At 47.9% G+C, this 111,901-nt stretch overlaps 4 protein-coding genes and 1 pseudogene across 7 annotated transcripts; 3 read left to right on the top strand and 2 right to left on the bottom strand.

Moving 5' to 3' along the window:
- Positions 1 to 3,267: 3,267 nt before the first annotated feature.
- Positions 3,268 to 29,234, top strand: CERS1 (ceramide synthase 1). Its single transcript, XM_083720662.1, has 7 exons — positions 3,268 to 3,517; positions 16,312 to 16,471; positions 17,799 to 17,979; positions 19,697 to 19,858; positions 20,187 to 20,334; positions 21,801 to 21,934; positions 24,920 to 29,234. Exons 1-7 carry the CDS (start codon positions 3,296 to 3,298, stop codon positions 24,960 to 24,962), a joined length of 1,050 nt encoding a protein of 349 aa, XP_083576788.1. The 5' UTR covers positions 3,268 to 3,295; the 3' UTR covers positions 24,963 to 29,234.
- A 1,134-nt stretch (positions 29,235 to 30,368) lies between these two features.
- Positions 30,369 to 37,720, top strand: GDF1 (growth differentiation factor 1). The gene is made up of 2 exons (XM_083720091.1): positions 30,369 to 30,712; positions 36,317 to 37,720. The coding sequence occupies exons 1-2, from the start codon at positions 30,427 to 30,429 to the stop codon at positions 37,108 to 37,110; spliced, it is 1,080 nt and encodes a 359-aa protein (XP_083576217.1). The 5' UTR covers positions 30,369 to 30,426; the 3' UTR covers positions 37,111 to 37,720.
- A 3,160-nt stretch (positions 37,721 to 40,880) lies between these two features.
- Positions 40,881 to 70,289, bottom strand: UPF1 (UPF1 RNA helicase and ATPase). Of its 3 annotated transcripts, none has more exons than XM_083720225.1 (24): positions 69,756 to 70,289; positions 60,218 to 60,360; positions 59,242 to 59,331; positions 58,009 to 58,176; positions 57,686 to 57,866; positions 56,721 to 56,882; positions 56,258 to 56,342; positions 56,022 to 56,120; positions 55,398 to 55,506; positions 55,140 to 55,299; positions 54,910 to 55,028; positions 54,138 to 54,302; positions 53,639 to 53,753; positions 52,902 to 53,045; positions 52,158 to 52,371; positions 51,037 to 51,154; positions 49,919 to 50,075; positions 49,180 to 49,322; positions 47,839 to 48,013; positions 46,982 to 47,063; positions 46,609 to 46,770; positions 44,923 to 45,140; positions 44,479 to 44,598; positions 40,881 to 43,394 (listed from the first exon to the last, which is right to left on the bottom strand). In XM_083720225.1, the coding sequence occupies exons 1-23, from the start codon at positions 70,023 to 70,025 to the stop codon at positions 44,482 to 44,484; spliced, it is 3,396 nt and encodes a 1,131-aa protein (XP_083576351.1). In that variant the 5' UTR covers positions 70,026 to 70,289; the 3' UTR covers positions 40,881 to 43,394; positions 44,479 to 44,481. The 3 variants fall into 3 exon arrangements, with proteins under 3 accessions (XP_083576351.1, XP_083576349.1, XP_083576350.1); XM_083720223.1 differs by having other exon boundaries at positions 55,398 to 55,515; positions 69,756 to 70,275; XM_083720224.1 differs by having other exon boundaries at positions 55,398 to 55,509; positions 69,756 to 70,239.
- A 5,046-nt stretch (positions 70,290 to 75,335) lies between these two features.
- On the top strand, positions 75,336 to 94,065 carry LOC310835782 (mast cell protease 1A-like; annotated as a pseudogene). Its single transcript, XR_014568657.1, has 5 exons — positions 75,336 to 76,046; positions 77,656 to 77,803; positions 78,308 to 78,438; positions 91,286 to 91,536; positions 92,550 to 94,065. The product of XR_014568657.1 is annotated as a mast cell protease 1A-like (transcript).
- A 1,238-nt stretch (positions 94,066 to 95,303) lies between these two features.
- LOC310835776 (granzyme B-like) lies at positions 95,304 to 101,472 on the bottom strand. The gene is made up of 5 exons (XM_083720740.1): positions 101,084 to 101,472; positions 100,160 to 100,316; positions 99,760 to 99,895; positions 98,251 to 98,502; positions 95,304 to 96,734 (listed from the first exon to the last, which is right to left on the bottom strand). Exons 1-5 carry the CDS (start codon positions 101,142 to 101,144, stop codon positions 96,597 to 96,599), a joined length of 744 nt encoding a protein of 247 aa, XP_083576866.1. The 5' UTR covers positions 101,145 to 101,472; the 3' UTR covers positions 95,304 to 96,596.
- Positions 101,473 to 111,901: the final 10,429 nt, after the last annotated feature.

Genomic DNA, 111,901 nt, shown 5'->3' on the forward strand with positions numbered 1-111,901 from the left:
TTGGACCTTTGAGGTGCGGGGGCATAGCCAGGGACAGGCGACTCCTCAATACCACCGACCCACTTCATCCACTCGGCACGGCACCTCGCCAGCTCGGCATTGATCCCGCCCTCCCGGGGGAGGATCTCCTCTCCTCTTGGGAACAGAACTCTTACATCAAACTCCTTGGCCAGGTGGCTAAAGAGGCACCCTATCCTGAATGCTGGATATGCGCACATGCACCCAGCCACCTCCAACAAAGTCTTCCCCTTGTTCCGGTACCCGTGACCACTGAACAGTTCCGATCGGGAGACGTCGCTTCTTGGAACTTAACTGCCTTGAACTTGACCCACCAATACCTCTACCTTACTGGCCCTACAAAGGGGCCCCTCTGCCGCATTTTCACCGGAGAAGGAACTTTCATTGGGTCCAGTACCTGCACCTCCAACCTAGAACTTTTACCCACCGGCCATGTCACTGTCACCGATATGACCGGATCCCGAACTTTCCCAAATCTCACCCTTGCTTGGGCCACCGTCATCGGACACCCTCCAACCTGGCAGCCTCAGCCCGCTGACTCCATGTTGCTGCTCGCTTTTGCCTCCGGAAGGATGGAGTCCTACCTCAGCGGCTTGTTTTGGGTATGTGGCCATCGCGCATATACCTGGGTGAGACCACATATGTCAGGATCTTGCTTTGTAGGGTACATTGTCCCCGGCATAAGAGTAGTCCCACATCTACCCCCTGGGAGGCAGAGGAATAAAAGAGAACAAAAGGGACTGTCAGACCTGTCCGATGTCGCTGCCAATGGAGAGACTGTCGGCCGAGCACTCTTCCCTGCCTATGGGGCCGGCTCTAATCATGTGGACATCCTCCGACTTACCGACATCCTTCTGAAATTCATGCAAGAGGCAACCCAAATCACAGACTCTCTGATGTTGGAGCTGTCAGAGGTGAGACAACTTAGTTTACAGACCAGGATTGCAACGGACTTTCTCCTGTCCAGTCAAGGAGGGACATGTGCCCTAATAGGCACAGAGTGTTGCACGTATGTGACTGATCAGACTTTGAATATTACCGGACACTTGAACAATATTCATGAACTGGCAGGGAAGCTAGATGAGATACGACATGAAGGACTGTCCGACATAGACTTGTGGGGATGGTTGCCCAAGCTCGGATGGCTCCGACAGCTACTTAAGGTGATATTGCTTACTGCCCTTATTGTTGTCCTGTGCATCTCAGTGCTCTGCTGTACTATACACTGTGTCTCTCCTTGTTGCTCTCTTCTCCGCTGTCCTGCTCAATCTGCCCCTCTTTCTCTCCGAGCCTATTCCCGCTCCCACAGCACCCCCGTCTTCCCTGAATACGTGCAAATGAGACACCTGGGGGAAGGAGAGTACGAAATCACAGGGGTATAGGGTGTGGAGAAAGGATTTGCAAGTTCTTACAGAACTTTAATGCAAATCTATCTCCGAATGGGGGACTGATACGGAAGGAGGGGGGGTACCTTTCCTCACCCCTCCTCCTCCTAGTAAGGGGCCCGAGGCGATGACCTTGACGGCGCCCAGCTCTGCCGTGACTCCTGAAACCCCCACACTGTTGCACAAGCACCACGCTATACCCCTTGGCTTTATAAATAATATCCTTTCCTTCTATATACGGGCGAAATAAGCCCTTCCTTCTTAAGCCTAACTTTCGCCCTATTTCTAACATGGGTAGACCGTATCGAACTGTATTCTCCATTGACTATAATGGCCGCACCTCAGCCAATCAGGAGCCTGCATTCCCCTGCAGGAGCTAGCTCAGGGAGCTCTTGCACGCCTCATTTAACCTCCTGACAAGCTGTTGACGGCTCCCCACTGCGAGAACAATGGAACCAAAACCAGCGACCTTGTAAAACTGTCAAAGTCTTGTTACAATGTATCCATTTGTTTCCGCTTTTGATATACAATATACACTTGACCGGCAAAGGGCCGAAACTTTGGACAATAATATAAAATCAACCAAAGCTCCGATTTTCTCCATCTCAACGTCATTCTACTCTGTTCCCTTTGGACTCCATGCTGCTGCCCCACTTCCATAATCTCCTGAGCGACAGGTCACGTACTCAGGAAGACCCTAATCCGGTCGGATCGTTCTGCCAAACTCTTTCCCCGGGCAATGCCAGGTGGCAGACGATGCATATCTGCGCCATTGTCTTGCCATCACCTGTACTCAGGAAACGTTTATCCATGTTTATCTATGTATATCTCTTACTCTGCATATTCCCCCCTCCCTTCCTAAAATGCTAATCCATGTAACCCCACCTTTCTGTAATATATTCATGATGTAATCCGTGAAACCCAACCTTCCCATAATGTATTCATGACGTTTGTTGCACTGTATTCTGGGACTTGGAGGGAACTTTTAAAAGTCTATGTCGCCCCATTCTCGGGGTTCAATTCCATTTTGAACCTGTTGCGCAATAAACTTTGGATCTCCGTTTATTGCTCCTGTCTCCGGCTGAGCTCATTTCTTCCGCTAGGACCCACGGACTTCGTCCGACGAGCCGGGTGGTAAGGGTAACTCCGCACCCGGAATTTTTCCGTAACAATATTTAGGATTTGATACCTACCAACAAAATACTTCACAGATTATAAAATGGATAGATATATTCCTCTGTCTTATAATTTATGAAATGTATTCTTAAAAGAGGTCCAAGTCTTCTGTATATAATTTAGAAAATATTTTGTGGACAGATGAATATCAAATCCCAGATATCTATGGATATATGGATATGTTATTACTGTATTGATAAACCAGACATCTGTTTTATAAATCATAGCGACTCCCAGATGCCTATCACCTGTGTGTCTTTTAAATGATTTTTAAATAAACATTGTTGAGAGAGAGATCTGGGATTGGCCGACAACAATATTAGACGGAAGGTAGTATCTGGGAGGGGCTATAATTTGCAAAACTGATACCTGGGATTTGCTATCATTAACATATATTTTTTGTTAAATGGTTTTTATTAAATCATCCAATTAACATATCAAATCATAATCCAATAGAAATAATTTGGATGATAATTTGGTCTTTTTATAGTTTTTTTTAATCATTAACCTTTTTTGACCATTTCTAAGAGCCCAACCCCCCGGTACCTGCGGAGCCCCCCCCGCCGCCCCCTGCCGGCCGCTCCTCTTTCCCTCCCCGAGGCGGGCGCGCGCGGGGGCGGGCGCGCGCGGGGCCGGCCCTCCAGCTGCGCACATCTGGCGGGGGCGCGCGGGCGCCGGCGCTGCGGCAGCGCTTCTCGGCGGGGCCGGCGAGGAGGATGGCGGCGGCGGCGGCGGCGCCGGGCTACGAGGCGCTGGTGCGGCGCGGCTACGCGAGCCTGGCCGGGGCGCTGCGGAGCTGCTCGGGCTGCGGCTGGGAGCTGGCCGGCCGGACGTGGGCCGAGAGCGCGCGGCTGGCCTGGAGCGAGGCGCTGCTCTGCCTGCTGGGCGCCGTCGGCTGGACCGTCGCCCGCCGAGCCGCCTCCCGACGCCTCTTTCGGGTTCGTGGCTCCCGAGGTGGCCTCGCAAGGGTTAAACTGGTCCTGGGCTTTGATTGGGGGGGGGGACCCGGCTTGGCCCCATCCTGGACTCGTCTTTGAACGTGGGGAGGGGGAGAACGTGGTTTTGCACCGCAGGGGTTAAAACCCACCCGTGACTTATAGCCTTGCTTTGAAGGGGTTAAACTGGCCTCATATTTTGGGCTGGGGGTGCCTTTCCAATGCATTCCAACAGTGAAATCGGTGCCGGCCTCCTTTCTCCTGTGTGGGTGGGGGAATTAACTTTGCATTGCAAATGTTACATTGGCTCTTGGCTGGGGGGGGGGGGGGCTGGTTTTGCATTGCAAGGGCTACACTGGTCCTTTCCTTGCATTTTTTGGCGTGGGGACGATATGGCTTTGTACCGCAAGGGTCAAATTGGCTATTGCACACTGTCTTATTTTGGTGAGGGGGGAAGAATCTGATTTTGCACTTCAGGGCTGTAAAACTGGTCATTTAAAGCCCCTCTTTTTGAGCAGCGGTGGGGAGTGAGATGGGTTTGCATTGCAGGGAGGGTTAATAACCATCACCTTTGAGGAAGAATCTGGTGCGTGTGGTGGGAGAAATGAAATCCACGGTGGAAATGGGTCAGTGCCTTGCCTCCAGAAAAAGGAGCATCTCGTTTGTGCATTGATGGAGTGCGTAAAATTGGTCAGATCACTGCATGGAGGGGAACTACGTTTGTACGTGTATGGGGGGGGGGGACAACCAAGAAATCTGTTTTGCTGTGGTGGAATAAAACGGTCTTTGCATTATATCCAGAGAGGCAAGTGAAATGTGCCATTGTGATTTGGGGTGTGTGTGTGTGCAATGAGGGGCAGGTGAAAGTGTCTGGTCCTTTGCATTGCCAAGGGCGGAGAGGAATCAGTCATTGTGTTGTATTCTTGGGGTGACTCCATTTGGAACAGGGTGGCCTTGAAAATTGCGCTCTCTCTCTCTCTGTCAAAACATGTCGTCACATCTTCCTGCCGGGTGCGAAATCTGCATCCTTGACATGGCATTTTTTGCAGCAAAACGTAGCGTTGTCTGTGAGGTGGCGCTGGAACGGGGCCTCAAGGTCTTGTGGCCTGAAGCCTGTTGTTGGATACCCATTGGGGGGCAGGGAGACAGGGATGAAAAATTTGCAGGGAACGAGGTCTTATTAGTTGTGGGTTGGCTAGCTTTTTAAAAAGCCCAGTTTTAGGAGTGTGTGTTCAGATTCGAAGATGGTATCTGATGTTAGATCCGTCCTCAGAGTAGACTGACCAAAGTGGATGGATGCGACTAATTCAGTGGGACTAGTGGGGGGGGGGCTCCGAAATATACACCTCATAAATATGTGCATCTCTTGGGGGGGACGACAACAAGTGGGGCATATAGGAATTTCTTCTTCTTCTTCCTCTTCTTCAAGCTTTTCATGTTAGAATAATAGAATCATAGAATTGTTGAGTTGGAAGGGACCCCAGGGGTCATCTAGTCCAACCCCCTGCAATGCAGGAATCTCAGCTAAAGCATCCCTGACAGATGGCCGTCCAACCTCTGCTTAAAAACCTCCCAGGAAGAAGAGTCCATCACCTCTCGTGGGAGTCTCTTCCACTGCTGAACGGCTCTTACAGTCATAAAGTTTTTCCTGTAACTTGAAGCCACTGGTTCGAGTCCTACCCTCCAGAGCAGGAGAAAACAAGCTTGCTCCATCTTCCATGTGACAGCCCTTGAGATATAGGAAAATGGCTCTTCCATCTCCTCTTTTCCAGGCTAAACATCCCCAGCTCCTTCAAGCGCTCCTCATCAGGCTTGGTTTCCAGACCCTTGATCATCTTGGCTGCCCTCCTCTGCACATATTCAGGCATCTCAATATCCTTCTTAAATTGTGGTGCCCAAAATTGGACACATTATTTTGACCAAGGCAGAATAGAATGGGACTATTCCTTCCCTTGACCTGGACGCTAGACGTATGTTGATGCAGCCTAGAATAGCATTAGCCTTTTTTGCTGCTGCATCACACTGTGGGCTCATGTTAAGCTGCTGGTCCACTAAGACTTCTGTTGAAATACTTCTTTTATCCAAAAGATATTTTATTAAATGTTCAAAAGTTTAACATATGCACTCCAATATGTAATAATTTTTTCTTTAGTTTTGTCAACTTCCCACCCCATTTCAGTTGTGTTTTTATTTCTCCCCCTCTGCTGTGCCCTATCTTCTATCTCTTATACTATAACAACAATAAAATAATTTCTAATTCCTTCCATTGCTCGTAGTTCAAATCCTGCTCATGAGTTCATCATACTATAGTATTTCTTTAGGTAATCCGAAAAGCCTTCGATTGCGTGTTGAAAGCTTTCAAAAGTACTGGATACATTGATAAGATACTCCCTAATGTCATTGTTGGTTTGGATTTTAGAAAGGAACATCGCTCAGTGGGTAGATCAGGAGACTCTTAATCTCAGGGTTGTAGGTTTGAGCCCCACATAGGGCAAAAGATTCCTGCATTGCAGGGGGTTGGACTAGATGACCCTCAGGGTCCCTTCCAAATCTATGATTCTACGATCCCTCATGCTGAGTCAGGCCATCTAGCTCAGTATCTGATTATTAGCTGCTCTCTGGGGTTGAGGAGATGATGGGGATTGAACCTGGAACCTTCTGCATGCAAAGCAGGTGTCCTAGTTCTGAGTTGCAGCCATTCCCTGTGAGTTACTGTCTTTAGATGCCAAGAGAGGTAAGGATCTAGTCCTCATGGTTCAGCATAAAGGGCCAGTTTAAACAGGAATGTAGAGAGCTTCCTTACACTTACCAGTTAACCGTTGTGAGAACAGGATACTGGACTAGATTCCCCCACCCCTGACCTGATCCAACGACTGCAGGACCCAGTCTTAGGTTCTTAAGAAGTTCAGAAGAGCCTCCTGGATCAGGCCAGCGACCCACCTGGTCCAGCATCCTGCCAATCAGACACCTGTGGGAATCCTGCAAGCAGAATGCGAGCTCCACAGCGCTCAGCCGTCCTGTGCTTTGCAGTAAAAATTCAGAAGGCATTATCATTCCCAACTGCAGAGGTTGAGCAGATCCTTCATGGGGAGCTGCCAGCAAAAGCCATTCCAGAATGCGGCTGCCAGACTGGTATCCTCACTTTTCACAGCTGTAGGTGGTGCATGCTCTGGTTATCTCCCGCTTGGACTACTGCAATGCGCTCTCCGTGGGGCTACCTTGGAAGGTGACTCAGAAACTGCAACTCAGAATGAGGCAGCTAGACTGGGACCATATAACTGGTCCTAAAGGATCTTCCCTGGCTCCCAGTATGTTTCCGAGCACAATTCAAAGTGTTGGTGCTGACCTTTAAAGGCCTAAACGGCCTCAGCCCAGTAGACCTGAAGGAGTGTCTCCACCCCCATTGTCCATCCACTGAGGCTCCAAGGGCCTTCTGGCGGTTCCCTCCCTGCGAGAAGTGAGGTTACAAGGAACCAGGCAGAGGGCCTTCTCGGTAGTGGCACCCGCCCTGTGGAACGCCCTCCCAGCAGATGTCAAGCAAATAAACAACTACTGGTATCTGATGTTTAGAAGACATCTGAAGGCAGGGAATCTTTTTTGTATGTTGGAAGCTGCTCAGAGTGGCTGGGGCAACCCAGTCAGATGGACGGGGTACAAATAATAAAATGATTATTGTTGTTATTCATGAATTAGCTCAATTACCTTTTAAAGCTATCCAAGCTGGTGGCCATTGGTGCCTCCAGTGGCAGTGAGTTCCATAGTTTAAACCATGCAAAGGACTTCCTTTTCTCTTCAGAACCTTCATTGGACGGCCATGAGTTCTGGCATTTTGAGAGAGGGAGAAAATGTTACAATGATCAGACAACGGAGGGTGACTCTTAATTCCAGTTGCTATGAAAGACAAAGGGTTCTTTTTAGTTCCTTATGATTCCTCAGTGGAGCCTCCATGGAGAGAGGCAGTCTAACTTAGAATGGGAAGAGGCTGCTGCTCTCACTGGTCTGCTGCTGTGAGGACAGGAGGCTGGACTTAGATGGGCCCCCTGGGTCTCATCCTGCACAGCTCTTCTGCTGTCTTTGGGAGTTGTAATTCAGCCACCTATGGAGCGAGCCAGATGTTGGGGAAGAGGAAAACTGCTGCTGGCTGGATTGGGGTTGGCTACTGCTGCGCCCTCTGGATGTTCCTGGACCCCAGCTCCTGGCAGCCCCCACCAGCCAGCATGCCCAGTGGTCAGGGATGGTGACAACAGGCCCTTCCCAGCAGAGACAGTGTGTAGTGGTTAGAGCAGGGTTTCCCAAACCTGGCTCTCCAGCTGTTTTTGGACTACAACTCCCATCATCCCTAACTAGCAGGACCTGTGGTCAGGGATGATGGGAATTGTAGCCCAAAAACAGCCAGAGACCCAAGTTTGGGAAACTCTGGGTTAGGGTGTCAGACCAGGACCTGGGAGACCAGGGTTCAACCTCACAATCAGCCGTGAAGCTCATTGGGTGCCTCTGCGGGGAGCAGTCCTTGCCTCTTGGCCTAGCCTGCATCCCAGGGGTATTGTGAGGATAAAATGGGGAGGGAGGAACCGTGTGCACCCCCCCCCCCCAGGATCCTTGGAGGAAGAAAGAGGGAAGCAACAACTGACAAGTTTGCAGTCAAGGGGAAACATTTTGAAACAACCCTTTGTTTGGGGCTGTGGAATGTTCTCCTGCATGTTTCAAGGATCGGGGTTGAAACATTTTGTTCTTCTTTTTATTGTTAAAAACAGCGGGAGGAAAAGGGTGGGGTGAGAAAAGGCTGGGTGCAAATGCTTAAAAAAAGAAGTTAGGAAGCCCCAAGGCAGTATGGGGTGAGGAGGAAGCATCTGGCAGCCATTGGCTAAGACTTCTGTGATGTCACAGAAAGCGTGGGATGAGCCCCTGGCTGCCATTGTGCCTGCAGAGGAGTGGAGGTTGTCTATGGGTTGCGGAAGAGTCTGGTGCAAGGGGAGGAGATGGAGGCAAGTTGGTGTGCGTGCGTGCGTGCGTGCGTGCATGCGGGAAACCAAAGTGTGCACAAGTTTTCACACTTATTGTGAAGCATATACAATAGTATTGTGTCACCTACACCTTTGGCTTTACAAAAGGACCTGCAAAGAGGTATAGGTGGGGATGTGGACTTGTAACTTTTAAGTTTATTCACCAAGCTGTGAATAGAAACTTGCCTGCTGGGGGCGGGGGGGGGGACTTTATTGCCTCACCATCTTTGAGGAAGTCAGGAAAACAGCATTACATGGGACAAATTTGCATTAGGTGAAATGATTTGGCCATTTTCTGAATGTCCATTTCTGCAAAGCACAGAGGTAGTTTTAAGTCTTGGCTTTCACCTGCCTGTGGTTGAGATGGGACATAATATTCAGTTTCTACCAGTGGTGATTTTAATCTCCATGGGTGGAATTCAACACTCAGCCTGCTCAGAGTAGACACAGTGAAATTAAGGAATATGCCTGTTAGGTCTGTTAATTTCAATAGCCCTACTCTGAGTAAAAGCCAGTTTTAATCCCACCCCTTGTTTCCAGATGTGCCCCTTTCTCACTTTTAAAAATGGAATCAAGTTTCTAGCTGTCATTGCAGGGCTGAATTTAAAGAACACCAGGTGAGGGCTTTGGGTTGATGAGTTTGCTCATCTCTGCTTGCCAAAATTCCCTCTTCTTAGCGGTTTTGCTACAATCAAGCAGTTAAGAAGAATAAAATAAATTGGGGAGGACTGCGGAATAGAGATGTCTAAACTGAGTAACAATCACAACCTTTAAAAACTCCCTTGATGCAACTACTAAAGATACAGCAGCTCTGGCTTCTGTTGCCTCCAGTTTCTAATCACCTTCCCCAAATCTCACTGTGCTTGAGGACTAGAAAGTTGCCTCCCATTTTTTAAAAAAACCTGCCTCCTAATTTTCCAATAAAAAATAGAGTTGTGATTCTTTGCTTTTCTATGCGGCCTGCGAAGAAAGAGAGGGAGAAACCTTCCATCTTCAAGGCTGCATCTGGGTTTTGTGCCGCCGGGCTCATCAGTTTTGGGGAAGGTCACCTCTGCATGGTACATGCAGTTGCGCTGAGATGACCACACAGCGCTTCCAGACACTGCAATTTGGCTTCAGCTTCTCCTCTCCTCCAGGGAGGCCGGATGGGAACATAGGAAAGTGAAATGGACTCTCTTCCCATCTCTCAGCAAACTGCTGCCTCTTTCTGAAAGCTGCTCTCTCTCTCACCCCACCCTCCCCGACTGCACATCCGCTTTAGTTCAGGATCAGATCAGACCGTGATAGTTTCAGCCTCTCTGCATAGGCTGCAGAGGAAACCACAATGGGAGAGAAATTGTCAGCACAAGTTGTGGCTTCTCGCAGCCATGACTGATCTCTGTCTCAGCAAATGGGTCTTTGATCTGCTATGGCTTCCCCTGGGAGGGATTGTGGATCAGAGGGGTTCAGAAGCTGAGGTTGTCTTAAGGCGGCCAGGCCAGGAATGTCCCCTTCCCTGAAAGTCTGGAGATTCACTGCCAGTCACAGTCAGTGTAGGTAATACTGAGTGAGATGGAGCAATGCCCTGACTCAGTCTAAGGCAACTTCCTATGCTTGAATTAGCTATTTGAAAGGTCCGTGAGGACTAGAACCTTAGCATGACTTTACAGGAAGGCCCATACTGTTGGCATCTGTCTGTCTCAAGAGACAACGGAGTGTGCCTCCAGGGGTGAAGCCAAACCTCTGTGTGAGCAGCACCAAAGCGATCTGCCCTGGGTGCAAGCCTGGGCCGTGTGTCTGGAGGTCCTGGGCCACCCTTTTCGGCTTCACAAAGGAAAGCAGAGCAAGATGATTGGCACCTGCGTGGCTGGAGGAGTTTCCGGAAGGACTGCCTTAGGGATTCCACTCCAGATTTGTGCAGGGAGGTGGAATCCTGAGCCTTTTCTTCTCCCAAGATAAACGTCAGTGGAGGGTGAGGACCACAGTTTTCCTTCTCCTAGGTGGGCTCCCTTCCCGGGCGGACGAGCTCCTGTGGGACTCTAGACAACAGAGGGATATCCTTCCCAACTGTGAGCAGGGGGGGGGGGAGTGAAGACAAGAGACAACAATGAACCATAACACTCTTCACTGCTCCTGCTCAGACTAGACTGCACAGAAAATGCATTTTGGTTCCTGAAATTCATTCTGATTGTGCAGATAACATAGATTCTACAGGATGGGGTATCAGTGGGTGAAATTATTCCAGATCCATGGATCTCCAGGCAAGCACCACCAGATGGTGGAGATGTCAGGTGCCATGCTGGAGCCCAAGCATCTTCACTTGGTCTCAAGTGGTTGAAACACTGGTTGAAAGAGACCACGAGGGTCGTCTAGTCCAACCCCCCCACAATGCAGGAATACTTTTGCCCAACACAGAACTCGAACCCGTGACCCCGAGATTAAGAGTCTCATGCTCTACCGATGCAGCTATCTTATGTTCTGGCAGTGATCTGATCTGTCGCAGGCAATGGAAAAAGAACCTGATCGGAGTGTCGTTGTGGCGGGCAAAGGTGTGATAAGGACCAGGGAGTGTAAAGTTAATCTGGGTTGCATTTTACACCGCAGTGTTGTGTGTTACCATCTGCCCTGCTTAGGCAGCCGGTCCTGTTAAAATGTCTTCTGCTCCAGCCAGGCAGCAGGAAATGCCTTCGTGCATTCATGTATCTCACTTGACTCTTCCAGGGTGACAGTCCTTGTCTGTGGAGCAGGAGGGTAGCAATCTTTAAAACAGCTCTGTTTAATTCAGCAAAGTACAAAGAAATTAGGTTTAAAAGTAATCAGGTTTCAATAGCTTGTGAGAATCAAGGGTCTGTGTGCTTTTCTTTTCCCTGACACCAAAAAAGACGTAAATGTGTGTATTCCTGCATCTGTGGGGGGGAAACCATTTTTAAAGCATAAAAGCAGCATTTGGCCAAGATTGTGGTGGATTTGCAGAAAGATGTGGTTAATTACCTAATCTAGATTTGCTTATCATGACTAACATACAGTAAGAAGGGAGATGGCTGTCTTGCAGCAGGTTATGTATTTTTAGCTTCCACCTTCTCCAGCTGCCTCTTAAACTGAATCAAAAATTTATTGTGTTATATATAGAATCATAGAACTGCAGGGTTGGAAGGGACCCTGGGGGTCATCTAGTCCAACTCCCTGCGATGCCGAAATAGGCAGCTGTCCCTTACGGGGATCAAATCTGTGACCTTGGCATTATCAGCTGTAACCAAACTGAGCTAGCCAGGCATCACTATATACTTCTATCATTGTTATATTAGTCACTGTGCGTGCGTGTGTGTACATGTATTCCTCATTATTTTAATGCATTGAACACTGAAAAATAAATCACACTTTCCCCCTATACATTTTAAAATTAAATCAGCGTCTTCAGGTAATCTTTGCTGCAACCCTGTGAGACGGACGAGTATGATTTATGCCCATACTGCAGATGGGGAAGACTGAGGCCCAAAGTGGGCTTGCTTCCAGATCTAGGGCTGCCTAGCAAGTTCACCTGCAGAGACAGCAACCCACCCCTTCCTATTTTATAGGGCTCCGTTGGTGTACCCAGGTGCTTTTTACGGATTTTCATAATCCTGGTCTTTGTCCCAAGGAAAAAACAGTCTAGAGAGTGAGGAGAACAGGGGAGTGAAATGCCGCTGTGTTGGAAGAGATCCCAAGGATCATCTAGTCCAACCCCCTGCAATTCAGGAAATTAAGGGGGAACAAGGTGTCATTTAAGGAGGCAAGGTCTATGGGAGTTTGTGTTGAGGTCGGGAGATGTTTAGGGGTGAAGTGAAATGAAGGGGGGTGTCAGGAAATCTGGGCAGGTGGGTTCATATGAAGCCTTTTATAAGAAAAAACCTTGGGTTGGGCTGGGGCTCCCCTGCCTCGCAGGGTTGTTGTGGAACTAAAACAGGAACATGTTGGGGGGTGTCATGCTTGAGCCCCTTGGGGAGGAAAGGTAAGATATAGAAATGCACTCACAGCTGCTACTGATTATAGAAGGGTGACGTTTCTAGACCTCAAGAGCTTAGGGGGCACCAGAACAGAAGCTCAAAGAGAGGGGAGGGAGACCTCTGAAAACTGAGGGTGGAGGGGAGAGAGAAAAACAGAATTTGTCACAGGCAGATGGCTGTTTCCTCAGAATTGTTTCATATATTCCCATCCTTAATTGCAAAAAATAACCTCCCAAGACTGGGCTTTCTCCTGCCCCCGGGGAGAGAGCTGCACTCTAGCCTCAGGCATCAATAATTTCTCCTCCTCCTGCTCCTCACTCTCATTTTTTAAAATAAGTATAGGGTAGGATACATGAATGACAGCAGTCTGGTCCCCTGGCTGCCAGCCAGCTGCTGTTGCCAGGGCAACCAGCACAGGAAGACCTCTGTTGCTAGGGGCAACCGGGGACCGCACTTGGAAGAGGATGCCTTGGATGGTGGTGTCTGTCTCTTGCGTAAGAAGGCAGGCTTTGCAGATGGAGCTCAGGCAGAGCACTTGCTCTGGGAGGGTTCACCACCACAGCCCCACGTACTGACACTGGACTGCCTTCTGGCTCACCTACATCCAAAATGAGCCAAAGCATGGGCTCTTTCTTTTTTTAAAGGGCCTGGCTGGACATCCAGCGTTTGGAGAGAAAGATAAAGGGGGGGGGGAGAGAATAACGTCAATTAATTTCTCTCTCGCACAATTTGATGGAAGAAGCCCTGCCTTCCCCCAAAGCAAAACTTGCTTAACCTTAGGGCAAAATGTGTTTAACTGGGTTGCATCCAGTGATAGTCCTACTCAGAGCAGGCCCATTGAAATTAAAGGGTGTGTCGGCAGCAAGAACATTGCTGGCACAAAAATGGAAGCAAGAAGAATTGCCGACGAAAGAAGAATAGCGGATGAAATTGATGGACTATGCAGAACTGGATAAATTAGCAGGAAGGATTCGAAACCTGCAGGACCAGAGATTCTTAGAAGACTGGAGTAAATATACAAACTATTTGAAAAGTAATGAAAGTAATGAAAAGATTACGCTAGTAGGACTGCAAGAAGTTCTGTAAGGAGGACTATTTGAAATATTGCAAGAAGGACTATGAGAACTATTCGTTAATGATAATTAAGAGTAATAGAGAAATTAAGAAATGCAGAATAAGTGATAAAGAACAGAAAATCATTAGAGGTGTTGACAGAAGTCTAAAATATTGTATAAAATAAGAAGTTATATTAGATAATTATCAGAAATGATATGTTAAAAAACTAATAAAAATGTATATATATATATAAATGAATTTAAAGGGTGTGTCAAACTTGGATCCAGTCATTTCAATGGGTTGTTCTCTAAGTGGAATTTCATAGAGTCATAGAATTGTAGAGTTGGAAGGGACCCCCCAGGGTCATCTAGTCCAACCCCCTGCAATGCACGAATCCCAGCTAAAGCATCCCTGACAGATGGACACCCAACCTCTGCTGGAAAACCTCCAAGGAAGAAGAGACCACCACCTTCTGAGGAGACCATAACCTGGCAGGAAGCCCCATTGATTCCTTTGGGCCTTTGCATCTGAGGAGCCTGGGCAAAACTTGCCACTTCTAAGTGGATTGGTGTCATGGAGAGTCTTGTGGCCTCTTGAAAGATTTACCAGATTCATGATGAGGAGTCCATCAAGATTGGGGCTTCGGCTAGATGTTTTTTTGGGATCCCTTCCAACTCTGCAATTCTATTATTCTTTCTGGAAGGCTCCAAAGTCTAGAGAAGGAAGCCAATCATTTACAACAAAATAGTATAATAAAAAGGGAGAGGGTTTTTTTGTTTATTATTACTAGTCAGACTTTTGTTTATGAAAAATTGCGGGAGGGGTGGGTTGTATTTGTGGATTGCTGATTTGAAGTCCATACCGCGATACTGGTTTCATAATTTTTGACCTGGCAATATATCATGAATCAAGATGTGTGTGTGTGTGAGTTATGCAAAAATCACAATGCAGGCTCCATGCTTATTTCAGACATCATGATATATTAATATATCGTGATGTTTAGCTGGTGATATGTTGTGATATTGAAAACCAGATATCACCCAGCTTTAGCCCTGACTTTTCTGGCCTTCGGCTTCATTGGGTGCCTGCGAGCGCATCTCCTGCTTCGTCTCCCCTTCCTGGGCATCTTTGCAGGGCAGGAACCCCGCCAGGCACTCGTGCCACACAAGGGAGCCGGAAAAGCAGAGGGAAATTTGAGGAGGTGGAAACTGGAAAGAAAAAAAAAAACCTGACCGTGAATCAGAGGCCACAACCTCAGCAGCTTTTGAGACGGGCTCCCTGCTTGGGAATGCTATATTAAGATCTCAGCTGCTGGGGTGATCAGGTCACAGCCGGAGCCACAACAAGCCCTGCTGTGGCAAAATCAGGGATCGGAGGAACAGCTTACATGCTCCCCCCCCCACCGCCCCAAAAATAAATCAAACTGACCTGTGGCTCTCCAAATGTTGCTGGACTACAATTTGCCCTGTCCATTGGTCATGCTGGCTGCGTTTGGACAGGATTTAGGTTCCAATGTCTCTGATCGTTCCCCTTATCTCTGGAGGGAATCTCTTATCTCTTTGAAAGAGAGGCCTTTCACCTTCCATAGCCTCCAACATTAATTTTCTCCAATGAAAATAGGGACGTCCTGGGGAAAAGCAGAACATTCTGGGATCAAATCAGAGACTGGGACGCCTTCTGTAAATTGCGGGTTCCCAGGGCCAGATTTAGGTTTGACCAGGCCCTAAGATACTGTTTTTTTGTGTTGAATAGATGCTATATGGTAATTTATGGACCTAATAGGTATCTAACCCGTGATATTTTAGGGAGCAGGCTGGCCCATGACTTACATCATAGGAGCCTACACAACACAAAACACTGTTGCTGTATGTAGGTTTTATTTGTTTTTTATCTTATACTGTATTGTGGAAATGTACACCCAGTTTTTTTCCTTTAATTTTTTTGGGGGACCCCCAAGATAGTGGGGCCCTAAGCTATACAGTAGCTTGTTTAGCTTATACATAAATCCGGCACTGTGGGTTCCCCATCATCTCTCTAGTGATATCTGGCATTTCTCTAGTGATATCTGCTAGCAACTAGAGGGACGCAGGTGGCGCTGTGGTCTAAACCACTGAGCCCCTTAAGGTTGGCAGTTCAAATCCGTGCAATGGGGTGAGCTCCCATTGCTCTGTCCCAGCTTCTGCCAACCTAGCAGTTTGAAAGCACACCAGTGCAAGTAGATAAATAGGTACCACTGTGACGGGAAGGTAAACAGCATTTCCGTGCATTCTGGTTTCCGTCACGGTGTCCCGTTGTGCCAGAAGCAGTTTAGTCCTGCTGGCCACATGCCCTGGAAAGCTGTGGGCGAACACCGCCTCCCTCTGGAGATGAGCGCCGCACCCCATAGTGGAATTTGACTGGACTTAACTGCCTGGGGTCCTTTACCTTTACCGATACCTGGAGCGATAAGAGTGCCTCATCCCTGATGCAAAGAAGAGGCATTCCTCCAACTCTTAGTTTCAGTAGGGAATGGGAAGGTTTTAAGCAGAGGTTGGGTGGCCATCTCTTGTGGATGCATTTGTTGAGACTCTTGCACTGCAGAAGGGTTGACTGCAGCCCTGTGCCTCCATGGACAGCTGTGAGTCCAAAATGACCTGCACACCTGACCCTTCAGGGGCACAGTTACCCCATTCAGGACCAGGGAGTCCCACCCCCCTGTCCCCTAGAAGCAGCACTTCTGTCTTGTCAGGATTCCACCTCACTCCATTAACAGCCCATCCTTTCTTCTCTCTGCCAGCCCTTTGCTGAGTGGTGCCAGCTGCCCCCCAAGGATGCTGCCAAGATGCCCGAGAGTGCCTGGAAGCTGGCCTTCTACACCCTCTCCTGGTTGTACGGCGCCTACCTGCTCTTCTTCGCTGGATACCCCTTTTTCCACGACCCTCCTTCCGTCTTTTATGGTACGGTAAGCAGCGCAGGTCAAGTCAAGATTTGGGCAGGGGCTTCCCTCTTGCAAAACCTTTCCCCAGGGTAGCTCAGGCCCTGCGAACCTCTCTGTCCAACCCTTGAGACTCTTGCCAGGCCACCCCCTCACCTCACCCCCCCTGGGTGTTTTCGCCAGACTGGACATAGAATCATAGTATTGGAGAATTGGAAGGGGTCCTGAGGATCATCTAGTCCAACCCCCTGCAATGCAGAAATAGGCAGCTATCCTCTACGGAGATTCGGGTTGCCACCTTTGTCCTGGCAAAATACAAGGCAGGGCAGGGTGGTTGGGGGGGGCTGGGGATAGGATGGGACCCAAAAGTGAATTAAACTTAATTCATTTTTTTTTGCAGCAATGCCCCCTTGTGGTCACAGCCTGGAATGTCCATTCAGGACGCCCACTAGCTAGCACGCTTTGTTTTTTCTTTGTTGGTATGGCTGCAGGATTCTGGGGCATCTGGGGTTCCTGATGGGGTGAGAGTGGATCTGGGGTGTGTGGCAACTCTGTGCCTTGGATTGCTTTGGCTCCCAGCAGGCTGACCAAGGGACAGGCTCTCTTCTGCCTTGGTCAGACCCCACCTGGAGTCCTGTGTCCAGCTCTGGGCGCCACAATTGAAGAAGGATGTTGACAAGACGGAATATCTGCAGAGGAGGGCGAAGGAGATGTTCAGGGGTCTGGAAACCAAGCCTGATGAGGAATGGTTGAAGCAACTGGGTATGTTTAGCCTGGGGAAGAGGAGACTGAGGGGAGATAGAAGAGCCATCTTCCAATATCTGAAGGGCTGCCACATGGAAGAGGGAGCAAGCATCTCCTGCTCTGGAGGGTAGGACTTGAACCCAGGGCTTCAAGTTACAAGAAAGGAGATTCTGACAGCAAAAACAGGAAAAACTTTCTGACAGTAAGAGCTGTTCAACAGTGGAACAATCTCCCTCAGAAGACTGTGGCCTCTCCTTCCTTGGAGGTTTTTAAGCAGAGGTTGGGTGGCCATCTGTCAAGGATGCTTTAGCTGAGATTCCTGCATTCCAGGGGGGGGTGGACTGGATGACCCTTGGGGTCCCTCCCACCTCTGCAATTCTTTGATTGTATTATTCTTGCCCCCTGGCCCTGCTTGCAAGCTTCCCACAGCCCTTGGCTCAGCTGGTAGGGGGCTGTAGATGTGTGAGATCAAATTCTCCATGGCAGCTAGAATAATAATTGATTCCTGCACTGCGGGGGGGTTGGGGTTGGGCTAGATGACCCTTGGGTGTCCCTTCTATGATTCACTGACCTTGCTTTCTCCCTTCTCCTTTGCGGCTTCCCAGGCTGGAAGAGGGGCATGGAGGTCCCGCCAGACATTGCCATGGCCTACCTGATGCAAGGCAGCTTCTACGGCCACTCCATCTATGCCACGTTCTACATGGACGCTTGGCGCAGGGACTCGATCGTCATGCTCATCCACCACGTGGTGGCCCTCATGCTCATCACCTTCTCTTACATGTTCAGGTGCGTCTCCCTCCACACACGCCCCCTCCCTCCCTCCTTGTTTCCTGCCTGGCTACACCTCCGCTTGGGGGCAGAGCGCACTCTGTGCATGCACAAAGTCCTGGGTTCCCAACCGGACTAAGGTCCCTCTACTTCAGCATTGTCTGCACTGACTCCAGGGTTTCAGACTTGGGGGTCGCACCCAGCCCTACCTGGAGATGCTGTTGGAGATTGAACCTTGGGTCCTCTGGTCCTTCCCCGCAGGGTAAAGTAAGATTCTAGTCCTCAGTGTTTGAAATTAGCCAGGCTCCAAGCACATTTTGCACCTGGCACCTCACCCCTTGTGACCAAGTGAAGATGCCTGGGGGCCAGGATGGGGAGGTGCATGCCTGGAGAGCCTCGGATCTGGGCTCTTTTCACACACTAATACCCCATTCGGTATAATTCTATCCATTATATTTTATCTGCGCTATCAGAAAGAATCTCAGGAACCAAAATGGTTTCTTTGTGCAGCCTCAGCAGGAGCAGTCAGCATAAAGAAAAAGAGGTTGGAATGGGCTAATAGTTATGTGGAAAAGGGACTTTTCTTCTTTAAGTTCTCAAAGCTCTTATCTTAGCTCAAGGTTGTCCTTTGAACTAGGCGGATGTTTAACTGAGACTCATTTGCAGTCAGTCCATCATTTGGAAAATAAGACTTGCCCCACAATGTCCACTAGGCATTCCATTTTGGCGACTGTAACCTTGGTTTAAGGAGCCATTTGATCCCTGGCTTATACACCTGAGTTTCCCACACTGGTCCTCATCGCCTGAAATAGGAGCATAGGGTGCCGCATTGCACTAGTACAGACTACTTATAGGAATACAAAGCCCAGTAGAGGCTCTGTAGGGACTTGGGCAGAGAAGGGCCTTTCCCACCAGCTTGTTTTTTAAAAAATTATTGTTGGCACCTGTCCATCTCGAGAGACAACAGAGTGCACCTCTGGTGGTGAAGTGAAACTGCTGTGGCTGCAGAAAACCGTCTGAGGTGCTGTTCCAAAGTGATTGGGCAGCGTGTCTGGAGGTCCTGGTCTGCCCAGACAACAAGACCCCCCTCTTGGCCTCACTGACGGGGCGGCCTTTAAAGATTTTCAGAGACTTTGAGACTAAAGATTTCATTTTGAACTTGCTATGGTTTGACGGAATTCTATAAAGATTGTCTGGTCATTGTGTTGCCTCGACATTGTTGAGGTCCCGAGGGAAGAAGAGCAAGGCGCTTGGCACCAGCTTCTTCCATGTTCCAGATTCAAAAGTAGATTACTCACAAGAAAAAGGTGAGGTTCATTCTAGACACCACCGGCTACTTGGAGAGTCTCCAGGTGATTATTTGGAAATCACCTGGTGCCAGCTTCAGTGTTGACTGGAAATGTAATATTTCATTCGCAAAGCACTGTGGAGATTTTAGGAGGCCATGCACAAGTGACTGAGGATGCTGCCAGACCACATTATTTATGGCAGGACGTTCGGTGCCCTGGTTGCAGGGGTGGGACTAGATGACCCTTGGTTACCTTTCAACTCTACGACTCTATTATTCTTGTTTTGGGCGGCACTGTGGCTTTTGCAGATGTCTCGGGCAGAAATTCTACATGCAGTATATGCACTTAAACTCTACATGCCGCTAATTGAACCCAGGTGTGCGTCAAGGGTTGTGCTGTGGCTCACCTGTGCTTCTATCCTCTCCTCCTGGCAACGTTGCCTTCAGGTACCACAATGTGGGAATCCTCGTCCTCTTCCTTCACGACATCAGCGACGTTCAGCTGGAGTTCACAAAGCTCAACGTCTACTTCAAATATCGGGGCGGGGTCTACCATCGTCTGAATGATTTGATCTCGAACGCCGGTTGCGTCTCCTTCAGCGTAAGCTGGTGAGTTTGGCTGCCCTCAAACTCTGCACATGTGCAGCCCATTCTGAGGGAGGGCGGTTCTGCAAACTCCACCCCCCCTCAAAAAGAAAACCCAGCGGGAAGGCATATTACAAATTGTTGTTTGGTTGTGGCTAAAATAAATCACTGTGGTGCTGCAATCCCAGTATTTTGCTGTTCAGATAGACTGCTCTTGTGCGAAAAGTTTTCCAAATTTGTAAATCGCTTTGAGGTTATTATTATCTTTTACAATCAAACCATATATAGATTTTATTAAGTGAACGAACAACAAGATTCTAGTCCTCCTAGACCAGGTCCCTTGTCCCCGCAGGTTCTGGTTCCGCTTGTACTGGTTCCCTCTCAAAGTGCTCTACGCCACCTGCCACACCAGCCTCCAGACTGTCCCGGACATCCCCTTCTACTTCTTTTTCAATGCTTTGCTCTTCGTCCTGACTCTGATGAACATCTACTGGTTTCTGGTGAGTAGCGAGCCTCACCGTCGCCTTGTCCTGCAGGAATGCAGGAGTTGGGAACCTCCAGCTGACAGGCCTCACGAGACTCACTTCTGTAGGAAAGGATTTAGATACTAGGAGAGGATATATTGTTTAGTTATTACCTTTCCTTGCTGTTATGTACTGAGTCGAATAGGATCCAAACTGCAGCAGTCTGATTGGTCCTAGAACAATAGGATCCAAAAGGCAGCAGTCTGATTGGTCCTAGAACAATGCAGCAGTATGATTGGTTGGCAGGAACCACCCAATCATGCTCCAGATTGAAGTGAATCCACAACCTGATTGGTTTACAGTACAATTCCGGAATTAGCCAATCATGTGCAGCCCATTGTGTAAATAATGTATATAAGGCAGATACTTTGAGGGGACTTTCATTCATTCCTCCTCACCACTATGAGCTGAATAAAGAGCATGAAATCACTTTGCGACTCTGAGTATATTTCACTTGCTCACGTGAGTGAAGTCAGCAGAGGACTGTCCTTGCAGGATAAACTTGGAAGCTAAGGCAATGTTGATTTAACCGTCTAGAAACAATAGTCCAGGATGCTTTGTTCGTCTTCCCAATCCTTCAACAAATGAAGATTGGCTTTTGAAAATGATGGAGTACATGCAACTGGTAAAATTAACAGCAAAGCAAAGATTAGAGATCAAAATGATGAAAAATGCCTTGTGAGATGACCAGGACTTGAAATATGAGTGACAGCACAAATTATTAAGATAAATACGTAAAATTGTGTGTATTGAATAGTATAGGGAAAATATGCAGCATTTAAGGGTAAATATGAAAACCATGGAAATGGAAGTCAACAGATAAAGTTATTTATGGATTATATTAAAATATGTAAAGATTTCTTTTATGTGAAAAATTAATAAATAAGATTTTTTATTTAAAAAATCCAGGATGCTTTAAGGCAGACTGGATTTTGCCTGGTATTGCTGTTTTCCTCCCCCTTAGAAAGAACAGCCACACACATTGCTTTGTGAAAAAGTAAACGTTGGCTTTACTTACATAGTAAATGTGGGGTGCTCTCCCCAGAGGTTCGCCTGGAGCCATCATTACATGTCTTTAGGCGCCAGGCAAAAACATTCCTCTTTACCCAGGCCAAGGCTATTCAATAATCTATTGCCTGTGAAAGTGTGGGGGAAGAGGACTGGCTATTTTATTATGTTTTTATCATGGGAGTGCAGGCCAGCTTAGGCCCACGTCACCCTGGCTGGGATGAACCAGGTTCTCAGGAAAGTGGGGGGTTGGGTAATGTAGTCCAAAGCATCGTGGGGAGCGGGGAATGGGGTTCTTAATTTCAGGGTCATGAGTTTGATCCCCATGTTGGGCAAAAGATTCCTGGATTGCAAGGGGATGGGCTAGATGACCCTTGGAGTTCCCTTCCAACTCTACATTTCTTTGATTGTCCCCTCTCCCTTCCTCTTTGCAGTACATCATCCTCTTCGTAGTGAAGGTCTTGCTGGGGCAAGTTCGGGAAGTGAACGACGTCCGGGAATATGATGTTGACGCAGCCTGCAAGAAGAGAGACCGGGAGTTTCACACCCCCAGCTGCTGGAAGGAAGGGTTAGTGTGCCAGGGACGGAGGGAGGGAGGAAGAAAATAAAATTCGCACCAACATTCACTTCGCCTGGCTTCCCTGCTTCCGTCAGTGGACAGCCACGCTCTTCTGGAAACCCTGCGAGTGTGGAGTGCAAAAGCACCCACCCTCTCCAAGATATTTAGCTGCCCCCCCCGGCAACACCCCCCCCCCAGTATTCAGGGATAGTTTGTTCCTGGATGTGGAGTTCTTTTGATACAACTATCCTCCACAAGAATTGTCTTATTGGATGAAACCCTTCGCCGTGGGCATCATTCTGTTAGTTTGAAGCCCAGAAGCGGAGCATGTAAACCACTCTGAGGTAGACTGTGTCTGAACGTGGATGTTCTATTCAGCTCTTTGGCACTGAAAGGAGTGGGGTGTTTTTTCCAGGAGGAGGCAGGGCCAGGCCAGGGGAGCGTGGCAACCCACAATTAAGGGTTTGACAAATGCATATTTTTTATCTGAATTTTAGTTTCAGCTATTCCCAGTTGGGTTTTTGGAGTGTAAGCTTCGCAAAGTGGTTTGTAATTTTAGCACACTGAGTAAATTGCAGCCACAGGATTATAAAGCTCATTGTTGTCACATAAATTTAAAACACACAAAAGCTGTACTAAAGCCTCTGGAAGGTTGCTATATGGAAGCATAGGTGTGTGTCCTTACATTAGTCTTACTCAGAGTAGTCCTATTGAAATGAATGGGCAGAAAAGGGCCCTTTCCCTCAAGGGGGTGGATTGGCTCCCCTATGAGGCAAGGTTGCAGTGTTTAGGGCTTTTTCGATTCGAGAAAAAGTGAATAAGAAGTAGCTTGATATTAAAAAATGATGCATGGCATAGAGAAAGACCTTTTTCCCTAAAGCTACAGCTTGGGAGTATCTAATGAAGCTGAAGGCTGGGAGATTCAGCACCTAGTTAAACTATGGAACTCCTTGCCACAGGAGGCAGTATGACCACCAACCTGGCTGGCTTCAAAAGAGGATTGGATGAACTCACAGAGGAATGGCCACTAGCCAATAGGGTGATGCTCAGAGGGAGAAATCTTTCTGCATCCCAGATGCTATTGTGGGAAAGGGCTCTGGGGTTCCAATCCTGCTTGCCCGTTTCCCACAACAGGCGTCTGGCTGGCTGCTGGAGCAGAGGGGCCCCCTTGGGCCTGATCCGGCAGGCTAGTCTTTTTTTTTTTTTTTTTTTTTTTTTTAAATAATATTTATTAAAGTTTTCCAATTAATTACAAATTAATAAAACATCCAATTTCAAATCTTTTTCCAATTACATCCTTTCAGGACTTCCCCTTCCCTCCCCCCCTTGTATTCCAAATCTCTCAAATAAACAGATAATCTCAACAAGTTCTTCTCCTCACTTCAAACTTGTTATCCTTAACCCAAAATTTTTTTTTTTTTTTTATAAAAAAAATTATTTTCCATTCCCCTAAAATCGGCTTAGTCCCTCCACGAGTTCCCCACTTTAGAATACCATGTAAATGTATATAGCCTAAATAAAACATAGTTTACGCCCTTTGGGTTCCACATTTCCCACCCCCCCTTTTCCCGGTTGCGTTCCCAATATTCCTCAATGTCCGATATTTCCACGTCTCTCTAAGTCATAGTCCTTTGCCAGTCCTCTTTAGTTTCGCATGTCCAATCATGAAAGGATTCTGTCTCAAAGAAAGGCCCATTTTTTCCATCCAGATTTTTATATCCAGGAGTGAAAAACTCCAAATTATAATCCTTAAGCTTGTCAAATCTGGATGTCCCAAATGTCCCCACTTTCGACTTAGTCCAATTCTTGTTGTTTTGTTGTTCTTATTGACCACACTCCTCTTTCTATTTCTTTCTGTCCCTGTTTTCCTGCACAAATGTCCTAATTCCAAAAGTTAGTTCCTTTGCAGAGGCTTGTTGCTCAGAAACAAAACATTACGTCAAGTTCCTTTCATTCCACAACGGATGATTCCATTGTCTTCTTCGATATACTGGCCTCTGTAGTCATAATAATGTTCCATTTCTGCAGTTTCCCAGGAGATAAAAAATTCTGTTCAAATTTCCAACTAAAACCACTTGTGATATCCCTCGGCTCCTCTAGGTGGATTGCAAAAACTGAGTTCTCTTCCAGATCACATCCATTAGCCCTAGTAACTTTGTAATCCTTATTTAAAGCAATTTGTGTCCAATTTATAACAAATATAACCTGCAAAGTCCTTGTGACATAGTCTCTATCTTGTTTTTCTGCTTTGACAGCTCTTTGACAGCTGTCAAAACTTGCCTTTCTCCTCTCCAAACACCGTCATCGATCGCTCCCGGGGTTCCAGGGGGGGGGGTGTTTTTAAGTCCAAATTCTACTTTCCTCCTCCAGCTCAATCTCATATTCTTCACTCGTGAGGTTCCAAACTTGCCAAAATGATGTTATTCCGATCTTAGTTATCAAATCCTTTGTTTTGACCCTTCTACAATGGAGGGGGTGGCTGACTTCCTTTTTTGCGCCTCCCCCGCTCGCTCCGAAATTTTTAAAATTTTGTCCCTCTTTTTAGTCCAGATTCCAATTACTTACGGGTTGTTCTTTTAGGTCCAAATTTTCAAAGGAAAAAGCCAGCGCTCTCCGCCGGATGGCATGCGGCTTCGCACGGCAGGGATGGCAGAGGACTCAAAACACCACGCTTCTCCCCGGCACCCGATCCTTAGCCTTTAAAAAGGCTCCTTCACGAGTCGGGAGGGCGCTAACGGTGCCAGCCGAGTCTCCATGTCCACGGCCCCCGTGGCCGTGGTTTTTAAGGGTCCCCGCATCGCCGGTGCGGTAGGACCCAGCCCCTGCCGTGCAGGCTCCCTCCGGAGCTCGGAGGGAGTCCGCCATTCGGCGATGGCGCCGACCCGGAAGTCCCGGCAGGCTAGTCTTCCCTTCTTTTGACAGGGCTGACTTAGGCCCATTAATTCCAGGGGGTTCAGCTCTGTGTCAACGATTCTCTTGCTCTCTCTTCCACAGGAAACATTTAAAGAACGGACTCGTGAAAGACAAGCGGTTGTAGACGGCACCCGCTGGATCTCTGCTGGCAAGGACCCCCAGCTTGTTTGGCAACCCAGAGAAGAGCCCGCCCCCCACCCCTCCATCTTGATACCTAGAGCTGTGGGGTGGGGAGGGGGAAAGAGTCTGCAGGAAACTCACTGGCGGTTGCATTGTATTTTAAAAAACCTCTTGCATTTGGCCAGAGTTGGCGCTGGCGGTGAGGACGCCCACGGAGTGGATTGAAAAGGGGCCTTTTTCACAAACCTGGGGTGGATGCGGCATGCCCAGCGGAGAGACCCACCAAGGGAGCGGCAAAAGTCCTCCCTCCGCCAACGCCCCCTTGTAAAGACCAGCTATGCCCTGCGCAGCCTTCTTTGGGGTGGCCCCCGAGAGGATGCAACAGCTTTCCCCACCCTCCTCGTTCTCCAGAGCCCTGACTGGTTAAGCGAAGCGAGTGGCCGATCAGATTGAGGGGGCGGGGAATCACACATGTGAATGGATTGACAGGACGGGTGGTGGTGTTCACCTGGGGACGGCTATCCCACAATGCTCTGCGGCACTTTATTCCTCGCCTTGCAAGCACGCACACCCCGCCTTTTTAAAATATATATTTTACTAGGTATCGTTAGAAGAAGGGGGAAAGGGTGTTTGGACCTGTCTCAGGGTGTGTGTGCTTTTTTCCTGTTGTGTGCAAAGGAAGTATCCAAAACTACTGTAATTTTCCAAATTAGTTTCTGAAAACAGACTTTTAAAACATTCTGTTTGTAAGGGCAGAGGACGGGTGGGGGGAGATGATGGTGAAATTGGCGGCCTGTTTTTATATCTAAAATGTTTGTGATGAAAAAACAGGGCGCCAGGAATGCGGGGAGACAGAGGGGCTGCGTGGAGCCTCTGCCTTCAGAGTCTGTCTGTCTGCAAGGACTGTACTACAGCGCCCCACCAGGAAAAAGGAGTCTCTGTGAGCTAGGTGCTGCACCCAATGAGCAGAGGCAGCTGGGCAGCTTCTTTTCCTGCCAGGGCATCTGGGTGCCATTCAGACAGCCCAAAACTATTGGCGTCTGTCTTTCTATCCAGATGGATGGAGGTGACTCCCGTTTTGCATTCTCTCCTGCGAGGGAATACCTTGAAGCAGCACCAGCATGGACCTCCAATGAAGTTTGGGTATATAGAATGCAGTCTCTGGTGGCAGATTTATTATCTTTACCCTATCCAGCCTCCCAGGATCTCACAGCACCACAAGGGTTGCAGGTGAGCAGAGGTTTGAACGTGCTTCTGCCAGTCCCAGGGCCCTAATACAGCGCCAATTGATGTTTGTGGCTCAGTTGGGCGCCCCAGAGCTGGCTTTGGGGCAGCGGCCATCCATGCCACACTATTAACCCCTCCCCAACCCTTAACCCAAGGGAAAAGCAGAGGAAGGTGGTCAGAATCCTTTGGGGGCAGAAAGCCCGAGTGGCAAGTGCAGGGCTGGCAGGGGACGGAATCAGAGAGCTGGGACCACAAAGGGCCATCTAGTCCAACCCCCTGCAATGCAGGAACCTGAGATTGAGAGTCTTCTGCTCTGCCAACAGCTGCCCCAGAGTCGGAAAGAGTTTCGCATCTCCATGAGATCTCCCAGGAAAGGGTTGAGCTTAGAGCAGCTGCCTCACATGTGGAGGGCCCCCGGTTCAGCATCTCCATGAAAGGACACCCCGGGTCTGGAAGCCTGGAGAGCTGCTGCCAACTTGTGTAGGCATTACTGAACTCCGCTGACCCATTGATGCAACAGAGGGCAGCTTATTGGCTTCCTATTTCAGCCAGCTCTATATTCCATGAGGACCAGAATGACCTTAAACTGAATGACCACAGCTCAGCGGTAGATCGTTTGCTTTGCATTCAGTAGGGCCGGGGGTTCAGTCCCCAGAGTTGCCAGTTTGGGTTGGGAGAGACCCCCCAGGCCTGAAACCTGGGAGAGCTGCACACAGTCTTGATCTCGTTTTATCCAATGGTCTGAGGCTGTCTAGGGCAGCTCCTGGTGCTCCTCATATTCTGCTCATCCTGAGTTAGCAACAGTAGATGTGGACGCAAACAATTGCTTGCTAAGGTGGAAGAAGACGCAGGAGGGAGAGGAATTTGTAATGCAGATGGGGACCTTTGTAACCGAAAGCACCCCTGGATCCAGAAGTTGCATTTTCAGGGTGTTCACACACTACATCCCAGAAGTGTACAATCTTTGAACTTCTGTCTGTGGACATGTGGACATTTATCCACATGTATTGTTCAACAGAAATGCGGTCTGGTCGATTTAAACAAACCAACCAGCGTACACCCTTCCAACACAAGTCGGGACGCTGGAGTCTGTGTGAACGAGCCCTTCTTTTGATAATTAAATCATCTGGGAAGCCATTGCATCCATTTGCCCTCTCAGCCCCCTTCTGCTTGGTGCTGCAGGATGAGGCCATAGTCACAGCAGCCTGCATATGTGTGCCTGGTTTAAAAAATCTGCCTCTCCCTTTCCCCTCCATGGAAGAATTGAAAGCACCAAGAACTGTAGAATTCCCCACTGCGGGGGGGGGGGGGGGAGGGAGAGTTAGATTCCCTGACTTGCATAAATGATGAGAATTTGAACAAGTTCTCTGATTTTTTGCGCTCACCTGGCAGTGTTTCCCAAACTTGGGTCTCCGGCTGTTTTGGGACTACAATTCCCATCATCCCTGACCACTGGTCCTGCTAGCTTGGGATGATGGGAGTTGTAGTCCCAAAAAGAGCCAGAGGCCCAAGTTTGGGAAACCCTGGTTTGGAGGTTCGTTCCTAGGGAAGAAGTGTGAAGGGTCGAACCCCTCCCTATCACTGGGAATCATATTTGGTCACAGCTTCTGTTTCTGAGGATTCGGGCATACCACTGCATCCATGAGGGCTAGCACCTTGTTTTCTCTAGTGAAAGCCGATGTTCTCTGCAAGCCGGATGCCGCAAACAATATGCTGCACTCAAACACACCTGGTGTTCCTGCGCTGTAATTTGTTTTGCACACTGCTTAGAGATTTTAAACATTAAGCAAAAGTTTAGGAATACCTTAAATAAATTGTGTCCCGTAGTCGGACTGTGCTGGTGACACAGCTTGTTCCTTGACCAAATCTGTCCAAGGCCAAGAGAGAGAGGATCCCTTGCCACTTGAGTGTTGCGCATGCCTGTCCACAGCAGCCTGTTGACTTCTGGTGAGTCTTCCCTTGGAAGGAAAATAAGACGGGGATGGATTTGTGAACCTCTAAATGTGGTTCCTAAGGGCCCATTGAGCTCAACACCCTGTGTTCATGTGGCTGCCCAGGTGCAACAGGGATGGGGAACTGGCGACTCTCCAGATGTTGGGACGAAAGAAGGTGGCACTCTGCCAGATATTTCCCTTAAAAAACCCCAAAGCCTATATTTAAAAAATAAATAAATGTTCAGGAACCACACCAGATTCTTCATCTGCAATGGTTATTCTGGAAGAGTGTAACTAGCTTAAAAGATGTGAGGATGTGTTGTCAAGTTAAATTTGCCCCCATCTCCAGTGAGTGGGCAGAAATCTCCCCTTCTAAGGCTGCAATCCTAAAGGCCGGTTCAACACATTGCAGCTGACTTCCGAGTAAGTGGGGAAAGGTGATGTGAAACAGGGATCACCAGAGAACCCAACAAGGATTCAGATCCACTGGGCTTTCCGTAAAAGGGACTAGCATGCTTTGGGATCTGAGATGCTTCCGGGCAAAACAAGGTTGCAGCCAACTGAATCATTCTCAGAGTAGACCCATTGAAATGAATGGATGTGACTAATGGGCCCCATTAACTTCAATGGGTTGCTCCTGGCAGTAGTCCTATTCAGAGTAGACTCATTGAAGTTAGTGGTCCTAGTGTTAGTGGTTGTGTTCGTTAGCTTCAATGCTGGATAGTGGATGCAGCCCATTGATGTTAATGGGCCCAAATTAGTCATGCCTATTCCCTTCTATGTGTCTATTCTTGAGTAAGTTATGAGGCAAGCTTTTTTTGGGGGGGGGGGTCAAATCCCATCCAGGTGGATTATGTCTTCACGCACACAAGGTTCCTGTTTGGTGCAAGGAGAGTCTTATGACAAAGCTCATTCCAGACTTCTAGGCCTGGTCCGGATCCATTCCTTGCACCCATGTTCACACTTCCTCCCTTGCTCTTTTATGACATGTGGCTTTGCTTCAGAAAGGTGTTTGTCTGTGAGAGAGGGATCTGAGGCACTGTGTTTGTTTCTGTGTTAATTTAAATGCCAACTCTCTTGCGGTGGAATCCTCATTAAAAGAAGGAGAAATCGCATTTGTCATAAGAGCTGTTTATTACCATTCTAGCCGCTTAAAGTTGAGTGTAGAGTTCTGTATTCCTGAGTTGGGATTTCTGCTGCTGCTTGACATGTTTAAAAGGGGACAAGATGGGGGAGAGACACAGCTGTCAACCTTCCCTTTTTTTGGGGGGGGGGGGAATTCCCTTATTCCAGCGCCGCTTCCCGCTGCTATCCCGGATTGTTAGATATCCTGTAGACGGTCCCTGGGACAGGTGAGGCTGCTGAGCCCTTATTTTCAACTCTGAAAGTTGACAGCTATGGGGAGAGAGCTGCATCTTAACCGGAAAGGAGAACCAAGGTTGCAAGATAATAGGTTGATAAAAAATTGATTTGTCACTATTAATTTATTGCATTTATATTCCAGTTTTTTTGCTCAAGGTGACACACAGGGGTCTCTCCCCTCCCCACATTCCTTTAATCCCCACACATAGGACCAGGTCACCCAGTGAGCTTCATGGCGGAGTGGGAGGTTCCAACCCTGGTCTCTCCCAGGCCCCAGCCTGGCACCCTAACCACTACACCACACTGCCCCTCTCCACCTTTCAGTGGGTTCCCAGGATACCTTACAAAACACACTGAAACAAAAAACACCCAAAGCCCCCTCCATGACTACATTTGGGGGGAATCCCTCCAGTGGTTGGGCAGCCATCAGTCATGGGTGCTTTAGTTGAAATCCCTGCCTTGCAGGGGGTTGGACTAGATGACCCTCAGGTTCCTTCCAACTCTACACTTCTATGATCCTGTGCAATCACCTGGGGTCTCTCAGCCTAGCCCACCTCGCAGGGGTGTTGGGAATCTTTAAAAACAACGGCATCCATACATGGAGGATAAATTGGATAGAATAAAAGCAGCAAAACTCTTTTGCGCACCCAGGACTGAACTCAGCTGGTTTGCGAGTCCCCTCTGCCCTGGGCGGGGAAGGGTTAACCAGATGCGCCCATTACCCGGACCCTCCAGTCGGGTCCTTACCCAGAAGCCCCCTCGGCCCCTGGCCAGCTGCCCAAAGATCAAAGGGCCCCATTAGCCAATCAACCCCCATCAGCTGCCTCTTCCTCCGCGCCTTTATCTCCCCCAAAGCAAGTATTCAGATCACTTTTCTTTTCTCCCCATCGCCAGCCAAGGGGGGTCTGAAAACCCAGGCGCCTCCAAAAAGTAGACTAGACTAGAATGGCGCATTCGCACTACTTCCAACTGATTCTGGGAGCAGCTGGGATGCTCTGGGTCCTGCTGGCGGGAGGGATGCATTTGCAAAGGCAGGAAAGTTTGGTGTTGAAATCTCTGGGGCTCCCGACCAGGCCCAGCCCCAGATCTCCCCCTCCGGTGCCCCGTCTGCTCTGGAAGATGTTCCACAAGAGAGCCAGCCTCGCTCCCGCTTCCGAGGAAGGGAGGACGCCTTGCTGGGTGGAAGAATTCAGGGTTCCTGGCAATATCATCCGAGTCTTCCCAGACCAAGGTACGTGGTTGCAAAGCTTTTGGGAGATCTGATTGATTGATGGGTTTCTGGTTTGAGATGGCCATGATTTTCTCCCTGAGGTTAGAATCCTGCACAGGTCTACTCAGAAGCAAGTCCCACTGAGGTCATTTTATAGCTTGCTTTTCTTCACCCAATAAAACCAGAAATGGATTCTGCATCCCCTAAATTCTCCTAAAATTAGTAAAATCAGGCCAGTTTGGGGAATAAAAGCAATGTCAGTCCTACTCAGAGTAGACACGTTGAAATTATTGGGCATAGCTCATTGGGTCTATTCTGAGTAGAACTTAGTTCACCAGAGAGCATAGTCCCAAGTCCAGGACAAAAACAATCTTTGTTTTGATTGATTTAGGGTTGTTGCTTTTTAAATAACTACTCATCAGGCCAGAGGTGTTGAAAGTAGTCTGCAATTATTATAAAAGCTGCGCTTTGTCTCAGGGGCCTTGGACTAATGATTCTCAGGATCCCTTCCTGCCCTACAGCTCTAGGATTCTATGAAATCACAATAAAAACATCACAGCTGATCATTCCTCTGTGGTATTTCCACAGTTATTCCCTGTCCTTATTTTCACCCAGGGATTTTTAAAAAAGGCATTTTTACTGCATTCTGTACATCACCTTGAGATCCCTGTGTGGAAAGTGATTAACAAAGAAAGATAAATAAATTAGCATGAGTTTGGATTGGGCAATATTATAAATAAAGACTCATAAGAAAACAATAGCCAGCTGTTCACTATATGTTCAGTTTCATAAGCACAACCTTAAAATAAAGATTCCTCCCCCTCCCCAGGCTTTACAAACTCCTTTGATCCTTGCCCTTTATCTCTCGCAACCCACAGGTAATGGCATCAAATTTTTAGCCCAGGATTCTTGAGATGTTTGTATTAACACTTGTAATGGGCTGGAAGTTTGACGTCCTCATTTGTGAGCTAAATCAGGATAAGGGATGATCACTGCATTATAAGTGTTCATAGCATCATGGAGATGGAAGGGACCCCAAAGGTCATGTAGCTCAACCCCCTGCAATGCAGGAATCTCAACTGAAGAGTCCATGACGGATGACCATCAAAATGCATATGACAGCCCTTGAGATATTGGAAGGTGGCTATCTCCTGTTTGCCAGGCTAAACCTCCCCAACTCCCTCAACCCAGTGGCGTAGCGTGGGGGGTGCAAGGGGTGCCGGCCGCACCGGGCGCAACATCTGGGGGGCGCACTCGCCGCCTCCGGAGTTGCCGAAGAGCCTCGGGCGCAGAGTTTAACTCTGAGCTGCCTGTGATGTGGAGGGCACGACTGTTCCGCTTTGATCTGGCGCCTTTTGCGGAGAGCACAAGACGGGCACGGTTCAGTCCCGCGGGGCTCGCTTCTCTTGCGAGCCCCCCCCCAGCCGCCTCCCGCTGCCCACGCTGCGCTTCTCCGCCCCCGCCCCTTCTCCTCTCTGTCAGCAGCCGTCTGTGTCTGATTTGAGAGGAGAACGGAGGCGAGGCGAGGCGGCTGCAGCCAGCGACCCCCCTCCGCCTCCGGGGCTACCCCCCTCAGCGACCCCCCTCCGGGGCTACCAGAAGCCCTCCTCGGCTTCAGCTGGGGACAGAGAGCGCGCCTGCTCTTCCCTGCGGGCCGCTGCCCCATTGGAAGGGCGGCGGAGGAGCTGCAAGCCGGGGTGCGTGCCATGAGCCTCAGCCTTGGGGTTCAGGGGCCAGTGGTGGAAGCAGGGCCAGTGGTGGAAGTGCGGCGCTTTCCCCGGGTTGCTGGGCGCGGGGAGCCCTCGGGGCGCAGGAAGAGGCAGCGCTCCTGGCTGCAGGTCTGAGGCCCGGCTGCTGCCCGCCTCTCGCGGCAGGAGGGAGTTGTGCTGCCGCCGCCGCCCGCAAGGAGCCAGCCACTCGCTGCCTGCAAGGCTCCTCTCTGGCCGACCTGCCAGCTGGGCTCATCCTCCTTGCCAGCGCAGGCAGCGGGCTCTGCTCCCGGGGGACCTCCTGGGGGAGCGCAGCAAAGGGGCGCCCTTCTCAGCCTCCCCAGCAAAGGGGCACAAGCAAAGGGCACGTCCCGGCGCCGTGGTCGTGCCCTTTGCTCCGCTGCAAGCCACGCTGCTGCTCGCCTTCGCCTTTCACAACAGCCCTGCAGGGTAACCCAGGCTGCGAGGTCAACCCAGTGAGAACTCTCCGAGGCTTCTCTCGGGCCCCAGACCAGCCCTCCAGCGCCGCCACGGCCGGTCTCTTGAGTCCGTTGCCAGGCCACGGAGGGCCAGCAGCCAAGCCTGACAAGCGCAGAATATAGAGGCTTGTGGGGGGGGGGCGCCACGGCGTGGGGCGCAAATTACTTCCCTTGCCCCGGGTGCTGACAACCCACGCTACGCCGCTGCCTCAACCATTCCTCATCAGGCTTGGTTCCAGACCCTTGGTCATCTTGGTCGCCCTCCTCTGCACATATTCCATCTTGTCAATATCCTTCTTAAATTGTGGTGCCCAGAACTGGACACAGGACTCCAGGTGTGGTCTGACCAAGGCAGAACAGAGCAGTACTTTTACTTCCCTTGACCAGGACATTAGACTGCTGTTGATGCAGCCTTGAATAGCATGGTTTTTGTTGTTGCTGCTGCGCTGCATCACCCTGTGGGCTCATGTTCAGCTTGTGGTCCACGTAGACCCCGAGATCCTTTTCACATGTCCTGCTGGTAAGCTAGGTTTCCCCCATCTTATATTTGTGCAGCTGGGTCTTCCTGCTTAAGTGCAGAACCTGACACTTGTCCCTTTTGAAATTCATTTTGCTAGTTTGGGCCCAGTTCTCCAATCTGCTAAGGTCATCTTGAACCCCAAATCTTCTTGCCCAATAACCCTAATATTAAGTGTCTCATGATCCACCCACTGAGTTATGATCTGCTGACTATCAAGGACTGTATTTAATATCCAGTTTATCATTGACTAATTTTCCCCACTATTCCACCTTCCCATTTTCTCCTTTATTTTACACACACACAATACCTGCCAACTTAGATTTCACCTCATGCCTAATAGGAAAGTGTGCTAGAGTCCATGAAAAGCTTATTCCCTCACAAATTTGATAGCCTGCAAAGTGATCTTTGCATATTTTGGTGCGTATTTTGCGTATGAGGCTAGTTGGAATCCTACACAAACTTAACTTGGAAGTCCAGTTGAACTCAGCAGAGCTTACTCATGAGTAGACACACAAAGGATTAAATCCCCCTGGGCCCAGTTGAGCTTACTTCCAAGTAAATTTTCTTATGGGATAGTGGCCTGGGGGTTGCCACAAGTTCTACTCAGAGTAGAGCAATAGACATTCTAATAGGCTCTATTAAGTTCTACTCAGAGCAAATCTATGCAGCTGAGTGAGCTTAGGTTAATCATGCCCATTAATTTCAATTATCAGTGCAACTCATGTTGGATTTAACCCTTTGTTTCCTCTTAACCATTTCCCCTTCCTAATTTGTTACTTTATTGACTGGCTAATCAATTAATCTCTGTCTTTTAAATAGCTTAACTTGTTGACAAATTAATATATGTGTGTTAATGTGCTTTTACATAAAATGCAAGCCTGATTTAAACACATACATTTTTACAGTATATATATATAAGAAGTCAGGCATGATAAACTGCAAAGCTGAAATGGCCCCCCCCCCCCATCTTACTGAAGGAAAACTGCTCCAACTTTGCAGGTCGTTTGTATGCAAAAATAAGAAGGGCTTTGCTGGTGGCTGGGGAATCCTCTTCCCCAGCAGCATTTGACCATCTTTAGCAGAAGCAGCTCTGTGACCAGATGCTTTGAAGGCCTGCTCTTCTCACCTCCCCAACACTGCAGAAACCAGAGCCTTGCCCCTTCCTCCATTTCTATACCTTGGTGAGACTTCTCACAGCCGGGGGGGGGGGGGGGGGGGCGATCATGGGCCTTCTCAATGCCTGTGAACTCAGCTGTTCTTAAAGATGGCTTTGGATGCTTGGCTCCGCTCACCTGGGTGCCACAGATGTTTCTTGGTGTGAACAGGCATCTGAAGAGCCTGCAGGATCAGGCCAATGGCCCATCTAGTCCAGAGGCGGCTGGCTATCCAAGGTGGGAGGGAGACAGCCATGGGTCTGAACACCAACTGCTGGAAGCCACAGGCGGAGAGAGTGGCTCTTGTGCCCGGATCCTGGTTGGCCCCTGTGAGAACAGGATGCTGGATTAGATGGGGCATTGACCTGATCCAGCAGAACTCTTCAATCATCATCATCATCATCATCATCATCATAATTTTTATTTTTATATCTGACTGGGTTGCCCCAGCCATTCTGGGTGGCTTCCAACAAATTAAAACACAACAAGTCACAATAAGATATTCAGTGAAATGGGTTTTGATACTTTTAAAACAGCTTAGAAACCCACCTGGGCAGTATTTATTTACCGTATTTTTATTTAATGCCTTATATATCCCTGCCTTTTTCCTCCAAGGAGCTTGAGGTCTCTTTCCCCCTCCTCATTTAATCCCCCACAACAACCCAGGGAGGTGGGTTAGGCAAGGAGAGACCGGTGGCCTTCAAGTCCGCACTCAGGAAGCTTTAAGGCCAAGGGGGAATTTGAACCCTGGTCTCTCCGAGGTCCTACTCTGATGCTCTAAACACGACACCACTGGCTCTCCGAGCACCATGCAAACTGCCAAACAATAGGGCTGTGTCACAGACTGGCTAGACACAGAGGAATGGTGGGAGGAACCAGCTGGGGGGACCCTCAAGGGAAAAAGGTTCAGAGCCCAGGGAGTGGTGGTTCATATAACCCAGATATGTCCTCTTTTGGGGGGGCCATTATGTGCCCCCGGGCTAATATTTACATTTCAAGGGAAATGTCTGGTTTGGGGTTTTTTAGTTATTTTCAGAAGGGGTTTGGGGGGTGCACATGCATGCTTGGGAGGGCACTGTGACCCAGAAGCCGAAGCGCCATGGCGGAGTGAGTCTGTCGCAGCAAAGATCAGGTAGGAGCTGGGGTCCTGCCTCCGCTTGGGCTGCTGTGCAGGTGGCAGCCGCTGCCCGCCCAAGCTGGGGGAAGAGGTACGTGGGCACAGTGCCTGCGGCCCCTGCACCAGCTCAGAAGAACACCTCTTTTGTGTTCTTCAAGACATAGCAACCCTAGTGGTGGTGGGACAATGATGAGCAGACAGAGGGAGAAGACTGGGAGCAGATGTCATCAGAAGAGGACAGGGCTTAGTGGGCTGGGAGAGCGTGTGGCAGAGAGCAGTCCAGACTCAGAGGCAGGAGCTGAAGCAGGAGAAGGAGGCCAAGAGGCAGAGAGGGGAAGAGCCATGGGGGTCTCCCCCTCCTGCTGCGAGAAGCTGCCCTCCCCGCTGGTCTCCCAGAACCAGGAGAGGCATGAAAAGGCGCAAGCCCAGTCTCAGATTGTTTGAAGAAAACCCTGGAGACAGCTGTGGGGAGGAGGGACCTTTCGGTCTCAACAACTGATTTTCATGGAGTAAAACCACCAGGAATGGGTTGCTGTGCTCATTAGGGCTAATACTCCTGTGCAGATCCTGTTTTTGCTAATAAGGAGTGCACAGTGTGATTTACTGCTGGCTCACTCTTGCCTCAGCGTTGTTCCTCCTCTCCTAGGCCAATTCATCCACAGCGACAAGCCACGGAGTTGGCTGTGCCTCCAGAAGCGGCTGTACTTCAATTTCTCCACCCTGGACAAAGGGGAGCAGGTGACGATGGCGCAGCTGCAGATCCATTTCCGCCACAACCAGTACCAGGTCGCCAGTCCGGGCCACCCTTTGGAGCTGAGCCTGTACCAGGCCTCCCAGGCAGCTCTGCGAGGGATGTCCTCGCACGCCTACAGCCGGAAGCTTTTGGTGGAGCAAAGCTTCATCCATCTCCACAAGTCCTTCGTCTTCAACCTGACCGAGGCAGCAAAGGTGTGGCAAACCCCTGCCCGGAACCTGGGCTTGCTGCTTGAAATCGCCGGCGGGAAGCTGTGCTCTGGTGCAGATTCCTTCCTTGACACCTCCCTCCTTGTGGTCTCCCTGGCGCACAGTCAGTGCGGGAGAACCCGGAAGCGGCGGAGCACCTACTACGTCCCGACGGCCGCCAGCAACGTCTGTAAGCCACGCCGGCTGTACATCAGCTTCCGCGACGTTGGCTGGGAAGACTGGATCATCGCCCCCCAGGGTTACCTGGCGAACTACTGCCTGGGCGAGTGCCCCTTCCCACTGGCCGAAGACCTCAACAGCACCAACCACGCCATTCTGCAGACAGTGGTGCACTCCCTCGACCCCGAAGGGACCCCCCAGCCCTGCTGCGTCCCCGTCCGCCTCTCGCCCATCTCCATCCTGTATTACGACAACGACGACAACGTTGTGCTGAGGCACTATGAGGACATGGTGGTGGATGAGTGCGGGTGCCGGTAAAGGGGGTGGGGTGTTCCCTGGCGTGGCTGTGTTGCAATGGGGCACTCGCGCAGAGGGGCGTTGGCCAGCCTCTCCCTGATGTAGCTCTGCATCAAGAACCAGATTATCCTGCATTCCTGGCCCCTTGGGCTTTAGATGTAGAGTAGCGCTCGCTTAAACAGAGTTGTATTTTATTTTCTGCACCAAAGCAAAGACTGCACATGGGTTTTTAACACTACCTAATCGCTTCCAGATTGTTTTCCTAGGGTGGAACTCTATTGTAAAAGTTTTAAATCTAATAGTGAAGGACATGAAGAAATCTGAAGTTGTTGGGGATTTTTAAAAAGAAATGTATTAATAGCTTCATGGGGGTTGGGGGGTCTTCATTTTTTGCCAGCGTAGTTTTGGTGAAGGGATTTTAAAAGGTAATTGCAATTTGTCATTAAAGCAGAACAAAAGGTGATGATTGGGGTCCCTTTAATCAATGCGGGGGGGGGGGTTAAGAGCTGCAAATGGATTTACAAATAACAACAACAACAACAAAGGCTGCATGCCTATGTGATTTTGGTCATTTTCCACCTGGAGAACAAATGCTAGCTTGCTGGCTGAAGGTTACTGAAGTAGCAGGTGGGGAGAGAGCGCTATCTTAATGGGGGAACCACCTTCTAGGTTGTGGCCTGGACTGCAATTCCCATCACTGCTGGCATTTGGCCACCTTCACATAGAATCATAAAACTGTAGTGTTGGAAAGGACCCCAAGGGTCATCTAGTCCAACCCACTGCAAATGCAGGAATCTTTTGCCCAACACGGGACTCGAACTCACAACCCTGAGATGATGAGTCTTATGCTCTGATTGAGCCATTCCAGTGTCATCATACCCATATATACTTCATGGGTAATAGAGGGCAGGGCAATAGATGAGGTCTCCCAACAACTCACAGCATTCTTAAACAAACTACAGTTCCCAGTTTGGGGAAATCCATGATTGTTTATAAAGCACTTTAAATATATGTCAAATGTGGTTGACAGGAGCTGGTGCCCCAATATCTGGAATGTCACAGGAAACCCCAGCACATCTGAAGGCTATTTTGGTAACGTATCACATTGCAGTTGGATTGGTTGACGCTTGGGCAGTGTTAGAAACTCAGATATATAAACCAGATGCAAAATGCCGGGTGCCAAATGCCACCGAGCCAGTGTGGTGTAGTGGTTAAGAGCGGTGGACTCGTAATCTGGGGGACCGGGTTCGCATCTCCGCTCCTCCACCTGCAGCTGCTGGGTGACCTCCTTTGAAGTCTCTCAGCCCCACTCACCTCACAGAGTGTTTGTTGTGGGGGAGGAAGGGAAAGAAGAATGTCAGCCGCTTTGAGACTCCTTAAAGGGAGTGAAAGGCAGGATATCAAATCCAAACTCTTCTTCAAATGGTTCCTTAAATCAAGGTTAGTCACCAAAATGGAACCTCCAGTTGCTGTTTTGGGGCAAAGGATTTTTCAAAGGATGGCTAGTTCAGATGACTACCTTGAGCTAGGTTAAGTTTTGAGAACTGAAAGAAAAGCCACTTCATCCAGAGACAGTCTACATATACACTGGCCTATTCCGACCCGTTTTTCTTAGTGGTGACGCAGGAATATTCTTCACAACTGTGAGCAGGGCAGTGAGGTGAGGTAAGTGAAGACAAGCGACAATTAACTATCGTCGTTCCCTGCTCCTGCTCAGGCTGCACAGAAAAAGCGTTTTGGTTCTTGAAATTCATTCTGACTGTGCAGATGAAATAGATTCTACAGGATTAGTGTGTGAAAACAGTCCAGATCTAAGGATCCCCAGGCAGGCACCTCCAGGTGGTGGAGACGTCAGGCGCCATCCTGGCAGCCGGGCACCTTCACTTGGTCGCAGCGGCCAATAGCCAAGTGCAAAATGTCAAACACTGCCTTGGGGTCCTTTCCAACTCTACAATTCTATGTAATTAATTTATTAATCATTTGTTACATTTATCCACTGCCTTTTCCTCAAAGGAGCTCCAAGGTGGCACAGGTGGTTCTGCCTGCTTCATTTAATCCCCACATCCTTGGAGGTAGCTTAGGCTGAGAGAGGGCGACTGGCTCCCAAGGTCACCCAGTGAGATTTTATGGCAGAGAGGATTCAAACCCTGCTCTCCTATGTCCGATGCAAACGCTCTAACCACTACACAACACTGGTTAATTAGGCTTGCCTAGTTTTGCATGGGAACCATCACCTCTTGGGGTTTTAAGGGATTGGAGGGCATCCTATTTTGAATACAATAATCTGTATTTTTTTATACAAGGTGAGTCCTTTAAAAGAGGCCCTGTTGATACAGAGTACACATGTTCCATGGGGCCTCTTTTAAAAGACTCACCCTGTTTTATCATTCACATACACCCTAAAGCCTTCCTCTGCAGGAGCTGAAGGTGCCATGTATGTTCACGGGTGGAGTACCTGCTTTGCAGCAGCATCAGGTAGGCTTCCTGTCCAGAAATCCCTGATGAGATTGCCAGTCTGTGTAGACTGTACCGAGGTAGACTGGACAATGGGTGGTGGTCAACAGCTTGAGGTTGAATTCTGACAAGACAGTAGTACTGATTCTGGTGGACAGGGGAAGGTGGGTATGGGTCCTTCATGGGGCCACTGTGCCCCAGAAGAACCAGGTGTGCAGCCTGGGAGTCATTTTGGACGCTCAGCTATCAACGGAGGCACAGGTTAATTCTACCTCCAGGGTGGGGGCTGTCTACCAGCTTCATCTGCTTTGCATCAATGGAAAGTTCAAAAGCTTTTCCCTTTATGAACAAGTTGTCAACACACTCTATAGATGCTCAGCCGTGAGCAAACTTATGCCAAGTTTTGCCAAGGACATCTGATCTGCCACCAGCTGAGATAGGCCTTTTGTGACATGCAGGAGGGATCTTCTGTGCCAATGTCCACTTCTAGAGAATCTTAGCTGTCATTAAAACAAAAGGGAAAGCTCCCTAGGAAGGTAAAAAAGGCCTACAACATGCCAGAGGGGGACTGTACCATCAATGATGCACAAATCATGCAGAAGATTCTACAACCTTTTTCCCCTGGCGTGCAGGGAAGCATCTAAGTACAGTGGTACCTCTGGCTATGTACTTAATTCGTTCCGGAGCTCCGTTCTTAACCTGAAACTGTTCTTAACCTGAAGCACCACTTTAGCTAATGGGGCCTCCCGCTGCCACCATGCCACCGTAGCACGATTTCTGTTCTCATCCTGAAGCAAAGTTCCTAACCCGAGGTACTATTTCTGGGTTAGCGGAGTCTGTAACCTGAAGCGTATGTAACCCAAAGTACCACTGTATGTGACCCAAACTGTTGCATCCAAGGAAGCGTAATCGTTCCTGGACTCCAATTTACCCAAAGCCAGAATATTAACTCTGCAAATATGTACATGTAGAACAGCACCCCTGTGTCACCCACCGCCAGCACACCAAGGGATCATAGAGTGAAAATCCAGGTTGGGCAATAAACACGAGTGCAATTCTGTCACCTGTGCATTATTTGTCTCTGAGTGTTCATTTGGAAGAAGATTACAAAGTTATGTCTGTAAGGAAGGCTGGCTAAACTGTGGCCAGACTCCAACATCCAGCATCCTATGGGAGTTGAGCTGAATGGCCACAGATTAGACAGCACTGCCCTGGAAAACCCCCAATAAGATTGGGTTCAACCTGGATCAGAAAACATTCAGGCTTCTAAAACTAAAAAGTGCATATGGGAAAAAACTGTACATCATATTACAAAATGTAAGAAAGTCCCCAGAGGCTGAATGCAAGAGGCTCTTTATTAATTTGATGACAAACAGATTTTAAAGCAAACTTGAGATGGAAAAAAATAAAAAAAATAAACACGGTGCTAGCACTGATGGTTTTTTCTTTTTTCTTTAAATGGATTTATATAAAAACTCAAAAGGATTTCATTTTAACTGCTACAAAGGGGAGGGGGAAAGTAACCCAGCACAAAGCAGAAGCAAGCAGGTGCTAACTAGCAAATTGTGAGGAGGGGAGGGAGGAACTGGGCAGCCACAGAAGGATTTGGGGGTGGGGGGAAGGAATATCTTTACTCAGCAGATCGCCTTGCACAAAAAAGAGACAAAAGCACTTAAAAGTCTAGCTTTGGAAACCTACGCAGCCAACATAGCCTACCCGGTGGGGTGGGAACTGGAGTACCAGGCCCTCCGAGCCTCCCTGCTTGCCCCCCACCTCCCTACAGGTTGTCAGGTCTAATGGATACCAAGGAGGCCAAGCGCCCTTCTTGCAGAAGGATGGGGCAGGGCTGCTCTTTTTCTTTGGTGGGGTGGGGGGAGAAGAAGAGGAACGAGAAAGACAGATTTCCAAAAAATCTATTCTTTTTTTTTAAAGAAAAAAAGCGCAGGGAGTTCTCTTAAGTACATTCATGTTAAGTTAACCTCGAGTTCCTCAGTACATACAAAAGCTAAACAGATGCTAAGAGCCCTTTGACTGGGGAAAATTAATTCACAAGCGGTTTAAAAGAAGGGGGGGGGATCACATCTAGAAGGCAGATCAAACTGTTTCAGAGAGGTAAAGGGCATTGCGACATTTATGGATCACTGGGCTGGTGGGGGCAGGTTAAACAGGAAATCCTACTTCAGCTTTTTTCCTAGAAAGCTTTTGATGCAGATAAAAGAATGCTTTTTGCTACAAGTGCAGCAAGGCGGCGTTTTCCCTCCCCCCAAGGGGGTGCCCTTTCCCAGTCAGATTCATAGCAGTTGTAGTTTGAAGGACTCCACCAGCGAAGGCTTGTGACCCCCCCCCACCAGACGTCGCCTCAAGATTGGTTTAAAAGCCTGGCGTTAAACTCACTCCACCGCCGCACCGCTGCCCAAAATCCCCAACGACAACCCCCCCACCCAGATATATGCTCCAAGAATGAGACCCACTTCTCTGCAGCCACCTCCCGCTCTCAGCCTGCCTGCCCGCCCCACCCAACCTGCCTCGAAAGTATCTTTGTTAAGAGTCTTTACTTCAAAACCAATATAATCCCCAGTTTCCACTACTGTTTTTGGGTGGGAGGCGAGAAAAAGCAGTGTCCTTTTTTGTTTCCCCCCTCTTGGGGGTGGGCGGGGGTGGGCAAAAGGGCACAGGCACCCACTCCCTGTTCTCGTGAAGCGCATGGAAAGTCTTACAGAAAAGAAAAACAACAACAACCACTTGTTGTCATCACACAGAGCAGAGCCCAGGCAGAAGCCAATTGAAAGCAAGACAAAAAGACACACCCTTGAACCATCTTCTGCCTGGCTGCAGGGATGTGCTGCTTTCCTTGCTCACTGCTACCCTACCATCTGAAGAAGAGGCTGATTGACTGAAATCACACTGAAAAAAGATCTTAAAAAGAGTGCTGTTCTAATTTTTAAGCATTAAACTTTATATATATATATCTTTTTTTTTAAGCTTCTCAGAACAAGGATTTCCCCCCCGCCCAGGTCCACTACTAAGATTTCAGAGACAAACTTCTAAAAAAATATCCAGTGCTTCTTTTGCAAGAATCTCTTTTTCTTTTTAAGGAAAAAAAAAAGGAAAAAAAGAAACACCCCATCTTATTTAAGTCCATTCAGGACGCGGGTGACACCACACACATGTGAGGTTCGAAGCTGGATCCTGGACAGCAAAACCACACATCTCAGAGTAGGGTACCAGCCGGCTGGCTTTCCCACGAGCTCGGGAGGATTGGGGTCCTCTTGGGTGGACGAGGCTGGTGATGATGATGGTACACTTGCTCCTTTAAGAAGATGCCAACGGATGCCACTTCTGGTTAAAAGGGGGAAAAGAGAGATGGGTACGCAAACAACTCTGAGATGGGGGTTTTCCTCTCCCCGCCCTGCTCATAAGAACAGAAGCTTGCTTCCAAGGCTCTTCTCTCTCTCTCTGAATCTCTCTCTCTCTCAGTGTGTTGACAGGGGGGAGGACAGGGAACTCTGCTGACCACTCTGCTCTTCTGGGGCGAGTTGACTCCCCCTCCCAGCGAGGCGCCAGTCGGTCCTCCGTTGCTCTCTCTCTTCCCACCTCCGTCTGGTCAATCTCCTTGTCTCAGTGAGCTAGCAGTGGGCTCTCTCTCTTCCTCTCGCTCGCGTGCTCTTCGCTCTCCTCTCCGTTGGTTTCTCTCTTCCTCTCCCTCTTCCTCTCTCTCTCTCCTGTTGCTCTCACAGAGTTGCTTCAGTTTTAGCAGTGGAAAACAGGTATCCATTTTATTTTATTTTTATTACCCAGAATAAAATGCTGTTGAACTAAGCTCCACATCAGCTTAGCTCTTCTTCTTCAACCTAAGTCAGGGAAAGAAAAGGGAAAATGCCATTACTGTCACAAGCCGTGGCTGTGGGTTGCAAGAAAGGCTTCTCTGAGCACATAAATGGCTCAGTGGGCAGAACTCCAAAGGAGTCTGGAGGATGCAGATTCCGTGGCTACAAACAGCCTCTACTATTAGGCCCAGCAGGTACCATTTTTTCTCCACCACACAATACAAGACTTGTTTAAGGCAAGAGTTTCTCCACCTCCCCGCCAGTGCCTGATAGATAATAATTATTAATAATTTTATTCTTTATACCCCACCTATCTGGCTGGGTTGCCCCAGCCACTCTGAGTGGCTTCCAACACATATAAAAACATAACGTCAAACTTTAAAAAATTCCCTAAACAGAGCTGCCTTCAGATGTCTTCTAAAAGTCAGATAGTTATTTATTTCCTTGACATCTGATAGGAGGGCATTCCAAAGGGCGGGCGCCACTACCCAGAAGGCCCTCGGTGCTGGACCTCAGTGTCTGGGATGAACGATGGGGGTGGAGACGCTCCTTCAGGTATACAGAGCCAAGGCTGTTTAGGGCTTTCAAGGTCAGCACCAACACTTTGAATTGTGCTTTATCTAGGATGCCTCTAGATGACCTCCTGGTGCCAAGTGTGTCCACCTCTATACCCTGTGGCAACCAAATTCCACAAGCTTACCCTGCCTTGAGTGAGGAGTTTCACAAAAGACCCCTGAATTCTGACCAGTCCTTAATTGAGTAGATTTCACTGTTTCCCAGCATCTTAACAAAGCATCAAGGACCAAGTGTCATCACCCAAGGCAGCTCATCTCCCTCCCCCCAGAGAGCAACATCTGGATAGGCCAAAACCTCCCAGTCAAAGCCAGCAAGAACAAAGAGAACAAGGTAGACCATTCCGCTGGCAAACGGGGCACAAGTAAAAGGAAAAACCCAGTTCCAATGCTCATAATTTGGAGACAGCATTCAGATCCCACTCAACGAAAGACTGAGCCGGGCGTTCAGTGGCATGTGCACAGAGATGAGGGGCGCTGATGAGACCACCACCCCTGTTCTCTCCCCAACTCTTATTATCGGAAAAGCACCTTACACTCTAATATTGTGACAGTCCCGTCACTCCGTGTTGATATGCGCGTTCCCCCTGGTAAGTAGAGTCCTGCGACAGGGCCACGTCGATCTGAGATTTGAACTCGTCACCAAGGTAACTATCCTGAAGAGAAAAAGTGGGAGGAAGGAGAGGAGAGATTATTTTCCAATTGAGAAACTGGAGTGGGGAGAGAGAGGGAAGACCAAAGAGAATACACTGAATTCAGAGTTTAAACAGGCAGTTGAAACAGAAATACAATTTTAGTGCCAAGTGGATGCATATCTCATACTTACCTGTGAGGCAGAGAGTGGCAAGGGCTCCTGACCTCCAGTTCAAGGAAGGGGCCATTTCTTTCTGGCCTCAATTCACCCCCAGAAGTGTTGATGTGTAAATATCTGTACTCTGGAGCACACACAATACACCAGCACCTTAAATAAATTCCTTTACCTGCGACAGCTCTGGCTGGGACAAGCCTGGCTGGCTCATCTGAGACGGCTGGCTCATCGAGATGTAGCCCTGAGTCAAAGGGCCCTGAGAGAACGGCTGGGAGACCACGTCCTGGCTGGCCTGGCTGTTGGGAAGGTTTGACTGACCGGCCCCTGGGATCCCAAAGCGGTTTTTCTGGCGCCCACCACGGCTGGTCTTGCCTTTTGGGTTCCCACGTCCTACAAGAGAAAACAAATCTCAATGCAGAGAAGGCACTCATGCAGTCAGCACGGCTTTGTGGTGCCCTTGGGAGAGCAGCCAGGCTGGAAAGCAGGCAAAAAGCGTCCTCTGTATCTGATAAATATATAAACCGTTTCACTGTATTAAATTAATCCCCATACAGGCTGTCTGTCAGTATGCCTGTAATGTGCTTATAATTTTGTACACTGCCCTGGGATCTTCTGATAAAGGGTGGCATATAAATTGAATGAATGAATGAATAATAAAATAAGTAAAAATCTATGTAGTTATTGATAAGGAATCACAACTAATTGACTGGGATTAATTCACTATATTTAAGCAAGACTGATAAAAGAAAGAGCTTCTCCGTGCAGTGCATAGTTAAGTTATGGAACTCTCTCCCACAGGAATTAGTAATGGCCACCAAATGGGATGGCTCTAAAAGGGGGCTGGAATTATTCACGGAGGAGGAGATGACTATTGATAGCTAGTAGCCATGATGGCAATGCTCTGCCTCTGCAGCTGGAGGCAGCAAAATCCAAAAACTCAGCTTTCACTACCCAATCAGTTGACAGACAACTGGGTACATCAACTCTCTAAAGAAGTGATATCCAAACTTCTTTGGGCCAGATCTGATGAAGTGAAGGGCCGTGGGGGCCGACCAAAGTTATTGAGCTTTTTTTAGGATTGAAGTTATTGAGGGTTTTTTTAGGATTTTACCCCAGGAAATAAACAGGGGCCAGATTAAACTGACCGGTGGGCTGGATTAGGCCCCTGAAACGGACTTTTGACCAACCTGCTCTAAAGTATCTGGCCTTTAAGCACCAAAAGATGACTAAAGAAGCCTGCAATTATTCTCCTGGTTGTCCTCAAGCAGCAGCAATAAATCTCAATGTAAACTCAACTGAGGGAGGATGCCCTTCCATCAGCTCACAATATGGATTGCTTCTGCCACTGGTGTGTACATGGAGAAGTATCTCCACCCCCATCGTCCAGTCCGGACACCGGGGTCCAGCACCAGGGGCCTTCTGGTGGTTCCCTCACTGCGAGAAGTGGAGCTACAGGAAACTAGGCAGAGGGCCTTCTCGGTAGTGGCGCCTGTCCTGTGGAATGCCCTCCTGTCAGACATCAAGGAGATAAATAACTATCTGACTTTTAGCAGATGTCTGAAGGCAGCCCTGTATAGGGAAGTTTTTTAATGTGTAATGTTTTATTATGTTTTTATATATGTTGGAAGCTGCCCAGAGCAGATGGGGCAACTCAGCCAGATGGGAGGGGTACAAAAAATAAAATTATCGTTATTATCAAGAGACCTGCCTGATGAGTTTTTCAAACATGCACTGCTGGGAGGATGGAAGAAGCTGCAGCCTTACCCCAAAATCCCTCCCCACCCGCTTCCTTGCCACTGAGCACTTCTGAAGTCATACAAGCCATGGAAGCGCCTGTCTGTGCGGCACAATCTCTTACCGGCAGCAGGCCCATTGGCCTGTCCAAAATAGCCAGGGGGAGGCATGGGAGGCATCACCAGGTTGAAGGGGATGGGAATGTTCATGGCGGTGACATGGCTGGGCCCGGCACTGATCATCCCGATCTGGTCGTGTGTTTGGAAGTACATGTTGGAGGGCCGGCCTGAGGGAAGAGGGGGAAGAGCTCAGAGGGAACAAGTCCCAAGACAGCAAGGAGAGGAGGGAACAGCAACACCGCAGGCACAAGGCTCTCTTCACCAGGCCTTTCAACCCACCACAGATACATGGTCCATGGAGGTTTCAGAACAGCTCTGGAGTAAAAAACTGCCTCTCTTTTGGACTGAGGAGAGATCCCCCTGGCCAAGTTCTCTCACCTTGGCTGCTGCGATCATACACCGATCCAGGGATGATAGCTTCACGGGCATCGTACATGGCAGTTGTCATGAACCGGGCTCCCTAAGAAAGGGGGGCAGAAATTAAAGACCACTTTAAAATATCTTTACACAAACTGTTTCTGACGGCTCACATGAGGAAGAACTTTCTGGAACTTTCCTTTAGCAAAGAGGATGGCTTTTCCCTGCCTGCCAATTACAGAGGCCTTCCGAGGCCCTGCTCTACATTCTACCACCAAGAGAGGCATGCCTGGTCGGAACAGAAGAGAGGCAGGTCCTTATTGGTGGCGGCGCCACAACTGCAGAGTTTCCTCTCAAAGAGGGTGGATCAGGTTCTCCTCTGGCGTCTTTTCAGGCAGATGGCTCAATGATTGCGTGAAGCTGTTTGTGTTCTTTAGCCCTGCCTGCTGTGTGTTGTGGATTGACTTTTCAGCTGTTTCACCTTGGCTTGTTTTACTAATAATAAACCAGATCATTTATTATTATTATTATTATTATTATTATTATTATTATTATTATTATTACTATTACCCCCCCTCCCCACTGCAAGGTTGTTTACAGATCCAAAAGGCAGAATGCTTGGGAATGGGAACTCCTCATGGGCGAAATATTTCAAGCTGTTTCCCCTCCCCTTATTTCTCCTTTCAACTGTGAAATGGGACCCTGTCTGAAAGACCAAAAGTTGCATTGCTGAGTGTGAGGCAGTTGAACAGGTTTACTCAACATGGGAGGGGCAGTTCACAGCCTCAGCAGCTCTAGGATGCTGGAGAAGGGCAGTGAAGCCTAATCTCTAAAGCAGGGCACAGGTGTAGGTTTCCAGCCCCACCAGTGGCACTTACAGGGTTGATGGTATTGACCAGCTTCCGAGGCTTGCTGAACTGCATGAGGCTCTCACGGAGGTTGTTCAGGGGCCCCTCGACCAGCACTTTCTGCTCCTTGTAGTAGTTCAGCAAGTGGTTCCAGAGGGGCTGCTTGGAAAGCGCTTTCGGGTTCCCAACAATGATGACACCATACCTTAAATGAATGAATGAAAGAATGAAGTCCACACCAAAGCACTGTCGCGTAGTTCACCACCTGGTTGGCACTCAGAACCTACCAGCACCCTGCAGCCACCCGAAGGACCAATTGCGGCCGTAGGAACCCGCCTAAGTGCTCCACTCGCTGTTGGGTGCCAATCTCCATGGCCTTTGCCTTTTAATTCCAGGCAGGCAAGGGGTGTTTCTCAGTTGTGACACCCTGGTGATAGTTATACTTCTCTCCCAGGGGGGACTAGCATGGTGTCCAGCAAAGAGCCTCCTATTTGGCTCAGGCCTTCCTGCATGCCCCCTGGAGGTTGGTTCTCATTGGATGGCTTAAAGTTAATATTTAATCTATAGAGATTTCAGTACTCCCTCCATGAAAACTGATTCCAGGGTGGTGCACTAAATTATGGGCAGAACGCTGAAGCCCAATAAGAGACATGAGTGAAATATAGCAGATTATAGATCCTGGAAGGGACCCTGAGGATCATCTAGCCCAACATTAACAAATTAAAAAATGCCTGCATAAATAAAAATGTTGCAGCCTGGTCCCAAGAGGTTTGCAAAACAGGCACCCGCTTTAGGGAAGTGGGACCCTCTCCTGGGCTTCTCTCACACACTTCTGATTAGGAAGGAACTTGGAGAAGGACCTCAGGCAAAACATGCTGCTCTACTGCCTCTGCTAGATTTAAATTCTCCATTTCAGGCTTTCTCAGCTGGAGAACTGCATTTGTGTTGTCATGATCTTGCAAAAAGCGCTCTCAAGAGTTTGCCAGCTAAAGAGAGACATGAATCCAATTCATGCAGAGCGCAGTTTATTATAATAATTTTATTATTTATATGCCACCCATCTGACTGGGTTTGGAAACTTAAAGGCCTTAACACAACACTGCTGAACTTCTACGTAAGACTGGCCTGCACAAGCCAGATGGTTTATTATCAGCTCAGCTGTTTGTAGCTTGTACAGAGAAAACTCACTCCAAAAAGCCCGTTGTTTTCCCCACCCTGACTCCAAGCAGAAGGGTAAGAAAAAAGGTGTAAGTCACCTGCACCTTTCTCCCCTGCTGCAACAAGACAATAATTTCCTTAGCTAGATAGAAGCAAAGAGCTCTTTGGGACTGGCAGACATAGCTGTCTCACACTCAGTGGCTTCTGCTGTACCTTGCTCTGGTGAGAGCCACATTGAGGCGCCTGGGGTCATTCAAGAAGCCAATGCCTTGATGCTCGTTGGCTCTAACACAGGACAGGATAATGAAGTCCTTCTCGCGCCCTTGGAAAGCGTCAACGCTGGCTATTTCCACTTCCTGGGAAGGGGACAGGGAGAGAAAAGGACTCTGTTAAAGCACGTTCTAAATGACTCACATCTCTAGAGTGTTTCCTTCGGAGAGAGTGATGGTTAGCCAGGAAGCATTACATGATGTCTACGTGGTTCCACCTCCTGAAAATCAATTTCAAACTACTTTCCAGTCCTGCCTCGCTTGCACTCCGTATTTGGGGAGGGAGGCTAATCTACCTGGCTGTCCATAAATTTACTGCTATGCAAGTTAGCGATTTCTTGGCTACCCAGTTTGATTAATTCAGCTGCCTTTCCCTTCCTTAAACTGGAGGTGGCGAAGAAGGACCACTGAGCACAGAGCTCTCCAACACAAGTATGAGAAGGAGCAGCCCACTCTCCATATAACTCTCTTCAGCAGGTGAGGCTATACATTTGCAGAAAGTCCTGTTTGGTACTGTGCTGTATGGTATAGGTGGGTCAGGTTTCTATGCACCCTGCCTCCAAGGAAACATTTGCAAATACAAGTTGGGTTGCTCTGAATCAGGGAGCAGGGAGAGGGGATGGGCTAAATGCTGACTTGGGAAGGTTGCACGAAGCCCATAGACAACACAGGGAGAGCCGTACCTGGTAGAGTTTGGTGTGCAGAGAGCCGCTGAACTGCATATACTGCACCAGGTAGGAGCGCTGGCCCTCGTAGGGGGTGATGATGCCAATCTGATCTGGCTTCGCACCAGCCTTCAGCAGCTTGGTGGTGATCTTCTCCACGTTGGCAGCCTCCGTCCTGCAGGGGGAAGAGGAGTCAGTCCCTCCCCTTGAGCAGTGCCCAAGAAACAGTCTCCAAGGTAACCAGAATGCCTCAGAGCTTGTTCAACACCATAAATCTATGTATAATGCCCAAATTCACTCTGCGACAAAGATGCAAAATGTTTAAGTTTTTTTTAAAAAAAAAGTAGCAAGGGAGGAAAAGAAAAGTACATCAGACAAAGGAAAGGGCACAACAGAAGCCACATGTAGCACATTTCTTGGCATTATTCAGGTTGGAATAATGGGCATGGGCACGAGCAGGGTATCAGCCACCATCCTCCAAATGTCCTATTCCAATCCTACTGAGTAGAGTCTTCAGGCACAAATGGAATTAATTGACTGGCTCCCTTTCAAAGTTCCAGGCCACCTTCAGCTCACCAGAGGAAGATCAAGCTACCTGGAATAGTCTCCATTTGACAATACTAATCTTTTGGGGGAGGGGGCGCGCGGTGGGGACTGTATATGGGTGAGAAATGCCACTGCTGGACCATGTCCTTCCTGTCCGCTTCCCATCCTTTGGACTGCAGAACTAAAATGCTTGGCCTCCATCACTTCTCCAGCCTCACCTCCTTCACTCTGGGATGACCTTGAACTACCGATCCTATCTTTTTAGAACTGTTTTAACAACCATGCCTTTTAACCGGCTTCATTTATTGCGGGCTATTTTAATTAAGGATGCTTCCGTTGCTTTGATGGAACTGTTATTGGGTTATTTCAATTATGTATGGATTTTATAGCTTAATATGGCTTCTAAATCATTAAGTTATAAAATCCACACATAATTGAAATATGTCGTGTTGGCATATAACTGGTGTATAAATTAATGAATAGTCAAGAGAGAGAGAGAGAGAGACATGATGTTTGTCCAAGCAAGGCATCCACACATTCTGTCCCAGAGACTTGGCTGACCCCCTTCTCCTCTTTCCCACATGACTTACCTGTTCAGGTAAGAAGTCCCAGAACTTGCAATCTCTTCTTGCCCTTGGGTCACATAGAAAAACATGGGCTTGTCTGGCTGGGGCCACTGGAAGTCAAATCCCTTCTTCACACGGTCCGCTGCAGAGCGACAGGGAAGTTGCCTGTTAGCGTATGTTTCTCCTGTGGAGGCTGGGTCTTACTTTGGGTAGATCAGTGATTCCCAAACCATTTAGGTAACTGCCCCCTTGGTCCCATAAACTCATCCCAATGCCCCCTATCCTATAAAAAGCATTGTAACACTTTGCACAACACAGTAAGGAAGACTGTAACACTGTAACATACCAAACAGCAACAATTAATTGCACATTGATTCAAAAGTATTTTAATTAATTCAAAAAAAAAACAAAAAACCTGATGAACTTGAACCAGTGAGACTAGCTTTTCAAAGTCCAATAGCCACCTACATCTTCAGTGCTCCCCTGCCTCTTAGTGCCTCCCCTGCTAATCCCACCGCGAAGGGCAGTACATACTGCCCACTTTGGGAAACACAGGGCTAGATCCTAGCCTTAAAATGGAGTCCTTCCATCCTGAAGAGCAGGCTGGAACAGCAGCGAGAACCACCTATCAAAATCCACAGACCTCCCGACGCGAAGACTACGGCAAGGATTGAGACTGATATGAAGCTGTGGTGTTCAGTGGGGAACAGTTAGAGCCAAAGGTGCCAGCCTGTGAGGGCGATATGGGGGGGGGGGGAGGGAACGCTGCCGTGCATTAATACCTTGTCTCCTGCCCTAAGCCAAGCAGAAGCTTCTGATAGAATGCTGGAGCCCTTCCGTGTCCTTCCCAAAGCTGGGTGGGCTTTGGGAAGGTGGCAGGAGGGCTCCTGGACCCTGACAAGAGCATTGTGTCTCCCTCCAAAAGCCGGGCAGAAGTTTCCCAGGCTTTGGGAAAGAGGCGCCAGGTTTAATACTCTGATAGTTTACGGGGAACATTTAGGAGACTAGCCTAGTCCCCCTCTTCCACTGACTGTACACCACTGATTTGAAGCTCCAAGGCCCACTTAGAGGTCCTGAATGGGACACTGCCTGGCACTCCTGCTGGCCCCCTCCATCACCCACCCCCTCCCCCTGCCCCTTCTTACCTGCGGTGACACCGTTCTGGAGAGACCCCTCATAAAAGATGTTGGATGGGAAAGCGCTCAGGGCTGGGTGCATGCGGTACTGCACCTGCAGGCGGATGGGCCTGATGCCCAGCACCACCAGCCGCTCAAAGAGCGACTGGGACAGGCCTGCTTTCGCCGCCTTCTTGCACATCACAACAGGGCCAAGCTGGCAGTGGTCGCCCACCAGGATCAGCTGGGAAAATGAAGCCCAAGGTCAACAGGAGGAACCGCACACATGAGCGTGAACACACAAACAGCCAGGCCAAGCCCCTGCTCCATCCCTAGAAGGCTGGAGGTGATGGCCTACAAAAGGGAAGGGCAGTTTGGGGAACTAAAGTCTGCTTGAGGGAAGCTTCTAGCTTTCTGAGTTCAAGCAATTAAGGCGCTGAAGTTGGAGAATTATCTGCAGAACTGCCCCATCCACTCAAGCCTTTCCATCAGCAATCCTCCTCAGCAGTTCCACCTCTGTTCTCTACAAGCTTCCAGAACTCTTGGGATTTCCCTTCCATAGCTTGCATTTCCTGCTCCTATTCATAGTGGACACAAGACCTCACGGGCTGTGAATGCTTTAAGTCTTCTTCCTAAAGGCTTGAAATGCAAGCATTTAAGACAATGCAGGAGGGCTTTAAAAGCTCACACAGACCCAAGTTGCTTGATATATAAAGATGGTGGCAACACCGGAAGAGATAGTTGCCCCCACCCCCCTCGGCTGCTTGAACCTACTTGCTTTGCCCCGAGGACAACGGGCACCATGCACTCTGGCTCCGTGGCCTGGGTGCTCTCGTCAATCAAGATGGAGCGGAACTGCATCTTCGCCAGTCTTGGGTCCCCGGCTCCCACGCAGGTGCAGCAGATGACGTCTGCATTCTGAGGGATGAAGCAGCAAAAATTCAGGAGCTACAAAACTATCTACAAAGGGAACATAGGAAGCAACTTCTACATTAAGGCCACTGATCTGCATGGAAACCAGGTGCTCTGCACAGTGCTAAGGCCCTTTCCTTAAAAATAAAACAGCCCAGTTCTCAAGGTTCTGTTTAAAGGGGGTGATTTTAATTAGGAACACAAGAAGCTGCCTTGCACCAAGCCAAACCACTTGTCCATTTGGCTCAGTACTGTTTATAAGGACTGGAAGCAGCTCTCCACAGTTCCAAACAGCTGTACCTGGAGAAGCCAGAATCGAGGTTGGACTTATTGCACAGCTTAGCTATGATCCTTCTCCAGTCCTGCCTACAGCCATTCTTCAGCATTATGTGAGGGGTTTTGTGTGTGTGTGTGCGCGCAATATTTGTTGCAGCCTCTGTGATTATTCATTGTTTAAGGTAGGGTTATCCCTTTGCTGTTACAGAACCGATGATGAAAAAGGAGACAAGTCAGCCTCCTGGATCAGAGAACACAAGTAGCACACCTGGTCTGACCAACAGTAAGCAACAGCCCCCGTATAAGAGGTAGGAAAATGTCACCATGAGCAGCTCCCGCTCCGCCGTCCGCTTCAGGGCCCGGTAGCGCTTCTCATCTGCAGAGGACAGTTCCCCAGTCTCATCTTTCAGCTGCTGCAGCTTCTGGAGCTCAGGCATGCTGAGGATCAAACAGACATCTCTGGGATGCTATATAATGTTCTGGTTACAAGATCCCTGCTTAAGGATCTTATACTCCACTATTGAATTTGGTAACAATGCACTTCCAAAGTGGCTGTCAATGGACATCAAATAAATATTTAAAAAAATAAATCCACGTAGTGGCTGATGAAAAATAAAGGCAGGATTGGCAGTGCCATTAAGTGAAGCCGCTAGATTATTTTTTAAATAAAAAACCCCACCCATCTTTGCACTCTCCAGAAAAAGGAAGGCAGGCTTTAAGTTAGGGATGAAGGCAGGGAGGGAATGAGCAAGGGACAGTGACAGAGCTGCAAGGGAAGGCTGGCTTCTGACTCAGCAGCAATGGGATGAGGAAGTGCCTTACCTATCCATGTTCCTGATCTGGTTGTGCAGGGCGAGGAAGGAGACGGGGGAGTCAATGGCCTCACGACTCTTTGCACACAGGCGCACCACCTTCAGCCCCGTCTGGTGGATCTTCTCCGTCAGCTGGTCCACGGCTATGTTGCTCGGGGCACAAACCAGCACGGGCCTTGGAAACAAATGAGAAATAAAACAAACCCCTGCAAAGAGTTCTTCCTTCTTTATCACTGTAGGCGAGGGCTAACGGGTTACCACTGGCATCAGCTCTGCTAAGAAGGTGCTGAAGTGGATTAGGCACTCCATTAAGACCTAATCAGAGGCTGAGGTTGATTGCCAACACTGGCCAATGCTCTCTTGGGTTAAGGGTAGCAGAGGCATAACCCATAAATGCAGTCAATGTCATCAGAGGGGAATTTGTGCATGAGAAGAAACTGAAAGTCTGAGAGCCAGTGTGGTGGAGTGCCAGCCTAGGAGCTGGGAGACCAGGGTTTGAATCCCCACTTGGCCATAGAGCTCACTGAGTCACTTACTGTCTCAGCCTAACCTACCTAACAGGGTTGTTGTGGGGAATAAATGAGATGAGGGGAGAAGCTTGAGCTCCTTGGAGAAAAAAGTGAGATAGAAAAGCAATCAATCTATTTATCAATCGCACGGGGTGTTTCGCCTATACCAGGCTGTAACTTCCAGATGGGTGCTAAAATTATCTCAACAGCCCTTGAAGTGCTGCACTCTTTTGACCAAGAAGATTCAAGAGCAATCTCTGTTCCTGCTCTTACCCATTTCCTTGCCTAGCCAGATGGTACACAATGGTGGCCGAGGTGACAGTCTTGCCTGTTCCGGGAGGGCCCTGGATGAGACTCAAGGGACGCTGCAAGACAGTCTTCACAGCATACACCTGGGAAAAGAAATTGCATTAACACCACACGGGGGAGCACAGTTTGCGAAACTGACACTGGAAGCTCTTGGACCCAACTCCTGCCTTTGCTGTTGGGCGGGATAAGGTTACCTGAGAATGGTTGAGGTCAGGAAGTCCTTGTGCTGTGAAGCGCTTCGGCAGCTGACATTTGATAATGACATCCTCCACCTCGTGACCCAGGAGCTTGTGATAGATGTAGCCAGAGACGGAGGTTTCATCCACAGCAAAAGTCTTGAGGGCACTCTGCATCCTGAATAAGAGGTGGACGCACAAGCACAAACCAGGTCATCCCTCAAGCATTTATGCAACCGGCTTCTCGAGACAGAGAGAGACGCTGCCTTCACCCACCTGTCAAAGGAGGTCGACTTCCACACAAAGTCCACTTGGAAGTTGTGGGTCACTTCCACGGGGGCTCCGACACTGCTCCTCAGCTCGATCGCAATTTCGTCACCGTAATCTTCAAAACCTCGTTAAGTAGCAGTTTCGTGGAACAGTTGCAAGCTCCTTTTCAGAGTCCCACCCCACCTCCCACCTTCTGCCCACCACTACCTCGGGGGACTGTTCTAGTGCTGCAAGTCTACAGAGAAGGTGTCAGCTGAAGGCTCACCACCCTTTCAACTGCCCAAGCTAAGCTGGATATCCTTGCTAGTTGCCTGGATGTGGAATCAGCCTGGGAATGGCATGTGAAGGGGCTTTGACCTCCTCCTCAGAGGAAGAATGGAGGCACAAGTATATGGATAGTGTGTGTGTGTGTTTACACAAACCATAAATTGAAACCTTTTGCTTCTTTTGTGCCCCCAGATAAACACAGTTGTTCTAAGGGAGCACAGGAAGAGTTGTCCATTCTCTCCCACAATTCTGCTTCAAATGCCAGGCATTCAACATGTTCTAAGGGCTCCACTTGACATAATCTCAACTGTGCAATTGAGATGTTGGCGTTCTCCTTACAGCCTCATGAAATTAAAAGGATACTATCAGGAACTTTAATCACGTGGCCGATTCCTTTCCACAGCGGGGCCAAATCCCCTTTGTACCTCAGGCAGATCTCATCCCCCTGCATCAGGCGCATATCTGAAAAGAGGAGTTAGAAGCTTTCAGTTCTTCCAAAGCAAACATCAATTCACTGATTGTGAATGTTAATGGTGTTCAGAATCTGCCAATCGAGAGATCCTTGAGCCAGACTTCCTTTACTGATTTCCTGTTCTTACCTGAATCCGTCTTTGGCAAGGTGAAGTAGGCAATCCTTTTCTTGTTCAAGCCCAGATCCCATCTCACAGTGATGTTGTCCTGTGTCTAAACATAAAGAGAGATATTCTAACTTTGCAAACACAGACAAAAACAATACTCAAGAGCAGACCTGGCCCTCTGCTTCCTGCCTGCCCTCCCTAGCACTGCACAGCTGGCTTGAACAATCACAGGAAGGGCTGCTAAACCACCCCTGGCAATTCAAAGCTAATGCTGATTTAGCAGTTGCTGGATCCCTAAGAGGAGCTACCGTTAAGGAAAGAGGGTGGGCTGATGACTCTACAATTTGGCAAAACTGTTCCTCTTCCGGGGAGAAGCAACTGAGCCTTCTTCAGATCCAGCCCTTACCCTACTCCAAAGCAACTGTTGTGCCCACTGGGCCATGTCATTTCAAAGTGGCTGCATCCTCCTAGGCCTGAATCTTACCTGGGACTCCTTCAGCTTCTTGTCGTAGTCGGCCTCAAGTTTGACCAGAGGCCCAAATATGTTTTGGTATTGATAAGCATCCTCGTATCGGAGGAGGACGTGCTGTGGCTCTTCGTCGACGCCAGGCTTCTCCAAGTCTTCGAGGGTGGCAGAGGGGTTCTCCTGCAGTTACAAAGAAGAGGTGGTTAAATAGAACAGACCAACTACAACCCTCCCATCAGCTGGTTTCAGAACAGGTCTTCCTAAATCAAGACGGAAAACTAATGGAAGATATTTCCAAATCCAACCGTTCCAGGATGCAACTGGCTAGCTCAGTTGGTTACAGCAGGGTGCTGATAATGCCAGGGTTGCAGGCTCAATCCCCGTAGGGGACAGCTGCATATTCCTGCATTGCGGGGGGGTTGGACTAGATGACTCACAGGGGCCCTTCCAACTCTATGATTCTATTATAAACACAGGCTATGCTGGGGTAGGCTGACTGGTGGCTTTGGTGAATTTGCAAGGTTTGTCTATTTTGACTACCAATTGTGTCTTGTTGTAACAAAAAGAAGGTGTTTCATGAAGAGACAGGCTCTCTCTGTTGGCAACTGCACAAACATGCCCAAAACATTTTAAGAAGTCTGCACCCAAACAATCTTAAGATCTGTGCTATGGCAAGTACTGCAAGCTGTGCTCAGCTATGCAGATTTGTTCAACTTCTAATATTGTGCTAGACTGAACCCACAACTCTCAATCTTATTCAGCCTCCTTTCTAGTATCACAGATTTCGGCTTCAAGCCGTAAAGCCAAGGCTTCGTACATTTCCCAAGCTGTATGGCCAAGGCCTCAGAAAATGATGAAGGGACCTGGAGTTGTTAGGAAGCTGAATTCCACACCCAACAGCACACCCCGATACAGATCTGCTTATCCCCTCCTGGGCTCTCTCGGTCGTCCCTCTGCTCACTGCTGCAGACACTTCCACGCACCTTCCAGAGCTCTTCCAGCTTGTTGATTTGCTGGGCAGTGATCTGACGCGCCCTCAACTGCTCCTGCTCAGAAGGGATTTTGACCAGCCAGGAAAGGAAGCAGCGGTCTTGAATCAGAGGCTGCCACTGAGAACTGTCCCAGTTGATGTCCTTCAAGCTGCTCTGACTGGCACAAGGTTGCCTGTATAGTCAAGATAGGGGAGAATAGGGGATAAAAAGAGAATCAACAGTATTTTTAAAAAATGCTTTCAAAATCAATGGCCCATTAAGACTTGAGACTGACCAGCAATTTGCTTCCAAAATAAAGAGAGGAAATGTCTCACCTGCACAGCAAGACGACGACAGAGTCTGCCTTAGCAGGGATGAAACCCAGGAGGAACACGTTGCGGCAGCCACAGTTGTAGCACTCCAGGACCGTCTCACCCAGAGGGCCATCCTTGTGCAGTGTCACTTCCTTGCATTTGGCTCTCACAAGGTGGTTCACAATATGGCTGGCAAGACACAGAAGAAAGGCAGGCTGGGTTGCATGGCAAATTGGTTTTCCTACCAATGTAAAAATGCAAGCAGGAGCATGGAAGGATACCTCCGATTATCAAGGGAGAGCTTTTATACCTACTCTGTGCCACCTCATGCCTGGGAAACCTTATCAGAAGTCCTGGTCTGTGTGTGTGTGTGTGTGTGTGTGTGTGTGTGTGTGTGTGTGTATACAGTGGTACCTCGGGTTAAGTACTTAACTCGTTCCGGAGGTCCATTCTTAACCTGAAACTGTTCTTAACCTGAAGCACCACTTTAGCTGCCGCCGTGCTGCCGAAGCACGATTTCTCTTCTCATCCTGAAGCATAGTTCTTAACCCGAGGTACTATTTATGGGTTAGCAGAGTCTGTGACCTGAAGCGTATGTAACCCGAGGTACCGATGTATATGGATAACATGGGGGGCACACTGGTTTTTCAGTCCAAATTCCAGGTTTTTAAATATGATGTGCACATACTGCTCTTTTAAAAAAAATGTTGTCAAGCAGTGTATTTTATTATATTGTTGTAATTCTTTATCTCGGGCATAGGCAAACTCTGGCCCTCCAGATGTTTGGGACTACAATTTCCATCATCCCTGACCACTGGTCCTGTTAGCTATGATGGGAATTGTAGTTCCAAACATCTGGAGGGTCGGAGTTTGCCTATGTCTGCTTTATCTGGATTAAACTGTGTGAGCAGCCTTGATGGCTTTTCTGCATAAAAGGCAGCAAGGAAATGAAAGGTGACGTGTAACAGTACATGCATGAGACACAGACACACACAGCGAGAGAAAAGATCTCACATCCAATCCCAGCCACCTTATGTAGTACTGGGCAATGTGAACCAGTGACCTGGCTCACGATGTGAGGCAACCGCCTAAGGTTTGTATCCAGCGCTCATCCCACTCAAGAGTAGACCCAGAATGCAATGGGCATGACAAATTTCGGCCCACTAATTTCAACAAGTCTACCCTGAGCAGAACATAGCTCGATACAACCCCAATGCTTCTTGCCATCACCACTTCTGTGGCTGCATCGCTCACCTGCCAGACGTATTCCCACGCCCGTTGCAGAACCACTTCTTGCTGGTGTTGCAGTAGACAACGCAAGCTGGGTCATGGATGCCACAGTAGCTAAGGAAGAGGACACATTGTTAGGTTTTGCTTCAAAGGCATGGCAAGCCAGGGTGCTTTCCCTTTGGTTCTCTCTAGTTCAAGTTGATCCAGACCAAAACCTCAAGAGTTGGTTGGGTTGCACCCTTGCTTCACCTATTATTATTATTATTATTATTTATACCCCGCCCATCTGGCTGTGTTTCCCCAGTCACTCTGAGAGGCTCCCAATATAATTGATGAGAATTAATTGAGAATCAATTAAAACAGTGATAAAACATCAGGCATTTAAAAACTTCCCTAAACAGGGCTACCTTCAGATAGACCTTCTCTCCATGCTGCTGAGAGCTGGCATTAAGCAATACAAGTCCCAGTTCTGCTTTATGACACCACAGTGCAATCTGCTAAGTCATCACAGGACATGCACACTGTCAGAGTGTTGAATAAACCAGCATTGAAAGAGAAATGCTGCAGCATCTGAACAGGGTTCAAGAAACCTGTGGCAGAGGCCAACAGGTGCCCATCTGTGCTCTCTGGTAAAGATACCAAGAACGCAGGAAAATAGGGTTTAATTGGGATAATTAAAGAGGGTGCACTGTTTTGCATGAATAGAACACAGCAGTTTAGATAGAAAAGTCTTCAGAAATCTCAGAAATGCCACTATCACCACCTTGTCATGTGAAAGACATCCTAGAATGCCCAGGACTCCTAACTTATATTGCTGCATGGACACAAGAGGATTATTTGTACAAAGTGTGTGGTTAATTCACATGAAGGTTTAAGTAGAGGCGAAAAAGGCAAGTGAGAGGACCTCCTCCAACCAATAGAGCCATTATTTGCCCACATGTGGCTCCTAGACTCTGCTTTGAATTTTAGATTATGTCCACACACTTACACACAGTCTTACCTGCAAGCATGCACTGGAAGGTCCTTGGTGTAGTAAGTGTCTTCCTCGTCTTCCTCAAAATTGAGTTCAGCAAGGAGCTGGCTGGTCTTAGGCACATTATCATCCACTGCTCCATTTTGCAGGATGCCGTCAGGCCCATTCACCTAATGCAAAACATGGACAGGGGTCAGCAAACTTTTTCAGCAGGGGGCTGGTCCACCATCCCTCAGACCAGACTAGATTTTGAAAAGAAAAGAAAAGAACGAATTCCTGTGCCCCACAAATAACCCAGAGATGCATTTTAAATAAAAGGACACATTCTACTCATGTAAAAACACGCTGATTCCCGGATCACTCACAGGCCGGATTTAGAAGGTGATTGGGCCGGATCCAGCCTCCGGGCCTTAGTTTGCCTACCCATGGACTAGATGTTCACAGAGGTAAGAGCTAGGAGTGATGAAGCTGCCAAATGTCAAGTACACATGAACAAAAGACTTGGACACATGGGTTTGTTTAAAACCCACAAACAACCAGACTTGCAGGTGGAAGAGCAGACCCAGCTGGCTAATGCTATATGAAGAAGGGCAGACTTGCAATGCAGCCGTTGGCCCATGTAGCAATTTATTAAGCTGCCCACTTCAGTTGCCTGAAGACAATTCTTATGCACAGAAGTCAAGTGCATAGAATCTTGAATTCATCACCGTAATGCCTGATCAAAAAGGCATTATAAAACAATCTTTTATAAAGACTTCCAAAAAGAGTTTATTACGAAAGATTTAGTTTAAAGTTAGTTTTCCCACTCCTCCACATAAGTCTTATTTCCTTCTGGCTCTCGTTATTGCCCCTCTCCCCCTACCTCCATTCCCTTTCAAACCCCTCTTCATGACGCAGTCAGTCGTCAGCCTTGCGCTTCAAGAGCTGCACATCACAAAACACGGATTCCTCGAAATAGCCACAAGTGCCAGAAACACTTTCCCAAGCCTGACTGTGCTGTGACAGGCCATCTAAGGCCCCACTTTCCCCCCGTCATTCCTTATCTACCCTCAGCACAAGGTTCAGCTCAACATCATAGGCCACCAAAGCGCCAATAAGGACACAGAGAATTTAGAGAGAGATCACTTGTCCTGTAAGCCAGAGGTTTTCAACTTTTTTGAGACCACAGCTCCCATTAACCAACTTCATTCTTTCTGTCACCCCTCGCCTGCAGAGCTGGCAGCCTCACACCCTTTTTTGAACACCCTCCCTTGTGGGGGTGTTCCCTCAGCCTCCTCTCCCCTTTCCTTGGGAGCCCTCCGGGCAGTTGCTGCTGTTGCGCCTGGTCTCTGAGCTGCCCCCCCTTGCCCCAAAGAGAGATGCCTCTCAGAGGCACCATTCACCTGTGGCGCTTAGAGCCAGGGCTGCTGCAATAAACAGCTGTGCAAGCCTTTGGGAGGCAGAGATGCAAGAGAGCATATGAGGGAGGGAGGGAGGGAGGGAGGGAGGGAGGGGGGGGGAAGAAAGAAAGAGGAACAGTGGCCAGTGCTGCCCACGGCACCCCTGACCATCATTCAGGGCACCCCAGGGTACCATAGCACACTGGCTGAAAACCACTGCTGAAAGCAACAAAAGGGGAGTTTTTTCACCTACAAAACAAGCACAGCAAATTTTACAGCTGCTCAGCCTACTGTTGCTTGGCAAGCCATTATTTTTTTAAAGGGGGCTAAGCCAGCAATGCTTCTCCACATGGTGGGCCAAAGGGCCCCTTAATATGCCCCCCACCGCCTAGCTGAGCAGCAAGAGAAGCTTGGGAAGAGCCCTTGATTTTCAGTGTCTCCATGGTGCACAGCTTCAAGTCTTGACTTGTGCACAGGGATGATACATTTCAGCTGTTCCTAATGGGAGGGCTCTTCTAAACCTTCTTCAACTCTTTAGCAATGTGTGGAGAGATTCCTTTTTAGGGCTGCTTGTAATAAGTCAGCAAAATGAAATTTCATCCCTGTCCTGGAATCAGTGAGAGGGCATGAAAGGAGGAGTATTCCATAATGCATATGGAGTCAGTGGGCAGCCATGTTGAGGTAAAGGATGCCTCTACTTGGATTCTAGCACTTGTTTTCAAACACTAATACCACATCCTGTAGAATTCTATCAGTTATATTTTACCTGCACAATCAGGAACCAAAATGCTTATTCTGAGCAGGAGCAGTCAACCTTCTGAAATATATATATATGTGGACTGTCTCTCGATCAAGTGACTTTTCTTCTTTAAGTTCTCAAAGTTCTTACCTTAGCTCAAGGTTGTCATTTGAACTATTCAATGTTTAACTGAGAATCAATCACAGTCAGTATATAATTTGAAAAATAAGACTTTAGGGCCGTCTTGCCCAAAAATCGCAACTGGACATTCTATTTTGGTGACTGTAACTTTGGTTTAAGGATCCATTGGGTGCCCAGCTTATATATCTCAGTTTCTAACACTGGCTACAATGTGGGGGTTGGGGGGAGCCATTTCTGCCAGTTCATCACCCTACTGCACTAAGTAAATACCTCGAAAAGCAGATGGAAACATGCCTTTGTATAGGACACTAGTCCTAACTAGTCTTTGACAGGAAGTTCTGTGACTGGGTGTTTTAACAGTACTTTATAGTTTACATCTCTGCAACATCCTGACCTGGTTGGAGCCTCTGATCAGTCCTGGGAAGAGGACACTTGATCAAGACCACTCCACACCCAGAGTGTGCAGGGCTATCCATATCCACCCCCAACACTTTGGCTGGTCAAGCATGATTATGTTTAAAGGCCACAAAAATCCTTCTTAAAAATCCTTCCTAAAACACAAAACCGAAACACATTTTATACCCTCAAGCATGGCAAATGTCTTGCAAAAAGGACATCAGCACACCGGTGAAATGAAGGAGAGGGCACAGAGCAAAAAGGAAGTGCTAATTACATTAATTTCATCTTGCTAGCTGCTCAAATAGATGCCGAGGAGATTTCCTTCCAAATTACAAAGATGGATTCTGCTCACTTCTTTTTAAAGACTAAGTGTGAAAAGTGGCTGTCTGCTTTTAAACCTGAAAAGAAACTAAGATCCTTGGAGGAAAAGAAAGCAGTCAAGATTGGCTGAAAGAGCAGCAGCCCTATACAACCTGAAGAGATAAGAAACCATAACAACCAATCTGAAAAGATTCTTTTACCTTGGCTTGCCACTGAGAACTCCTTGAACCAATATATAGAATCTGCAAACTATAAAAAACCCAGGGTGATTGTTTACTATGTTTAACTCTTTCCAAACAGGTAATTAGATTATATTCAGCTACACACCTGTTTCTTTTCTTAAAACAACTACCACCACACACACACACACACCTTGAAGTATTGGAGAAAGGGGATGGGGTTTCATCAGCTAAGGCAGAGCTTTCCAAACTTTTCAAGTTGGTGACACACTTTTTAGACATGCATCATTTTGCGACACAGTAATTCAGTTTTACTAACAAACTGGAGGTTAAACCAACCCCTTTCCAGCCATGTTCGAAACTCCCATTGTTCTAGGTGCATTTTGTGACAGAGAATTTCATTAGCGCAAGCAGTTTCTGCGCTCTGGGCTACTGATGATCCCTGGAGGAACCAAAAGAAAGCAGGCAAGATTGGCTGAAAAAGCAGCAGCCCTGCACCTAAGATTTCAGATTAAAATTGCATAGTGGAAGGAAAGGAGGACCTTTTTTCTGCCTCCCCACTTCCAGCCACTCTCATAAGACTGGAGAAGAGACCCCCTTAAGAATAATAGGGGTGGGCAGGGGAAGGACTAGACCATTTGAAAAATGAACATAATATTTTAGCCGCAGTTCAGTCATTTTCAGCTTTGTATTCTTGTTATAAACAAGTGTGCCTAGACATTCCACTGTTGCACCCATAACCTAGGTTTAAGGCGCCATTTATCTCCTAGCTTTCACAGGTTTCTAACACTGCTTTCCAGCCCCGGGAGGAACACGGGGAGGATTTGTATGACACTACACACTGCAGCCGACACACTAACGTGTCACAACACACAATTTGGAAAGGTCTGAGCTAAGGTTTGTGTGTATCTGTCTCTGTGTGAGAGAGAATGACTTGTGCACAGTTACAATGGAGACAGCAATGTCCACACGGATCCTGGAAAAGGCAGCAGCTGTTTTTGGGGAATCCCAGCATACTAAAACATAATCTGACTATGTAGTGCTTGGTTTGCAAAAAAACACCCATACAAAGCTTTTCAAAAACATGAATCAAAACGCAAAAACCACAGACGAAGAGCTCACTCCTCATTAGCTGTTAGGGCTGCAAATCCTAAACCCCCCCCCCCACTTAAAAGGCAGTAAACCCCATTGAATTAAATAGGACTTACACCTGAGTAAGCATAGTTAGGATTGCAGCCCCAATCTCTTTTTCCACACAGTGAAGCCTACCTACTACACAGAATTACCAGTTACAGCAGGTCAGATAGGTGGGGGATTTGCTATGTACTTTTTATACATAACTTACTTTTTTATGAAGGCTATCCTTTACACTTTTAGGGGTTTACAGTGGTACCTCAGGTTAAGAACTTAATTCGTTCTTGAGGTCTGTTCTTAACCTGAAGCACCACTTTAGCTAATGGGCCTTTCCGCCGCCGCCAAAGCACAATTTCTCTTCTCATCCTGAAGCATAGTTCTTAACCCAAGGTACTATTTCTGGGTTAGTGGAGTCTGTAACCTGAAGCGTATGTAACCTGAAGCGTATGTAACCCGAAATATCACTGTACTGGTAAATCTTGTGGGGGTTTTTTTGTTGTTGTTTTTTAATAGATTAGAAACTGGACAGCCAAGTTTGACCACCATCAGACCAGAAAAGAGGGCTTCACTTTCACTCTCTATTTCTTATGAGGTTCTGACATGCGGGTGGTGGTGGTAACAACAACAAACAATAAGCAGGAAGAAAGAAAATATGCAGTATAAAGTTTGCTGCTGTGTGTGATCTCTAGAGCAAATACAGTTCAAGAGAAATGTTACTGTCCAGATTACTGACAGGCAAGGCAGTGGGGCCTCCTCCCCATCATCCATCATCATCATACAGTGGGCTACATATGCTATGACAAGGATGGAAATGCTTACTAAGCTGTCAATTTCAAAGCTGCAGCTGGCTTGAACTGGGTGCTACAAGTGGGCTTCACAGCTGCTTTGGTCTTCTTGCTCCACAAAGGCAATGCAAGCGTCTCAGTTTTGTACTTTCTGCCCAGCAAGGCCTTTGATTTTCAGGAAGGGACATGGATGTGTTTACCCCTTGCATCTAGCTTATTCCAGCCTTCACCAGCCTGGCACTCCTTCCAGATGTTTTGGACTACCAATGCCTGCATCAGCCTCCACCAGCAAAGCCAGGCTCACATCAGCCTTATATGGCTGTTGCTTCTGGGAAGAGTGTTTCCACAAACTGAACACACCAGTTTCAAACTTGTGTCTGAATAAAGTTCCAATGGAGTTTGGGTCACTTAATATGATTTAAACAAACACTTGGTTCAAGGGAGCTACAGTGGTACCTCGGGTTACATACACTTCAGGTTACATACGCTTCAGGTTACAGACTCCGCTAACCCAGAAGTAGTACCTCGGGTTAAGAACTTTGCTTCAGGATAAAAACAGAAATCGTGGTCCGACGGCGCAGCAGCAGCAGGAGGCCCCATTAGCTAAAGTGGTGCTTCAGGTTAAGAACAGTTTCAGGTTAAGAACGGACTTCCAGAACGAATTAAGAACTTAACATGAGGTACCACTGTATTAGGGAAATTAGCTGATAGGGCTTTTGGCTTACATTTTAAAAACACTTTTTTGGGGTTACAAAACATTCATTTTGTAGCAGTAACAGACCAAGATCCACTTATTGGGGAAGATAAGCAGTGCATGAAATTATTCCTGAATCTATATGGTCAAAAAAGGTGGGTGGGGTGGAACCAAGTGACAAGGCCACGTGTGATATATCTATCAAGCTCTATTAATGCACAGGCATAGAAAGGCAAATCACCAAGGTTACCTTGTAATGTGTGAGGTGTGCCAACAATTTGATTCTTATAAAGGAGTCACAAAGTTATCAGAGAAGGCCTGCGAAAACTCACACCTGTACAGACAGAAGTTCTACCCTTCACAACGAGAAACTTTAGCTGCCTTTAACAACCCACACAAGGCAATTAAACTCTCCTCCAAAGGAAGGATCCGTAAGAAAGCCTGGTTTGAGAGCAGAGCCCTCAAACACAGCCAGGCAGGGGAAATCCAGAGAGCAGGCTGGGAATCTCCTCTTAGCCAGCTGGGCACTTGTGTGGGGAAGATGTGTTCGTTAAGCATGAGTGCACCTTGCCCCCCGGGTTCACACCACACCCAGTTATTCAGAGGTTCAGCTACTGTTCTCCCTGTTGCTGTATCCACAGAACATTAATAAAGCTCTTACATAGTTTGGTAAGAAACCATGTCCTTACTGCAGGAGCAATGACTTAATCCAGGAAGTGCTCATATGCATTTTATAACTACCTTGTACACTACTGCCTGCCCTGCCCCCAATATTAATATTGCCTCGTCTCTACAAGGTTGCTTTAACTACAAACGGTTATGTTGTTTTTGCCACGTATTTGTTCCTCTCTGCTCCCTCCCGTCTCCCCCCCCCCTGTTTCCTGCTCAACCACAAAGTACTCTACACAACTATATTCTGCTTTTGTAAAGAGTCATTTACTCAGTCACCTGTGACAAGAGTTGCCTTCAGATAATGAGACAGTGAAGCCTTTAAAAAATGGGAGGGACCTGCGTCAGTGACAAAATGGCTAGAGGTTAAGCGATAATAAGAAGCAGACTAGTACCAGCTTGAGGACTTGTGACTTTGGGGGACTTATCTGCAAGACTACTGAATTCCTCTAATATTTTATGCCTAATTTACACACAAACAGGAAACGTTTCGTCAACCCCCACTCTAAGGCTCTTTAATACAATATTACAGACACTGGTACCAACTCAGCTACAGGTTAGTGGTGACCAAGTTCCACTGAAAAGCCACCATGTCCTTCTCTCAGGAGCATTAATATTAATACAGAGACATACCATATTTCTTTTCATCAACCCTAGGAAGACAGCTTTCAACCAGGAAAGGTTACATACACACAAATGAAGCTCTCTTCCACATTATTTCTTCTCCTTCCCCCATCTTTAAAACTAGGCACACATACTGCCTTGTATTCCTTCACTTTCCCCTGCAACTTGACTTGGAGAAGTTGTACATGCCCATTATTGACAACCCCCTCCCCAAATATTTCTTAACTTGCCCAGTAATCCTCATTAATACTTGGGGACAGATACTCATAGTTCCCCAATATATTTTCCACCTCCTCTCTAGAAAACACTGTTTTTAATTACAAACTAATATACACAGACACACTGTATATGCACTACCCCCACTATTGCCTTCACCTCACCTCTTTGTGGCTAAAAATGCTAGCTTGCATCCAATGCTAGCCCTACTCAGAGCAGACCTATTGAAAACAACAGACAAGACTAATTTAGGTCCATTAATTTAAATGGCTCTGCTCTGAGTATTTTTTTAGTTGAATCCATTCCACTATTTTATTATAGTGTACATATACACTAACAATTTTGTGGGCACATTTCTTTCATATTCCTTTTGCCTTCCACCTAGAGAAAAAAGTGTTGTTTTAACCAAGCAACACCTTGCATACACTTCCCCAATATTCCTTTCTAGAAAGTTACTTTTAACCACATACAAATGTATCTGTGACACACACACACGACATAGCTCTATACTGAGGTGTGCTATACATTCTCCCATAATTCCTTATGCCTCAACTCTAGGGTGAAAAAAATGATGTTTTTAATAGCAAAATGCTACATAACATAGGTATGTATCTATTTTTAATAGTGCACAATGGTATAAAAAAAATCTGCATTTGGCCTCTCCCATTGTGGGTCAAGAAAGGCCCTTCCCTTGTGGCCTCCCCAAGTGCCACACAAAGGATTACTTGAGTATATGTCCAAAGAAGGGCTGGGGATTTCTGTTTCTCTCCAGATGTTGTTGGAGGACTTCAGCTCCCTCATAAGAACATCGGAAGCTGCCTTAGAGTCAGACTACTGGGTCTATTTAGCTCAGCACCGCCAACAGCGACTGGCAACAGCTCACCAGAGTTTTGAAGTGCTCTACTACTGAGCTACAGTGCCAAAAGCCACCATGGTCAGTGACTGGAGTTAGGAGCCCAAAGATATAGGCTTAGTGCCTGGCCAGGAGGCCTCTTGGGACGTACATGTGGGTTCCATGATGGAAGACAGCTGAGAAATCTAATGTTGGTCATAATCAGAGCAGACCCCTTAAAGGAGGCAACGTAATTAGAGCCACTAATTTTCAATAGGTTGTATCCAACATTAGTCATACCTCAGAGTAGATCAGCTAAAAGTAATGGGCTACATCTAGTATTAAGCTTATTAGTTTTGCCCATTAACTTCAATGAGTCTAATTCTGAGTAGGGCTAATGTTGAATACAACCCACCCCCTTTAAAAATACTGTATCAAAGTATTTTTTCAAAATAGGTGGTGGTTGGCACAGACCAACTGAAATCAATAGTACTAGGGACTTCAAATGTCTAAAGTTCTACTCAGAGAAGGCCTACTCTGAGCAGAACTTACTTGGACCCAACCCACTGAAATTAATGGACATGACTAACTTAAGTGCATTATTTTCAGTGGGCCTACTCTGTGTAGACTTAATTGGACACAACCTACTGACATTAAAAGACACGACTTAGGCCCACTGTTTTCAATGGGCCTACTCTTAGCTGACCTTACTTAAATACAACCCACTCAAATTAATGCAGCTGATGAACTTCGGTCCATCCTTTTCAATGGGTTTACTGTGTTCAACTTAAATGGATGCAGCCCACTGACAATGGGCATGACTCACTTAGCTATGTAATTTTCAACAGGTCTGCTCTGAGTAAGACTTAGACACAAGCCACTGATATTCTTCCTTGAGGTCTTTAAGCCTAGGTTGGATGGCTATCTGTCCTGGATACTTTAGCATTGGAGGGGCTGGACTAGATGACCATCGAGGTCCCTTCCAACTCTACAATCCTATGATTAATGCAACCAGTGTTTCCAAGGGGCCTACACTGTGTAGAACTCACCTTGGGCACAACCCATAGCAAATTAATGCACCTGACTAAATAAGATGCAGGTCTGCTCTTAAATGGACACAACCTATGGAAGCTAACAGGCACCACTAACTTGGGCTACTTTTCGATGGGCCTACTCCGAGCAGGACTTTCTTGGCCCCAACACATCCGCGTGGACTGACAGGACTAACAGGCGTGTTAGTTAGGCGTGTCATGGCTAAGCGGGACCACAAACTTAGGCCCATTGCTGCTAATAACCACTGTTATGATTACTATTAAGTAATTTTATTATTTGCACCTCCGCCATCTGCCTGGGTTGGTCCAGCCACTCTGGGCGGCTACCCGCATAATAAAGCAATGGGCCTTCTCCGAGTAGGTACTGTAGTCGCCACCCGCCCCCGCCCCGCAGGCCTCACCTGGGCGTCCAGCTGCCCCGGCGAGAGGGCGACGGAGGGCGGCCCGCCGGCTCCTCCTCCTCCTCCTGCCGAGACTCCTCCGGGGTTGCCCTGCGCGGAGGCCCCGCCGCTTCCTCCTCCTCCTCCGGGCGGCGTCTGGGTCTGGCTGGGCAGCGTGAAGTCGGTGAACTCGAACTCGGAGCCCTGCGTGTCGGCGCCCAGCAGCTCGGCCTCCTCCGTGTCCAGGAAAGTCAGCGTCTGGGAGCTGGGCCCGTACGCCTCCACGCTCATGATGGCGGCGGCTGAAGCGGCAGTGGCGGCGGCGGCGGCTCCTTCCCCTTCTCCCCTCACGGAGGCGGCAAACGGCGCGGCAGAAGAAAAGGCCTCTTCACCCCTCAGAGCCAGCGAGCGAGCGACTGAAGAGCGCGAGCCGCCTCCTGCGCCTGCGCGGAATGCCTAGGCCTCAACCGCCGCCGCCGACCGGACGCTCGGACGGAGCCAGCCAATGAGCGGGCGGCCCAACGTGCGCGGCGAAGTGGCGCGAGGGGCGGAAGGGGCGGGGGAGGAAGAGGAGAAGAATAGTCCTCGGTGCGCAGGCGCGGGGGTTGCCAGGGTCGGGCGCGCGTGAAGAGAGGGCGCATGCGCGTCGGACACAACCGGTTTGGGGTCCTTGATCGCTCTCAGGTACCAGGCGAGGAGGAGGAAACACGGGGCGGGGCAAGGCGTCCCTTAAGCTCCGCCTCATTTCAATTTAACCCAATCAGGATTCTGTGGCTCGCTCTTAAAGCCCGCCTCGCCCCAATTTAATCCAATCAGGGCCGTTTATTCTCAGGAGGATGCACGATTCGAAGAGGGGATGGTAAAACAGGCAGACAATCAGGATAATCATAATAATAGAGCGGGGTGGGACGGGGGGGCGGAGAGCGAGAGCGAGTCTGGGCACACGAGCAACGTTCCTTAGCAACCAATCAGAAAGTCCGGAGCCCGATCAAGCCCCGCCCTTCCCCCCTCTCCCCCCTGCTGCCCCCACCCCGGGGAAGACGGCGAGGCCGCGGAGGTGGATGATGTGCCGCAGAGCGCGGCCCCTTCTACGTTCGGGCCTGAGAAAAGTGGCGTGTGGGCAGTGCGCATGCGCGACCCTCCCGCGGACGGGGCGCCGGGTTTCCTCGGCGGGAGGCCACGCCCCTTGTCGCGGGAAGGGGGCGGGGAAAAGGCGGTGCCTGGAATGTGATTGGCTAAGAGTCTGCAGTTCAAGAAAAGCAAGTATTTTGAGGCTGCGGACAGATCAATGCATTGCTAAGGCCCCACTGAAAGCACCCCATTAAAGCAATGTTTTATTATTATTGGATCCGGGGAGCTGGTTAATGAGCTTTGGGGCTGCAGCCTGCGCTGCCTGGATCTGGGGGAGTAGCGCCCGGTTGCCCGAGGCCAGGAGGGGGGCTTGGGGAGGGCGGAAGGACCCCCGGCTGCCGTGCCCTCCCCTCCCGCTGGCCTGCAGCTGGGCTTTGCTGCTGGGGAGCCTGCAGGATCGGGGCCCCTGCTCTGCTGCCGGACCCCTCCTCCATCCACTCGGCGCTTTCTTCCCGCAACTCGGCGCTTTCTTCCCGCCCCGCCTTTAAGGTCCTGGAGAGGCTGTGAAACAGTTCAAAACAGAAATGCTTGCAGCTAGGGCAGCAGACCGCCTCTTTCCAAATTATTTGTTGTCTGCTGAGTTGCAGAGACTGGGCGCATCACAGCACTCTCTAACATAAATTCAAGACATGCACATACAATATGCATGCTTAAAGGCGTCCCCTGCGCCTTTTTAGTCATAGCCACTAAGCTATATGTGTTGTACTTGTATGTTTGAGGAAATGGGAGCTGCTTCCTGGAGCGCATCTTCTTGTTCTTCCCTTTGCAATCCCCTGTGGCTTCCACCAATAAAAGTTCGGGCATCTGGGCGGTTCCAACAAAATATAAAGGGACAAAACAAAACATTAAAAGCTTCCCAATACTGAGAAAGGTCATATAATTATTTCCAGCATAAGGTCTTTATTTTGTAGTAAAGGTAGTGGTGTTCAAGATCAATGGATTCAAGTTACCAGAATCTTACTAAGCATCAGGAGTAAAAATCTTTTTTCTTTTAAACATTGTATTGCTTAGATAAGATTTAATGCAGTCTACACAAATAAATGATGATAAGAGCCAGTTGACAGTGGAACGGAGTCCTCAGGTGATAGTGGACACTTCTTGGAGGTTTTAAAGCAGAGGTCTAAGCAGGCCATATGTCATGGCTACTTCGGTTGAGATTCCTGCATTGCAGGGGGTTGGACTAGAGGACCCTCAGGGTTACTTCAAACTCTACAATTCTATGAAGACCAAACAGGGAATCACAAGACAGGACCCAGCCAACAATAGCCTTATCCCCTATGAATTGATCTAACCTTTAAAATCCATTTATGTTCGTGGTCATCACTGTCTCTTGGGGGAGCTCAGCCACAGTGTTAAGTATGCGTTGTGTTAAAAGTTACAATTTTTTGACCTGAATTGGATTCCAGCATTCAGGGCTGTATCTAATGCTAGTCATACTCAAAGTTGATTTAATGAATTTAAAGTGCATCATGTACTTCAGGTTCATTGAATTAGATGAATGCACTTTGAATAAAATTTACTTGGCCAAGCCATTCTGCTTCCCTGCATAGCCCCACGTTCTTGTGTTAGAAGAAAGGGAGACTTTCTCCACCCCAGGAATAATCTTAGGCTTCCCACTTGGCTGCCTGGGTGGCATGCATGTCCCTGCAGGGACGGAACAGGGCGCCAGAATCCCAGTGCCCGAGCCCTGTTCCCTCCCAGCGCCTTGCAGGTCCGCAGCCTCCCCCTCAGCTGTAGGATGGCTGGGGTGGTGGTGGAGGACACAAGCCCCATGCTGCCCGAGCCTGCAGGCGCGTGAGCCACCATGTCACTCCCAGGAGAGATGCGTAGCTTGGCACTGTAAGTGCCGCCCCCCGTGGTGTGGGGCCCAGTGCCGCCACCCCCGCACTCCCCCAACTACAACTCTGCTCAGTTATTTCTCCCTACCACATTAATAGTAGGGGGCTACTAGTAACCTCCAACTTCCGTCACAAATCTGACGATTCTACATTTTCCAAGAGTCAGGGGATCATGAGAGTAGAAACTGAAACTGCATGATGGTGGCTTTGAAAAGTCTTCTTGCTCTCTTCCTAATGACTTACAGGATTTGCACCTCAAATGTGGTGCAAAAAAGAGAGAAAGACACCAGCTCTATTTTTCTGGGTTGCCCTCACTGGCTGTTATCCAGTTGTGACATGATTTATGCAATTAATATAGGTTGCCATATTTCAGAAAGTGAGAATCCGGACACAAAAGTTGTTGAGCTTTTTTATTGCAAAATCTAAGAAAAACCCCAACCCTACTACTCCTAGCGGCCTGTATATTAGCAGAAACAGCATATAAACTTCAGAAGAGAAAACTTCAGAAGAGGCATAGAAGCAATATATAAGGAATAATACCACAACAGAATACTTTAATATATATAACGGAACTAGACAAGGTTGCCCCTTGTCTCCTTTACTATTCATAACAGTTTTAGAAATACTTAATGAGAGACTGGGGGGACAACAGAGATCAAAGGAGTGAAGGTAGGAAAGAGGGAGTATAAAATTAAAGCCTTTGCGGATGACATCGTGCTAACTTTAGAAGACCCAAAATCTAGTGTAAAAGAAGCTTTACAAAAAATTGAAGAATTTGGAGTTGTGGCAGGATTCAAGGTAAACAAAAATAAAACTAAAATGCTGGTCAAAAATCTATCTAAGGAAGAAACGGTAGATTTAGAACGAAGGGCGGAAATTACAGTAGTTAAAAAAGTGAAATACCTTGGAATATGGGTTACTGCAAAAAATCTAAACTTATATAAGGATAATTACGAGGTCACTTGGAAGAATATAAAGAAAGATTTGGAAACCTGGAGGAGGATGAAACTTTCCTTTCTGGGGAGAATAGCAGTTGTCAAAATGAACATTCTGCCCCGAATGTTGTTTCTATTTCAAACTATCCCCATACTCAAAGGCTTAAAACAATGTAAAGAGTGGCAGAGTACCCTGGCGAAATACATCTGGCAGGGGAAAAGACCACGGATAAAAATGAAAATCTTGATAGATAAGAAGGAAAGAGGGGGCTTCTCCCTCCCGGACTTCAGCTTGTACTACGAAGCGGCGTGTCTACTTTGGCTGAAAGACTGGATAAAATTGGAGAGGGGAGATATACTAGACTTGGAAGACTTTAATAACAGGTACGGGTGGCACTCGTACCTCTGGTATGAGAAGGTAAAGGTCCACAGGAGCTTCCTAAATCATATTTTTAGGAGACCAATATATCAGGTATGGGAGAGGAATAAGAATCTCCTTGAAAGGAAGACCCCCTGGTGGATCTCACCAATAGAGGCTCTAACGATTAAGAAAATCAATATGGAGGAAAAGACCGCCACATATGAAGAACTTTTAAGAAAAACAGAACAAGGGCCCAAACTAAGACCGTATGATGAGATAAAATTTTTTTTCACTGGTTGGTTGCAATACCACCAGGTGAATGATTTACTAAAAGAGGATAAAAAGAATTTAGGTTTTGAAGATAAAAAAATCAAATTTTAATGTGGAGATAGTAGAAGGTAAGGACAAAACATTGTCTAGAATATATGACATGCTGCTAGAATGGCATACAAAGGATGAGGAGGTCAAGGAGACAATGATAAAGTGGGCAATTGACTTTGGCTATAATATTGATTTCGAAAGGTGGTGGAGCTGTGGAACAGTAATACAAAGTTTACGGCTTGTATGGCACTGAGAGAGAATGTTTGGAAGATGCTATACAGATGGTACCATACGCCGGTGAAATTGGCCAAAATGTATAGATCAAAGAATAAGAAATGCTGGAAATGTGCAGAGGCGGAGGGAGATCTTTACCATATGTGGTGGCTATGTAAGAAGGTGAAAGGCTTCTGGGAACTAATATATAATGAGCTTAAAAAAATATTGAAATATACCTTTCCCAAAAGACCTGAAGCCTTCTTGCTGGGAATGACAGGTAAAGAAATTAAAAAAGAAGACAAGACAATATTTCTCTACGCTACCACGGCCGCAAGAATTATGCTGGCACAACATTGGAAATCGGAAACCATGCCCAGCATAAATGATTGGCAGGTTAAAATGGTAAATTACGCTGAGCTTGATAGATTAACAGCTAGAATACGAGATCTAGATGAACAGAAATTTCAGCAAAATTGGAGTAAATATTGGAAATATATTGGACAAAACTTATAAAGTGAACTGGCGGAGATAGAACAACTCTATCAGCGACGGATTATAAGATCAAAAATCAAATACGTAAGGGAGGAAAATATTCAATACTTACCAAAAGGGTGGAGGGGAGTCCAGGGCCCAGTAGAGCCCAACAGAATATGATTTTTTTAATTATTATTATTATGGTTTTTTACGTTGCATAATTTAAGGAAGAGAACATTGTTGTATATATTTTTTTTGTTGTATTTGTTTATTTTTACCTGTCTTTATATAACTTGAATAAAAATGTATTTAAAAAAAAAGAAACAGCATATAAAAATGCAAGAAATTAGCTTTAAAATGATGAAGAATTTTTCACATGGATCTTTTAAAAAAAGTAATTTGCAAACTGGTGGGGAAATGTGGAGAACTGCTTAAGCACGGAAAAAACGAGAACATTTAATCAGCAGACCTCCTAAGTTTAAGGCATCTTCTCCTGGGATGATTCACAATTTGGTACACTCACCATCTCTCTATCTGATTGCTGTTTTAGGGGGTGATCTATGGTGTGACTGGCCAGTTAAGCTTTCTGACATCCTTCTGTCTCACTAGATCACAGTTGTTGATGGATGCTGTGGGCTCTTCTCTCCGCAGGGGGCTACCTGGGGGCAAGGGGTCAGTTCTATAATCTCCACTAGAGACACTATAGAAGATCAAATTTTGGGCTGTTCTCACAGTTTGGCTGTTGGGGTCCTACCACAATCAATCCACTTCCATCATCTCACGATCAGATTGCCGTTTTAGTGGGTGATTTATGATGCTGTGACCGGCCAGTTAAGCTTTCTGACATCCTGCTATCAGATTGCAAGCCTGGCCGTTGGGGCTTCTTGGGGGGGACGGACTACGGTGGTAATAAAAGCTATGGGGCCAAGGGCTGGACACTGAAACACCAGGCATCTCCTTCCTTCCAAGATGTGGAGATTCCAACAGCCTCCCCACCTCTTCCTCCTTCTCCTGTCCTCCTCTCTGGTCGAATCAGGTGAGCTCAAAGACACCCCCCACCTCTGCTGAACTGAGTTCTCCTACTCCTCTGGGCCAAGCCAATCTCATTCCTTCCATTCCTGATGCTCAGGCTGCCCTTTGCAGGAGGTGTGTAAGCAGAGGCAGGGCTCATAATGCTACAGTGGCAAAGCCCTGCTTCATGGATCCTGCAGGGAGAAGCGGGTTGAGCTATGGGACCCTGGAGATCCCTTCCAACTCTGACAATTCTTCATTTTCCAGAGTGAAGCTTAAACATTGTTATAGGTTTATGGGGAGTGGGCACGTTAAGTCTGAATCGTACATTAGATTCCTTCTAAACTCATGATCCTGTGTACTTGAGGTAAAACCAGTAAGAGGAAACTTGTTCCTTTGTTATAGTCATGGCTTTGGCTGGCCAGTTTAGCACTGCGATTTACAAGTCCAAGGTGGGCCTTTTCCCTCCTCGTCTGGTTGGATGGCCCATTATCCAGGGGTGGGGAAGAACAACAGGTTGAGGTGTGCTGTGCATGTGCGTAAGTTTTGTTGTCTGTTGGTTCAAGGGAAAATATGTACAAAATGTAGAAAAGAGAACTCCAGGATGCCAAGATCCATGTTTGAGGAAAGTACTCTGGTGAGAAAGCCCTAAAGATTTAAAATTGCAAGATATACAGCAAAGTATAGCATAGAAGTATAGGATGTTAGAGCTTTAAAATTTGCCCTGATGAGTTCCAAAACCTCCCTCTTGGCATAAGAAATGGACCTCACATGTAGTAAGCTAAAAATGTTTTACTTACAAACTCTCCAAAGGTCAGATTCATGTGCATGTCCATACATCAGAAAGGCTACATGGACAGTAACACTTAGTTTAGTTCCAAAGTATTGAAAGTTCCTAAATGATTGGTATTGGATCTTGAGAGTGGCTTGTGAGAGTAACCAGCTTAACCTTTTCACAAACTACGTTCATCAGGTAGACTGGGGAGGGAACAAAGACTTGATTGCCTAGTTGCTCCGGTGGTGAGGGGAAGTGCCCTTAGTTAAGCCTGACAGGACAGCTTACTCTATGGTATCCACCCCTTCATACATTCACTAGGCTTAAGCATGTTTGTTATATGAGGCTGATTATTACACTAATTTTTGGCTGATGCTGGAAGCTGGAGAGATAGAGGTCTGCATTGCTCTGTGCCAGAATTTGGGCTTCCCTGGAACCCTAATGAGAAAGCAAGATTTATGGGTTGGTTCTGCTGATGTTCATTTCAAGGAAACTGAACGCTGGGTTAAGCAAAGGGATCCCTGGAGTCACTTGATGCTCAGAGATTGGGGTAAACAATCCCTGTTCAGGGAAGCTTTTAATGTTTGGTGTATTAGAGTATTTTAATATTTTTTTTGGAAGCCGCCCAGAGTGGCTGGGGAAGCCCAGCCAGATGGGCGGGGTACAAATAATAAATTATTATTATTATATGTAACTGCATGTGCAGACATCCCATTTCCATTCCCCTGGCTCCCTTGCCTCCCTGGCAAAGCCAATTGTAAGCTGATTGGGGTGCTGACATTTTTCTGCTTTGCAAAGATGGATGGTACCCATAAGGGGGCCGTGGGAAGCCGCTGATCTCCTCTTACGATTCTTGCAGCTCTCTTGCGGAGTCGCATCATCGGAGGACATGAAGCTGTACCTCATTCGCGAGCCTACATGGCAACACTCAAATCTGAACTGGGCTTTGGGTGTGGCGGGTTCCTTGTGGCCCCCCAGTGGGTAATGACAGCCGCGCATTGCATGGAGTAAGTATCTGAAAAGCCTCCCTGATGTGTAGCAGTGGCATTATTGAGGTGCCTTTCGTTCCATTTGCAAATTGTTCCCCACGAGACTTGATACAGGAGGAACATCTTTAGGCAGTAAAATCTTTAGGCAGAACAGAGAGTCGAGAAGGCGCTTTTCTGACATGCAGGAGATCCAAAGAACAGGTGGCGGAAGGCTTAGTGAAACAAATACATATCTCAGCGAAAATAACCTATATAAGCATATTATATATGGGGAAATGGCATATAAAAATGTGCATATTAGGACACATTCACCCTAAAATGCTGATGAATTTTGACAAGGGCTTTTATAAAAGCAACATAAATACTGCAAACTGATGTGAAGAACTGAATTTAAAATTGGAAAGATGAGAAACTGAGGAAAATCAAAATTGGCCGGTTCCCCACCCTTCAGACCCACCTGTCTTCAAGAGAGAACAATAGCTAAGGATTAATTCCAGGTTCTCTGATGCTCTTGGATTCCAGAGACATGACGGTCGTCTTGGGGGCGCACGATCGCTCCGCCATTGAGGACACTCAGCAGGTGATTGGCGTTGAGTCATATCACATGCACCCGGAATATAATGACGGTCTCAAACGATATCCTCCTGCTCAAGGTGAGTTGCTCTAAGCTCCCTCTTTCTCAGCACCTCAGAAGGCAGGGATCATGAGGAAGAAGGAACATGAATGAGCCCCAGCCCGCCATCCCTATCTGCCCAAAGTATCATAAAAGCCGATTCTCAAATCTTGCCGCCTGACACATCTGCATGTGTCTCACCAGGGACTAGCGGCATGGAGCAGGCGACTAAACTGGAACCTCATTAAGGAGTTTCAACTTCAAAACTAGGAAGGTGGATTAATACAGGGACATTTCTCTCCCCCCCCCTTCAAAAAGATTAATTCAGAATGTTACAGATTACACCAACAATGGAGGTCTATATCAGGGGTGGGGAACATCAGGAATGGTAGTCAAATGTGCCCCCCCCCCCAGGTCTCTCTGCCTGGCCCATGGCATTCTCCCCAGGCCAAAAGCTATTGCCAGCCCTTCTCTACAGCCTGAGTTTCTTTATTATTATCTTGAATTCTGCTAATGTTTCTAGTTTGCCTGGATGAAGGGTGAAGTGAAGTCTATCTATCCAAGCCAGCTTACTTTTGAAAGTCAAACTTCCTTTTGGTGCTCCTCCCTCTTTTGCCTCTGCCCCGCCCACCACTCACATGTGGCCCTTGGAAGGTTTCTCGGGGAGGAGCAAGGCCCTTGGGCTCCCCACCATTCTGCCCCCTCAAAAAGCAGTTAAAGAGAAATGATGCTATCTTTGCTAATGCCTGCAAAGATGACACACATTTTCATAAAAATTCCTTATGGCCATTTCTGTGTGTGAGAGGCAAATTGAAGGTGGAAAAGTGCCCTGTAAACAAAGCAAAACCCAGGTATAGGACCGCCTTCTCACACTTTGGGGTGTCAGAACCCCAGGTCTGAGCAGAGGTCTCCAGGATTCCCTGACCCCCTCCAGGCGGCAGGTGGAAGGTTGAATCTCCAGGTGGGCAAAAGTGCCTTTAACAAAATATACATAGACGTATTTAGAAGACCCTGCATGTCACTTTCAAGCTTCAGCCCAGCAAGAGCTGGCTGCAAATGATAGCCCATACCTTTGGGGTGGGGTCTGCCCTCCTCTTCTTGCCTCTCCCAATTAACTTCCATCTCAGGGGCTTCCCATATTGTAGCACCCTGCTTGTGGTTAACGCTTAGCTGGAATGAAATATTCAACGCAGCAATAGAGAAATTAAAATAATAATTTATTTGTCAGACAAATAAATGAGAGGCTCAGTGGTATATGGTTACCAAGCTCTGGCCTGCCCTCTTGCCATCCTGGCCAGCACTTATATTCCCTTAATCCAGCCCCCTTTGCTCCTCCTGTGGCTGCCTCTGTCCAATCAGCCTGGTTGAAATTCCTATTGGCTGTTTGGCAGAACCAATCACAAAAGATACACCCACAAAAGATACACCCACTTCCTTGCCCTTATAAGGGAGACAAAGAGCTATATATAAATGACAAATAAGTAATAATATATCTTACATGGAATCTTAATTACCAGCTCACCTCTTTGCCCTCCTTGCCCTATTGCCTTCTAAAACAAATGTTTAATCTTACATTTTTATGTTCAACAGATGTCAAGGATCTCGAGTTTCACATCAATATTGAAAGATTTCCTTCATTTGAAAGTTTCTAAACAAATGCCTGACAACCATATATATCGAGAGTGCTTGGATGGCGTCTTCTGTCTAGCAGGGGGGCTAGGCTGGTGGCTGACTTAATTTCAGGATAAATACAACTCTTACAACCATATGAAATAAGAATCTAGCATTCCTTAAATCCTTTGCATAATTACATTTAAGCCAATATATTTAAGCTAATATATTTCATTCACTTATCATAGGTAGCCTTTTAAAAGAATAAAGCCTTTGTAAAGTAAAAAGGAACTCAGTAAAAAACAGCTTTTAAAAAGAAGCCTCTTCAGTTTACACCTCCCCCCTTTCCCCCTCCTTTCCCAGCCAGCTAGATGCTTCTTCTCCAGCCAAGCCAGTTGCCTTTCCCAACATTTAACCTTTTTAACTCTCTCAGTTTAAGAAAAAGAAACAGCTTTTAAAGATTTCTTTAAAATGCTCTCTTTTTCTGCCAGCTAGATGCCTCTCCATTGCTCTTGGCCTTTTTAACCTTGGAAAGAAGATCTGGCTCATTTTACTGGGAGGCACATTGGTATTATTTTACTATTTACCCTTGCCTTTAATTGTGTTTTCTCAGTCTGCAAGGGCAGCATATGTAATTCTCCCTTTTTATGACTTTGAGAATTGTTTTTCTACTATAAATCAATGGGGCCCCCTTGTCTTAGGAGAAAAACCTCTTGCCAAGGTTCTTTCTGCCTGGCATGAAACATTTGAAAATCTTTTTAAGCTCATTTTTAAATACAAGCCTTGATAAAATATAGAAGCTCTGATAAAAAATGCAGGCTTATGACTAGATGCCTCATTCCCCCCTTTCAAGCTCAAGGACCTTCATCCCAAGTGTCCTTGATAGCTTGACCTTCATCATATTCCTGAGGTAAAGCTCTGTATAGGGCCATGATATGAGGTAGAGTTTCATTTGAAACCATCTTGCTAATTGTACTTCTAAAACATGAAATGATACATGGCATCATACACAAAACCATTACCACTACTGTCAAGAAAAACAAGCAAGACAATAGTATCCCTTTGAGTCCTGCGACATTAGGTAACCAATTGGTGAGCCATCCCATATCCCATCCTTCCCATGTTTGTACTGGGACATGTGCTATATTCTCCATCTTTGTGGCCAACACACGGATTGCCTCACCATTATCTGAAATGTTAAAGCAACAGGCATTCCCTGTCAAGTTCAAGACTCCACATAGGCCTCCCTGCCTGGCAAGTACATAATCCATTCCCATTTTCAGCTGCAAAATGGCGGCTCTACTTTCATCCAACTGTTGTGCAATAAGTCTCAAACTCTGGGCCGTTGCATTGGTTACAAGTTCCACTACTGCTTGCAATCGAATTATTCTGTTTAGATTATAAATAGGATCCCGTGCCCCTTGTATGAGCTCACCAGGATTCCAGGAGGCAGGATCATAATAGGCTATAATGCGCTCTGGCGGCCAATCATCAGTACCGCTCCAACTTTGGGTACTTCCTCCTGCTATATGAGAAATATCAGCATTCCTTCGTGTTCGCCTGGCCGAACTAGTGGGCATAATCCACATTGGTGGTAATACCCAACCCAAGAAACAAGTCCCACTCCATTTGGAAGGGAGCTTTTTGTATGCCCATTCTCCACATATCCACCACAACCATCGGGTCTGAGGTTTTTGGTACGTGGAGTACAGAAGGCGAAATACCAAAAGAGGTAGAGAGTTCACAGTGCAGTATGTTAGATTGCCTTTTTCTGTCACAGTTATGTTCCACACCACTTTCCATGCGTGAATAAAAGGAGGTGCACAGGGCAAGGTATTCCGAGTTCGATAGGTAGTACCGTGTGCCCAGGTATGACTATTCTTAATATAATCCCAAGTATAGTGACAATGAGAAGAGCCTATCATGGGAGAATCAGCTGCATCTGATGATTTATGTACACAGAATTCCCCTTGTACAGGTATAACTCGTAATGGTTTAGTTGAGTTCCATCCGGGGAAATTCTGTATTTCTGTTTGGTGTGGCATTTCGCTTACCATACCAATGGCATCTAATGGTATCGGTAATAAGGGCATACCTCCCTCTGAATCATCTGGCCCAAGAGAGCAAACAAGGCAATTGGTCCTATTTGCAACATTGGCTACCATTTCAGCTAAACCTACCCACATATTGTGGTCATGGCTGAATCCATATTTAGCCAATTTGGTCAGATTCAAGGACCCTTCCCCTTCCCAAGGGATCAGGATTAATAATAAAATCATGTTGATGTCTAGTATATGCATTCCTTCCACAAAAGATTACCTTATTGTGATAGCAAATAATTATTAGCCCCAATATAATTCCCCCAGTGACAGAAATGGGGAACCACCAAGACCAAAACATATATCCCGAGGATCCCCAATGAGTAATATCTCTGATAATTGTTCCACAAGGGGGCAGTCAATCAATTGTATTAGAGAATCTTTCCGTTCACAGTCGCTGGTTCAGACGCTCCTCAAGCTTCAGGCGTGCGCAGGTCAACCAGCTTCCAGGTTGTGGCTGCAGCAGGCCGGTCGTCAAATGTTGCCCGTGACCTAGCCCGTTCCCGGTAGGGCTAGATACAGGGGTTTTTGGAGAGAGTTAGTTTTAAAGGATTAGAGGGGTCACCTTTGCACGTCCAACTGCCTTCGGACTTCTTCAAACGAGAGTGATGAATCCAGGGGGTCACCTCAGCTACCTTCACCGCTGTTGGAGTAGAGAGCAAGACGGTGTAAGGTCCACGCCACTTTGGTGCAAGTGGATCACGTTTCCACTCTTTCACCCATACGCTATCGCCAGCCTGGAACTGATGAATCGGCTCGGCAATGCTGCACGGCGTGCGTTCGAGGGCCCACCTGTTAAGAGAAACAAAAACACGGGAGAGAGATTGCACTTGTCCCTGTGTCACATGATCTCCTATTTGTTTAAGGTCAGCTGGAATATCCTGAACAAAGGAGGGCGGTCTCCCATACAGGAGCTCAAAAGGTGACAACTTAAGTCTTTTTGTGGGTGCACACCGAACACGAAACAGTGTTATGGGTAACACATCTACCCATCCCAATCCCGTTTCCTGGGTTAATTTTGCCAATTGGGTTTTCAGAGTCCGATTCATTCTTTCAGTTTTCCCTGAACTCTGAGGCCTATATGCTGCATGCAGTCTCCATTTTACTTGTAGGACTCGACATACATCTTGTACTACTTGATCAATGAACGCTGGCCCATTATCACTTCCAATGCATCTAGGTAATCCAAACCTTGGGATCAATTCAGTGAGGAGTCTCTTAGTTACCTCTCGTGCCTTTTCAGTTTGGGTGGGAAAAGCTTCAACCCATCCGGTAAGAGTATCTACAAACACAAGGAGATACTTGAATCCCTTAGAAGGGACCAGCTCTGTGAAGTCCACAATTAGACTTTCCATGGGGACATATCCCACATGTTGAATTCCAGGAGGTTGTACCGGTCCCTGCCTGGGATTGTTTTTAGCACAAAGAACACATTTCTGTGAAATGCAAGTTGCTAATTGTGATAGATTAATAATATACAACTTCCGACTGAGACTCTCTCTGGTTGCAGTACCGCCAAGGTGAGTAGATTCATGATAATTTCTTACAATTGTGCCTGCTAGATGATGAGGTACATAAATCCTATTGTCCGGCAGGATCATCCAACCGTCCTTCATAACCGCTCCTTCCTGTTCAGCCCACTTCCTCTCTTCTGGGGTATAGTGAGGTTTAACTTCTTCTGGAACTACCTCTGGTATGAGGGCTGCTATAAATCCTCCCACAGGCTTTTGGGCTGCCTCTCGGGCTGCTTTGTCAGCAGCATGATTTCCTCTGGTTATTGGATCCCTTCCTCGTCCATGACCTTTGCAGTGCATTACAGCAATCTGTTCTGGAGCCCATACTGCTTCTAACAGGATTTCTACTTCAGGTCCATATTTCAAGGCCTTCCCGTGGGCTCCTATTAGACCTCTTTCTTTCCATAGAGCTCCATGTGCATGCAGGGTTAAGAAGGCATATTTAGAATCAGTATAGATGTTTGCCTTACATCCAGCTGCCAATTGCAGAGCTCTAGTTAAGCCTATAAGTTCAGCTTTTTGTGCTGATGTGCCAGCAGGCAAAGCTTCAGCTTCCACAACTTCCTCATTGGTGACCACAGCATATCCTGCTCGTCTGGCACCTTCATGAAGGTAACTGCTACCATCCGTATAATATACAACATCTGGATTTTTCAATGGTTCATCTTTCAGATCAGGTCTACTGGAATAAACTTCATCCATTACTTGGAGACAATCATGTGATTCCTCATCATCTACCTCTGGTAGGGGCAGCAAAGTCGCTGGATTGAGCATATTCACTACTCGTAGATGAATCCTGGGATTTTCACACAATAGGCCTTGGTATCTAGCCATCCTTGGGTTCGTTAGCCAATAACTACCCTTATATTCCATGAGTGTCAGAACAGCATGAGGTACATTCACATACATCGTCTGGCCGAAGGTAAATTTATCAGCTTCTTTGACAAGGCTTGCAGTGGCCGCTACTGCCCTTAGGCATGGAGGCCATCCTTTTGCTACTGAGTCCAATTGTTTAGACAAATAAGCTACTGGGCGGTTCCAACTTCCTAATCTCTGGGTCAGGACTGCAGCTGCAATCCCATTCTGTTCATGTACATACAGCTGAAAGGGTTTTTCCGAATTAGGCAATCCAAGGGCTGGGGCCTCCATAAGTCGTTGTTTGATAACTAAAAAGGCTTGTTTCTGCTCAGGTCCCCATACGAATGGGTCCTTTTCTGCACCTCGAGTGCTTTCATGTAAGGGCTTGGCCAGACTGCTGAAATCAGGTATCCATAGTCTACAAAACCCTGCTGTTCCCAGGAATCCTCTAAGTTGTTTTCTTGTGGTAGGTTCCTTGATAAGGCAAATAGCTTCTTTCCTCTCTGGTCTCAATGCTCGTTGTTGGTGTGAGATGTCAAAGCCCAAATATTTGACCTTTTCTAAACATAACTGTGCCTTTTTCTGGGAAACTCGGTAGCCAGCTTCCCAGAGCAAGTGGAGCAGTTCCTCTGTCCCTTCTTTACAGGTATTAAAATCCTTTGCCGCTAGTATAAGATCATCTACATATTGCAGAACCACCTTTTCTCCCGGTATTGAGGGGTAACTTGTTAGATCCCTCGCCAAGGCAGTGCCAAATAAAGTTGGGGAATTTTTAAATCCCTGGGGCAATCTTGTCCAGGTTAGCTGGCCTTTTGTTCCTGTCAAAGGGTCTTCCCACTGGAAGGCAAATATAGGTTGGCTCTGTGGTGCCAGCCGGCAACAGAAGAATGCATCTTTCAAGTCCAATACAGTAAAAAATGTTGCTTCTGGTGGGATCAAACTCAACAAGGTATATGGGTTTGGTACATTTGGGTGCAAGGTCTCGATAGCCTGGTTTACGAGCCTCAAGTCCTGCACTGGCCTGTATTCATCTGTCCCAGGTTTTCGAACAGGCAAAAGGGGTGTGTTCCATTCTGATTGGCAAGGCTTAAGCAGACCATATTTTAATAGGCGGTCCAAATGTTTCTGGATGCCCTCTGCTGCTCGCCGGGGTAAGGGATATTGCTTTACAGATACGGGGGTAGCCATAGGTTTTAGGGTTACTACAATTGGAGCTATATTCTTAGCCATTCCTGGTGGGCTATTTTCGGCCCATACTCCTGGTGGCACCTGTAGAGTTCGGAGGAGCTTGTTTAATTCTGTATCCAATGTGGGTTGGACTTGCAGGGCTGACATTAGGCGCCATGATTGTTCCTTAGGTACTGAGAGGGTAATTATTCCTGCTGCTTTTGATGGCAGTTTCATTTCTGGACCTCGAGGAGTGAAGGTGATTTGGGCCTGCAATTTGGACAGCATATCTCTGCCTAAGAGAGGTATTGGACACTCAGGTATATACAAAAACTGATGGGTTAAACGATGTCCCCCAATCTGGCATTCCAAAGGTTGGAGGAAAGACCTCTTAGCTGACTGTCCAGTGGCACTTTTAATGACTACACTTTTGGATGCCTTTTTCTGCAATAGTTCTGGGAGTACTGAGTATTCAGCCCCAGTATCAATCATAAAGTCTATTAAATGGCTCCCTAATTGAATCGTGACCGTGGGCTCCTGGAAGCCTAACTTTATGGAGTCCGGTCGTTCCTAGTCTTGAGTAAAATCCTCTTCTGCCAGTCCAATGAAATTGTCTCTATTCTGTCCTTGTCCTGGTCTCTGATATCTTCCATTTCGGATCATTCCCCGTCCCCGTCCCTGGTTTCTTGGGCCGGAGCCTGGGCCTGGGCCTGGGCCTGGGCGTACTTCTTCCAACCTCAGGGGTTCAGGACACTCCCGCTTCCAATGACCCTCCTTCTTGCAATTTGCACATTGATTCCTTCCCAGTGGTGGATTCCTTCCTCGCCCTCTCCCTCCATTTAAGGGGCGGTGGTCTTGCTTCACTGCTGTGGCTAGCATTACCATCTTTTCCTTCTGCCACTTCTTCTTCTCTTGCTTCTCAGCCTCATCCCTATTCCGATAAACTCGGCGTGCAATGGCCATAATTTGGCTCATCAGCATCCCTTCCCATCCTTCTGATTTCTGAATTTTCTTACGAATATCAGAAGCGCACTGGGCCACAAATGTAGCAGTAATCATTCTGCTGTTTTCAGGGGCTTCAGGGTCAAAAGGAGTCCATATACGATAGGCTTCTTGCAGCCTCTCTAAAAAGTCTCCTGGACTCTCATTTGGTTTCTGTTCTACTTCTGAGACTTTAGACATATTAGTGGGCTTCTGGCATGCCCTGCGGATACCTTGCACAAGTGTCTGGCGGTAGGTGGTAAGTCTGGCCAGGTGAATTCCATTGTTTGGATCCCAATTAGGATCTTCCAAGGGAAAGTTATCTTGGAGATGACGGTCAATATTAAAAATATTTCCCACTCTGGCCTGCTCACGCAAATATATCTGTGCCTTTTCAATTATGTCTCTCCTTTCCTCAGTGGTGAAAAGAGTATTTAGGAGCTGGCGACAATCTGTCCAAGTAGGGCTATGAGTATTTACTATTGAAGTCACCAAGTCCATCATAGCCTGAGGTTTTTCTGCAAAAGATGGGGTGTGTGTTTTCCAATTCATCAAATCTGTAGTTGTGAATGGAATATATTGCAGGGTCGAAGTTCGAGGTGGCCGTGGTCCGGGTTGCCCGTTAACCAGCGCAGGCTCCTCAAGTGCATCAAATACTCTTCTAAGAGGGGCTACTACGTGATCTTTCTCTTCGCTTTGCTCTAGGGGCCTCAAATCATAGGGGATGGTATTTGTCCCAAGGCGTTCTTTTAGCAGCTTTATACGCCTGGCTGTATTGCTTGCTGACCGATTAAGGTCTCCCTGTAACTTCTGTAATAATTCTCTAGGACTTGGATGTACAGGGGTTTGGGGTGGGCAATCAGTTGTTCCACTAAAGGAGACTGTAGATGCAGGTCTATTAGGAGTCACAGGTGGAATAACCACTTCTGCTTGGGCTTTATTATAGGACTCCAATGCCTCCTGAAGATATTTATCATAATCTATCAAGGAATCAAGCTCTGTGACTCCACTCCCATTATTCATTCCACTTTCTTGCCTTGGGGTTACAACTGGCGGAGTGTTTGAATTAAGCTCCCTTCGATGTGGAGCATAGGGTGGAGGTGGAAGCACCTCTTCCTCTGGTCCCTCAAAAATGGGTTTGAGTTTATTTGGCAAGATTCCTTTCCTAGCTTCAGCTTTTACAGCCAATAATTTGCATCGTTTGACTTTGCATTCCCTTATCCATGGAGGATTTTTATTTAATGTGCTCAGCCAGGAATCTATATATGGAAATTGTTCTGGGCACCCTCCAGTTTCTTTGGCGATATTAGACCAAAGTTTGCTTACTAAATTTATATCAAAAGTTCCCTGAGATGGCCATTCAGTATTTTGTTTCGGCCATTCTAGTTCACATAACATTCTCAAGCGCTCTGGCGTCATTTTGACTCCATATGCCCCTGAGAAGGCTTTCTTAAAATTATTTAACATACACTCAAGAGGTGTATTTTCCCCCTTTGAACCCCCAACTCCCATTGTATGGCCCTGTGAAGTATCCACTCAGTCACTCACACACACGCTTTGTCAATTTTCCCTTTTCCTCCACCAGACCAACATCTGATGTACCCAACCACCTAGCGTACTCAGTTTCCCCTTACTGAGACGCAGAAGTTTGATCAAGACTTCTCTTCCTCCTAATTAATTGGAGGGCCAAAAATCTCTTTGTGCACTTACCCTTGGTTGGTTCCCTGTTTCCCCCGGTCCGTCGCCGCCAGTGAGCAGGGTATCAGACAGACGAGTCTTCTGCGTTCCCCCTGGAAAAATTTACCAGTGCGCGCTGGGTAAGCAGTGGTCCTCTCTCTTGTACCCTGCCCAGTAGGGCGAAGGGGCTGCGTTCCAGCAGACCACTTATCCGAGTCACGGCACCATAAAATGTAGCACCCTGCTTGTGGTTAACGCTTAGCTGGAATGAAATATTCAACGCAGCAATAGAGAAATTAAAATAATAATTTATTTGTCAGACAAATAAATGAGAGGCTCAGTGGTATATGGTTACCAAGCTCTGGCCTGCCCTCTTGCCATCCTGGCCAGCACTTATATTCCCTTAATCCAGCCCCCTTTGCTCCTCCTGTGGCTGCCTCTGTCCAATCAGCCTGGTTGAAATTCCTATTGGCTGTTTGGCAGAACCAATCACAAAAGATACACCCACAAAAGATACACCCACTTCCTTGCCCTTATAAGGGAGACAAAGAGCTATATATAAATGACAAATAAGTAATAATATATCTTACATGGAATCTTAATTACCAGCTCACCTCTTTGCCCTCCTTGCCCTATTGCCTTCTAAAACAAATGTTTAATCTTACATTTTTATGTTCAACAGATGTCAAGGATCTCGAGTTTCACATCAATATTGAAAGATTTCCTTCATTTGAAAGTTTCTAAACAAATGCCTGACAACCATATATATCGAGAGTGCTTGGATGGCGTCTTCTGTCTAGCAGGGGGGCTAGGCTGGTGGCTGACTTAATTTCAGGATAAATACAACTCTTACAACCATATGAAATAAGAATCTAGCATTCCTTAAATCCTTTGCATAATTACATTTAAGCCAATATATTTAAGCTAATATATTTCATTCACTTATCATAGGTAGCCTTTTAAAAGAATAAAGCCTTTGTAAAGTAAAAAGGAACTCAGTAAAAAACAGCTTTTAAAAAGAAGCCTCTTCAGTTTACACCTCCCCCCTTTCCCCCTCCTTTCCCAGCCAGCTAGATGCTTCTTCTCCAGCCAAGCCAGTTGCCTTTCCCAACATTTAACCTTTTTAACTCTCTCAGTTTAAGAAAAAGAAACAGCTTTTAAAGATTTCTTTAAAATGCTCTCTTTTTCTGCCAGCTAGATGCCTCTCCATTGCTCTTGGCCTTTTTAACCTTGGAAAGAAGATCTGGCTCATTTTACTGGGAGGCACATTGGTATTATTTTACTATTTACCCTTGCCTTTAATTGTGTTTTCTCAGTCTGCAAGGGCAGCATATGTAATTCTCCCTTTTTATGACTTTGAGAATTGTTTTTCTACTATAAATCAATGGGGCCCCCTTGTCTTAGGAGAAAAACCTCTTGCCAAGGTTCTTTCTGCCTGGCATGAAACATTTGAAAATCTTTTTAAGCTCATTTTTAAATACAAGCCTTGATAAAATATAGAAGCTCTGATAAAAAATGCAGGCTTATGACTAGATGCCTCAATATGACAGGGGCGCCTTACTCTCCGCAGCCTCTCTCTGCCCCTGGGTCAGGCTTGCCCCTCTCTGCACATGGGGCAGCCCAGTTGAGGAGAGGGGCAGCAGCTCTCTGTCGCTGACTCTCCATTCACACACCGAAGCCAGGCTCTGATGGGAACGGGGGGGGGGGACAGGGACCCCCCACTGGTGGTCAACCCCCCACCAGAAAACACACCTGGTGGATAGCGGGCTGAGTGGCTCTGGCGGGGCTGAGTGTGACGTCATGGGCATGTGGTGCTCCCCCCCCCCCGCAATGTGGGGCGCAACTCCGTGCGCCTGCCAATGACGTCATTGTGGGCTGCCCTGACTTCTCAGGTTTGGGCCCTGAAATCTCAAGGACTGAAATGCTACGGACCTGGCAACCCAGACCCCAGCAAAGTCCTGAGGCTCTGCCATGATTGCAGCTTGATGTGACTTCCAAAGGAAGAATAAAATTAGTTGCTGCCCCCTTCAAAGAAAACAATGGCCCAGAAGCTCTAGAGAACTTTATTTTCTGTCCCCTTGCCCTACCTCTCCCTTGACAAAATGTCACCCCCAGTTTGTTCCTCCTATCACATGTCAAGGAGATAAATAGCTATACATCTGAAGGCAGTCCTGAATAGGGAAGTTTTTAATGTTTGATGTTTTATTAAGCTTTTATATCTGTTGGAATCTGTCCGGTCAGGTGGGCAAGGTACTATTATTGTTACTGGCAAACAGGGTGGTGATATTTTGTGTGTCTGCAGATTTGCCTTGGCACTTAGCACTAAGAGCTATGGCACACACACCTTCATTCTTCTGCATTTCCATTCTCACGAGGAGCAGCAACCTGCTTGCTTTTCATCAGAGACGTATACTCCCCTCCTGCCGCAGCTGCTGTGCCTCCATCAAAGCAACCCACATTTCAAAGGCATGAGTTCCATCCCAGATCCCTGGGAGGAGAGGGTTGGACTAGAGGACCCTTCCAACTCCAACAGTTCCTTTGGTCCATCTGGCTTGGTGTTGTCTACACTGACTGGCAGAGGAACGCCAGGACTTCAGACGGAGGAAATTCTCTGTCCTGCCTGGAGATGCCCAACTTGAAAGAGGGACCGATGAGCTATGGCCCTTGCTCTAAAAATAATGAAACGCTTGATTTGTCAGTAAAAAGCTTTGAAGCAATAATGGAAGTTCCCAGGCCTCAAGGTTCCCGGAATGAAGGTCCACCTGGATCAGTGTTGTTGGCACTGACTGGCAGCAGCTCTTCAGAGTTTCTGTTTCGCAGAAGGGTCTCTCCACAGCCGACCTGGAGCGGCTGGGGGTTGAAGCTGGAACCTTCTGCATGCAGAGCAGGTGCTGCACCTGCTGAGCTACAGGGACGGGGGGGGGGGGTGTTCCAGGAAAGACTTCGTTTTGCTTGACTCTTCTCCTTCACCTTCCTGCAGCTGGCCCACAAGCCCACTCTGAACAAAAACGTCCAGATGATTCCCTTGCCCACATCTAGCAGCGACCTCCCCGATGGGACCCCCGCAGCCTGGCAGGATGGGGCCTGATTGATGACAACCAGGACACGGAGAAGCTCTTTGAGACCAACATCACCATCTACAGTCGTAAGAAGTGCATGAAGTTCTACCCAGAGCTGGACGACAGCATGATCTGTGCTGGCAGCTACAACCAGCTCCGGGATACAAGCCAGGTGAGGGTCAGCAGGCAGGACTGGTGACCGGGGTCAGCAGCAGAGAAATCAGGGGCCCTCCAGGTGTTGCTGGACCCAAACTTCCACCAGCCCCCATGGCCATTGCTCAGAGAGATTTCTGGTTCAAAGCATCGGCCCATTTGCTCTGTATTGTTGACACAGGCTGGCGGGGGCTCTCTGAGGTTTCCGGAGTGGCGCATTTCCCCATCCCACCTGAGGATCAAACCTGGGTCCTCCTGCAGATCCTCTGCCATTGAGCTGTGCCCCTTTGTGAAGGGTGTGGGTGTCTCCAACCCCTGGGAAGGGGGAGGCAGCTCAAGAAAGCAAGCCAAGTCACAAGCTGTCAAATCCATGTCTGAGGGCACTAGTGAAGCAAAACTCTCTCCTCCCCCCTCCTCTCTCACACCCACCCACACACCCACACACCCACCCACACCCACCCACACCCTGCTACACTTCCTCACATATACGGACAAAAAGCTCTCTTTCCCTTTCTCTCATATCACTTCCTGGTGTCATAAAAATTAAAGAAATAATAAAATTTAAAGTTGAAATGTGTGTGAGAGAGGCTGAGCAGGCGATGGTTTGGAATGTGAAGGTTGTGTTTACCAGAGAACCAGGAGAGAAAGACAAAACTACATGACTGCAAGGGCTACTGCTCTAGCAGCTGAGGGAAGGAAGAAGAAAGAGATGGAAGGCGCTGTGCCCCAGGCTTAAAAGCAGCGCCCTCACATGACGGCCCCTTTGTGTTCATATTTGGGGTGCCGCCCCTCAACTACTTGCCGGTTGAGGCTGTGTCTCACTGGGCTTGCAGTGCCCTAGTCAAAGCCCTGTATGGCTGACAATTGGAGGCTGGATCTTCCTGAAATCTGGGAGAGCCACTGCCAGTCAGTGTCGACAGCACTGGGCTAGATGGGCCAACGATCTAATTCTCACCAAAGTCTCATTATGGCAGCTTCCTGCCTCACTAGGTCGCAGTTGTTGACGGATGCTGGGGGTTCTTCTCTCCGCAGGGCGATTCCGGATGCCCCATGGTCTGCAACGGCGTGGTGCACGGAATCGTCTCCTTCGGCAACCACTTTCCTCCTGGAGTTTACTCTCGCATCGCCCACTTCCTTCCCTGGATCAAGAAAACCATGGAATCCTGAAGAGAAGAAGCAACCACCAACTGCAGCCTGGCTCGATTAGAAACCCTCTGCTTCCAGTATAACCTGTATGGCTTTCATTCTGCAATTCCACCTGCCCCCCCCCCCCCCGTGCTGCAAACACTCCCTCCTCCCACTCCTGTTGAAACAACTGGATCCAAAGGGACTTGAATTCACAACTGCATTTTCGTGACTTGCCATCTCCCCAGGGAATTCTGGGAAGTATAGTTCTATGGGGTGAAATGTGGATCTCGTTTTAACAACTCTCAACCCCCTTAACAAACTACAGTTCTCCAAATTATTGCTGGGCATGGCTGTGCCCTATAATGTTTGAGATCGCAGTCAATGGCCCTGCGTGGTTTCGATCTGAGAGCATTTGTTCAGGGCATGATCCTTGGATCGAGAGGTGTACCCTGAACACAAGAGAAGCAGAATTTGGAAATGGGGGTGGGGAGGGGGGAGAGCAGATTGAGTGCCTTGACCTGTCACATTCTGACCCTCTTGCGTTGCAAAATAAAGCAAATGGTTGAGCATCAGTCTTGTGCTTCTATTAGCCTCTCTGAAACAAACATATGAACTGTAAGAAGGCACCATAACTTCAAGACCATGTCTTGGGTTATGGAAATGGACAGAATGGCCTATTCCTAAGTTCAAAGCAGCCCCCCCCCCCGTAACATTTGGCCAGTCCCCCAGTTTGGCGCATTCTTCCAATTGGCATCCATCAGACGGCTGTTCTAGCGGGTGATCTATGGTGAGACAGCCAGTTAAGCTTTCTGACATCTCACTTTTCATTTTCATTGCAAGCCCAGCTGTTGTGGCTACCTGGGGGTGAGGGGTCAGTTCTATAATCTCCACTAGAGACACTATGGAAGATCAAATTTTGGGCTCTTCTCACAGTTTGGCTGTTGAGGTCCTGCCACAATCAAGCCACTTCCATCATCTCACTATCAGATTGCCGTTTTAGTGGGTGACCGGCCAGTTAAGCTTTCTGACATCCTGTTATCAGATCGCAAGCCTGGCCGTTGGGGCTTCTTGGGGGAGGAGGAGTCAGCTGGAATCTTCACATCTTGAAGTCCCACTTGGCAAGGAAGGAGATGCCTGGTGTTTCAGTGTCTAGCCCTTGGCCCCATAGCTCTTATTACCATCGTCCAGCTGATATTTAATTTAACTGTTTACCATTATATTCTAATGGATTATTTCATATTTCTTTATTTGATATGTTGTTTATTTTTTTAAGTTATTGTGACTTTTTTGTATTGGATTAGATTGCTATTACATGTGTGATCATTGCTGTCTATTTTGTTGTTTCTCCAGCATGTAAACCGCCTTGTGTATAAAAAGTAATATAGAAATGCGGTATACAGATTAAAAGGGAAATGAAATCTTCCATGTGACAGCCTTTTAGACATTTGAAGCTGTCTATCATATCTCAGTCTCCCCTTTTCCAGGCTGAACATCCCCATCTCCTTCAACTGTTCCTCATAGGGCTTGGTCTCCAGACCCTTGATCATCTTGGTCTCCCTCCTCTGCACACCTTCCTGCTTGTCAACATCCTTCTTAAACAGGTCTGCCCAGAAGTGGACACAGGACTGCAGGTGTGGTCTGGCCAAGGCAGAATAGAGCGAGACTATGACTTCCCTTGATCAGGACACTATATTTTTGCTGCGGCATTAAAAGAGGGGGTGACCAAAGCTTGCATTGTGTAGCAAAGAACGGGCTTATCTATGTGTATCAGATGAAGTACCTCGAGGGGCTTATGTACCAAAGCTTTCTTTCAGGAAAGGTGAATGAGGAAACCTCTAGGAGTCCCAGGTCAGTTTCTGGAAGGCAGGTAGCTTCTGATATTATACTGTACATAGAATTGACTGTTGCATTTCCAAGCAACTAGAAACAAAATTGACCCCTCAAAGCAGTTGATGGGGCCGGTTGAATCTTGTTAGCGAGTCCTCCAGAGTCCTGTCAAGCCCTAACTGTAAGGCTGCATCAATTTGGCACAGGTCCCTTACCCCGAAAACAGCCCCCCCAACTGTTAATCTCTTGCCACACAGAAGAGAAAGACCCAAAGTGGCTTGATGGGCTTGAAATCTGCTCAGAAAATGACAGCTGTACCAGTGGAAATGTACTGACTGGGGCACTTGATACTTGCAAACATTTATCTGCAAGTTCTCATTATCTTTCTTGCTCTGTTTTGACAAGTAACTCATGAAAATATTTCTGTTGCCTTCAGATAGATAGACAGATAGATATTTGTGTGTTTTACAAGAGGTGGTGGACTCTCCTTCGCTGGAGGTTTCTAAGCGGAGCTTGGACAGCCATCTGTCATGGATGATTTAGCTGAGATTCCTGCATTGCAGGGGTTGGACTACTAGATGTCTCTGGGGGATGCCTTTGATCTCATGTTTGGGTGCCAGCAGACTCTCAGTAGAGATGGACAATTTTGTTAATTCTTGTTTGTTCTGGGAAGCTTGAAGTAGGTGGGGTTAGCAAACTGAATTTCCCCCATTCCCTACAGAGAGTTTAAGTGGGTCCTATCACCTCTAAGAAGGTTAAGAAGCATAGGGTTGGATCCAGATCGAGGCCCCACCAAGGCAACACATACACAGTATAAAGCAGTAATATGTAACATGACAAATGTTCAGCATTTTAATTCAAGTTGCTCATGATATGCAACTTGCATGATCCACATGCAATTTTGCAAAATATGCACATATTGGCAAAGCAATTTCCCCTAAAATAACACAGCTTTGTAAGTTTGTTTTCACTATTACATTCATTAACAGACACACATCACTTGTGCACCATTACTTGGCTGGAGACCTATGCGGCAAAATTCAGAGAAGTTTACATTTACATCTTAGCTGAATTAAATTTCTACAATACATCACATGTACCCTTAAGTGGCTTGGTGTGTGAAATGGTAACTGTGAACTCCCATTTTAAGATGTTGTGGGGTGCCAAGGTCTTTTGTAAAAGTGCCGAATAATCTTAGAGGTGAGGAAGGTCTTTTGGGGGCTGAGCAAATGCATCAAGGAAATCTTATAGGGCTGAAATAAAATGACACACCCCACCGCCTCAGCTGAATGAGACAACAAAGTCCCACAGTTCACAACCTTGAGTGGCTTAACACGAACCTGTCCTGGAGTGCAAGGCTCAAGTGGCAGATTTATGGGGCTCTGGGTCAGATCTCCAGGCTTAAGCATGAGAAAGGAGGGAGGGAGGGAGTGGAATCATCTAAGGTGAGGCATAGGCAACCTTTTGGCCATCCAGATGCTGCTGGACTCCACCTCCCATCAGCCCTAGCCAACATGACCAAAAGCCTGGGATGATGCGAGTTCCAGCCTTATGTGGGCCACAGGTCCCCATCCATGCACGAGGGGAAGCAAGGGAGAATGGGACAAGGCACCTGAGGGAGCTGGAGATCTATGGAGCTCTGAGAGGGAGAAATGGCTCCCCATCTGCCCAAGTACCAAGACCTGCCGAATGCAAAGATGGCTCTTGATATGGAGATTGCCACTTACAGGAAACTGCTGGAGGAGAAGGGAGCGGAATCACAAGGCCCATTTTTCCAGATTAGGGAGGGAGAAGAAGGGGCAGAATAGTTTCAAGGGAGAGGAAAGACCTCTGGGCACCTGAGGATGGGAGAAGTGGAACAGCAAAGGTCACCGGAAGAGGTATGATGGGAAGTAAGGGCGGGAAGAATACGGGAGGAGGCTGAGGGATTTTCTTGAAGGGGGCGGGAGCCACTGCAGGCACTTGTGGAAACACAATCCTGTACTAAACATCTGGTAGATGTATCATATTTTTTTGCAGCCCTTGAGGGGTCTCTTTGCAGAATGCAAGCCTAGCAGGTGAGGCAGGAAGCAGAAGTGTTTGAAAAAGAGGAAGCAATGATGCCACTGCTGTTGCTGCTTCTCTTCACAATTCCATGACTTCCTTGATCCAGGAAAGGTAGTGGGTGACACGAGTGTAAATTCCTGGAGGAGAGAAAGAATCGCCAAAGGAGACAATTCCTTGTGCCACGCCGTCACACACCAAGGGGCCCCCCGAATCCCCCTGCAGGAGGGAGAGAGAGCAGAGATCACAGCTGAGGGAAGATCAGGATCCACCCTGTGGGGAATCTGGGTCTTGAACCAGGACAGAGACCTAGCAGGCTTCCTGACTGAGGGAAGATTGGGATCTGTCAACTTTGCTTTCTAATTATTCCAGTATAAAATGTGATTTGCCACTTTTCCTGGATCACTTTGCAGTCTCTTTGAGTCTACCCAAAATAAATATTGATTGCATTTATGGCCACCTTCTCCAAGGAGCTCAAGGTGGCTTCCTCCTTTCCTCTCCCTGCTATCCAAAAAACAAACCAACCCCTCACCCTTGTGAGGGAGGCCAGGCTGAGTTAGTGACAAGCCAGCAAGGTTTCCCAGGGAGCTGAGTGGGGATTCTTGTGCATGTTTCTCTTAAGATAATTTTTTTGTAGACAATTTCCCTATAATGTAATGCATTTTTGTACATTAATTTTACAAGTATATGCATTCCCTCGGGTGGTTTCTGCTTAATGTGCACCATTCTTTGTAAGTGTACTTTGGGCCACTATCAAATAAGCTTCAAAGGGTAGCTCAATTTCGGTAGCTCTGTTTTGAGTTTGGGAAGGGCAAATAAAGCTCAGTTTACGTTTAAAATGTGAACCACACCTAGAGTTGCTACTCCAATAGAAGTCAATAGACATGATGAACATTAATTTCAATTGATCTACTTTGAGCAGGACTTAGACACAACCCCAAATAGCTGCAACACCTCCACGTTCTGCACATTCTGAGCCCCATTGCGGCACAGAAATGAACAGCAACATTTGACAACCTCATATGTGGAATGGCGTACAGCAGGCATGGCCAAACTTGGCCCTCCAGATGTTTTGGGACTACAACTCCCTTCACCCCTCGCTAACAGGGCCAGTGGTCAGGGGTGATGTGAATTGTAGTCCCAAAACATCTGGAGAGCCAAGTTTGGCCATGCCTGGCGTACAGGACCCAGAGCCACTGGGCTCAGCAAAGGAACAGCAAAGGTCACCGGAAGAGGTATGATGGGAAATAAGGGCGGGAAGAATACGGGAGGAGGCTGAGGGATTTTCTTGAAGGGGCCAAGTCTAAGTGTCTGCCCATGTCCACCTTGCTGGACTGCAGAATTATCCCCTTTCCTTGCTCTGCTCCAGCACAGGGTTCTCCACCCGTCTCATGCCCCATCCCCAGAATCTCCAGCTATGACTAGGAAACACTCCAGTCGAAAATCCTGCCAGTCAGTAGACAATACTGAGCGATTTCAGTTTCTATTTAAGTCAGCCCCTTAACCAGAACCATGAGGGCTAGAATCCTAGATGGCTGGATGGCCATCTGTCATGTAGGATCTGGTTGAGTTCCTTGCACTGCGGGGGGTTGGACTAGATGACCCTTGGGGTCCTTTCCATCCCAGTTTCTGATAGATCCGGGAAAGCCTGAGCAGGATGGACCCAATGGCCTGACTCAGGTGCCCCGGCTCCCCACTTCTGATCCCATCACCTGCTGTTTCTGCCAATCCTCACCTCGGAGGCATCCTGAGGTTGCCTGTTGTCACCTGCGCAGATCATTCCATCATCCATATCTGGCATGAACTCCTGGCACTTCTTACGGTCATAGAGGATGACGGTGGCCTCATAGAGTTTCCCTGGGTATTGGCCGTCTTCAATCTTGCCCCAGCCTGCCACGCTGCAGGGCGTCCCACCGGGGATGTCGCTGCTGGATTCTGGCAAGGGCAGGAGAGCGACGTCTTTATTCAGAGCAGCCTCGGAATCCAGCTGGGGAAAGGAGAGGGAGATGAGGAAGAGATGAGGACCTTGGCATTGCGACAGGAAGCCCTGCGCCTCTAGAATATGACTCTAATAATAATATTAGTGATTAACGGCTTGGAGAAAACTAAATGGTTGCCCTAGCAAGAGTCAGTGCAATGAGTCCTGTTAATGCAATGGAGGCCCCCGTCCTCCCCCCCCCCCGCACCTGTAATTTAGCTTTGGGGGTGCCATAAAAACCCTGAGAATAATGCATGGGTAGAAAAGAGAGGAGATTGTTCCATCAGGCCAGCAGAACGCCTTGCATTGATGAAGCAATCTCTGAATGCTATGTTGAATAACATTAATAAGTAGCAAGAGCAAAAAAGCCTTCACTGTTGCTGCTAATGGAAAATTTCACTGCTGCCCTCCATGAAATCAGTCTCTGAAACCGTCCTCTCTAAATTTTGAAGCTGCTTATCCTCAGAGCGCCTGCCGCTGGGTTAAGTAAGTAAGCAAGTTGTTGGCCTCTGCCTGTCTCGAAAGACAGTGGAGTGAGCCTTTTTGGGAGGTTGCAGCGCCTGCTGCGGCTGTAGAGACCGATACAGGAAAGATATGTTTCATTGCAGTTGGGGCAGATGAAGACGTCCAGTTCTGCTGCTGCAAATGCGCCAGGGCATTTCCTCTCTCTGCACTCCTCCCAGCGGTCATTCCTCCTCTGGTCACTGCTGCGGATGCACCACCTGGTGGTCTGTCTCCAGGCACTGCGGCCGTCTGCAAGGGATTTCCACATGGCGGGGTTGATGGTGCCGGCCTTCATGTCACATGGGCATGAGCAAGCCAGCATAGATGTCGCTGAAGGAGGAGTGCAAACATGCTGGGAACGTGTGCCTGGGAGAGCACATCTTTCTTTGTCCTGCCATGTGACACTCAAAATCTTTCTGGTGCATGAGGAAGGCATGGAGGTATCGCTCCTGGTGGGTGTTAGGTTCCCCATGATGTAATGGTAATTAATTCAATTTGTAACCTACATCTTTCTCCCAAGGAGCCCGGAGCAGCAAATTTGTCAGTACTAAAACAATACAATTAAAAATCCTAAAAACAATTAAAAACCATCTTCTAAAAAGCAGATAAATTTCAGGGTATCTGGGGGCAGGAATTTGTCCTGAGTAAACATTTCCTGGCTCATTGTGGTGCATGGATGGGATGGAAGGGAACCACTTGGCTGCTTCTGCCTTAAGGATCCCTGACCTCTGGGAGCTGACAGAGGAAGAGATTTCTTGGTACCTTAAGCAGAAGGATGTCGTTTGAGTACGTGGCCTCGTTATATTCTGGATGTGGGTGGGAAGCTGCAACTCCGATCTCTTGCCGAGAGTCCTCTGAAGCGTAGATATCATGTGCACCCAAGACAACTCTAGAAATACTGGGAACCAAGCGTCAGTTAGGGTTGCATCTGTCAGGATCAGAGCTCCCAGGCATCAGCCCCCTCCCAGCCCCTGGGCAAAAGACCAGACTCCACACCTTGGCCCTTCCAGCTTCACCCTGGACTCAACTGGGCTGGGATGGCTCAGTCGGTGGAGCGTGAGACTCTCAACCTCATGCATTGCAGGGGGCTGGGCTACAGCTCTACAATTCTATAATGATCACCACCCCTCCTAAAAACCAGGGAGGGATTTGTGATACTTACCCGTACTTTTTGCAGTGTGCAGCCGTCATGACCCACTGGGGCGTCACGAGGAACCCGCCACAGGTGAAATTGCCTGTGCTGTCCTTCAAGGCAGCCATGTAGGGTCTGGAGTGGGGCTTGGCTTCGTGACCCCCAACAATCTGACTCCGCAATGGATCTGCAAGAATCATATTGCAGAAATCAGCTCCTGCAGCTCCTTCCTGGAAGTTCTAGGGTGTCACCCACATATGCAGAGTCAGGGGGGCAGCAAAAAGGCCACCGTCCTATCGGGCTTGCAGTCGAGTACAATCTGTGTGGCCAGTGAGGAAGCTGATGAAGGGGAAATAAATAGGAACAGGGGAAGCTGCCTGTATTGACTGCACCTCTCTGTTCCATCACCCTCCTGGCTCAGACTCTTAATCTCAAAGTCATGAGAAGTCTGTGGTCTTCCCCTATTGTTCACCCCCAGGTCTGGGTTTCATCAGGTATTCTGGTCCTGAAGAGGGAGGCTCCATTTCCCCTTCATAACAAGCCATTGACACATCTCTATTCATTTGTCCGCCCCTTTTGTTTTGGATGCCCTGTGAAGCCAGGAGCTTGGAGCAAAGTCTGGAAGACCGACGGGGAGATGGGTGGGAATCCTGCTTAGCTGGTGAACCAAGGGTCATTTGTCTACTCTTTTGTGTGTGGGGGGGGGGAGCGCTGTAAAGCCAGTGGGCTTGGGATAAAGCCTGGATAAGTGAGAGGGTGGATTCATCAGAGACCAAGAGCAGGACTCTGGGTCAGACTTCTCCAGGAGCCAAGGCAGGTGAGCTCAGTTTCTGCCCTCGCTGCTGTCACCTGCCTCTGGTGCTGCCGCCTTGATGACCTAAGCATCAGACGGAATGAGGTCGGCTTGGCCCCAAAGGTGCTCGAAATGAGCTCATAAGTGGGGTTTGCACTCACCTGTTTGGGCCAACGAGAAGGACAGGAGCAGGAGAAGAGGCTGGTGGAGTCTCCACATCATCTCGATGCTTGAGGTTGCCTGGCACTCAGCTGCCCAGTCCCTCCGTCCCCCGGCTTTTATCACCCCCCATCCACTGGACTCCACCACCTGCAGGAAGCCACAGTCTAGACCTGAGATCTGATAGATGGATCTCAGCTGAGATGGCGGCCATGTGGCAAAATGGCAATCTGATAGTGCTGGTGGGTTCAGATAAGGAGACTGGAAAAATAAGAAACCGAGAGAACCCAGAAACTACTCAGGACCACAATACCTCAGGGACCACCTCTTCCCATATAAACCGTCCTGGACTCTGTGTTCATCTTCTGAGGCCCCTCTTCGCACACCTCCTCCATGAGATGTCCAGAGGGCCTTTTCTGCAGTGGCTGCCCACTTGTGGAATGCTCTCCTGAGGGAGGTTAATATTGTAAAACCTTTGAAATGTGTTCTTTGGAGAGGCGGGGTTTGCTGTTGTTTTTGTTTTAATTACTTATTTGTGGTTTTATTTTGTATTTTTATCTTGTGAACCACCCTGAGGTCTTTTCATGAATAATGGCATATAAATCTAATAAAGAAAAGAAAAATGGCAGAGCTTTGCTGATGGGAGTTGGTGTTCAACGATGTGGGGAAGGCCAAACCTATGACCCATGACCTTTGTCATTAAATTGTTTTTAACTTGCTAAACATGTGGTCATTTCCTATGTGACTGGAAGAGGGAACAGCACAGGGGCCGCTGTGGCTGCAGAGACGGGAATCTTCCCACTGCTGCCTCCTGCAATGTTTCTGCCGTGTTAGTAGCATTCAAAGATGTTTGGCGCCAGCTTGGCTGCAGGAGTTTCCAGAAGGAGGCAGACAAGGTGCCGTCCAACCTCCAATCCGGGTTTATGTAGGGTTTCCTCTTTGGCCTTTTCTTCTCCCTGTTAACGGAGAAATCTGAGGGCTCCCTTGGACAAAAAAACAAGGACACCAGCCAGGAATACCAGAGCAAAACAGCAGCCAGTAGGCTTGGTCTTTTTTGAAGACTGTTGTGACAGGACTTCCACCTGCCGCCAGGAGAAACAAAATGGAAGCCCAGAACAAAAGAAGACCCCCAACTTGTATTAGTTACTAATCCCCAAAACTACACCCCTAATACTACATCACAACTACATCACAAAAAGAACGGGTTGAGGGAGGTCCTGTCACCTGGCTGGTTCCCCCTTTCCCCCTCCCCATGAGTACTTTCCAGGTGACAGAGGGGAGTTTGCAGTTTCCTGCCCCCAGAGGGAAGAGCTGATCATTGTCTTTTGTTCCAGTCCATGCTGAATCCACTCCCATATGCAAGTTCTTTGTGATCTTGATGGTCTTCTGTCTAGGACCATCAGGGTTGGCATAGCAACTGGGCAGGGCTCCTGTGGATGTGCTGAGATGGTGAAGGGATTATGGCTGCCCTGTAGCAAACCTTCCCCATTTTGTAGTCCTTCCTTCATGGAATAAAATAAAAGTGGAACAGTGCAAATCCGATGTATGGTTGATTTTCTATGAATTTATAACAGAAGCGTAGCGTATGTCGTGTGTGTGTGGAGTTTGTACAAACTTAATGATTGGGGGGGGGGTCCTGCGACATCCCGAAGTGGGTAGATTTTCCCTTGGGATTTACTCCCAAAGCCTTTTTCACAAACGAGTACAGCTGTCTCCTAGGCTGTGCCCCTCGGTGGGCTCTCTCGGTGGTCTGACACAATATCTGCGAAGCATAATCTCTTATTATGAGACCTGGCCACAGTGATCCATGCGACGGTCACCTCCAGGCTTGACTACTGTAATTTGCTCTACGCGGGGCTGCCTTTGAAGCTGTCCCAGAAACTCCAGCGGGTGCAGAATGCTGCAGCGAGGCTCCTCACGGGGTCTCTGCCATGGGAGCATATTCACCCAGTGCTTTTCTAGCTGCACTGGCTCCTGGTGGAGTACAGGGTCAGATTTAAGGTGCTGCTTTTGACCTTTAAAGCCCTTCACGGCCTAGGACCCTTGTACCTACGGGACCGCCTCTCCTGGTATGCCCCACAGAGAGCCTCAAGGTCCATAAATAGCAACACCCTAGTGGTCCCAGGCCCTAAGGAAGTTAGATTGGCTTCGACCAGAGCCAGGGGCTCCGGCCTGGTGGAACCCTCTGTCTCATGAGACCAGGGCCCTGTGGGATCTGATTTCTTTCCGCAGGGCCTGTAAGACAGAGTTGTTCCGCCTGGCCTTTGGCTTGGAGACAATTTGATTCCCTCCCTCTCTTTTTTCTTCTTCTTTCCTTTCCTTCTCCTCCTGCGAAGAGGCTACATTTTAATATTTTAATGTTCCATTATTTTAATGTTGTATTTTATTTTTGTTTTTAAGTTGTAATCATTCAACTTGTTTTTATTATTGCTTGTAAGCTGCTCTGAGCCTGGCCTTGGCTGGGGAGGGCGGGGTATAAATAAAAGTTGTTTATTATTATTATTATTATTATTATTATTATTATTATTATTATTATCATCATCATGAACTGCATCTGCAACACCACATCACCCCAGCTGCCATATATTATTTACTATTTTGTACATGTGACTTTGGAACTTGCAGTTTGTTTCCAGTGAAATGAAAGGAGCTCAAGAGAAGTTGTGATCTGCTGGATGGCATGATCTCATTCAGTTCCGAAATCCTCTGGTTGCGTGGCAATACCCGCCCCCTTCCACAGATGGGTAAATAAAGACTCGGACAAGAGAATTTAGGTTAATGGGCGAAAAATGGCCACAACTTTATTGATTACAGGTAAGAGCGGTATTGGCCCTAGGCATTGGCCCTAACAGACTATCCGGTTCTAACCGGGAAGGGTTAAACACCGACAAGGGGAGCCCCCCAGATGTACATCCGTAGGCGCTCCCCAAGAGGTTACCGCTCAGGAGCGCGCTTTAGGCCCTAGCCTCCGTAGGTTTCGGACAAGGCGACGCTCCTCGGAATCCTTTAACGAACCACCCTTCATGAATTGGGGGAGGTGATGGCGATCCTCCCTCCCGACCTCATTTGCATAACCATACCCCGGCCAATGCCTAACCGCCACACGAGCCATGCTCGCCGCCAATACCCTCAAACCTGTAACCAATCCCTGATTCCTTGGAAGATGTCTGCCAACCAAATATCATTCCCCGCATCAGAAAGATGCGCGCCATCCCCGCGATAGAGTGATTCATTGCTGAAATGAATGCCTGGGTGCTTAATAACCAGCCCACCCATGGCCGCCACTCTACGCGCCACCGAGCGCTCCAAGATCCTCCTGGCTCTGCACACCGCCACAGGATTCGTGGCGTCCCGCCAAAAGCGCCTCTCTAGCAAGGAGGACCAGATTATTGTCGTATTTGCATATAGGGCCCGCAACTCCTCCAGGTCATTGAAAATGCGCCACTTCAAGTCCATCCCCTTTCTATAAGCCAGGTCATTTTCACCCAGTTGGATGACCAACGCATCTGGTGGACCTTCCGCAGAGATTCTATTTGAAACCGTTGGGAGAAATTCATCCCAACGCATTCCCCGCCGCGCGATCCAGGACACTTCAACGTAGCTAGGGAGTCGCAGGTCCTCACACCAGCCTCTGGAGATCGCACGCACTCTTGCCCAGTGGACGATACTGTGGCCAAGGATCCAGAGACGCACCGCCCCAGTACCTGAAATAAGAGTAAGAGGACAGGGTCAGGGGGGCTACTGAGGTGAGAGGGGAGTTATTGAGGGTTACGAATGTAACCCCTGTATGCCTTAGACTTCCACCGACCCATGTCCATTATCCTCTCGGCCAGTAAGCCCATGTGTACGGCGGTAGTCGCGGCTCCAATGCGGAAAGAGTGCGCGGCATACTCTTCGGGTAGAAGACCAATGGCCGCGACCGCCTTGCGCATGACCCTCGTGAACTGGTGTTTAGACAGATGCGTGCCATCGGCATGAATGAAAAAGGGGCCACAGGCCTTTGGTCTTACGCACAGAAACTTTCTAGCATCCTTTACTGGGCATGGGCCAGCCTTATGTGTTGCCTGTAAGCGAATTAGCGCCCCTCTACCAAGCTGGTCGGTCTTAGAGCTGCGGATATTAAGTATTACCTTGGAGACGGAAAAAGTTACATCTTCCAATAGCAGCCCCCTGTTGCTACTAGACGGCTGGTGCTCACAAACCACCTCGCCTATGCGCAAGGCCCCAAAGAAGGCGAAGGAAAATGCCGCGGAAAACAGCCTGGCTTCGTATTTAGACCAGCAGATGACCCTGAGCTCCTTACGAATCTGCGTGAGTATGTCGTAGGTTATGGGTCTCCTGCTATCAGAGCTGGGAGGTCGAGATCTGCGCCAACCCTCTAGCATTTTCCGCACCACGAAATGGGCACATGGGTCCACTGAGAACAGGGCCTTGGAGAAAAAGGATATTGCTGCCGAATGAATATTGAGGGTTTTGGGGGCCCGACCCAGATCACGGAGGCGAACAAGGTACTCTATGACCTCTGCCCTAGACGGGGGCCTGCCGAGTCTAAACCGCCCTTTTTTTTGGCGGAATGCAGTAAAATCTAGCCAGGCCTTGTTATAGGATCTTAAAGTTGAGGGTGCCACTGCCGACAATACTCCCTTTATAGCTTCTCGTTGCCAATATTCCAGAGGTGTTCCGGAAACGGTTGCGGCAGCTGCTGCGCATCCGGCGCCAATAAGCGAAGCGGTCCATCTGAAACCGAGACAGAGCATCCGCGATGTTATTATCGACGCCTGGGACAAATCTGGCAGAGGCATATAAGTTTAGTTGGAGGCAGGAGAGGACAAAATACCGTAGGAGTGCTGCCACTCTGGGGGAATGCGTAGATTGTTTGTTTCAGACAGATACAACTGCTTGGTTGTCCGTCCAGAAGCACACCCTGTGGTTTTTAAACTGCTCTGCCCAGATGTGGATTGCAACCACAATGGGGAAGAATTCCAGGAATGTGAGATCACGTAATATGGGTTTTCCTTACCAGGCTGAGGGCCAATGTTGAGCACACCACTGACCCCGGAAGTAAACACCAAAACCCAAGGAACCTGCCGCGTCCGAATGCACCTGAAAATCTGCTTGCAGGGCCATGTTGTCCTGCCAAAGCGAAATCCCGTTATAACAATCTAAGAATTGGAGCCAGACTTGGAGATCGTCTTTTACCGCCTTAGAGAGGCGGACCCTATGATGGGGCGATTTTAGACCTGCTGATAGCCGTGCTAGACGACCACAAAAGGGGCGACCAGGGGAAACTACGCGGCATGCAAAGTTGAGGTGACCTAATAGTGATTGAATTTGCTTGAGTGTGACTTTTTTCAGGGGTAATATCTGAGAAATGAGCTCTTTAGCGCCATCAGCTTCTCGATGGGAAGGCGAGAAGTTTGGGTGATTGTGTCGAGCTCGATGCCTAAAAAGGTCATCTTGGTGACTGGGCCCTCGGTTTTCTCATTTGCCAGAGGAACACCCAGCTCCGCCGCCATGGCCTCAAAGGACTGTAGAAGGGCCTTGCAGTGATTTGGTTTGCCTGTCACCAGGATAAAATCATCCAAATAATGCCCCACCCCTTCGGAACCAGTCTTAAACTTCAGTGCCCATTCAAGGAAGGTGCTAAACGTCTCAAATGCAGCGCATGCTATTGAGCACCCCATAGGCATGGCTTTATCAATAAAATATTTGCCCTGGAATTTAAAACCTAACCAGCGGTAGTCCTCTGGGTGTACTGGAAGAAGGCGGAATGCCGATTCGATGTCGCATTTTGCCATAAAGGCGCCCTTTCCAAAACTCCGGACCAACCGCACCGCCTGATCGAAAGATGTATACTTCACAGTGCACATTTCCTGTGGGATAGCATCGTTGACTGAAGCACCCTTGGGGAAAGAAAGGTTGTGAATCATCCTAAATTCACCAGGGGCCTTTCTTGGGACAATGCCAAGTGGTGAAATATACAGCCAATCAATGGGGGGGGCCTGGGAAGGGCCCGGCGACCCTCCCGGCCGCACTTTCTTTCTGGATTTTCTTCCAGGCAATGTCAGGTCTCTCTAGAACTGATTTCTGGTTAGGGGGGCAACCAGGATTGGGGGTGAAAACAACTGGAATTCTGAACCCTTGTGAAAACCCTTGATCAAGCAAAAGGGCGGCTTGCCTGTTAGGATACAAATTTAATAGTGATCTTAGGGGTTGAAGTTTAATCGGGGAGTGAGCTAAGTCGAGGGACGCGTTAATAACGATTCCCTGCTGCTCCTTGGGCGGGACCCGCGGCATTGGAGGGGGCACCCCGATTACCCTGGTGGGGGTGACCCCTACTACCCCGAAAGGGCTGTTGTTTACCTTTAAAGCAATTAGTAGCCGGGTGGCTGCCCAAGCATTTATCGCATTCGTGTACGTACTTACAGGAGGTGCGCTGGCAGACCCCTCTGTTGAAGTCCCAGCATTGTCTATGACGTTTTGGGTCCACCTTACCGAGTTTTGCTTGGTCAAGAGGCTTCTTTTCGATGTTAGGCCCCACATGCTCCATCCAGCAGTTATTATCCTTCTGGTCCGAGCGCGTTGAGGACAACAGGGAGGCATTCCTACGGAACTCCTCATCATACGAAATGGCGGCCTCATCTCCGGCTAATTCACGCGCCCTTCTCACATGAGCCAGGTAAGAAGCGAGGTGGTATCCCCGTTTCGGATAACAACCACAAACTATCCCCATGAAGACCTGGTAGCCGTTAAGCCAGTTCTCAAAAGTGCGCTCCGCCCGAGGAGACCTATATCTCTTCTTACCATAGTGTCTCCTCTTTTTCCCTTTTCCCTTCATTTGAACCGGTGGCAGTAAAGTAAACATATCCAGGTAATCCCCATTCAAAATTTTATCCCTTTTCCTCTTAGAAAGGTGATAACCCAGGATAAAGTCAGTCGCAGCGTGCGTTGACACCTTTACATCCTCGACTAGCGCCCCATCTTTCCACTCTAGGGACCCATTAAAGGTTTTACGATGTAAATTGGCACGACGCTCGTGGATCCACAAGGGGGCACCTGTCTCCTCGCCCTCCCCCCAATACATATCCATGGGCGCATCACTATCACCCTCAGAAGATGAAGTACCTGTCTCATCCTCGGAGTCAGAGGGGTCCCTTCTCCTACTCTTTTTGGACAAGTGCTTCCTCTTCGATTTTCTCTTCCCTCCTCGGGTGTTAGCTTCATGGGGTGCTGGTTCCTTGGAAGATGACGCCTCCTGCTGTGGTGGTAGCTCCTCCTCAGACGATGATCCTTCAGACGGACTATGTTGGGCTGGAGTATCCTGAAAAACACTAGGCAGGCCTATATCCTCCTGAATAGCATTGGAGGGGTTGGCCCGAGGGGCTTTGGACTTCCCCGCGCTAGCCTTGGGTTTCTGTGCTCTGGCCTTTGGCCTCTGAGCAGCCGACTTAGACTTCTGTGAGCGCGCGGTTTGCAAACGCATCTGGGGCCGATTTAAGCCCTGCTGTGACGAGCTAGACGAGGGACCTGCTTGACCCTGTTGGCTGGTGGGGGTGTCAGGTATACAATCCTGAGAAACCTCAACTATGGTGGCCGTTGAAGCAGCCGGAGGATTGCATTGTGCATAGAACGATTGCAAGGCTGAGAACAATTGCGCTAGGGCCTGAGGGTTACAGGGTGCAGCGGGGACTAGGGCACTCGACTGGGAAGTTCGAGCATTGCCCCTGTTGGCCATATTAACACGAAACAGTAGGAACGTATACCCGCGAAGGGGGGGCCAACCACTACTAACTTCGTCTAATTGTTTATCCAATTATTTATTTACCCACTTAAGCTCTTATCCGAGTATGTATAAGTACCCCCTTATCCGAACAATTATTGCTGTACAACTATTTATTTATTTATTTATTTATTTATTATTATTTTATTGATTTTATTTTATTTTATTTTATTTTATTATTTATTTATTTATTTATTTATTTTTACTAACTTATTTATTTATTTTTATTATTTATTTATTTATTTATTTATTTATTTATTTATTTTAAATTATTAATTATTATTAAGTCTCCCCTGAAAGGTAAAAGGAACAAAGAATAGAGGGAGGCTACTACTGGGACAGGAATATCGGCGAAAGACAAGCACCCGGACAAAACAAGCTGCGATTGTGTTTGTGGAACGCTATTGAACCCGGCTGGGAGAAACGTTAAGATGCGCCGGCCTGCTTTAATGAGCCAATTAAATATAAGGTATAGGATCAATTGGAATACTATTGGCTTTTGCGATGGATTAAATATTGGATCACTCCCGAGCGCCTAGTATTCCAAGCGGGAGGCAGGCGTGCTGAAAATTAAAGGTTTACTGCAAATACAAGCCAGCAGGGCACGATTCCCAATTAGCCATAAAGACGTTTTAATGCCTAAGAAAACAATGTAAGCCACACAAAAAAAAACACGGCGAAGAGATCTGAATGCTGCCGGAGACGCAGCAATGAATAGACTGCTCAAAAGCTGGCGGTGAAGCCAGGGTATGCCTCACCTAAAATGGCCACCTCCGGGACCAAGTGGTCAGGCACAAAATGGCGGCTTCCTTCCCTTTGTTGCCCTGGCAACCACAAACGCCGGAAGAGCGGCAGAGTGGAATAAAGTAACGAGAACCGCTTAGATTGCCAAAGCAGACAACCCCCTTTCCACAAAATGCAACAAAATTGCCTAATGAAAGGATGGAACCTCAGCCCCACTCGCCTTTTGTAGAACCTCTAAATACGTCTAGGCACTCCCCCGGACCCAAATCCAACCTTCAGTGAGCGCTGAAGCAGCTCACTAAAGATGCTTCTCCGAACCGGCGCTGAAGAAACAAGCAGCAGAGGAAAGAGTAAATGACCGTTTTGTTACCAAGGCGCTGCCGCGATCCCCACGAACGCGTACTGGAACGCCGCTGCGCTACCCTTATTTCCTGGAGCGGGCAGCCGTGCCCAAGCCCCCCACTGTGTAGAACAATGGCACGAGGGACTCCCTCCCCGAAGGAGCAGCGTTGAGAAGGCTGAAAGCCCAGCGGAAAGGCTCCTTGGAGCTAAATAACGCAGCGAGTTTGATCTGCTGAAGCAAGATTAAAGGCCAAAAGGATCGCTGGTAGCAAGATTAAAAGGCAAAAGGGGATCGCTGGTAAGCGGAAGGCAAGCAGCGGCAACGAAAACGGCGACGACCGAAGATGCTGCAAACCACGGCTGCTGCGAAGAGGGAAAAGGGGCGATCCCAGTCTAGCCTGACCTTAAGTCCCCTCTGTAGAACCCGCCCCTGAGGCCGCCCTATTGGCTGGTGGCGCGCCGCTGAATATTAATGAGATCCACTCCTGGTCTCGCGGGACTAAAGCTAGCCCCGCGAGATTGTGGGCGGGGTCGTGAGCCCGCAACCCCTCCCCCTCCTAAGATCGGGAGAGGCATTCTCTGATAAGTTGGTGAAATCCAGACAGGAGGTGGCCTTAACCGTTCAGGTCAATATATATACTGGGGAGGCAGCAGAGACTTTTAAGATTTTGACACAAATGAAATCTGAGCAATAAAGATAATGGCTGGGGTTAGATCTATAGATAGATAGATAGATAGATAGATAGATAGATAGATAGATAGAGATATGTATGAAGTATTCTGGGATGCCAAGTCGTGTACTCTTCGTCTTGTCCACTCTGTCTGCTGGAGCCTGTCTTTGCACGCAGGGGAAGCCCCTAACTCACCAAGAGTTGGAGACCCATTGGTTGCCCTCACTTGGTTTAGCTGCCCAGTTCCCATGCTGACAGCACTTAGGAGCCACAGGTGAGAGCAGAGTGCAGGGTGGGGACCAAAGGTGGACAGAATACTTCAGAAGGAGGAGGACGAGTGTCCCACCAGAGGTACTCCCCCTAACACTCTATACAGCTTATTGGTGCTGGTGGGGCTGAAATCAGGGAGCGCAAACAGTAGGGGGCAGCATATTCAATATCAGGCAGAGAGGCAACTCATTCTACTTTTGCCTCCTTATTCCACCTGGCTGACTTCTCGAAGGGGCAATGCAAGAGCTACAAGCATAGGGAACAAATGCTCAGGCTGTTATGGTCTCTGTCATCCCATTTGTCCTCAGGCTAAGAACCTTTGGCCCTCCAGACATTATTCTACTCCGCTCCTTTCACCCCCAGCAAGGGATGGGCAGCCCTGCCAATTTAGGTTCTCTTGGTTCCTAATTTTCCCGGTCTCCTTATCTGCCCCTGCCAGGACCAAAGCACACAAACCATCTCACTATCTGATTGCTGTTCTAGTGGGGAAATCTGTCAGGTGGCCTGCTGAGATTCACCTATCAAGATCTCAAGTCTAGACTGTGGCTTCTTGCGGGATGCAGAGTCCATCGGGTGGTGGTAAAAAAAAAGCAAAGCTATGGGATGAAGAGGTGGGAGAGCTAAATGTCAGGCCCCTCCCTCCTCAGGATGTGGAGACTCCACCAGCCTTGTCTGCTGCCCCTGTCTTCTCCTGTCCTTCTCCTTGGCCCAACCAGGTGAGTCTCAATGAACTCCCTCTCCAAAGAGGTGCGTCTGACACCTTCATTATACAACTTGTGGAGAAGGCTGAAGACGTACCTTTACTCTGGTGGTTTGTGATACTTGAGGTGCATAGTTCTAGGACCCACCTTATATCTTTGATTGTAGATTGTTTTAAGCTATGTATAATACTGTGTTTTGTTTTGTTTTTAAATCATTTTTATTGATTTTCCAATAAAAAACATCCAATTAATATATCCAATCATAATACTCCAATTAAAATAAAAAACTAAAATAAAGAAGACCAAATTATA

Source organism: Podarcis gaigeae (assembly GCF_964106915.1).
Source record: "Podarcis gaigeae genome assembly, chromosome: 18".
Lineage (NCBI taxonomy): Eukaryota > Metazoa > Chordata > Lepidosauria > Squamata > Lacertidae > Podarcis > Podarcis gaigeae.

Excerpts from the sequence above, each read along its gene's own strand:
- CERS1 (XM_083720662.1), top strand. The coding sequence starts at position 3,296 with ATGGCGGCGGCGGCGGCGGCGCCGGGCTACGAGGCGCTGGTGCGGCGC. Across the intron at positions 3,518-16,311 it reads CCTCCCGACGCCTCTTTCGG|CCCTTTGCTGAGTGGTGCCA; the intron begins GTTCGTGGCTCC and ends TCTCTCTGCCAG. Across the intron at positions 19,859-20,186 it reads GTCTCCTTCAGCGTAAGCTG|GTTCTGGTTCCGCTTGTACT; the intron begins GTGAGTTTGGCT and ends TTGTCCCCGCAG.
- UPF1 (XM_083720223.1), bottom strand. The coding sequence starts at position 70,025 with ATGAGCGTGGAGGCGTACGGGCCCAGCTCCCAGACGCTGACTTTCCTG. Across the intron at positions 56,343-56,720 it reads AGAAGCTGAAGGAGTCCCAG|ACACAGGACAACATCACTGT; the intron begins GTAAGATTCAGG and ends CTTTATGTTTAG. Across the intron at positions 51,155-52,157 it reads CCAGAACGGTGTCACCGCAG|CGGACCGTGTGAAGAAGGGA; the intron begins GTAAGAAGGGGC and ends GTCGCTCTGCAG.
- GDF1 (XM_083720091.1), top strand. The coding sequence starts at position 30,427 with ATGGCGCATTCGCACTACTTCCAACTGATTCTGGGAGCAGCTGGGATG. Across the intron at positions 30,713-36,316 it reads CCGAGTCTTCCCAGACCAAG|GCCAATTCATCCACAGCGAC; the intron begins GTACGTGGTTGC and ends CTCCTCTCCTAG.
- LOC310835776 (XM_083720740.1), bottom strand. The coding sequence starts at position 101,144 with ATGATGTGGAGACTCCACCAGCCTCTTCTCCTGCTCCTGTCCTTCTCG. Across the intron at positions 99,896-100,159 it reads GCACACTGCAAAAAGTACGG|TATTTCTAGAGTTGTCTTGG; the intron begins GTAAGTATCACA and ends CTTGGTTCCCAG. Across the intron at positions 98,503-99,759 it reads ACGACATCCTTCTGCTTAAG|CTGGATTCCGAGGCTGCTCT; the intron begins GTACCAAGAAAT and ends TCCTTTCCCCAG.